The following is a 136224-nucleotide window of genomic DNA, read 5'->3' as shown; positions in this document are numbered from 1 at the left end:
GCTGCCACTGAGCCTCTGACCTTGCAGGGAGAGCCTCTCCTCCTCAGCCTGGTGCCCCCAGCACCCGGTCCCTCCCCTCTCCCACCCACAGAGCATGAGCACTTGGGCTGTGACCCCATTAGAAATGAGGATTCTGCACACTCTGCCTTGGAGAAGGCCTAGTTTCAGGCGGACGCCAAGCGGACTCTGGGGGCTGCCAGGACCCCACAGCCTCACATCTGGAGCTGCCGGCACCAGGACCCAGAGGCAGGTACCCACCACCTCTGGGTCAGGGATGGGCTGCCCCACTTGCCCCGGGTCAGTGACCCTGACCTCAAGTCTCCCAGGAAAGCACCCTGAGGCGCCTTGCTCTAAGGGTGCTGGAGAAGGCCCCTACGGTGGAGGGAGTGCCGGCCTCCAGAGGGGCCTGACCCCGCGCCTCCCCTCCCGTTACCTGCCCGTCTCCGCAGGGTCACAGTCCGCTCGGTGTGGTGGCTTCCCTCCTGAGGCCCTGCCCTCCTCTTGGGGCCCCACCCTACAGCCAGAGGCCCAAGGTTGGGGGGGGTGCCCAGGGGCAGCTGCTGGACTTCTGGCCCACAGGGACCCAGGCATCCTATAGATGCGGGGTTGACGTGGGGGGAAGGTGGCGGGGATGACAGACCTGCCCTGGGGACCGGATCCCACCCCCCTGAACCGGATGTGCCCTTGGGCACCAGGTCTGTTTCCATGAAGAGGAGAATGGAGCCCAGGCTGTGTTGGGCACATGGGCAGGGTGGCCTCTCCCTGTTCCCACTGACCCGTGGAGGGGCGCCGCAGACGGGTGACCGCTGGGACCCCTGGAGGAAAAGAGGCTGAGCTAGAGGAGCCCAGCGCCTGATCCAGGTCACAGTGTGTGGTGTGTGACCACACTGGGCGCCCTGGGCTGCAGTGGCCAGGGCTGACACAGTGCTGTGGGCAGCTTGTCACGTATGTGCAGGCCACCGTTCCCCACGAGGGGGCGGGCAGACCCCTGCCAGGGCATGGCTCGTCCCGGCTGCTGATGCCCAGAAGTGCCCCCAAAGCCCCCTGGCTGGCATGAAGGCTGTAAAATTCTCCAGGTGCGCTCCAGCCCCACCCTTGGGTGCTGACCTGCGTTCGTCTCCTGAGCTGCCAGGCAGCCCCTGAGTGGCCCCAGCCTGCAGAGGAGGCGGGGCCACAGCTGGTTCCTGTACTGATGAGGCACCTGCTGTGTGCGGCGGCCTTTCTGAGCAACACAGTCCCAGCCCAGAAGGTGCTGGCATCTGAGGAGGGCCAACACACCAAGCTGTGAGAACTCACCACGGGTGGGCGTGGGCGTGGGTATGGGCGGGGTGGTCCAGGAAGGTGGCTCTGAGGAGGTGACAAGTTGAGGCCTGAAGCTTCTGACCAATCAGAGAGGAAAGAGCATGGTGGGGAGGGGGCACGGAGCATGTGCCAAGGCCCCGGGGCAGCAAAAAGCACCTCTGGCAAGGTGGGGGTGGCTCCCAGTTCCCCTCCTGGCCCCCCTTTCTCTTAGCTCTTCCTTCCTGTCCCGCCCACCCCAGTCCACACGCTGCACCTTTACGGAGTGGGCTCTGTCATTTCAGGGAGATGATCTGATGGGCCAGGTTTGGAGCAGGACCCTGACCCTCAACCATCAGCCTGGGAACGCTGATGTAAGCAAGGTTTCCAGGCCTGCAGCCCCTGGCAGAGGCTTCAGGGCCCTGCAGAGAAGGGGGTGTGGGCTGCCAGGCACCCCCGTGCCTATGAGGCCCGCCAGCGGAGGGCTAGAGAGCTGCAGGGCTACCCCTTCTGGGTGCAGAGACCCCCCTAGCCCACCCACCGTGGCTGCCCGACCCGCTTGGGAAGTCCCTGTCTGAACGGGCTGCTGAGGGCCCCAGGCCACTGCAGAGAAGGGCACCCCGCCCATCCCCTCTCTGGCTCTCCTCGCCGACGGTCAGGGAAGCCTTGTCTGTAGTTGGCCTTGGGGGGCTGGCCACGTGGGCCCTTGAGTCCTAGCGGCCGTGTGTCCTCTGTGTGTCCGCAGCCCCGGCCTGGGCCTCTTGGCAAGCGGCCCGAGGCGGTTGGCATGACATCCTGGGAACCCCAGCTGAACCTCAGGGATTAATTGGTACTTTTAATTACTGGCCGGTCTGCAGACACCAAACGTCCAGGCCAGAGATGGGGGGTAGCTCTGAGCAGAGGCCCCATGGAGGCAGCCTCATCCTTGCCCACCAGGTCCCAGAGAGAGAAGACAGGCGCCCCAGGGCTCCAGCAGCCCCAGGGACAGAACCCAGGGGACAGACCCTTAGGGCTCTGGGCCGAGCCTTTTGCTCAGCGCCCCTCCCCAGCATCATTGCCAGCTGCTGTGGAAGTTCTGGTCTGGGTGGAAACTGGTTGGACCGGCGTCCCCCCGGGGCAGGCAGTAGTGGCCCTCCTCGCTCTGTGTGGAGGACTCTAGAAGGTCGCACCTGGATCCTCCCATCTCTGCCCTCAGGGCAGGGTGTTCGGGGTGTCCATGGCAGGCACTGGCCCTGAGCAGTCGCTGCGCCCGGCGGGCACCTCCTCAGGTGTCTCCCGGCCTCCAGGCACAGGGCCCGGTCCAGGCTATCCCTCTGCGCCTTGTCACCAGCTCCATGGCCTCCTGATGAATAAACCCACACCACCTGGGCGTGCCAGCAGGCTGCCGGTGGGACCCCCGGGCTGTGGCCGTTCTTCTTTGGGGAGGGACGATGCTCAACTCAAGGAGATGGGCCCCCGTGCCCAGTGTCTGCCCGGTGAGATGCGTGCACAGGTGTGTCAGGACAGCTGCAGTCTCTGCTCCGCCTCTGCTCACCCCCCCCACCCTGGGTCCCCGAGCCTCCGGCTGTGCCCGTCCATCTCTCTCCAGCCAGCAGGCTTGGGGCTGGCTCCACCCGCAGCCGTTAGGTCTCTGACGGCGGGAAGAGGGTGATTCCACTGCCAAAGCCACCTTCAGGCGGGGTCCCTGGGGTAGAGGGAGCCCCAGGGGGTCCGGCCAGGGGCCAGCAGCATCTTTCCTGGAGTAACTGGGTGCCGAGGAGGCATTGGGCTCTGCCTGCCTCTGGACGGCCCCTCCCGTTGGCCGGTAAATCCACTCTCTGTCCCTGCAGAAGGGCTCTGCATGCCACTGGACTCCTGGATCTCTGGACCCCAGTCCCATTCTGGGACCTTGCCCCGGGACCCCAGCGATGGGACTGAAGGGACATCCTCAGTCCATCTGCAGGAGGGGACCAGGGTGTTGAAACTGACTTCAGAAAACCAGGTTTCTGAGCCTAAATAGGCTGCTAAGAGCTATGCTTTTCCCTCCAAGCTTGACTTTCTGATTTAATGAGGCCTCTTGTCCAAGTTGGGCTTCCTTTGTGGCTCAGCTGATAAAGAATCCGCCTGCAATGCGGGAGACCTGGGTTTGATCCCTGGCTTGGGAAGATCCCCTGGAGAAGGAAAAGGAACACTCCAGTATTCTGGCCTGGACAGATCTGTGGAGCGTATAGTCCATGGGGTCACAAAGAGTCGGACACAACTGAGCGACTTTCACTCACTCACTTGTCCAAGTTGGGGCTTCCCAGGTGCTTCAGTGGGTAAAGAATCTTCCTGCCAATGCAGGTAACCCAGGAGATGCTGGTTTGATCCCTGGGTTGGGAAGACCCCCTGGAGAAGGAACTGGCAACCCACTCCAGTATTCTTGTCTGGGAAATCCCATGGACAGAGGAGCCTGGCGGGCTACAGTCCATGCGGTCACAGTGTCGAACCTGACTGAGCGACAGAGCACGCACTCTGTCCAAGTTGAAGCGCTCAGCACAAACCTGTGTCGGGTGAGCCTAGGGTCGGCCAGTGGGGCTGGAAGTAGACGCATCACAGAGAAAATCCCCTTTTCTAGTAAGGGGCTCCGGCCGGCCGGGCCCTGGACACCTCTGGAAGTTTCCACAGACCCACCAGTGTCCAAGGCAAGTTAAAGCGCACACTGTCACAGATTTTCACTCAGGTGTTTGTTTTTCTGAGCACGGTGCTCTCTGGGGAGATGTGGTTCTCCTGCAGGGAGGTGGGAGGTGCTCAGACGCGGGCGAGGCAGAGCCTTGCCCCTGGGGTGCCAGACTGGGGCAGAGCCCCCGGGGCCTCCGGGCCTGGCAGGACAGCTGGAGGGGCAGCAGCCGGCTCGCCCCCTTCCTGGTGGGACGCATGCAGGATACGAGTGGCAGCCACCTGCTCCTGTGCCCGGGGCCCCAGGACTAAGATATGGGGGCCAGCTTTGCCGCTCACACTGGTGGTCGCCGCCCAGTCACCTGGTATCAACTTGAGAAGGAATAGGCTCCCTGGCCAGGTGTGAGCGGGTCACCGGCTGGTCATCAGAGGTAGCTGGGGGTCCGGGGCCAATAGATCACAGCCTCCTAACAGTTGGGCCGCTGCTCCCTCTCCGAAGCCCCTGGACACGGGGCCCTGTGCAGGCTGTGCGGAGCTGAGCACCAAGGGGCCTGGATGCACCGACTCTGAAGGCTCTTGACCATGGAAACCCTGGGCGTCTGCTGGAGGATCAACCCGAGAGGTTAGAGGCAATCTCCAACAGCTTTCAACACTCTCTGTTGTCGAGAAACAGAGCACCCGTGGCCACTGAGCAGGTCTGTGAGTTTAGATCAGGGGTGAGTGTGATGTGTTTTGTCGCTCGTTCTGCAAACACTTCTGGGGTTTCCAGGCCAGACCTGCGTCAGTGCTGGGACAGCGGGTGATGCTCGTGGGGTCAGCCCTGCAGAGGCTTGGCCTGTGAAGCATTCCAGGAGGTGTGGCTGGAGATGTCTCAGCCGGCCTGTGAACGGGAGCTGCAGGCTCGTCCCCACCCGGCCTCCTGCCCTGGGGGGCTGTGGGGCTCCCCCGGGGGGCGTTGGGGGTCCCTTCAAGGAGGGTGCTCCCAGCTGCGGGTCCTGATGCCATCCTCTGACCTCTAGCTCGGGCGAGTTCTGGCATTACTCTGGGTAGCAGGGGGCCCACCACCTGCGGGAGTGACCCTGCTCCATAGGATGCTGGGTGTGCCGCGGACAACACCCCACATGTCTTGCGTCCTCCCTGTGAACTCCATCACAGGAAGCTGGCTGCTTTCCGGGCACGTCTCCCGTGGGCAGGTCTACTGGACGTCCCGCACAAGAGCCCGTGACAGCAATGCTGCCCGCCCCTTCTGGAAGTGCAGACTCTGCTGTCACCGCTGGGCGAGAGTCACAGGAAGGCACGACCATGCTCGGGCTCGTCCTGGACACAGGTCCCCCCACCCAGCCCTCAGCACCCCGAGGTCTGGGCCACATCAGGGGTCCTGGAGGCAGGTCCCTTGAGGAGCCAAGCAGGGAGGCAGGTGTGGAAGCTGCTGTGGGAGAAACTGTCATGCGTGGTGGGGGGTGAGAGAGGCCCTCCCGCCCAAAGGCCCAGCCCGGGACCTGCCGCCACCCAGGCCTCAGCTGACCGCAGAGGCACCTGCACCAGGCTGGCTGGGGAGCACTGCCCACCAACAGCGACCTGTGGCTTTGAGGCTGTCTGTTACGTGGCATTACCATGGGGTTTGGTAACCAATACGGTCCCATGGGCCAGATTCACCTATGGGGGCTCCTGATTGTGACCTTGGAGGTTTACAAGACTTCTTCCCTTTCAGAATGTGATTCCACGAGAAAAGCTTAACTGTCTGTTCTTTCCCCCCTAGGGCTGTATAGCCAGAGAGGGTAACTTTCTGCCCATTCTGTCTGGCAATAGCCATGTCCTACCGCCCTGCAGGGCCGCACGGGGCTGGGCTCCTCCGGGGGTGCAGAGTAGACTGCCCGAGCTTCGGGGACAGGAGACGGTGAGCCAAGCAGAACAGCCGCCCATGAGTCACCGTTCCAGAACAACCACAAATGGCCCGCACCTGCTCGCCCACCCCCTCCCGCACCTGCCAGCCTCACCAGGGGCTTTTGGCCGCTGGACAGAGTGGGGCTGGCGCACACTGACCACCTCCAGAAGACAGTGACAGATGTTAGTGCCAGCGGGTCCTGCCCCTCCCATCAGCAGATGTCAAGACATGAAAAATTGGGGTAAATGAAGGGTGCACGATTAGATTCGGGCGCAAGCTGGGTTCTTGTGGGTGCCAGAGACAGCTGCAAAGGCATGTCGGGGACAGTTGCCCTGACCAGTCCGGGTGCCTGGGGACAGCTGGACGAGGTGCCGGTGTGGCCCGTCCTCCGTGGAGCCACCCCGCAGCTGCTAGGAGCGCTGCCAGCCGTGAGCAGTGCGCCCCGGCTCCGGGCCCACCCCAGGGTTCCCGAGACCCCAGCTTATCTTGAGCTGATGGCTCTTCTCAGGGGGCCCCCATTCTCTCCTCCCCTTCTTTCTGGGCCCTTTCTGGTTCTGTCCAGGTGGGGTCGGCTCTGGGTCTTCCTGCAACCAGCCCATAGGGCAGTCAGGCCTCTTCTCAGGACCTCTGGCCTCTCTCGTATCTTTTTGACTTATTTTCATACAGTTATTTGCTTGAAATTGTGGGTTCAGGAGCCTCTCCAGGCCCTGGCATTGGCGAGCGGCAGCTGTCGATGCTCGTGCAGGTGCGGGCTGGGGAGCCAGAGAAGGCACCTCAGAGCCCCGTCCAGCACCAGGCCCGCAGCCCTATGGCTCAGGGTTGCAGAAAAAGGTTTGTTTCTGAGTGGGTCACCCTCGTGGAGCACAATAATATCTAATATTATTTTACACCTGTTAGCTACTCCCAGTACTTTGGCCACCTGATGTGAAGAGCCAGCTCATTGGAAAAGACCCTGATGCTGGGAAAGATTGAAAGCAGGATGAGAAGGGGACAACAGAGGATGAGATGGTTGAATGGCATCACCGACTCAATGGACATGAGTTTGAGCAAGCTCTGGGAGTTGGTGATGGATAGGGAGGCCTGATGTGCTACAGTCCATGGGGTCACAAAGAGTCGGACATGACTGAGCGACTCAATAACAACAATATAGATCAAGATGTAAGTTTAGTATAAATGACAAGACGTATTCTGACAGGTAAATCACCTTTTTAGGTGATTCTGAAACTAGGAATAGAGATTTTTTATTTTGGTGAAACCCACATAGCGTAGAAGTAAGTATTTTTAGGCGTACAATTCAGTAGCATTTCGTACACTCGCCGTGTTCTGCACCACCTCTATAGAATGTTTCCCTCATCCCACGAGGAAACTCTGCCCCTGTGAGCAGTCTCACCCCCCACCCCACTCCCTGGGAACTGTCTGTGGATAGACTTACTCTGGACATTTCATATAAATGGACTCATATAATACGTGGCTTTATGTGTCTGAATTCTCTCACTGCACACGTTTTCAGGGTTCATCTATGTTGTACATACATCAATACTTATCTCTTTTTTTTAATGGCTGAATAATACACCAGTGCACATTTTATTAAGTTCAGGTTGAAACAGGCAAGAACTTGAGTCTCTGGCTGGCCTTTCTATGGCCAGGTCCTGCTCGACAGTGTTCATTCCTGTGGAGGTTCTAGACTCTCAGATGGACTGGACCTCTGTGGTCAGCTCAGGAAGGAGGACCCTGGAGGGGATATGAGAACATGAGCTCCAAGCAGACCTCTCTGGTGGCCTCGCCCACCCTGGGCAGACCCGAGGAGGGAGCCCAGAGCTGCGGAGCTGGAAGCTGGACAAGGGGCCCTTTTCTGCTCTGCACAATGTCCCATTGTGCACTTCTCGGGGGAACAATGCAGCGCCGGCCAGGGGAAGCTGAGGACAAAGGGCCCTTTGTGCTGCGTCCCCACCTGAAAGGCAGCGCCCGGGGTCCCACCTGACCACAGGGCGGGCCTCCTCGCCCCCGGCCCCTGCGCCGCTCCCACAGCTCCGAGCACTTGGTGAGGACCCCGAGACGCTCGAGCAGGCTTGGGCCGCGGGCCGGCCTCTCCCCAGATGGCTGCGTGGGCTCATCGCCCACTGGGGGGGTGACAAGGCGGGAAGGGGAAGTGCGGCATGTGGGTTCCTGTGGGAGGACCTGGAAGCAAGGCCTGACCAGGTCCTCGGGCACACGCTTCCCTGCTGGGGGCTCTCCACGTTGTGGGTGATTGCACCTCTGTTGGAACTCTTAGAGGTACTACTCTACAGACGAGGTCTGAAGGGAGGGCTTTCCATGGAAAAGAAAAGGGAGCCTTTTAAAAGAAAAACACACACTGTAAGAGGCACATGTGTATGGATGCTCAGTCATTCAGTCGTGTCCAACTCTTTGCGACTCCATGGGCTGTGGCTCCTCTGTCCATGGAATTCTCCAGGACGTCTTCCCAACCCAGGGATTGAACCCAAGTCTCCTGCATTGCAGGTGGATTCTTTATCATTGAGCCACCAGGGAAGCCCAGTTCAGTTCAGTCGCTCAAAATGCTATCAACACTAACAGTGGAGGCTGGGGCAGGGGGTCCAGAAGTTGCTGATCAAGCCTATCTGGGAGAGCCTCTGTTCAGAGGCAGCCCCTCCCCTCATGGAGTCCACATGATGGGTGGTGAAGATAGAATTAAACAAGCCAGAAAAACTGGTCATTTGACCACGTAACTATTGATAACATACCAAACACTAGGAACAAGACAAAAAAACCCAGAATGAGCATTTGTAATATACATAGAAGAAGAGGATCTTTCTTGACAAAATTCACCACACACTCGTCTGGGCATGTTGGGGGGGGGGGTGCATTTCACAATGTATGACTAGGTGGTTGTCCCTCCCCCACTAGACTGTGAATTCTTTCAAGATCAAGACCCGTTTCATATTTACCTTTGAATTCTCAGTGAGCAACACAAAACTGCTGCATATGCTCAGGGAATAACTAGTTGGAATGAGAGCTATACCTCATGGAGTTTGATCTGTTTATAAATTGAGGACACTGTTCTACTTCCAGTTTGGAATGGAAAGGTAGTCTAAAATAAAATCTCAAGCAATATGTGTGTTATACTTTATATATATGTGTGTGTGTATTAGTCACTAAGTTGTGTTTGACTCTTTGTGACCCCATGGACTGTAGCCTGCTAGGTTCCTCTGTCCATGGAATTCTCCAGGCAAGAATGCTGGGGTGGGTTGCCATTCTCTTCTCAAGAGCATCTTTCCAACCCAGGGATCAAACCCAGCCTCCTGCATTGCAGGCAGATTCTTTACCATCCGGGCCACCAGGGAAGCCCTAAAGAGGATCTTTAATACGTAAAGAGCTCTAACAAATGAATAAGAAAAACCCACACCTGTCTCAATCATTTCCTTTCAGGTGCTCCACAGTTTACTCAGTAACCCCAAAGGCTCTATGCCTGCCCTTTCGCACACCTCTTCTTTGCTTTGAGGAATGCCTGCAACTCCACCTGCTGAGAGGCACCTCTCCTGTGTCCTCAGAAGGTAGCATTGCTGGTGTCCTCACTGGGGTGACGCTTGGGTCATTCATTGGTCAGTAAGTTCTTCCCTCCTCTGAATCCTCAGCCCACCACTGTCTCCTGTGGCTGGAGGGCCAGTGGGAGCGCTGACTGTCTAAGTGGGCTTTGCTGTCCACTGCAGAGACGCTGTGGGCTTGGGGGGCGGAGGAAGGGCAAGGAAGCTGGAGGGTCTGAGATTTAGGGCGAGCCGCAGCCCACACTGTCCCTCACTAGTTGTGTCAGCGTCCCCGCAGCGCCCTCCTCAGACAGCAGAGATGGAGCGCTGGGCAGGAGACGCCTGTGCGGTACCCGTACACACCCCTGGAGCCCTGGGGCGAAGCGGCTGCCCCAGCCGTCCGCACACTGCCAGAGCCCGCGGAGGGAGCGTAGGACCCACAGGCGGCCTCCGTTGCCCACATCTCAGCCACTGTGGACGCGGACCAGGTCTGCGATAAGATTTGTGCTTTCCAATCACCTCTTTCACGTTGCATTTGCTTCTGAAGTGCCTTTCCGCCCTCTCTACCGTGAGGGTCCTGGAGGGCGGGCGCCTAGGCAGGGGAGTGGCCGAGGCAGTGAATGAAAGGGCGGGGGGCGGGGCGCGGCCCTCCAGGCTCCCACGCGCTCTCGCTGCTGGGCCTGGGGGGCGGTGCGCGGCAACCGGCCAGGCGCTCGCCCGGGGCCGGCGGGCCTGGCCTCATGTGTGGGCGGGGCCTCGCGGCGGGGCGGGGCCTCGCGGCGGGGCGGGGCTCGCGGCGCCCCCGCGCATGCGCCATGCTGGCCCAGCGATGGCGGCGCCTGGGGAGTCACTGAGGAGACGCAAGGCCGGGGCTGGGGACCCGGAGCCCGAGGCTCCGCCGGGGCAGGAGCGCGACCTCAAGGGCCGCCCGGCCCGCCTCCGCGTGGGCACTTTCTGGCTGACAAGGATCGTGCTCCTGAGGGCCCTCGCTTTCGTTTATTGTGAGTCCACGGGGCCAGGCCCCTAGTGTGGCCCCTCCGCGCGCGCCCCGTCCGCCACGCCCAGGGCGCCCCCGAGGCGTGTTCGCGGCCGAGCCCCGGGGTTCCCCCGCCGATCCCGCGCGGACCAGAGCCGGTGAGGCGGTGACTGCGGCCCCGCAGCTTTGGTACCGGGGCAGTAAGTGCGGGCTCACCTGCGGGGCGCGGCCCGAGCCAGGCGTGAGCACGTGGAGAGCCGCGCGCCCCACGCCGGCCTCGCCCACCGGGCCGCCCCCCAGAGTACGGCTGGGCGCCCGGAGACCACCAGCGTGTGTGTGCGCCCCGCCCGGCCCCAACGCGCGGAGGGGCGCAAACCCCCGAGACCAGCAGTGGCGCCCGACGCCAAACTGAGCTTTGCGAACGAACGTGGCAGCGCGGGGCCGGCGGGGCTGGGGGCGGCCACCGGCAGAGTGACCCGGGCCCGTGGGCAGCCCGGTCCCAGCAGGTCCGGAGGGCGCTGGGCACTCGGCGTCCCCGCGTCATTTCCGAGTTGCTTCCGCACACGCCTTCGAAGGGGACGCGCGCGCCGCTCTCTGCCCGGCGACCTTCTGCCAACCCGGAGTGGGCACCCGGGGCCCCGGTCCGAGGGAGGCGGGAACTCAGCCACGACTCTCATCTGTTCTCGAGTGCTCTAAGTTACTGTAAAAAATTGTTCTTGCTGCTATGCTATCCTCCACGGGATTAAACAGGCATTCTAAACGTTTGAGCTGTCACTTAGGGAAAGATGAAGTCAAGACAATGTTAATCTGCGAGGCTTTAATAGACCTTTAAACCTGCGCCGTTAACAGTGGGAAAAGCCCGCTGGCTCCTCGGGCAGAGAGCGCAGCTTATAGACCCAGTTCTGCCTCCAGGGAGCCCGGCTGGCTTTGATCTCCGCGAGGACCCTCAATTCAGTTCAGAAGGAAACCGTCCTGAACCGCTGGGTCAGGCAGATAGTTTAAGCCTGGTGCTGAGCGCAGAGTGAGTTGCTTTGGCACATGAGTTTTTCTCCACCTACCTTTTCTCACTATGGAGTAGGGTTGGAGTTTGTCAGCCGCCCTAAGGAACCAGTTTACCATCTTCAGCAATGTGGGTCCCTGGTTGAGACGGCTGATGTCCACACCTTCCACCTGATGTTGAGTGTAACCCACCAGAAGGCTGAGTGATGGGCCTTAAGCTTCCTCACCCTCTGCACACCTGACGGGGTGCTTAATGCCGTTATCTTGCCTGTCTGTGCATCTCCTGGGAGCTCCTGCAGCGGGACGGTGTTTAACACCTCTGACCTCTGTCTTCTGGGAGCGGCTCCTGCTCCATAAACTTCCCTTGAGTTTTTTCAGTCTCTGTCATTGCTCTGTGCCACCACAAGATGCTTTTCCAACTGTGTCCTCCCCCCCCCCCCCACCCCCCGCACTCGGCACCCCAGCCCCTGGGTGTGACACTCAGGTCAGAGACTGCCCACCCGCGAGGCCCCTAATCTAGGCGTGATTCTCCAGGCCCAAGGACCGCAGGAACTGGGCAGCGCCTCACACCTTCTAGCAAAGGGAGGGCCAGGCTCCGCCTGTCCTGGCTCCCAGGTCACCAGTCTTCTCCTGCTGGCAGGTACGCCCCGTGGCCAGCCATGCCCCCCACAGGCCTGTTGCCAACCTGGCGGCTCCCCCATCTTGGCAGCCCTGTCTCAGGTCCCAGTGGTCCACAGTTAGCCCTTGTGGAGCCGGGGGGCAGCTCACCTCCTCCAGGCGCTCGATGTTGGCCTTCAGGCCTGGTGTGCAGGACCTCAGCTCACTCTTCTCCTTGTCCAGCTGCTGCAGCCTGGGGCACAAGGACTAGGCTGGGACCCGCGGAGCTGTCCGTGACCACCACACGTGCCCACACAGGGGCCAGAGCTCCTCACAAGCCAGGACGGCGTCCATACCTCAGGTGTGGGGAAGCCTCACATTTACAGAAAAGCTGTCGCCACAAAGCAGGTTGCCAGACCCCGAGCCCCTGGCGGCTTCTCAAGACGTCTGCTCATTCTCGTGGCATCTGTCACACTCACGCTGGAAACATGGGCGACCAAGCCACGGCCTCGACCCAGCCTCCCCCCGACGCCCCTTCCCGTCAGGTCCCCACACCATGACACCATCACAGTTCCTCTGTCCCCTCGGGACTGCAGCATCTCTGGGCTTCCCCGCTCTTCGTGACCTTGACATTCTGAGCAGGCCTGGCCCTGTGTTTGGTGGGTGCCCCTCAGGCTGGGCTTGTCTGGGGTCCTCCGGTGACTGGACAGGCTGTGGGTCTGGGGAGAGCCCTCTTGGGGCCAGGGAGGAGCTCAGCTTCTCCACTGGATCCTTGTTTAGCTTCAGGCTCTGGCCTGAGCTGGGGGGGTTGCAGCAGGTTGGTGGTCCCCACGGGGTGCATGTGGGGCCTATCGGGGTGTCTGCACAGACACGGGCCTGGAGTCTGCAGCCTGGGGGGGGCCAGAGGCATTCATCCAGAATGAGGGCAGGAGTCTCACGTCTGAGCCTACCCACTTAGACTCTGGTGTTTCTCTGCGGAGCCCTTTGTCTTTGACCTTACATTTCACAGTTTTACTCAGAACAATTCCCAAAGTTAATTAGGCCAGCCCTCGCTCCTGCCTTCCACACCGCGTGGCCGTGTTGTACGTTAGCAGCAGAGTTGCGCTCACGTGTCCTGGTCTGCACTCTAGCCTGGCATCCCCTGGAGTCCTGGCTAGGTTGTTTTGATAGTTTAGATAAGGTTCCTATTTTGTGATGTACAGTTTTATGGGTTTTGACAGATACATAGTCGTCCATCACCCCAGGACTGGACAGAACAGTGCCATCCCTTCAGAGTCCCCGGGGCGCATTACCAACTGCTCCCCACACCCGCACCTGGCGCGCCCTGGCTGTGTTCGGCCCCGGGGCCCACCTTTCCCAGGAGCCTTTGGGTCTGCTTCCTTTACTCAGCAGCACGGCCTGGAGGTCCTTCCATGCTGTTGAGTGAATCAACATTCCATTGATGTTCCCTCTGGATGTCAACCCGTTTTATGAACGCACCACAGTTTGTTTACCTATTCCAACACTGAGGAACATCTATGTTGTTTCCAGTTTTAGCAATTATGGACATGTAGGCTTTTGTGTAAATCTGAGTTTCAGTTCACTTGGGTGAATACCTAGGAGTATAACTGCTGGGTTCTATGGTAAATCTGTTTAACTTTATGAGAAGCTGCCAAACTGTCCTCTAGAGTGACCATACCGTGTGTGTCCCAGCAGCAGGGAATGAGAGCTCCCCTTGTTCTGAATCCTCTGGAGCATTTGGTATTTTCAGTTTCTCGGATTTTGGCTGTTATGATAGGTGTGTGATGATATTGCATTGTGGTTTTAATTGGCGTTTCCCCAGCAACAAATGATATTGAGCATCTTTTCATGTGTTTATTTGCCATCTGTGGATCCTCTGTGTGAAGCAGATGACTTTTAGCGTCTGCTCAGATCTTTTGCCCTTCTAAAACCTGGGTCATCTGTTTTCTTGTTGAGTTTTAATGGCACTTTGAGTGCCATTTTCTGGATGCAAGTCTTTCATCAGATATGTGAGCTACTGATATGTTTCCCAATCTGCGACTTGTCTTTTCATTCTCTTAAAAATATCTTTTACAGAGCAAAAGTTTCTCATTTGGTAGAGTTTACTGGTTTTTTTCTTTCATGGATCATGGTTTGATTGTTCTATCTAAAACTCATCACCGAACCCAAGTCACATCCATTTTCTTCTACATTTTCTTTTGGAAGTTCTATACTATTATGTCTTACACTTAGGTCTCTGGTCCTTTTTGAATAAATTTTTGTATAAGATGTGAGTTATATGTCAAGGTTCATTTTTTTTTTTTTTTTTGGCATATGATGGCCAGTTATTCCAGCACCACCTGTTGGAAAGACTGTCTTTCTCCATTAAACTGCCTTTGCATCCTTGTCAAAAGTCAGTTGACTGTCTTTGTGTAGGTCTACTTCTGGGTTCTGTACTCTCTTCCATTGGTTTATGTGTCTATACTTTGGCTAATACTACACTGTCTTGATGACCGTAGCTCTGTAGTAAGTCTTGAAATTGAGTAAAATAAGTCCTCGAACTTCGCACATTATCAGAATTATTTTGGCTATTCTAATTCCTTTGCTTTTACATACACATTTTAGGATCAGTTTGTCAGTGTCTATGGAAAAGTTTACTGGATGTTTTGATTGAGATTGCATTGAATCTGTAGATCAAACTGGGGAGAAATGACTTTTTAATAATGCTGACTCTTCCAATTCATGAAAGCAGTGAATCTTTATATTTATTTCGATCTCCTTCGATTTCTTTCATCATGTTTTATAGTTTTCCACATACAGATTCTGTGTATATTTTGTCAGTGTTTTTAGTCTAGACACTGTGTGTGGTGGCTGTTGTAATTTTTTAAAAATTCAGATTATAATAGTTCATTGTTGGTATATAGTAATACAGTTGACTTTTGTTTGTCGATCTTGTATTCTGTGACTTTCATAAACTCACTTATTAGTGCTATGAGGGCTTTTTTTTCTTCTTTTCAATTTTGGTTGATTTTTGGGAATTTTTTACAGGGGCAGTCTATTAATAGAAATAGTTTCATTCCTTCCTTTCTAATCTATATAACTCTTATTTTTTATACTTGCCTCATCGTCCTAGCTAGAATTTCCTATGCAGTGTTAATAGGAGTAATTAGAGAAGAGATAGTCTTGCTTTGTTTCAAGGCTTTGGGGAAAAGTATTGCCATTAATCTCGAAGTATGAACTTGGGTGTAGGTATTTTGTAGCCACCATTTACAGATTAATGAAGTACCCTTCTATTCCTAGTTTGCTAAAAAAAAATTTTTATCATGAATGAATAAACTCCTTCGTGTACTTTTTTTGTGTGTCTATTGATACTATCATATGGTTTTCTTATTTAGTTTGTTAGTATGGTGATTACATTGGTTGCCCTTTGAGAGTTGAACCAGCCTTGCATTTCTGAGATGAAATTGGTTGGTTGTGATGTATTATCTTTATTTCTCCTTTTGTGAGTTTTGGTAGTTTATGTATTTCAAGTAATTGGTCTGTTTCATCTAAGTTGTCAAATTTATGATCTTAGATTTGTAGTATTACTGTTTTATCTTTTTATGTCTGTGAATTCTGTAGCAGTGTCCCCTTTCTCATCCCTGGTACTGCTGTCTTCTCTCCTTTTCTTGGTTATTCTGATTAGAGTTCTATCAATTATATTCATCTTATCGAAGAACCAACTTTTGGTTTTTCTTTTTCCTGTTCCCAATTTCATTGATGTCACCTCTTTTTAAAAATGTCTTTTCTGATGCTTGTTTTACATGTAATCTGCTCTTTTTTCTGATTTCTTAGAATAGAAGTTTAGATTTGACGCCTTTCTACGTTTCTGACATAAGTGTTTTACTGTAAATTTTCTTTAAGCAAAGTTCATCCTGGGATGGTTACCTAACCGTTTTATGCAGCCAGTCACATATTTCATATAGATGCGTGTGTGTTGTATATGCACATATACATCGTGTATAAGCAGGTGCAGCACACACAGGTATGTGTACATATACCTGTGCCCTGTGACTTTTCCGGGTCAGATCTTCTACTTTCTCCCCAGAGACTTGTGAAACACTCAGACCCCTCGAGTCCACACTTTGATTCCAAACCACTGCTCAGACCCTGCCCAGTCTCCTCCCGTGGCCGAGCCCCGCACGTCCGGGAAGAGTCTGCAGACGGCTGGGCTCCTGCTCACACTGCCCTCTCTTCTCTCCCTTCCAGTTGTGGCATTCTTGGTGGCCTTCCATCAGAACAAGCAGCTGATCGGAGACAGGGGACTGCTGCCCTGCAGGCTGTACCTCCAGAGCGTGCAGCGGCACTTCGGAGGGCGCGTCAGCTGGGACGCCCTGAGCTACGCCCCCACCATCCTCTGGCTGCTGGACTGGTCTCAGATGGATGCCAACCTGGACGCCCTGGCCCTCCTCGGGCTGGGCATCTCCTCGTTCATCCTGGTCTCCGGCTGCGCCAATATGGTCCTCATGACTGCGCTCTGGGTCCTCTACATGTCCCTGGTCAACGTGGGACAGATCTGGTAAGAGGGCGCACGGGGCACCAGGGAGGCAGGCACTCAGGGCCTCAGGGGCGTTACGCTGAGCCTAAAGGCCTCCTGGCAGCAGGAGCGAGTGAGCAAACTGTCTTCTTACATGAGTTCAGAAAAGACCACCCTTTTTCTTAGGCTGTGGGGGCACTGCTGGTCGCATTCAGCCCAAACCCAGGAGCCTCCTGCTTCGGGAGTGACTTTGATTCTGTTGGGAGTGTCATGGCCGCACCTGAGACCGCGTTGCCCGCCTCCTGTGCTGGAGGACTGTGCGATGGGGGGAGTTGAGCGTCCTGGGGATCAGGGACACTGAAGAGATACAGAGCCAGAGTGCAGGGACTACTGCTGCGTAAAATGCAAGTGACTCACAGGGACTGACCGGCCCGGCGCTGTCCTGCTCAGACGCACAGGAAGCCCGAGTTGTCCCTTCGGCCCCAGGCTCCTCGGTTAGTGTCAGCTCCCCCAGAGGCTGGGTTTCTGGTTCTGTTATCTGTGCTTGGCCGTGGCAGGAATCCTGAAGGGCTTCTTTGTTGTGCTTAAGGGTGGCTTGTGGCCGCCTTCCCCTCTCCCCACCTTCCCGGCCCCCACAAGGAAGAAAGGATTATCTCTGGAAACTTGGAGCAAGGTTGGGTGCTCCAGGGGTCCCTTCCTGCAGAGGAAGCCGCCTTGGCACTCGCCCCTGGCAGAAGGGACAGAGGATCGACTTCAAAGGGCCGGGAGCTGGTGCCTGAGGGCCGCAGAGGTGCAGAGGGACCCCTGCATCGTGGCCGCTGAGGAGAAAAACTTTATCTTGGCCTGAGACGCCAAGATGTCCAGGCTCTCCTGCCTGTGGCCCCGGTATAGATGGATTTGATGTGGAGAAGTGGATTTGATGCTATGGTTTTTCGAGGTCTGGGCAGCAGTGCAGTGCCATCCCCACCGCATGCCTGTGCAGCGGGGCCCTGTTCCCATGGGGACACCCCAGGCCTTGCGGGAATGGTGGCTCCCCACTGCCCGTGGTCATCGGACGTAACACAGGCCTTCTCTGCTCCCGCCGACAGTGCTGGACATGGCCTTCTGTGCCATGGTGGCTCCTGTGTTCCTCAACTTGGGGAGGAGGGGCTGTCACCCACTGGCTGCATGGCCACGCCGCTGCTTTAGCTCCTCTGGCCTTCCCGTCCGGCACTGCTTCTGTTCAGCTGTCTCCAGGGGCGCTCACAGGCTCAGCCTGAAAGAACCTGCTTTATTAGAAATTCCCGTCCACCTGCTTCCCGAGTGGAAAAGTGCTCCTCAGCAACAGGCAGGAAGTGGAAGAATTACGCAGATTCAACGCCGCTCCCCCTCACCCCCCGCCACCAGCCAGGGGAGAGCAGATAAGATATTTATCCCCGATGCCCTCCTACAAAGTGAAACATCACCAGGAACCCAGTTCAGTGTTCCAGTCACCTGGCTCAAAGGTCGCTGGGTGACTCAAGGCCAAGGGCTGCGTACGCAGAAGCGGGGGTGCTCCCCCCACCTTGGTTCTCTGCCTTCCTTCCTGTGGAGATGAGTGGTCAGGGAGCTGTGGGCCGCCTTCGGTGGCAGCGGCCCTGTTGTCTCTAACAAACAGTTGAAGGTAAGGCGCTAACACAAACCGTTTGGGAGCAAAACCTGAATCTCTTAGAACAGGGTGCACATGAGTTTCTTTAAAAACCAGAACAATAGACATCCCCCAAACTGGTTCTGTGAACGGCCACCTCTTCTAACATAAGTTCCAGCTGTTAAAAATACAGTAAAAGCTGTAAAAGTCTAATGAATTCCTTTTAGCTTTTCACGTAATTAGATGTAACTACCTATATTTAAAAATCTTGTATCAGGCAGCCTTGAGAGTTAAAATTCAGAATAGGAGCAGATACAAGAAGGCATTTCCTAATGCTCTCAGCAGAGGCCCGTCATCGAGTCCACAGAGGGACGCTGCTCTCGTGGTCAGGCTGTGGCTGGGGGCCGGGCCGGCCAGCTGCCCTGTCAGCTCCCAGGCTCCTCCAGCTGGTTCTGAGGGACACCGGCAGTGTCTGCTCAGTGAGGTTCGAACAGTCAGCCCCTTCCTCTCCTCTGCTCACCAAGGTCACTTATTGGGAGAACTTACTTCTTGCATCAGGCAGCGTGTGACTGGCTGTTGTAAAGGGTTTACTGTGGAAACTCAGGCTTCTGCTCAGTAGAGAGCTCAAGCCGTTTCCTGTCTTCCTCCTCCAAGCAGTGTTCCCTATGGGAAGCCAGCCTCTCTCGGGTTGGATGGATGAGCACCCCAACTCCGTGAGGAAGGGCCCCTGGCCTCACCGCATGCCTAGTTGCTGGGCCGATGGGGTGCATCCTGCCTTCTTGAGGAAAGATGCCTGGTGCAGGAAACAGGCGCTCAGGGGGTCCCTCGGACCTGCCCTCCCCTCACTGGGGGCTTGCAAATCTCGGACTCCCTGTCCTTTCATGTGTCAATACTTCTTTGAACAACTGTTTGTCTTAAAGCGTCTCTATTTACGTACCACGAAGTGTAACTATTTAACTTGTGCAAGAACAGCCACCATCCACCTCTAAAACGTTTCCTCAGCCTGTGTCCCCATTCACCCTCGGCACCGCCCTCCGTGTCCTGTCTGTGCTTCACACGGATGGGGACACCTGTGGCCTCCGCGTCCGGCTGCCACCACCGAGCAGGCGTGTGGCTTGTCCGTGGTGCAGCCAAGGCCAGTGCCTGGTCCTCTCACTCACGGGCACTCGCTGAGCCGGACAGTTGTGCCCTTTATCCCGGGGTCTGCCTGCTGGCGTCATGTTGACCTGGGGGGAGGATTCACGGTGTGAGGAGTGTCCTGGGTCCACTCACGTTACATCGTGGGGCTCCTCCCTGTGACCTGGGGTTCACACACATGTGTGCTCCCCAGGGCCCCAACTCCCTCAGGGAAGGCATATCTGACACGTCCTCCCCTTAGGGCTGCTTTTCTAATCATCTGTGCTCAGTGTAATGGGGTGTCATTTGAAATGAAAGATTCTGGGGTAGGACATTTTCACGGTGCTTAAAGGAAATCAGTGCAGTGAAACCAAGTACAGGTGACCTTTGAACTGGGATCGGAATTGCATGAGCCCACGTCTACACAGGCTTCTCACCAAACCTCTGAGAAAAACCACTCCACTGCAGAAGTAACAGCCCACCTGGCGCCAGGTTGTTCAGGGGTGAAGAGCATTACACATACTTTTCCAAACATACTTACTCATCCCCTTCTGTGGGCACAGCCCTACAGTGCGACTGCGATGGGGCCGGTAAGAAGAACCTCCTGTCGGTGAAACCTAAGGTGTGCCCCAGGTTCAGTAAACAAGGGCAGATCTCCCTTCATCTCACCTGCACTCAGACCTCTGCTCTCCCCCTAGCTTCCGCTCTGCTCTGCCACCTGAGGGCCCTTCTTCCTTGTGGCTCAGTAATGTGACTTGTGCCCATTCTGTTTGGAGACACTGGGTCAGTCTTTCTTTAGCAGGTAAAGCGATGCATAAATTAGAAGCTGTTTGGTGACAGTTCTCCTCTTGTCTTTCAGGTACTCCTTTGGTAAGTGGCAGTCACATAATCCCAGTGTCGGCAATTTGCGCCAATGGGTCTCGTCTCCCGTGGCTGCACCGGCTGCCTCAGGCCTGCGTCCTCACCTGTGGTCTCCACCAGATGAGGCCAGATGCTGCCTCATGCCTCCACCCGTCACGCCTCCTGTGCTGGCTGTGGGCACCCAGCGGGCATCCAGGACGTCAGCACTGGTGTTCCTGCTGGTGACTGGAGGGCCACGGTGCCCTGCAGGCCGGCCCCCACTCCCCGGTGTGCACAGGGAAGCCCCAGAAGGTGTAGGATTCCTGGGGCCCCATGGGCTTGGGTCTTCCTGGGTTTCTGCCGGAAGACTGTGGGTCCCGCCCAAGCTCTGCGGGTAGCACCCCATGGGCTCCAGAGCTAGCAGAAATGCAGGGCTCGGGGTATGTGGCCGGTCTGGACCCCAGTCCTCTGAGCTTGGGAGCAGAAGCAGGGGCTCCCTGTGGCCCTGAGTCCTGCACTGAGGGGGAGGCAGTGACCTCCTGCACTGGGGTTGGGGGGCGGTGACCTCCCACGCTGGCCTCTCCTGCAGCATCCAGGGCCACCCATGTCATGGTCTTTGGCCTCTGTCAGAGGTCAGTGTCTTTAGCTTCACTCCTCGAAGGTCACTCCCTCACCAGCAGAGCCAGGACACCTGCGATGAGCATGACAGGTGACCTGGAACTTGTGGCCTCGAGCAGGGACTGCAGATGGGCTTCCTGGACTGTCTCGCAGCCATTACTGGGACAAAGCAGCGCACAGCATCTGTCTTCAGTTCTGTGTGGGTTCCCTTTGGGTTCTGTCCAGCGCACTCCCAAGGGAAGAAGTGGGGCGCGGCCGGTGCTGGACAGAGGCCCCGGGTGAGGGTGGAGGTCGGGGTGGGGTCACCATGAGTGTGAGCACTTCTTGAAAGCTGGCGTGGGCATGCAGTCCTCTGAGGGAAGCCTGTCCTCCTTGGCTCTGAGGATCCAGGAGGAACTGGGGCTGGGGGGGAGCCGGAGGAGGAGCTGCAGATTCTCCTGTGCACTCGGGCCAGTCCTGCTGACCCCAGGCCTACACACGTGTATACAGGGGACACGAGGCTGCCCAGCCAGCGTGGACCGCCGGGGGCCGCCTGCACAGTTGAAACAACGTTCACGCTCTCCCAGGGGCATCACACCCTTACCCACAGCAGGATCCGGAGCAAATGGGGATGAAGGACCAAGGCTGCAGGGGAAGAAAATACAATGTCTGAAATAAAAGCTCACGGGTAGGGCTGGATACAGGGGGCGGGGTCAGGAGTGAATGGAGGAGGAACCACCAGGCCAGGGGCCTGGACTGAGGAGCAGAGCCCAGCCTTTGGAGAGGGAAACAGGGAGCCCCAAGGGCCTTGCACCTCGGGGGACAGGTGCAGGGGCCAGGGGACACTATTTGTGGAGGCACAGTCCAGGGGCAGGGGTGGCAGGAGGGGAACCATCCACACCCAGGACATGAGCCCTGCATTTCTTCCGCGCCTGCTCTAAAACACAGGACAGGGGCTTTCCTGGTGGTCCAGGGGTAAAGAATCTGCTTCCCAATGCATGGGACATGTGTTTGATTCCTGGTTGGGAAACTAAGATCCCACATTACCTCGGGGCAATGAAGCCCATGCAACTGGAAGGACTGATGCTGAACCTGAAGCTCCAATCCTTTGGCCACCTGATGTGACTGACTCACTGGGAAAGACCCTGATGCTGGAGAGACTAAAGGCAGGAGAAGGGGACGACAGAGGATGAGATGATTGGATGGCATCACTGACTCAATGGACATGAGTCTGAGCAAACTCCAGGAGTTGGTGATGGACAAGGTGGCCTGGCATGCTGCAATCCATGGGGTCACAAAGAGTCGGACGTGACTGAACGGAACTGACTGCAACTAGAGCCCGGGAGCCGCACAAAGGCCCCGCGTGCCGCAGCCAAGCCCCAGCACAGCCAGGTGAGTGCACAGGTTCAAAGCTGCAGCGCAAGGAGGTTTACAGCAAAAGGACTCAGGCGTCTTCCCAGGAGGACGCCCGTGACAAGCAGGCTGGGGCAGGACCCTCTGTGGAGCGACTCAGTGTGAACTGCAGGTAGGTCTGAGGAGTTAACGGTGGACGTTGTATCCCTAGGAAAATGTACTTGCAGCTAGAGCAGCAGTATCCAGTGCCCATCCCAGGACTCTACGAGGGCAGGATGGAGAAGCAGGGACAGGACCGAAGTTCACGGGGAGCAGGAGGTCAAGTGCAAGCTGACCGGTGGTGTGGCAGCCGTGCTGAGATGCCGGGCAGCCTGCGGTCCTCAGGGTGGCGCAGACCACACCCCACCCACAGCCCATGGAGGGCATGCGTTTCTGGGTGATTATTTTTACCTCAGTAGCTGCTGTTTCTCTACACACAGTGTCTGACACCATGAAAGATTACTGGAGACACACACAGCCCACAGAAATGGGCCTGCTGCAGAGCGGACACACCTGAGGAAAACACTAACGAACCTGAAGATGTGGACCTAAAAGAGTCACAACCTGAAAGTTGGGAGTTATGTTGTATCAGGAGGAGTTTTTAGGACTTAGGCCCAGGAGGCAGCATCTCTATAGTAACCCTGAGAGAACTCCTCCAAGGGGGCGAGGCAGTAGCCAGCTTATGTAGAAGTTTTGCAACAAAGGGCTGGTAGTATAGCTGAGAAGAGGAGAGAAGCTAAAGGCAAAGGAGAAAAGGAAAGATATTCCCATCTGAATGCAGAGTTCCAGAGAACAGCAAGGAGAGATAAGGAAGCCTTCCTTAGTGATCAATGCAAAAAAGTAGAGGAAAACAACAGAATAGGAAAGACTAGAGATCTCTTCAAGAAAATTAGAGATACCAAAGGGAACATTTCATGCAAAGATGGGCTCAATAAAGGAAAGAAATAGTATGGGCCTGACAGAAGCAGAAGATATTAAGAAAAGGTGGCAAGAATACACAGAACTATACAAAGAAGACCTTAATGACCCAGATAATCAAGATGGTGTGATCACTCACCTAGAGCCCGACGTCCTGAAATGCAAAGTCAAGTGGGCCTTAGGAAGCATCACTACAAACAAAGCTAGTGGAGGTGATGGAATTCCAGTTGAGCTATTTCAAATCCTAAAAGATGATGCTGTGAAAGTGCTACAGTCAATATGCCAGCAAATTTGGAAAACTCAGCAGTGGCCACAGGACTGGAAAAGGTCAGTTTTCATTCCAATCCCAAAGAAAGGCAATGCCAAAGAATGTTCAAACTACTGCACAATTGCACTCATCTTACCTGCTAGCAAAGTAACATTCAAAATTCTCCAACCCAGGCTTCAACAGTACGTGAACCGAGAACTTCCAGACATTCAAGCTGAATTTAGAAAAGGTAGAGGAAGCAGAGATCAAATTGCCAACCTCTGTTGGATCATAGAAAAAGCAAGAGAGTTCCAGAAAAACATCTGCTTTATTGATTACATCAAAGCCTTTGACTGTGTGGATCACCACAAACAGTGGAAAATCCTTCAAGAGATGGGAAAACCAGAACACCTTACCTGCCTCCTAAGAAATCTGTATGCAAGTCAAGAAGCAACAGTTAGAACTGGACATGAAACAATGGACTGGTTCCAAATTGGGAAAGGAGAACATCTAGGCTGTATATTGTCACCCTGCTTATTTAACTTATTTGCAGAGTACATCATGAGAAACACTGGGCTGGAGGAAGCACAAGCTGGAATGAAGATTGCTGGGAGAAATATCAATAACCTCAGATATGCAGATGACACCACCCTTATGGCAGAGAGTGAAGAGGAACCTTGGTGCAAGTGAAAGAGGAAAGCAAAAAAGTTGGCTTAAAATGCAGCATTCAGAAAATGAAGATCACAGCATCCAGTCCCATCACTTCATGGCAAATAGATGTGGAAACAGTGGCTGACTTTATTTTGGGGGGCTTCAAAATCACTGCAAATGGTGACTGCAGCCATAAAATTAAAAGACGCTTGCTCCCTGGAAGAAAAGCTATGACCAACCTAGACAGCATATTAAAAAGCAGAGACTTTACTTCGCCAACAAAGGTCCATCTAGTCAGAGCTATGGTTTTTCCAGTAGTCATGTATGGATGTGAGAGTTGGACCATAAAGAAAATTGAGCACAGAAGAATTGATGCTTTTGAACCGTGGTGTTGGAGAAGACTCTTGAGAGTCCCTTGGACTGCAAGGACATCAAACCAGTCAGTCCTAAAGGAAATCAGTCCTGAATATTTATTGGAAGGACTGATACTGAAGCTGAAACTCCCAATACTTTGGGCACCTGATGGGAACTGATTCCTTAGAAAAGATCCTGATGCTGGGAAAGATTGAAGGCGGGAGGAGAAGAGGATGGATGGCAGAAGATGAAATGGTTGGATGGCATCACTGACTTGATGGATATGAATTTGAGTAAGCTCCAGGAGTTGGTGATGGACAGGGAAGCCTGGCATGCTGCCATTCATGGGGTCACAAAGAGTCGGACACAATTAAGTGAACTGAACTGAGTCTGAATGTCAAAAGATTATTGTAAATTAAAGAAAACCAGATATACTGAGTTCAGTGCTTCTCTCTGTGTGGGAAGACGCATGAATCTGTACTCACCGAATCATTCCTTGATGGGCACCTCAGCTCTTGGCGCCAGTGTCCCGAGTTTCCACATCCTGAATGTCCTCGGGGCTCACCAGGTCATGTTGGAGGGGTGCAATTGGTGAGGACTGTGACAGCCTTTGTTTACTGATCTGGCAGGAAATACTCCATTTCTCAGTTTCCTCCTCTTGATCTGGAATTCGACCAATATTTGGGAGACTTTACATGACCAAGTCATCCTGAGTCAGGCAAAAGTTCCTGTTGATATGCTGCTCCAGCTGCTAATTTCTGGATTAGGCCCTGTTGATAATTAAAGATTCTCTGGATCCTCCATCTTATTACTTACCACTATGATCCAGGAAATGTTTTCCCTTGTTGCTTCTTCCCATGCCTGGGAATCACACTATCACAATTATTTTATGAGTCCTAAATGTGATCTGTTTCCCCAAGATGTTTAGCGATCATCAGTTCTGTTGGCAGCCAGGCTACACAGTGGGTGCCATAAGAGACAATAGGACCTGAGCAATGCCACCAGCACCACTGACAGAGTCACCGTGCAGCAGGGAGACGCAGGGGATAAACGGTTTGGAAACAAAACGATGCTTCGTGTAACTAGTTAAAATCCAGTTGCAATAAGCCATGAAGTCCACAGGAGAGCCAGCTGGAAAGCGAATTCTGGCAGGATCAAGTAGAGAGAGAGAAAATGTTTTCATCTTTGTTTACAGAGGCATATTTTATCAACTTGTAGTAGGTCACAGCATAAGAGAACAGGTTTTACTGGAGAACAAAGGTTTAAGCTAGTGTATTTTCCACCATGGAGCTGATGGGGGTGACCCACGTGAGTTGTGCCACGTGTTGTGCATGTGAGCTGAGAGCACAGCAGATCCTCCAGGTGGCGCCTCAATTGATGAATCACAATGTTTAAAATAAACACGAGTGGGCTGTGCAGGAGGCCGTAGCGGGGTGGGCAGGGGTCTGGCAGGGAGCCTGGGCTGTGGACCGGCCGAGTTGGGTCACTTGCCGCCGGGTCTCTGGTGCAGAGCAGCGCCCACCCTCACTCCCGCGTGTTAGGTCTGCCTCCAGGCTGGTCAGGGCAGCCGCATGTTTACGTGGCCTGGATGCTTGACCCCCGTTCCCTGTCAGAGCAATACCTCCCGCCAGCCGTTGCAAATTAAATGCTCCCTGTGACCCTTGCCTCTCTTAAATTCATGCTTTAAAAACAGCTTAATGAGGACTTTACTGGCTCAATCAGAAGTTTTTATTAAAACCCATCAGTGCTGGAGTGGAGCCTGCCTGCAGGAAGCTATTAGCCAGCCTCGAGTTCAGAGCTGCTGTGGCCACAGCAAGGCCACCAAAGTGTTTCCAGACCCTTGCCAGCCAGCTCAAGCTTTGCCTGGCCCTCACATCAGCCCTGTGTCCCAGAAAGCAGTTTCTTGTGATTAAATTCCCGTGATCAGAGGCAGCCAAGGACACCCTGCCATGAGCTTGCCCTTCCAGGGAGCCCTGCCTCCCCCATCCCAGTCCTCCGGCCTCCCAGAGATGTGGGTGCTGCTGGGCTGTGTGGCTCTGGCCTCGTGTCTGGTCGTGTCCTTGGAAAGGCAGCCTGGGTCAGGTGACTCGGGGCCGCCATGGGCCCAGAGGTGGTGGTGGTTCCCAGAGGGAGGCAGGAGGCGCCACTGTGTCCTCACCATGCGTGGCCGGGAAGGGGCCCTCCTCGCTGGGGTCCCAGCGCCCGCCTGCCCCTCTGGCCTGAGCCTCCTCAGGGTGCTCTGGGCCTTGCTCTCTCCTCTCTGTCCACTCCTGGCCACAGGAAGCACAGTGCAGGAGACCCGCTGCCCAGGGGAGGGGCTGGGGTGGGGGAACCAAAGGCGCCACCCCACGTTCAGCACCTGCCTGACCTCCGTCCTCACCTGGAGCCCGCTCAGCTCTGCGCACAAGCATGGACACGGCTCGCTGGCGTCCCCGCACGGCCGTGTCGGGTCCCGCCTTTCTCTTTTCTCACTTGGCAGACTCTGGTGACCGTCACGTAGTGGAACCGAGAAGAAAATATATTTTCAAGACTTTTTTCTTGTTTACCTGATTATTGAGGCTTTAGTTGTTCTGAATTTCTCCCATCATATCTCGTTACCTGTTTGTTTCTAAAACAGAATAAGCAGAATTTTAGAATACTGAAGAAACCCTGAGTTTGAGGGCTTTTGTCTGGAATCTTCTAAATTGCCTCGTACTTTTATTCAGTCGTGTAGATGTTGGGCCAGTGTTTCCTTTTCAGTTCACAGTATAGCTGATGATGAGCATCGCGGTGGGCGGAAGGCTCCTGGGTGCCAGCGCCCAGGCCGTCAAGGCAGGCTCGTCAGCACCTGGTTCCTAGAGGCCCGAAGCTGGTCTTGGAGCCCCGGTCTGCTTGCTGACCAGCTGCCCTCCCCTTGCCCCCAGGTCCGGCCCCATGCGACTCTCCTGTGACAATCAGAGCCTGTGTGGCCCCCCGCCCTCCCACTGCACAGTAGCCATGTGCCTCCTTTCAAAGAACTGGTTTTATTTATCAGATTTTTTTAAATGTGTTCTGGCTCATTAAATTTTACTTTTTATAGGTCACTTCCTCCTGAGAGGAAAGAATTTAGTATTTTCTAAGATCTTGAGTTGATTAACTCATTATTTGTCCATTCTTCTTACCTGAAATGAAAGCATGGAGACGGGTGGTCACCCCCCTGTGACTGGTCTCAGGCCCCTGTGGGCTGAGGCCCGGTGTCCCTGACAAGGTGCACACACTCAGTTTCATAACCTTCAGGTGTTGCTGCCTCTTTAGCCCAGGTGCTGTTTAAAGCGGGTCAGAAACTCCAGACACTTAAGGCTTTGTAGGCTATCTCTGGTTGGTCAGTTTCTGATTGTATTACACTACAACCAGAGAGTATGGCCTGGAGATGGTTCCTTTCATTACTTTTTAAGTTAGGTGTGTGAGTGGGTTAGAAATGCAAGATGTATTACACAACTTGTAATACAAACAGCTCACCGTGGTTTTTCCTGCGCTCACCCCGTCCTGTTCTCGGGGTGACTCCATCTCCCCAAGCAGTTCTGCCTGTTGGGTTTCCATTGGGTTTATCCAGTCATGTTTCTGTCGGTTTATCCAGTTGGGTTTCCATCGGGTTTATCCAGTCGTGTTTCTGTTGGGTTTCCGTTGGGTTTATCTGGTCGTGTTTCGCTCGGGTTTACCTGGTCGTGTTTCTGTCGGGTTTACCCAGTTGTGTTTCCATCAGGTTTACCCGGTCAGGTTTCCGTCGGGTTTACCCAGTTGTGTTTCACTCGGGTTTACCCGGTCGTGTGTCCGTCGGGTTTACCCGGTCGGGTTTCCGTCGGCCGCTCCTGCTGCGTCACCTCTGGACGTCATCCGTGCACTTCCCGCTGCTCTTCTCCCACCTCCCTAAAGCTCTTCCTCTGTCTCAGGTCAGCCGTCACAAGTGTCATTAAGTTAATATTTGGTCTTTACACTGCAACTATGTAAATATTGTTGAGTGCTGAGCTGATAGTGAAGTATAATAATTTTCTCTAATAACTTTCTTTGGCGGGGTCCACACAGCTTGTGGGATGTCATTTCCCCAAGCGGGGATTGAACTCAGGCAATGAAAGCCCAGAGTCCTAACCGCTGACGGCCAGGGCGCTCCCTGGCTGCCTCTTCCTTTGCTTTGTTTTTCGTCTCTGATCACGCTTCACTCAGCAGCTTTTCCACACTCACCAGCACAGCAGCTGGGCCCCTCCCGACACTGCTTATTTCTTAGTGACGGGACATGTGAGAACCTGTCAGCGCCCCTCAGTCCACAGAGGCTTCTGCTTGCCCACCATTACCATTTGGAGTGCAGACTTTCAAGGCCTTGGATTGGGGTGGTGGGCAGGTGGACGCTCTGTCCGAGCCGGTACCACTGATGGACTCGGTACCCTGTTCATCCCAGGGCCCGTGTGGTCCGGGAGCAGGTGCCTCGCTGTGCTGGGGTGAGGCCAGAGGCGCAGCATGTCCCCACTGCCTTCTTTCTGGGGGTGTCCTGGAGTGCATCCTCAGGGTCGTTTTTAAGAAGCCCTTTTCTTGATCACATTTGCACAGAACAGCTAAAAGCAGCTGGCGAGATGGTCCTTGTCTGTTTCCTCAGCATTAATTGTCACCTGTCTGAAGCGAGGTCCACAGGCAGGCTTCATTCCCATCGCCCCAGCGCTGCTCCCATACCAAGGACACGCCTGTGTCCTGAGCCTGAAAGGCTCTGAGGAGCCAGCGAAGGCCCTGGTCTCAGCGAGCCCACCGCAGCCCACAGAGAAGGCCCTGGTCTCAGCACCGCCACGGCCCGAGTCCGGAGCACGTCCCTGGAGCATCCCGGCTCCCATGCCCCGTCGTCAGGCGCAGGAGGAGCACAGCGTCGGCAAGCCTGCCCTCTGCCAGCGCGGTAACAGGGAGGGACAGTTAGGTCGGCCTGGGGCAGCAGCTGTGTGCCGGCTCCTTTTGTGAGAGCTTTGATATTTTAAACGCGGACGCCGTGCTTTGTTGCTGTCACGACAGCAGCTCTTGTCCGGGTGGGCCCGCTGAACGGAGGCCGACGCCGGCACAGTTCCCTCCCGTGAGCAGCTCCCAGTGCGTCTAGCAGGACTGGCGGCCGTGTCCTCCGCTTACCGGGGAGGGGCCGCCTCCTTAACCCAGGGTTCTGCACTGATCATGGGATGCTGGCTCGTCTCCGGTTCATGTCCGCTTGACCCGGTTTTCCATTTGGCTTCAGCGTCAACGGCTCTTTTGAGCATTCAGAAGACAGACCGGATTCAGGGGTGAAACCTGCGTGGTGTCCATGGACCCGTGTGGGCCTCGGCAGGGACTGCTCTCCCCAGGGGCTCCTCCAGCCCACTGCAGCCTGCACCCCCACTACCCCTGACGTAGGTCTTTGGTGGGTGCCAAAACCCTCCCCACAGTGCGTCTGCCTGGTTCCCGCTGGAGTGCGTCTCGGCTCTGAGCCTGCAGGGGGCATGGGGCTCAGGTCCTCTGAGCAGTCACAGGCAGCAGCGGGCAGCTCCCTGGACAGGAGCCTCAGTGGGGCTCCAGGCACCTGGCTCAAGCCGGGCTGGTGGTGTGCTTGCGCATCTTGTCGAGAACCCCGAGTCCTCGTGTCCTGAGTGTCTGTGGAACAGCTGTGCTTGCTGTGAGGTCTCCGGAGCTCGGGGGCCTCCTCGGGCTCTGCACAAAGGCTGGGTCTTGGGCTGGACCCGGGTGGAGCGCTGGGTGGAACAACCTGCAGGCAGAGCCCCCAAGCAGTGGCCCAGTTGGCAGTGGGATGGGCCACAGCCCCAGCCACGCAATGTTGGGGGGCGGCTGAGGCAGAGCCCCCAAGTCCACCCTCTCCAGGCAGCTCATCCTGATGAAAAGCGTCAGCAGAGCCTCAAAAAGATCTGACGTGGCTTCCCAGTCTGTTCAGAGTCCCCAGAGCCCTCCGCCCAGCCCCTCCATGGACATCTTACTGAGCCAGCCCTGGACACTGTAGCTGGACTGGAGACTCAATTGGGCTTGTCTGCTGTTTTCTCAGGACTGGGCAGGCTGGTGGCCGCCCCTTTGGAGCACGTCGTGCGCCTCTGGTGGCCTGCCCCCCGGGCTCCTGCAGCAGGGCCGGAAGGCAGGGGAGGGCGCCCCACTGTTAGGGAGTCAGAGGCTCAGGTGGGGAGCTGGTTACACACACGATGCCTCTGCTCTGGTTACTCCACAGTAGGGTTCACTCACCACAGTGCTATTCAGCGTGCAAGGCCATGTTTATGCCATGTTAAGCAGTGTGTCCTCTATTCCATCTTGCCTCTAGAAACTGTTTTGAAATCTGTGACCAAGGAGTTAACCAGATTTACCTCTGGGTGAGCAGGTAGCGCTTCCTGCTTCTTTCTGGTTCCAAGTTATCTTCACTAAACATTTTTGCTTTCTGTTAAGGATGAATATGTTAGTTTTAGTAAGTTAGCTTTAATAAGTGAAATCAAAGGTGAGTGGACATGAGCTGGGCCAGGGTCATCCACAAGAGCTTCTAAAAGCCCGGTTGGTGGCTGTCCAGGCTGGAGGAGTGTCTCCACCTGACATGAGGGGCTTCACGCCCTGGGATGAGTCTCAGAGTCTCAGCAAGGAGGAGGCGAAGGTGGGGTGCAGGCAAGGTTCAGGCCCCACCTGAGTTTGGGGTAGGGCCCAGCATCCTGGGATTTGGGAGGGTGCAGGTCTTCAGGGCTGGAAGGTAGCAGGGTGTCCAGCCACCAAGTAGTACCCACCTTCAGCCAGTCCCAAGGTGGGCCTGCTCCTGGGACCGCCTCCTGGCAGGAGGTGCTGGCCCAGGGATGCCTGGACCCCACAGACGGGCCATCCTCCCTGGGGACAGTCCTTACATGAGGGCCTTCTGGGGTGGTGTCAAGCAGGCAGGGTGGGGCTGGGACGATCTCAAGGTCTGAGCTTCCAGACACCCAGCCACAGGCGCAGAGAGCTCCTTGCCTGGCTGCCTCCTCCTCTGTGCCCAAGGCTGGGGCTGGGGGCAGGGGTCACTGGGACCCTGCCAGGCACTTGGCGCTGCATCAGCGCCCAGTAAGCTCAGTGCCCTTCTGCCCATGCCCTCTGTGCTGTGTCTCGGCTTCTGTCCTTTTTGACGGTGAGGAATCTCCTTTCATCTAAGGAAGAGCTGTTTGATCTCCTTCAAGAGCAGCAGCGGGACCCAGGGATGAAAGCACAGAAGCTGGGCCCCGTCCTGCAGGCAGCCCTCCAGCCGCGGGCCTCCCAGACCCTCCATGGCTGGGCCCCTCCTTCCTGTGTTCCGAGTGTGCATGTGTGGCTTTGTCTGGAGGCTTGCATGGTGGTCTGTTATTGATACATCCATGCATCTCAGGCCTTAACTTGGTGAAAAGCACCGTCCAGGATGGAGGGAGTGGGTCTCACCCTGGTCCATCACACTGGACAGTGAGGTAAGGATCGGGCTTTCACCATAAACACTGTCGTGCCTCCCCTCCCGCCCCCACCACTCCCACTTGGTTCACGGCCCGCATTTGGGACAGCCAACACTGAACGTTTGGCTCATCTTCAGTAACGGGATAGCTCTCTTCCTCTCTTTCCCTTCGGAGTGTGCCAGAATCAGCCGTTTTGTCATAACACCAATGGAGACCTCTGCTAGAAAAGGTCAGGGTGTGCGGGTGGCAGCAGGTGCTTTGGTGTGGGAACAGGCGGTCCTGGGCGGTGCCCTCTATCCCACCCAATCCCTGAACTGGACAGAGCCGCCCGCTGCACAGAGAACGCGGCGTCTGCCCCGGGTCCTGCCCTCCCCGCGAGTCTCCGCGCGGCTGCGCTCTGCGTGGGGGGCTGTGGCAATGCCCACTCAGGGCGGGCTCTGCTCACGCCTCACTCCCGCCTCTGGCAGCACCTGCACTGCCCGAGTGGGAACACTGTCAGAGGCGTCTGTCAGCCTGCGTCCGCCTCCTCACGGAGGCCATCACTCTGAAAAACACATCTCTTGCTTTGTTGTGGAAGAAGTTTTGTGTTTAGAGTTACACCTGAATACTTTGTTCAGACTCAGAACCACAGCCCCAGGACGGTGACTTGCAGCTGTCCTGTGAAGCGGACACAGTGGGTCTGCCCTGACCTCCTCCAGCCGCGTTCAGGGCGTCGTCTGCGCGTGGCCAGCGGACCTGGCCTGCCCAGGCCGGAGGTGGCTCAGAGCTCGCCCTCGTGTCCAGGGGCCCCGCTGTAGCACCGCCTGCCTCTCGAGAGGAGTCTGACACGCTCTCTGAGACAAGCCCCAGCTAATTCTCATGCACAGGAAACAAAAGACAAAGAAACAGTAAGGCACCGTACTCTCCAGCCTGATATATGTTAAATGTTTGGAATATATTAATCCTGCGAAATCTCTGTTGCCAAGTCTCATTTCCGGTGACAGGAAGCATTCCTGTGCTTACCCCAAGCCTGCAAAGCCAGCCAAGGCCATTACTGTGGGTCTTGTTTGGGGCTGGCTGGTGACACCTGCGTGGACCAGAGCAGCAGGGGACACCTGGGGCTCTTAAGTCTGGTTGCCACAGCAACCGAGAATTAACCAGCACTGTGACCAAGTGCAGCAGGAGGAGGGTCACCGCGCAGGTCACACGGGTCACTTCCTGTTCCCTGCAGCGCCCAAGGACGTCCGTGAGGCACAGGCTGGCAATTTGCTAAATGCTTCCTAACTGGGAGCATGCAATTCTAAATTATTTTATTTAAAGTGTGAAGCCTTTAACCAGCTCTTTCAAATTCACCATCCAAGCTCTGGCTGAAATCTTCACAGATGTGAGAAGTAACCAGGAAGCTCCTGTCCCAGAAGACCTGCCCAGCTCACACCAGCTCTGGAGGATTCCTGGGCAGATGGGGTCCTGGGGGTGGGGGGGCAGTGGACTGGAGGCCAGGCCCAGCTCAGGGCAGTGGGGAGAGTGGGGGCGAGCAGGCGTGGCTGCACGTTTGGGCGGCAGCGTTAGTACCTCCGGGGCCTGAGGGTGGCCCAGGCTCCCCGAGGACAGGCCATCTTTGCAGGCGGTTCCAGTAGCTGGAGGGGTCAGCGGACCTTGGCAAGGCCCCACGCAACGCGGGGCCTGTGGGAGGGGTATGAGGGAGATATGAGGGCTTCCTTTCTTCACCGGACAGGCTTGCGGCCACCTGGTGCCCCATCCAGGCGGGAACGACAGACACGCGTGTCCCCATGACGTGTGGCGGCCGGCAGTTGCTTGTAAACACCAGTGGGAGAGGTTTCCCTCAGGTTCTATGTGGCCTCCCTTATGCTTTTTACCTGGTCTCATTTTATATTTTGCCTCAACCAAGAAGGGAGGTGTTGTGAGTCGCGTGTTGCGCAGGGCGTGCTGAATGGACGGCGGTGTTGGCAGGGGTCCCGTCTGGGGAACGGTGGGTGGAGGGCTCAGTGTCGGGCCAGCCACAGTGCGGCCTGCCCCCCGGCTGGACACTGCACAGCAAGGCTGCCCTTCGCTTTTGAACTGTACTCCTCAGGGGTCCCGCCTGCTGCTCCAGCCCCTTCGTCTCCCGGCTGACCTGCGACCCCCAGCCCCCTCCCTCTGCCCCCTCGAAGGAGGTGTGGCCTCGGGACAGAGGAGCGTCCCCAGGATGTGTCCCAGGTGTGAAACGGCCCTTCCTTGGCAGCAGCGGCAGAGGACGGCTGCTCTGCCTGGAGACCTGCAGCTCCGCGTCCCGGGAAGGTGCCTTCGCTGTCTCCCGCTCCTAACCGTGAGGCTAGTGGGCTTCCTGCTCACCCTATGGGGGGCACTGTCATGAGAAGGATCCTTGCCTGCCACACTTAACACCTCTCCTAAGTAACTGTCACAGTTCCGAGGCGGCTGTGAGGCTTCAGCTGCTTCGGAGCCCTGGGGCGGCTGTGGCCGCTGAAACCTGCTTTCGGTCACCTTTCCTCCCTGTGTATGCTGCCCGTGACCCTGGGTGACTGACCACAGCACCTGGGGGGCCCCTCTGCACCCCCAACGGTCAGCAAGCATCTCCCACAGGAGCAGCCTGGCCCCACTCGCATCTGTCCTGCAGCGCGATGCCCACCCCGTGGTGGCCGTGTGCTCTGCAACGCAGGCCACCTGAGGGCGGCTTTTCTGATCCTTGGTCCTCAACGTTAAGAGCGTCTCCACTCTTCACAGGCCTAGAGGACATGGCGTGCCGGCACCATGTCCAGGAGCAGCTCTTTGGGGAGCAGGTGCCCCAGGTGTGGGCAGTGAGGTCAGCCAGGAGGCTGAGGGCCATGTTCAGCACACCATGGGCCTCCCTTGGCTGCAGGTGGCCCTGGCAGACATGGGCCAGAAGAGGGGCACTCGGAGCTACGGTCTGCCCACCCGCAGCCACTCTGGCCCACAGGTGCCCGCAGCCTGCAGGGTGGGGAGTGTGTCTGCACTCAGAGCTGGAGACCACTGTCAGCAGCCGGCCTGAGCCCCAGTCAGGACAGGGTGGGACGACACCGCATGTCCCTGTCGGGCCGTCCCCTGAGACAGTGGGTAAGCGGCTCCTCGGGAAAGGGGGACCGCGGAGCCGCCCACACTCTCCTCTCCCACGTGCAGGGTGGGGTGCCACCCCTCAAGCTCGCAAGGACACCTCCCACACGTGCTGGGCCAGCCCAGAGCTGCAGCAGTGGGAGTGTGAGCCACAGACGGGGTGGTCAGGCAGGTTCCCTGCCGTTTGCTCACCACCACCCCAGAGCCCCTGGCGGGAGGTCCCCTGCTGCAGGCAGAACCTTCCGGCCCCGTGACAGGCCTGCGCTCGGCGAGGGGCGAGGGGCGAGGGTGCGCGTCTGGAGAAGGGCTGTCCCCGGGCCCCGGAGAACAATGGGGCTCCTTGTGCACGCCGCAGCTGCTGACCCGGCGGAAGAAGCAGAGCAGGTGGGTGCTGGCGAGCACTGACTGCAGCAGGCCTCGGCCTGGAGGGCAAGACGGGGTGCCCACGCCCCGCAGGGCGAGGCAGGTTCTGGGAGCGGGGAGCAGGCGGGAGGGCAGGTGACACGTGTGTCCCCAGGGCAGCAGGCCCATCACCTGCTTCCCGGCACTTAGCAGCTCTCTGGGCGCCACCATTCGCGCGTCGCTTTGATGGGTGTCACTCAAGCAGCCCATTAAAATTCTGTGTGTCGCGTCTGTGCAGAGTGAGGTGACAGGGAAGGCAGGCTGGGCTCTGGGAACCCCCTCCGCCCACCCACGTGGGCCCTGCGAGCTGTGGGGGGCCTCTAGGGATGCGGGCCCCTCACGGGTGGGCACGTGCTGCTCCGGCCTTGCCCTCTCCGGGGCCTGCCCGCTCTCAGGGCCGAGCAGAGGTGGATGGGGCCAAGCGGCCTGTGAGGGCCCTTCCCAGAGTGAAGTCCGCCCAGAGCCATGTTACTGCCTCTCCACGTTCTGCTGCCGTAAACCGCAGGTTATAAAATGCCCCACGGCACTGGAAAGGAGTCCAGACTTAACGATCACAACCTCTCAGGACAACACCAGAGAAGCTGTTGAGAAAGGAAGAGTCCACTTCTTCCTGTTGAGACAGAAAGGGGGTTTGAAGCGCGTTGAAAATCACAGGTCGTCTGTGTCCATGATGAGGACAAGACCTGGACGCAAAGTGGGTGGCTCCAGTGTGCAGACCCTCGAGGTTCTACACAAGGAAGACCCTTCCTGCTGTCCTGGCTGCAGTTTCCGGGGGGCCAGTGGGTCCCTCTCCCCTTGGCCAGTCACCCTGGGCTCCGCTTTCCTCTCCTGATCACAGGGCCCCCTCAGGGCTCTGGGGCCCACCTTGCTCAGCTCCTACCTAAGGGCATGCCTCCCCGGCACCATCCAGGCTTCTCCTGCTTCTGGAGTCACCTCCAGACGGCGCGGAGTGCACGCTGCCGTCCCCAGAGCCCGCAGCCCAGAAGGCTCGGCCGAGGCGGGCGGGGCTGCCCCCCAACACCCGCACCGCTGCTTCCAGGTGCCGCTCTGCAGCAAACTCGCCCGCTTCTTTCTAAGAGGAGAACTGAGTTTCAGAAATCCACAAAGTGAGTGAGAGTCAACGGGATTTCTACCTGCATATTTTACTAGGAAAAGTTTCAAACTGCCGAGTTTCAAACAGTTGTGCAGGGAAAACCCACAAACCCACCAGCTCCACCTGCCCTGGCTGGTGCTTTACTCATTGGCGGCGGCGTATCTGTGCGTTTCTCCTCTGAACACTCGGTGCTTCTCAGAGCGAGCAGCACAGACGCCCAGCCCTTAAGGCTGGGGTTCAGAATTCATTCAGGTTTGTCTGGGTTTTGAGGAAGACATTTACAAACACTGGGCACTCAGGAGCGCTGCCCACACCTGCGTCCCTCACACAGGCTCCCGGCGGGAAGGGCGACCATGCCCCCACCTGGCGGGGCCTGGACCTGCATCCCCCACCCCCAGCCAGCTCCCCCTCACCAGGGCTGCTGGGATCGCGGTCTGCTCTGTGCTCAGCACCTCACACCCGGCGCCCGCCTCTCGCGCCCGTGGCCTCCCCGAGGATGGCTGCATCCCGCCTGGGCCGCGGGCTCTGCCACGGGTGCTCCGGGCAGCTGCTACTCACGCGCTCTCTGTTCCTCAGGGTGGGAGTCCCAGCTCCTGGAGACCGGCTTCCTGGGCATCTTCCTCTGCCCTCTCTGGACGCTGTCTGCGCTGCCCAGGGGCACCCCCACGTCCCGGGTCATTGTGTGGGGCTTTCGGTGGCTGATTTTCAGAATCATGCTCGGAGCGGTAAGTACAACCTTCTCCTGTTAATATCTGGTAGGGACGTGCCCTCCTGCCACTTCCCTGAGGTCCACGGGCCTGTTTCTGAGCCCGTGACTCCCGCAAGGCTCGGGGGACAAACGACACTTGGGGAGGCCCCCGTCACTCCTGCCCCCAGCCCTCCTAGGTGTGTGGAGTGTCCGACCCCACCCCAGGGAAGCCTCCCGTCTCCTCCCGACCTGCCCGTGTGGCTGGTGTCGCTCCTGAAGGCTGGGTGCTCAGCGTCCCCCCTTCCTGCCACACGCTCCTCGAAGCCCTCGGGCCAGGCCCCTGCCCTCCACGCGGCCGGCAGAAGAGCACGTCTCGGTTTCAGCTACACCTGCGAGCTTCCAGAAGCTTAAAATAGGAGTGAGGGGCTCACCAGGCAGAGGCCGCGCGGCTCTGCACGGTGCCTCCCACCTCTGCCCTGCTCCTTCCGCTTGCATCACACCATCCAGACAGGCTGGCGTCTGTCTGCTCTAAGCTGTTCCTCGTGGGCGACCACGCGCCTGCGGGGAGTGGGGCCCATTCGGCTGGCACGTCCCTGCCCCCTGGCCCTGCCGGCCCCCTCAGAGCCGCAGTTCTCCAGGCGTCAGCAGCCACTGTGACTCGGAGGGACTCCACGCCCCTCCTCATCCATGTTCCATTTACTCGAGGGCATCTTACATGAGAGGGGCCGCGTCCCTACAACACGGTGTCCTCCAGGCCCTCGGTGTCCGACACCCTTGTTCCTGCCGGCCGCAGCCAGCACTGGCCCTCCAGCGGGACAGCGTGCCCCCAGGACGAGGCGCCATGTTCAAGCTCCTCACAAAGCCCCACCCCCGACACCAGGTGTCGAGCTGGGGATGAGCTCCGTGGGGTGGGGGTCAGAGGGGTGGGGCGGCCTCCTGACCAATCGGGTAGGAGCGGCTGCGGCATTGGGAAACCCTGCATCGGATGACTGTGTGTCCAGACTCCAGGGTGAGGGCAGTGCTTCCCTCATTCACACTTAACTGGAGAGTGGGCGTGGCTCACGGGGCCCTCTGATGAAACAGGAAACCACGCGCTGTCCTGACAGCGCACAGGCGTTCTTAGCTTCAAATCTGTCTTAGCAGTTCCTTGTCCACCCAGGGCTCCACTCTGGCTTCTCTGTCAGCTGGCTTTAAAAAGCATGAAAATGTACGCAGTGTTTCAAAGGCGTGTGTCAGGACCTCCTAGGATGGCAGCCTCGTGTGTGGCACTGAAGCCAAGGGCCAGGGTGGAGCCCAGCCGAGCGGGTGCAGAGCCCGGGGTGGCGGAGCTGTTGGGCCACGGAGCACAGCTCGCTGCCGAGCAAACTCCCACACGACCCAGAGGCGGTGAATCATTAGCATGTGGTAAAGCACCTTTTATGGCGTTTTGATTGACAGCACCAGCTGGATAAAAGATTATCAGGTGCACTAAAAGGTGTAATTACTTGATTCTGTCTGTACACTGGATATTATTCGCCGTCCTTTGTAGGAAAGCAGAGCGACAGGGCTGGCTTGATGCAAAGTAGGGGCAGCAGCAGGGGTCTGTCCGTGGAAGCTGGGCAGACCCGGTCCCTTACATGCCCGGGACCAGCCCATCAGGTTGCCCAGATGATCCTGGTCTCTGCCAGCATCTCGAGGATCCACATCACACCGTGCGTTACAGCCTGAGGAGCCGTCAGAGAGCCGTTAGAGAGAAGTAGCATGAGCGGCTTCGTGCACGGGCAGTGGGCACTTAGAGGACTCAGAGGTGGGTGTCCAGCACTGACTCGCGAGGGCCAGCGTGGCTGAATCGTCGTATAAACTGAGTCATTAAACACACAGAAAGCACCTCCCACCGAAAACCCCAGACCATGCCACTGACAAGTGCGGTCAAATATTTAAGGAAGAATCGATACAAACCCACACACGCTCATTCAGAGAACACCAGAGGGAACCCTTCCCAGCGCACTCCTGAGGCCAGTGGACAATGATATTTCAGACAGGGAGGTTCCAGAGCAGTGTTCCTTAAGGGCACAACAGAAACTCTCAAGGAACGGTCAGCAGGTGGTCCAGAGTACATGGAGGGGTCAAGTCCACACGGGTTTCCCAGGATGCAAGGCTGGTGGGACGTGAATTCAGCTCAGTTCAGTCGCTCAGACATGTCTGACTCTGCAACCCCATGGACTGCAGCACACCAGGCCTCCTTGTCCATCACCAGCTCCCAGAGTTTACTCAAACTCATGTCTATCGAGTCGGTGACGCCATCCAACCATCTCATCCTCTGTTGTCCCCTTCTCCTGCCTTCAGTCTTGCCCAGCATCAGGGTCTTTTCCAATGAGTCAGTTCTTCACATCAGGTGGCCAAAGTATTGGAGTTTCAGCTTTAGCATTAGTCCTTCCAATGAATATTCAGAACTGATTTCCTTTAGGATTGACTGGTTGGATCTCCTTGCAGTCCAAGGTAATTCACCACATTGCCAGACGTAAGGAAGAAAGAGATCAGACGACATATTCATCTCATTCGATGTAGAAAACGCATCAGTGTTAAAACACTTATTCACAATTAACAAAAAAGCTCTTAGCAAACTGGAAATAGAAGGAAATGTCTTCAACCTGATAAAAGATAACTATACAAACTGCCTACAGCTGACATCAGAAAGACTGAATGTTTTTTCCTGTAAGCTTGGGAACAGGGCAGTGCTGGCCACGCTCCTCATGGATACTCGGCAGTGTGTTGAAGATCTTCACTTGTTTTTAAAGAAAGAAAAAGTGATGAAAGCCCTGAGGACTGGAAGGAGGAAGTGAAATCACCTGTGTTCATCCCACACAAGGACGATCACAAGGGCCGCAGAACTAGGGCATGAAGCTGACCCATGTGCAGGAAGCGGCCAGTGTTTCCATCTGCTAGCAAAAACTGTCAGAAAACAAAGTTACAGATACACCCTAACAACCATAAAATACTTAGGAAGTGTTCACAGAAGTGTGACACTTGGGCCCTGAAAACCCCCAGATGGTGCTTAGAGGAGCCCTGGGCAAGGAGGTCTTCCTTGTTCGTGGCCAGCAGTCATCTGTCCACACACTGGTTAATAGATTTCATGCAGCCCCAACATAATCCTAGAAGAGTTTTCTTTTTTAAAATTGGTAAACTGATTGTTTGGTGAGCACGGAAATGCCCAGGACCGAGTCTTGAGTAAAGCAGTCAGCTTCATGCTGTTTGTGGGTCCCGGACGCTCCAGGGACCGTGGCCCTCGAGGTGCCAGGGAAGCGCTGGCGAGGCTGCGACGACGGGCAGGTCAGCATGTGCAGACGGCGCCACACTGACGTCAGGCGCGGCTGACGTTTGGACAAGGCAGTGAGTCAGGTTGGCTAGGACAGAAAGGAGCTTCCACCAGAGGTGCTGGGTGTCCATTGGGTGCACGAACCCCGCCCCCACCACACCTCCCACGACAGGCGGTTTGAAGTGCACAAACACATAAAACCAAGACACCCCTCGCAGATAATGTAGAACACCTTCAGTCCTGGGAGAGGCCAAGACTGCTCACAGCACAGAAACCACTAACCGTTAAAGAAAAATCATGGGTAAACTGGACAGTTAAAATCTTGAGTTCTTCAAAAGACACCATTGAGAAACGGCAAGCCACAGGCTGGGGGCTCACTCACAGAGCGGGCAGAGCCTCCACGTGGAGCCCGGGAAGGACGCAGCCCCCACTGACGACTGGTCACCCAGGAGAGGGAGAGGTCTGGGCAGGCGTGAGCACAGGCGGGTGTGCACACAGCCTTCCCAGCGCTGGGCGCCCATCAGCCCCACAGAGAGCAGAGCCCCACACACCCCAGGGCCGGGCTTTCCTGGGCAGAGCAGCAGGTGACGCCATGCCCTTCAAGCCTGGGAAAGACTGACCAGCAGCCCGCCAGGTGCTGCCGCTTCCTGCCTGTCTCCCCCGCAGACTGCAGGCCTGGCCTGTGCGTCGCGAGTTATCTTGTTTTTCGTTTCCACAGACGTGGAGGTGACATGACAGCCCCAAACTGTCCCCATAGCAGCCGGGGGGCAGGGGCGTCACCACAGGTGGGGGCCGCGGGCCCTCTTCCTGTAGGAGCCTGCTTTGGGGCAGGGGCTGCCTCGCAGGGATGTCCAGGGCCCACGAGGGCGGCAGCCAGAAGACGCGGTGTCGCCAGAGCAAGGGCCGTAGGAACCTGTCTGCTGCTGGATGTCAGTGGGGGCACCCTGCTTGTGGATGTTGGGGGAGGGCAGTGTGGGCCGGGGGGCGGCCTGTCGGCCTGCACCGCACTAACTAGGTTCTTAGCGTGGCTTTTCTTTTCCTGCGAGTTCTCTCTACAGTTTTCCAACATCTTTTACTACCTTTCCTCAGGTACCACATTGTTTTTATTATTGCTTCACATTTTAAGAGTTAAGATCTTAGGACCCTAAATTCTCACTGAGCAATATCACCACTAAAGTCAGCAGTTCTCACCGAGAGTTGCATCTTTGCTATGGCCGGAGCAGGTTGTGTTTTGTTGCTGTTGCTGTGTTTTGGGGGTTTTTTTTTGACCATGCCACACAGCTTTCAGGATCTTAGTTCCCTGACCAAGGACTGAACCGGGGCCCAGCAGTGAAAGCACTGCGTCGTAACCACTGGACAACAGGGAAGTCCCTGATGCAGGTGGTTTTTCCGTGAAGTAAATGGAGGGGTCGCAGCATGAAAGGAGGCTGCGGATAATTTGGGCAGGAGGACAAGCCTCCGGGCCGCCCCGGGGCAGCACGAGGATGTGCTTTTCTGTCTGTACCGGGCAACCCGCGTGCCTGCAGGCTGTGGAGGGCGGCCTGGGCCTGGTTACTGCCCACCTGTGCCGCCCGCAACTCCAGCCTCACACCTGCACACACACCCTGGGATCCCCACACTCTTTGCGTGCAGACCACACCTGTCTGGTTAACACACAAAAGCTGCATCTAAACTGGAGAAAGAGATGCCCCCAGGACCCACCGTTCTGAGGCCAGGATGCAGCAGGGCCAGCTGTGATTGAAGGCCCACAAGAAGACACTTTCTTCAGATAAAGGCGGTTTTGTCTGAGACTCAGCCATAAAGTCACCTGGACTCTTCTGAAAGTTTTGGGCCAGTAAATTTGACAACACAAATGAAATGGACACATTCCTTGTCAAATGTAGCTCACCAAAACTGAGACAGAAGGAAACAGGAAATTGAAAGGGCTTCCTTCCTATCTGGTAAATAAATTGGATTTGTAACAAAATGTAAAAAACCATTCCAGAAAGAATGTGTAGGCGCAGATGGCTTCAGCAGTGACATCAAACATCTGAAGAGGAGTAAGGCAGTCCTACACACACCCTGGAGAACAGCTGAGGCGGGGCCACTCCCCAGGTCCTTTCACGTGACCAGCAGAACCCGAGGAGGCCAGTGCAGAAGAACAGACCAGCATCCCTCACGGGCAGAGACATGGGGACTCCGAGCAAAACATCAGCCAATCGAGCTCGGCCATGAGAGAGGCGTGTCTTACCTCAGAAATGCAGTTCACTACAGCAGCAGAATGGAGCTGGAGAGCTGTCTGCGTCTCAGCACAGGGCACACAGAGGGGCCCACGCGAGGACGTCTCAGGCGGGGCTCCCGCGCCGTGATGGGGGAGAGCATCCACGCGTGATTAAACAGGCCTGCTGTCTCTTTCTGGTGCTGCTCTCCAACACTGCGTTGAAGTCCAATAAAGCAGGAAAAAGAAATAAAGGCATGAAGATTCCAAAAAAGGAAGTGAAACATTCACAAACATGATTATACAAAACCCAGGGAATCTTAAAAAGCAGCTACCAAAGTGAATACATTAATTTAGCAAGGTTGCAGGATACAGCAGATGTGAAAAATGAATGGTCCATCATATGCTATAAAGAAGGCATTTGAAAATAAAATTCTGAAAATACTATGGGCCATTGCTTGAAAACTCCAATGCCTCATAATAAATATGATTAAGGATATAGAAGACATGCATTAAAACTGCAAAACATTGATGATATGAACGTAAAAGACCTAGGTAAGCACTCAGGTGTCCCCCACTCACGGGGCAGAAGACTCAGTATTTTCAAGATGTCTTTTTCACCTGGATGTAACATGTTGATTCTAAAATTCACATAAAGAGAATCTTGAAAAAGAACAAAGTTGGAGGACTCACACTTCCTGATTCTTTTTTTTTTTTTTTTCCTGATTCTCAAGGTTAATTTAAAGCTGAAGTATGATGTTGATCTAAACTAGAAAAACAGATCCGTGGAGGAGAGGAGAGTCTGGAGAGAGACCCACCTCTGCTGTCAACTGACATTGAGCCAAGGTACCAAGTCAGGTCAAGGGGAAAGGAAAGTCAATCTTGCAAACAGTGCAAAAATCACTGGGTGTCTGTGTAGAAGGAGAAAATGAGCTTTGAGTGCCATTTCAGCAAAGAAGAGCAGATGCTCAGTAGGAAGAACCTCCTCTCCAGGAGTCAATCCCTGCAGTAAAATCTTATTAACGTAATAAAAGAAACACAGGGATGCAACACACCCCTCCCACCAAGAACAAATCAAGTAGGCATCTCGGCCACTTCCTTGCGGAGCCTGCAGTCTGTCACCCCAGCTCCTGGGAGGCATCCTGGGACTCTGAGGAACTCTGTCCAAGGGCTCTGTCCAGCTGCTCCCCCTCAAAGCAGCTCCCCCCCACCATCCCTCGTCTCTGAATAGCCACAGCAGGACAGTGGTGCCTGGACCTGAAGTGGTGGGGGGCCCTGGACCGTCCCCCCGACCTGCTCCACAGCTCTGGCAGGTCTGTCCCTGGCACAGGTCATCCAGGCAGTTTTCACAGGCTTTCGGGGTTTGGGGAGGAGGCATGATGAGCCCCCCACCAACATTACCGACGGTTTCCCTCCCTCCCTTCACATTCAGCCCAGAAGGTCCCCCACGGCCAACACGGTGCCCCCCACCTGAGTGCTGCCTTGGTGAGCTCAGAGGGCAGGTTTCTGTTTGACCCCACCTGGGAATCTGAAAGCAGACACTGCCCTATCCTGGAGAGAAGGGGCCCGTGGTGGCCCTGGGTTGGCTGGGACCCCTTCAGATGTGGACTGTTCAGTCCTGAGACCCCGAGCAAGCCCGTGTGCACTCAGGTGAGGTCTGAGCACTGAGCCGTGACCCTCAGATGCTGCGTCATCAAGAGTCGGGACACAGGGCTCCCCCACCTCTCGCAGAGCATGTGGGGTCCCATGGGTCATCTCCACGGCCAGAGAAGATGCAGGATGCTGCCAGATTCGATCAGAACTGAGGCACCCCAGCCCGCATGCCCACAGCTGTGGTCACATCCCCGACCAGCAGGCCTGCTCCAGGGAGAACCAGCCCCCTTCCCACACCTGCAGGTGGGCTGTGTCCACTTGTGGGAGGAGCAGGCAGAGGGCTGCTGCCTGTGCTTACAGATGAATGCAGGGTTCCTGGAGCAGAGCCTCTGAGGGGAGAACGGGATGCAAGGCACGTGCAACACTGGGGTGCTGACGGAGCTGGTGCTGGCTCAGGACCCGAGGCCGTCACCCCTACCCCCGCCACAGGCCTGGGAGCCCCCCCACCCACCCAGTTAAGTGTGGGGGGACTGATGTAGCATCAAGAAAGTGATGCTCTTTCTGTGGCCAAAGGCCTTCTTTCTCCCATTTCCAAGGGGGAGATTTTCAGAAGCGAGTTCTGGGACCTGTGAGCCTCCGAGAGAAGCCTTTCTGCGTCCCCTGGGCACCGCCCCCACCCGCTGCCCATGAGGTGAGGCCTGGGCCCCCTCAGCCGCCCCAGAATGTTCCAGGGTCCTGGCACTTGCCCTTTCCCCAAGGAGAGCAGGGGCTGTGTGGACAGCTGCAGGTCACTTGGTATCTTACTGGCCTGTCTGTGCCATTTTTTTGGAATTAATTTTGGGCTGAAAAAGGCTCAAAGAAGGCTTTGTTCCTTTGACACTTACTCTGGAAGAAAAAAAAATCCGTGGAAAATCTGACATCTGCATTGTAGAGAGAAATCAATAGATGGGAGGAATATAATTATCCTCTGCTCCCAGAAGAACATTTCAGATTTTTAAGTGTCTCATATCAGCTTAGAATTTGAGTGACATTTTAATTATTTTGTTTTTTTTCTTCTCTGCCTGGCGTGAATCTCGAAAGAGTGCCACTCTTGGGTTCCGGGGGATGTAGAGAGCGGAGCTGCGTTCACGGGGAGCATCATGTGAACGGGCACGTTGTCCTCAGGAGCCAGCGGGGCGTCTGGCCAACAGGATGCTGGGGTCTGCAGCACTGCTTCTATGCAGATGCAGCCGAGTCTAGGGCGTCCATGCTGGGAGCTGTCTCCTCAGTGCGTCCATGATCTCAGAAAACCCCATTTCCAGAGCCTTGACTCCACCCCCCAGAGTGACCTGTCTTGAGAGTCTGCAGACACAGCAAGCAGGTCCTCAGGCATGGCTTCACCTGACTGCGGGGCACCCAGGCCCCCGGGGTGGGGTGGTGTGGGACAGCCATCAGTGAGGATGGTGCCCAGGACAGTTGGGCATTGCGGCCTCTACAGGACACACGTATGAACTCACTGCTGGGCTGCATGGCGGACTCACACCCGGCCTGCGAGCTCAGCCAGGACACGGCCACTTGGCCTCACCATGGAAGCCACTGGTGTGGCTGCCGCAGGGCTCCACTGTTTCTTGTGTCTGTTCCACGTGCCATGGCATCCCTGCCTCCTACAGGGGCCCAGGCCAGGAGCTGGCTGTGCCCTCGGCCCATCCTGCAGGCGCCATGCTCCCGGCCAGGCCGGAGTGGGGCACGTCTTGTCTCCTGGGCAGGCACCCCACCATGCTGGCCGCGCGGCCGCCACAAGTTGGGCGACTCACACTGTCCACTCTTGGCTCAGAGCCCTCAACTGTCCCAAAGGCCTTCCCGTGTAGTCTGCTGTCTCTGTGACATGGTTCTCACCTTCCAGGGCAGCTGTCCCTTGAGACAGACATCAGGGCTGAACCTCCACGTCAAGCAACAGCCTCACTCCTGCCAGGGGACAGATGGCTTCTGACCACGTGGGGGTCAGGTGGAACTGTGATTCCCAAGGGCAGGTGAACAGATGTGTGGCAGACACGGGAGCCGACTGCCTTCCTGGCCACTGCAGAGCAGCATGCTGGCCACTGCCTGGCAGGGAGACCGGCGGGGCTGCCAGGAAGCTTGCCCACAGGAGCCCCTCTCTGCAGCGGGTTGCCCGGTGGACTGGGCAGCACAGGAGTCCCTGAGCCCGAGGTCTCCCGCATGCTGTGCCCTGAGTGCCGGGGTCTCCCATGTGCTGTTTCCCGTTGTGTCAACGGCGGGTGGATACTGTCTCTGAGGCCCAGTGGGACATCGTCCCTCCCCCATCTTCCATGCATTTCTAAGTCAGGCTGTGTTCTAGTGCTTTATGAATTTGCCTTTTCTAAAACCTCACGGTTGCATTACTGTGATGATGCTCAGGGTCTAAAAGGTGGGTTTTAAAGAAACACAGGAAGAACTGACGTTGTAAAAAGAGTGTTTCTTTTTCCTGCATTTGCTGTTACTCCTGAGACACTGAATGTTCCCTCCGGGAACACTGTTCCCAGTTTCCCTTCTGCGTCACCCCTGCATGTCTGTCCAGGGGTGGCTCACGGTCCTCTCCATCCTTGCAGGGCCTGATCAAGATCCGAGGGGACCGGTGCTGGCGGGACCTCACCTGCATGGACTTCCACTATGAGGTGAGCAGGGCGGCCAGGGTGGGTAGGGGCATGAGTGCACGCTGAGCCCACCATCCCCTCAGGACGGGCCCTCCAACTCCCTGCTGCTGCTGACCATGCTCAGGCCCACGCTGCGGTCTTTCCATGATTCACCTGAGGGCATCTGGCCTCAGAACAACCTTCTCCTCAGTGGCATCGGCTCAGCCCCGTTTGCCTGAGCTCCTCAAACCAGCCCTGTCGTTCTCGCCCAGTCTGGGCACCACCTGTCAGGCGGGATGTCTTCCTTCCCCGGGGCGGCATTGGCCTGCTCCCTCCGAGGGGGTGGGGGGTCCCAGAGTCAGGGTCCCGGTGCCCAGATGGGGGGCTAGAGAGGCAGGAGCTGGGGGTCCCAGAGTCGGGGTCCCGGCGCCCAGATGGGGGGCTAGAGAGGCAGGAGCTGGGGGTCCCAGAGTCGGGGTCCCGGCGCCCAGATGGGGGGCTAGAGAGGCAGGAGCTCGGGGTCCCAGAGTCAGGGTCCTGGCGCCCAGATGGAGGGCTAGAGAGGCAGGAGCTGGGGGTCCCAGAGTCGGGGTCCCGGCGCCCAGATGGGGGGCTAGAGAGGCAGGAGCTCGGGGTCCCAGAGTCAGGGTCCTGGCGCCCAGATGGAGGGCTAGAGAGGCAGGAGCTCGGGGTCCCAGAGTCAGGGTCCTGGCGCCCAGATGGAGGGCTAGAGAGGCAGGAGCTCGGGGTCCCAGAGTTGAAGTCCTGGCGCCCAAATGGGGGGCTAGAGAGGCAGGAGCTGGGGGTCCCAGAGTTGAAGTCCTGGCACCCAAATGGGGGGCTAGAGAGGCAGGAGATGGGGGTCCCAGGCCCCGGCTGCTGTCATGACCAGGACGTCATCGGCAACAAGCAGAAGAGCGTCATGGCCACTGTGCTCCTAGGAGACCCACACAGGGTCATCACAGCTCAGTGTTAGGAGGCACAGAAAACTACCCAAGGAGGAGGGGGCTAGAAGAAGTGGGACATCTGGGAAGCTGGGCATCCGGGTTCCTTTACTGTTCTTGTAACTTCTCTGTGGGTTTCCCTGGTGGCTCAGAGGTAAAGAATCCGCCTGCCAATGCAGGAGACGCAGGTTTAATCCCTGGATCGGAAAGATCCCCTGGAGGAGGAAATGGCAACCCACGCCAGTATTCTTGCCTGGGAAATCCCATAGACAGAAGAGCCTGGCAGGCCACAGTCCATGGGGTTGCAGAGTCAGACATGACTGAGCAACTAAACTACTTCTCTGTAAGTTGGAAATTGTGTCCAATTAGCAGGACGACACTCTCCCCGGGGGGTTGGTGGCCCTCCCCTGGGGTGTCGCACTTGGAGCCCCCACCTCCCTCTGTCCAGCGGGACACCACACCCCTCCAGGGCACCCTGGCCCGCGCACTCTGACCGGCATCTCCCTGTGCCCACCGCACACCAGGTGCCTCAGCGTCCACAGCTAACCCGTGGGAGTCACACCCACGATGGGCAGGGAGAGGGTCAGGCTGCAGCCACACCCGGGGCTGGGAAGCACAGGCAGCTGTAGGGGAGCGCTTCCTTTCGCTGGGCTCTAAGCCGTGTCCGGGAGGAGTCACCACCGCGAGCACAGTTTATCTTTGGCCCAGCCCTTCCCTCTGCAGTGTGGGAGGCCTGGGTTCAATCCCTGGGTTGGGAAGATCCCCTGGAGAAGGGAAAGGCTACCCACTCCAGTATTCTGGCCTGGAGAATTCCATGGACTGTATAGACCATGTGGTTGCAAACAGTCGGACACGACTGATCGAGCTTCACTCACTCACTTCCCTCTGATGGCGGATGGCAGCCGTACTGTCTGTATGCGTGCATGTGTGGGCCGTGCAAGTGCAAAGGACACAGGGCCCCAGAGGAGGAGTGCACAGCAGACCCCAACGCCCTTGTTGGACCCGCTCTGCATAGACACAGAGAGGCACACTCCGAGTTGGTGGGGCTGTGGGTCCACCGGGTCTGGGGCCGCGGGAACCTGGTGTCCCGCCCGGCACCATGCCCTTCACGGACAGCTGGATGTCCACAGCGGCCACCCCAGCCCCACATGATCGGCAGAGCTGGCCCCTCTGCGGATGGCCGCGTGTGCAGGGAGGACAGGGCCCGTCAGCTGGGCCCTGGGCGCCGGCGCCACGGCTGAGTCAACACTCGGGCCTTGGGGACCTGCCGCGCCCGCCCACCCCGCACACATGTGGAGGCCATTCCCAGGAACACACACATGGGGCCGGGACCCCGCGCCCCCAGCCTACATGTCCTCCAAGAGGAACTCCACGTGTGAGCTCCCGCGGTCCCGCCTCCTCCCCACACCCTGTCCCTTCGCGGGGGGCTCGCCAGCGCCCGAGCATCTTAGCGCTGTGACCACAGGTGCCCCCCATCTCTGAGCGCCTGGTCACCAGGGCCCTCGGGGGGCCTGAGGGGTCGGCATCAGAAGTACAGGAAATCTAGGAGCACCAACTCAGCCGTGCAAGCTGCTGGAGGGGTGCCTCTCCGGCCAGGGCGGCCCCAGAGCCCCCTCGGCCTCCTGGGCCGCCAGTGGGAGCACGGGGCAGGGTGCAGAGGGCGGGTCCCCTGGGCGCAGCTCAGGGCCGCCGCCTGCCCACAGACACAACCGGTGCCCAACCCCGTGGCCTACTTCCTGCACCGCTCCCCGTGGTGGTTCCACCGCTTTGAGACGCTCAGCAACCACTTCCTGGAGCTGCTGGTGCCCTTCTTCGTCTTCCTCGGACGGCGGATGTGCATCGTCCACGGGGCCCTGCAGGTTCTGTTCCAGGTGAGCAGCCGCGCCACGGAGAGCCTCAGCTCCCACGTCCCGTCTGCCACGCCTGTGGGGGGTGGACCCGCAGGGCCCCGTTGCCCCCCGGACCGGGCCCCCATCTTCCCGCTCCTCGGCGTGGGGGCCCATGTGCCGAGCTGTCCCAGACACGGGCTCCATGGGACCGTTGAGGGGAGGGGACCCACAGCAGGAGGGAGCCTGTGGCTTGGTTGGTTGCTTACTGTGGCTGCTTCTACCAAGTTCTCTTGTTTCTTGTTTACTAGAAGTTTTGTGCTTTTTGTTTTGGGTATTTTTAGTCATGAGTGGGTGAGGTTTAGCAAAAATGCAACCACAGTCAGTTACCTTCCTAGGATGAATCAAACTCAAGTCATGCTGTGTATATGCCAACACATTCCTGGGTACACTTGCTACCGTTTTGTCTAGGTTTTTCGCACTGTCAGTGAGGTTCGTCGGTGGTTTTCTGTCCATGCTGGCCGTGTCTGGCTCTGCTCCGGGTCTCGCGCTCACCCTCGAAGACAGGACGGAACCATTGCTCCAACATCCCCACCCGGCCCAGGCAGGGGGTGGTAGGCAGAGCAGGGTCTCTGTGGCCACTGACAAACTTTCGTGGCTGCCGAATGTGAAGGGTCTCTGTTTTCTGTAGGTTTTTTAATGGCAAACACTTTCCTTGGAATTTGTCCATTTTATCTGCTTTCAGACGTCCTGGTCAAGGAACAAGCTGTGGTAGTCTCCTATTTCGCAGTCTGGATTTGTGTCCTTTCCTTGGGAGTTGTCACTCATGGTGCTCAGATTCTATTCCAGCCAGCCTGGTGCTCTTTCAATGAAAAGCTCCTGTACTTCAGCAGGTGCACTTATTTCCACAGCTTTGTTTTCTCTTTGCCCTTGTTTAGCTCTCCTCTGAGGTTTTTCTCATTCCGTTCTTTTCTCTCTCCTAATTAGCAAGTATACTGTTTCTTTCAGGCGAGCACATGCTGAATCCCTGTCCTTGCCACCATGATGGTCCTGTGGCTTCGATGTGCCGTCATGGCCTCCCCTACCCACCTGCTTTTGCTGCCAGTATTTTAAGCTCTACTTTGCTTTTAATCAACCGACTTTTTAAGAACAATTTTAGACTTACAGAAAAACTGAGCCAAGAGTACAGAGAATAAATACCCTTACAGACTTGCGTCTCTACTTAGTGATGTGCAGCTGAGGTTGCTTGTGTCTGTCTGTGGGTGGAGAGCTCATCTCACTGCTGACTGATACTTCACTGTCTGGATGCACCACAGCTTATTCCGGACTTGGCTCTAGGGCAAAACCCTGGCTGGCCGGTGACCCTTATTCCCAACAGCTTCTGAGGAGGGACACCCCCAGGAGCCCAGGGGCACTCCTCCACATCCCTGCCGTGCACACACTTCAGCTCAAGCAGAGGCTCAAACACTCTTGAGGTCCGGCAGCATGGACACAGCCTCACGCTGGACGGTCCTCCACTGGCACAGGATGCCCAACTGCTGGCTCCCCCTTCCTCTGCCAATGGAGAACATGGGTTCCGCTCCTGAGGCAACTCAGAGGACCCACCCGGCACATAGCCTCCGCGGGAACCCGGGTCTGCTCAGCCTGCATGGTCACCAGGGTGACCGTGAATCACTTTTGAGACTGCGGGGGCATTAATGAGTTGCTGCTTCAGCTGCTTTCACCAACCTGGGACCACTGGAACCCTCTCAGGGCTGTAAATGTGGCAGGGGCATTCCTGGCATCTCTCAGGCTTCACTGACTAGTTTCTCTCCAGAAATCTGAGCCCAGCTCTGGCAAGTGGTAAGGAAAAGCAAATGGCCATGTCACAAAAAAATAACTGAAGGAAGTTTGGGTTACTGCTGCAGGTGGAAGGGTTCAGCTACTTGAAAATAGGATTTGGGAAGGTATTTATGTTGACATTTAACCCAGCAGCCTCAAAATGCCTTTGTTTATTCCCAGTGCACGTGATGTCTCATGGCATTTTTGGATGAGGACCGTCTAACTGGACTGGCCTGGCTGAGTGTGTCCCGGGCCAGGGCACTGGCACCTCCACTGTGGGGGCCATGCAGACTTGGGGGGTTCAGAGGTAGGTGGCTCCCAGGCCACATGGCTGGGTCTCCACCCAGCTCTGGGTCTGCTGCCCGGGTGGACAGTGGTAGACGGTGGTGGCACAGGGACACTGGGCAGAGAAGAGCCAGAGCTGGACCCTGAAAGGTCATGCCAACTTGTGGTCCTGGACGTCACTCTCAAAGGCCAGCCATGCACTCACCTTCTGTCCCCCAAGGCCCTGGAAGCCTTGGTCCAGGCACGTCCCAGCGTCATCTTCACCCACCCACACAGTGCCCAGGACAGGCCCAGGCTGCGGCTCTTCTCTGAGGCCTGCTCTGCTGCCCTCCTGGGGCCAGGCCTCAGCTGCCCAGAGCAGAGAGGACCAATGGCCCCCGGCTCTGCAAGGCCGCCTCCCGGGCACACGGCCCTCCGCAGGCATGGCACTGGGTACTGTGGGTTTGCACGTTGCTCTCGTCTCCACGCCCGCGACCCCAAGGGTCCCTGGCTCTGTTTGTTTCCGTTTGTTCCCCAGGAGAGGGCTGAGGATGTGAGCACTCGCACCTCCTCCCACGCTCAGTTTGCACAGCTGTTCCGGAAGGTTCTGCGAGTTCTCCAGGGACGGCCTGTTGTCTACTTGGGGAGGCGCACCACCCCCACCTCGGACCCCCATGCTCTGCCAAGGAGAGACCCTGCAGGGCCAGTGGTCAGCTTTTGCTGTGGGCCCGGCTGGACCTCCTGTCCCGACGTGGACCAGGCCCTCACCAGCCCCATGGCTCCTGGTCCACGCAAAGACACACCTCACATCCCAGACTCCTGTCCTGACCTCCCACCACGTCTGGCTTTTACTAACCTCCGTGACATCAGCCACAGCCCAGGGGACATCGCTGTGGGGACATCACTACAGCTTTGGGGACAGAGAGCTGCCCCCACCAGCCTAAGTGAGCTCCCCGCAGCTGGAGTAACATTGTAACTGCCTGGGGATTCTGGCCACAGCATGTCACCTGCGAGCACCCCTCCCCTTCCTTGAGGGGCATCTCCTGGGCCCAGGGTCGCACCTCACAGCTCATCTTCCCACTGGCCGCCGGCACAGGGTCATGGCCAGCGTGTGCTGGACAGGGGTGCCACGACGGCCTCCTGAGTCCTTGGCGCTCCCGCTGCCACGTTAGAAACAGGCCTCTGTCCCCAAACGCTCTGGTGAACCTCATTCTGTGCGTCAGGCCCCCCAGCTGGGCACACAGGGGAGTGACAGGGAGGGGTGTCTCTGGGCCCCGGGGACCCACCAAGGCAGGACTGGGGTGGGAAAGCTAGGCATTGCTCGGAGGTCGTTAGGGCCACACACGGACTTAGGCTGCCGAGTCCTCATGCAGCTGGAACTGCGAGGCCTCGGGCCTGCCAGGCCAGAGTGTTCCTGGTTGTGGCCTGTGGACCAGCAACCGGGGCCTTGCCTTGCCCCCCAACCAGAGCCCCTCCTGCCACACCCAGACGGTCAGGGCCACTCAGGTGGCCATGCCAAGGAGGGAGTGTCCTCATCTCCTGGGCTCCAAAGCTGGAGAGCCTGAGCCAGTGGCTGGAGGACCGCGCCCAGGGCAGGCTAGCCAGACGCCGGCCGTCATGGAGGCAGCTTGTGGCCCTGGCCCTCCTGCAGCTGTCAGGAGAAAGGACCGCCCTGGCGCTGGCCCTACACCACTCCTGCAGCTGAGTCTGCAGCCGGGACATCAAGGTCATTGGGCAGAAGGCTGAGGCCAACCAGCAAACCTCCTCAGGACACAGAACTCAAAGCCCCAGACCTCGGAAGGCTGCCCTGGGCTGTGCTGTGTCCTGGCGCGCATGGACCCAGGCCTGTGGCCCCGCGGCTCTGGCTAGGAGCACCAGGGCTGCACGGCAACGGCCTTTCTCCAGGGCTCATACTGGCGGGGCGGGGCAGGGCAGGGAGGGGTGGGGGGAGCTATTTCCAATTCTCCTTTTCAAAGATGGAGAAGCCCCCCCCCTCAGAAAACATAGGGCCTGAGCTGACTCCCAGGGTCCCAGCCCCACATGTGCTAAGCCGCCCGACCCCTCCCTCGGGTGCCCCAGTCAGACCAGCCATGTTTGCCATGAGCGGGTGGGAGAGACTGTGGTCCCCCAGGGGTGGCCTGGCGTCTGTCTCTCCAGGCTTGGGTTACAGCCAGTGAGACGATGGGGTCCCAGACCAAGGCCAGGGGAGGCGCGTGCAGCGTCATTGCTACAGGAGCCACACCAGCTGAAGCCTCACGCCATGCTGGGTTGTGGCCCTCACGGGTCCAGAGGCGCCCAGAGCCCCTCTGATGGCTCTCTTTCTGGATGGAAAGTAACTGGTTTGGAACAGAAACGAGGGGAAGAAAGGACCCGAGGGAACCCTGCTGGCTACGTGGGGTCTTCCCATCATAACCGCAAGTTCTCACTCACTGTTAACGCTTTGCAGCCATCACTCCAGCAGCCGCGACCATGCTGCGTGACTGACTCATTTAAGCAGCCTACAGGCTGCCGTGTCCAGCCCCTGCCTGCCGGTATGCGTGTCCTGCTCGCTCGCTTTCCCTTTGTGTTCCGTAGTTTTCTAACGTTTCTTACACAGGCTGCTGGCAGGTGACTTCCCTTCAGCCCTCTGGGGTCTCTACTGGGGAGTCTGGGGGCCCTGAGCCGCCAGCCCTCTGGCCATGACTCCCCTCTGGCAGCCTCTGTGATTTTTTTCAGTTTTTCAGCATGTTGATTCAATGTGCCTTTGGTGTGGCTTTCTTCGAGTTTATCCTGTTTTGAGATTTCCTAGGTTTCAGTGATCTGTGTGTAGTTCTCAGCACTGAGAAGTACCTTCGTGTTCCTCTGCGCCCCCTCCCCTCCCGGGGTTTAAGTCACTCGTCCGCCAGGCTGGTTAGCTCCGTCCCCCAGGCCCTGCTCAGGTCCGCTTCTCCCAGTGCCTCACTTCACAGAGCTCCTGTGGTCCTGGCTCAAATTCACTGACTCCTTCTTTTACAGTGTCAGTTTTGTCAAAAGCCTATCCAGTGAATTGTTTTATATGATACTTTTTAAACTCTCAAGTTACCGTCCAGTTCTTTGGCATTTTCATATTTCTCTTACTTAGGACTGTCTTAAGCCCCTTCATTTTTGACAGTAGCTGTTTTCACATTCTTAGCCACGGGCTTCAGCCCGTTTCTGGCTTCTGACTGCCCCTGGCAAGTTTTTTCTCTGCCTGTGCCTTCAGGCTACTCAACACTTCCAGTCTGTTACCTTTTGGTCAGTGCTGCGGATTCTCTCCTGACAGCTGCTGATTCCCTTACAAATCACTTTCTGAGCCTCCTGGACACACAGTGTCCCTCCACATGAGTTCCCAGGACTCGGGGGTCTTCCAGACCCGAGTGAGGTCAGCGAGGACAAAGCCTGGGTGGGTCAAGCCCTTTCCCCGGGCTCACGGAGGAGGCCCCATCCTCCGAGCGCCATGGCCAAGGAAACCCAGGCGGGACTGCAGCTCTCGGTTCCTGAGCCATCTGCCCCGTGCTCATGTGGCAAGCCAGTCCCTCCAGCTCCTGGCATCTCAGACGCTTCGTTTTTCCAAATGCAGTCATTTGTGTGGCCTCTGAGCATAAAGCAGACCTGCCCCGAGGTGCAGCCCTGCTTCTTGGGGTGGAGGCGGCGGCCGTGGGGTCTTGGGAAACTCGGCTCAGCAGGGCAGAGGAAGTGTGTGGGGAGCAGGGGCAATACCGGTGTCTGTGGGCCTCGCTCTCGATCCTCGTCCGCGGTAGGGGTGGCTGGTCCTGACACCACCAGGCCTCATGCTCAGCTCAGCTCTCAAGTGGGACCCTGCGTCCTAATCACCCTTCTTCACGTTCCTGCTGCTCCCTCATTCGTGGAGCTGAGTGGAGACCACTGTGGGGCTCCGAGCTCAGTTGGCAGGTGTCCTGCCTCCCTGGGCTGCCTTCCTCACTTTTCCTTCCTTTCCTTCTAATTTTTTTAACATTTTTCAGGCTAAAGGCTTACACTGTTTTACTTTTGACTCATCTTTAGAAATGGGAAATGGCCAGAACACATGTGGGCTGAGGTCTCGCTCCAGTAAACGATCAGGTACCCTCATCCCAGGACTCCTCAGGCCCGAGAGCGCCGTTCACTCTTGTCCGGGAGTTGGTCTGGGAGCTGTTGGGTCTGCTGCATCATTTCCCTCAAAGGGCCTCCTGCTTCTGCACCACATCACAGACAGTCCTCCAGTCAGCCTCCTAGATCACGATTCTCACTGAGCGTCATTCCTTCTGCTGCTCGCCCGTCTGGGTTTCAGCGTGGCGCGTGTACATGTGAGGGTGCAGAGGAACAGATGCTGCTCACTCCTAGGGGTCCTTCAGGTTAGCAGCATCCTGCCTGGGTTTCTCTGGATGCCTCGGGGGTCACGGGAGCCCAAGTGGCCAGAAGGCAAGTCTATGGCTCAGTGAGGTGTGGACTGCACCAGCCACACCTGGGAGGTCTGCCCTTGGGCCACCTGGGGTGAACGTGGGCAGATGGCTCCAGGAAGCCCCTGCAGCATGACGGGGGCAGTTTGAGTGTGGCTGGAGTGGTGGGACTGCTGGCTTCTCCCAGAGCCTAGCAGCTCTGAGCACACGGCCGCCTGTCAGCTGCCCGCAGGGCCTGAGCAGGCACCAGGCCCGAGGGCAATGTGATGGTGGATGGGGCCGGCTGCTCCCTGCACCTTCTCAAGGGCTGCGGGACGCAGGCGGGGCCCCCAGGGCCAGACCCAGAGGTGTCTTCGCGATGGAGGCTGCGGTGCACCAGGGGCTTCTCCCCAGCTCTTGCTGCTGTCTTCAGTCGAGAACTGGGCAGTAAGCAGAGGGCTTGCCACCCATGTGGCCCCACAGCTGCACCAGGATGGCAGACCCCCGGGGACCGGCCTGTCCTCACCCTCCATCTCCAATCCTTACTTACCGTGGCACAGCTAAGCCACGGAGAAAACAGAGCCCCACCCAGCTGACCAGCCCACCCCCAAGCACAATGCATTGGTGGGGGTGTCAGGAGGGGTAAAGGGCCAGTTCCCCTAAGCCCACGCCGACACAGAGGAGGGACCAGTGGAGCATCTAAGGACTTGCTGTTCTGGAGATGAGGCCTGCCCAGGGGGAGCTGGGCCCGGGCCACACGACCCCTGCCGCCCCCGTGGTGGTGGAGGGCCTACCGGCACCCCAGCCCAGACCCTCAGGAGCCCATGGTCTCAGCAGACCCCAGGGCAGAGCCCTGTCAGCCCCGAGCAGCCCTGCCAGCTCAAGACCAGAGGCCCAGGGACCTCAAGGGGCCAGACGTGGCTGCAGGAGAAACCACCAGCCCAGGGCAGACGCAGGTGGGGCCACTTTGGGCACTGGGGTTTGTTAACATCCTAGACAGTGAGTGAAACATAGAAACTATTTTTAGGCTCAGAACCAGGAAAACTAGTTTTCCAGAGTAATGCAGGGAGAGATTTCCCTGGTGGGCCAGTGGTTCGGACTCCACACTTCCACTGCAGGGGGCACGGGTTCAATCCCGAGTCGGGGGACTAGGATCCCCCACTCTGTGCAGCACAGCCCAAAAAAAACCCAAAGTAATCCAGGGAGAGCTACACATCTCACATCACGCCCCGCGAAACCCTGCTGTGGTGCACAGAACTGACTCGTCAGAAACCCAGCTCCCCGCTGCACCTGTCTCAGGCTGGCACCCGTGACCACACGCTCTCCCTGTCACCAGGGTGGAGACGCAGCTTTAATGCCAAATCAAGGAGCGAGTATCACCTGAGCCTCGCCTGGCTGTACAGCTTCGGCCTGGGCCTGTGGTCTCACCTCTTCCCTCAACAGCCCACTCAGCCCGGACCCGTGAAGCAGAGGGGCCCACTGGCGGCAGATACGCATGCAAGCGACCTGGGTGGGCACTCAGTCACTCTGCTACTAGGGGGCTGTCAGCCTGTCTGGGTCTGACTGCTCTGCAGAAATGTGTTCATCTGGTTGGACAGCGGAACTTGATGAAATCCTCCTTACTCCTCTCATCACCATGGCGACTGCGCCATGGGCACTGCGGGTCTGCAGTCATTGAAGGTCTGCTATCACTGAGGGTCTGTTTACTTGCTGGTGCTGCTGGTCCCCATTTCCTTCTACTTTGCTGACCTGCAGCTCCTGGTGTCATTTCCCCTTTTCTAAGGCAGTGCTTAAGGCAGTGTCTCCCTGCAGACACCTCCACATGGACTTCCCACAACTGAGACCCCCATGGTCCCAGAGCCCCTGCTTCCTCACGGGTCTGAGGCCCACCTCCCCCAGGGGCAGAGCCTGGACCAGAGCAGAGCCAGTGTGACCCTTATCTCACACCTTTCCCAAAAAACTAATTTGAAATGGATCCAAGACCTAAACATAATAACCAGACCTGGAAAACTTTTAGATCTTTATATCTCTGAATGAAGAAAAGATTTCTTAGATAGAACACAAAAAGCAAAATTGTAAAGTTTTTTTAAAAAGTGTAACTTGGACTTCCTGAAAATGGAAAATGTCACCTCTTTGAAAACTATGTAATGAAGATGAAAAGGCTGCAGCTGGCAGTCTGCATGCTGACAGGACATGCTCTTCCAGGACCTGCACTCAGCAAGGTGCTGGGGTGTCTGGGTGCACCCCTCACCCTCCCTGGCCTCCAGCCAGCCCCCTGCTGGAGCCTCCTCCCCTGTGTCTGTCACTCCTGTAGGGACGCAGAAGCTCTGTGTGCAGTTGGCCTGGGGCCCTGGGGCCCTGTGCTCAGAGGCGCCTGCCAGGCACATGGGCGGGCGTGACCCTGCAGCCTCTCCTCGCGAGTGAAGACCACCCCACTCCCGGCCACACCCTTGACAGCCAGGTCTGCATCAAGTAGAAGGTGGCACTTTCAGTCTCTAGAACAGCTGACAGACATGTGGTTACCAGAAGGGACCCTGTGGAGCTTCTGGCTGGGAGGCAACCCCCGGATGCAGGTGGCGACACTGGTGGACAGACCAGGGAGCGGAAGCCCCTTCTGTCCTGCACTTGGGGAACCTTAGCTCTAACAAGTTGTCTGGTTGGTGCCAATCCCAGGGGACTAAGTACATGTGGGCTTCCTGGACCCTGGTCATCCAGGCTCACAGAGGCACTCACCGGATCCAGCTGGGCCCATGGAGGCTTCTCAGGAGGGGCAGTGACCAGACACTCGGGCAGCCACCTGGCAGACAGCACCAGGAGGTTCACGAAGACAGGGTCTGGCTAAACTGCATCCAGGTGCAGGCTGACCTCGCAGGCCGCCTGTCTGGGGGAAACCCTGGCTCAGGACCGGCCTCGTGCCTGGTCACTCCGTGGTGGAAGCCAGGCTGGCACAGGCGCGTGCACCAGCGCACTCCCAAATCCTGGTCCAGGGGAGCAGCAGGAGCCCCATCCAGACCCCGCCCCAGTGAAGGACAAGCTGCAGGGCCCTGGGGCTGGCTGTTGAGGAAGCTGCCCCGGGCCTGCTGCTCACTGGTCACGGTGACAGCTGCCAGAGACAAAGACTCGTCCTCGCCCGGCTGTGCAGCTGAGAACCCCAGCAGCCTCCGTACAGGGCCAAGGCCAGACTTGGGGTCAGCAGGAGGGGTCTCACCAGAGGCGCAGGGCAGAGCTCACCTCTGAGGTCGTTTGGGACATGGGCATCCCCAGGCCGGTCTGAGGGAGGCCGGGCGAGCGGCCTGGGTGGGGAGGGGGGCCGGGCACCTGGGATCAGCACAGGCTTCGGGGAGGGCGTGACCCCAGCCCATGCATCACCACGGCTTGTGAGGTGCAGCGGCTGGAGTCTGTCTCCCTGCAGGTGGTCCTCATCATCAGCGGGAACCTGAGCTTCCTGAACTGGCTGACCATCGTGCCCAGCCTCGCCTGCTTTGATGACGCCACCCTGGGCGGTCTGTTTCCCTCGGGGCCTGGCCGCCTCAAGGACCAAGTCCTGAAGATTCAGGAGGAGGAGGCCCGAGGGGCTGGGGCCCCGCGGACGCGCGGTGGGTGACACTGGAAGGTGGGTGTGGCTGGGGAGCCCAGGTGGTCCCTGTGTCTGATGCCAGTCAACCACGGAGGCTATGGCACCCAGCCCCGTGCCCACCCCAGTGGCCTGGGAGACAGAGCAGCGTCTCCACGCCTGGGCAGGGTCACTTTCGTCTGCTTGGTATGGACGTGTGTCCTGGTCCCCAGCACAGAGACCTCAGTTGCTACTGCTCCAGCCCAGGTCTTGGGACAGCTTGGGGGCTGGGGGTGCGGCTGAGAGGAGTGCCCATGTTCCCACATCAGCCTGGAAGGTATCCCAGGCTCAGGGAGAAGGGGGCTGCACGTGGTGGGAGCCCTTCCCCGACTCCCTGAGGGACCAGCTGTACCTCTCTTGGTCTCCGTGGGCCCAAGGGTCCGCAGAGAGGCCAGGCCTGGGGGTCGCAGCCCACTCACTGTGCCCCCTCCCAGCAGGCTGTGTGGCACGGAGCACAGTCAACCTGGTGCTGGGCATTCTGGTGGCCTGGCTCAGCATCCCCGTGGTCCTCAACTTGCTGAGCCCCCGGCAGGTCATGAACAGCTCCTTCAACCCCCTCCGGATCGTCAACACGTATGGGGCCTTCGGCAGGTACCTCAGGGCCACTGAGACCCCGGGGTAGACGCGCATATACGGCCAGCCCCCGCCTGCACCCCCAGCCTTACTGTGGCCTGCTCGGGTCGGGGGTCAGAGTGGGGAGGCTCAGCCCTGACATGGCCCCTCCCTGTCCCCGCCAGCATCACCAGGGAGCGCACAGAGGTCATCCTGCAGGGCACGGCCAGCGCCAACGCCAGCGCACCCGATGCCGCCTGGGAGGACTACGAGTTCAAATGCAAGCCTGGGGACCTGAGGCGGCGCCCCTGCCTCATCTCACCATACCACCACCGCCTGGACTGGCTCATGTGGTTCGCGGCCTTCCAGGTGAGGCCCTCGGTGGAGAGGCCCCGCAGACACAGGATGAGGCCAGGGAGTCTGTGCTGGGGCGTGGCCCACGGGAACCTGCCAGGGCCCCCCCCCCCAAAGCTGGGCCTCCCTGCTGGCTTCTCAGAGTGCTTCCCCCAGAGCAAACAAGGCAGGCGTGGCCAGCAACAACGCAGCCAGCATCCATGGAGCCTTCGCTCAGACCCAAGCAAACCAGCAGGACTGTGCCCCCTGCCCAGGACGACAGCCTCCAGGAGGCTCAGTCACATGCCTGGGACTGCTGGTCCTGCCGATGACAAAGCCAGGCCCGGCGCCGCTCCACCCAGGTCCCTGAGGACAGGACAGCGGGGGGTCAGGCGCCCAGGAGAGCAAGCAGGCGGCAAGAATAGGAAGGACCAACACCACAGGGTACAGGCCTCTAGGAAAGCCCCCACTCAGGAGAGCTGACCGCCGAGCTCACCGAGTCAGGGCCCCCAGGCCGACAGCCTGAAGGCTGGCGGCTGTCAGGAGGGAGGGGCGGGGTGCACACACGTGGGGGCTCTCAGAGTGGGGGTGGTGGCTGCAGACACCGAGCTGTCTGCACCCCAAGTACCCCATCCTCTCCTCACCCCCAGACCTACGAGCACAACGAGTGGATCATCCACCTGGCGGGCAAGCTCCTGGCCAACGACGCGCAGGCCCTGTCCCTGCTGGCCCACAACCCTTTTGAGGGCCGGGCCCCCCCCAGGTGAGATGCCCCTGCCAGACAGGCCCCCGCTGCAGCCTCGGCTGCCCCTCAGGGCTTCTCCCCTAAATGCAGAGCTCTGCCCTGGGGGCTGGCCCAGCCCAGAACCAGGCCTGGACACAGCAGTCCCGAGGCCCCACACACCCACTGAGGACCGTGGGCTCAGTCCGCAGGCTCTGAGGCTTGGCCCTTCTGCTTCCGACCACCCCACCCCTGCCCACCATCACGGGCTGGGCCTCTGGCTGCTCCTGGCTGGGCACAGGCCAGCTCTGCACCCAGGGCTGTCAGGGGCCAAGGCTGCCCGCTGCCCTCGCCTTGCAGGTGGGTCCGAGGAGAGCACTACAGGTACAAGTTCAGCCGCCCCGGGGGCAGGCACGCTGCCGAGGGCAAGTGGTGGATCCGCAGGCGGCTCGGCCCCTACTTCCCGCCTCTCAACCTCCAGGACCTGCGGGGCTACTTCACGTCCCGGGAGTGGCCGTACCCGGAACCTGAGTAGAGGCGGCCCAGGCTCGTGCCGGGAAATAAAAGGAGGACAGCGGCTGACTGCTCTGAGTGAGGGTCTCCATCCACAAGGGCGTGTGGGGAAGCAGGGCCGGAGAGCAGGGGCTGCTGGCCCAAGCGGGGGTCCGTGCTTCCTTGTCTCCATGCGCCCCACGTCACGGTTCACCAGGGGCTCCTGAGGCCCCCCACCCTGGCTGCGCTCCAGGTCACCAGGCCCCCAGACACGGTCCCGGTGCTGCTCGCAGCTCCAGTCAGCCCCAGGACCACCTGCCCACATGGACTCTGCCCCCAGCTGTGTCCACAGCACCCACTCTGGGTCCTTGGCACCAGCAGGCTGGTCCTCAGCCCAGCACGTCGTGTGCTGGTGTGGCTGGGAGGAAACCCCGCCTCTCCTTTCTGCTCCCGAGTGGGTCCCCACTGCATGCAGGAGGCGCCTGTGTGGGAGAAGCTGGGGCTCCCCTCAGAGCCCACACACCCCAGCACCCACTCTCCCCTGCAGTGACCAACACCCAGAGGTGTGGACAGGGCCTCTGTCCTTGGGTAGGCTACCCCCACCAACCCTGATCGAGGTCCTCCCTCAACCTGTGACCACGCGTCCGGTCTCATGCTGGAGCCTCCTGCTCTCTGACCCTGACCTGGGAGGCGGGCACAGCAGAGCAGTCAGCCCTGGCCCAGGTGCTGGGGTGCGGGGTTCCCCAGGGCAGCTGATCTGTGGCCTGCTCGCTTCGGGTGGAACTGGATTAACGGTGTGTTGCTTGGCGACCCTCCTGGGCTACAGCCCAGAACCTCCACAGCCTGACGTCAGCAGTGAGTGGACACCTGCCCCCCCAGCCATCCACAGCGCCTGCCACAACGCGGAGGGTCCCCGCGAGAACAAGCTGGTCTGGGCCAGGAGGCCAGACTGAGGTGGGCACAAGCATGAGTCTGTGCAGAGCCCCCCCGCCCGCCTGGGGGCCGGCCGGCCCAGGTGCCAACAGAGAAGCCGTGTTCTGCTCGCAGGCAAACAGGCGCCCTGTGTCTACCACGGGACAGACGGGGCCTCAGACACGGAGCCTGGAGCCAGCACGTCTGCCCATGACGGCTACACGGAGATACCGCTGGCCCGCCGTGCCTGGGCCCTTCCTGGGGGGCTGTTCTGGGGACCTTGCCAGTGGGTGGGAGCACCAGGGGTGCCCCTGTGGGGCCCAGGACAGGCAGGGGGTCTGAAGAGACACTGTCTTGGCTCGGGGTGGCCCCCTAGCCCCAGAACCACAGGTGGCCTCCTTGCCAGGAGCCCTGGTGGGTCCCCGCCCTGCCAGCCCTGCCCACCACACTCTGGGCTCAGTGCCACCCAGGGATCAGGCTGGGGAGGCCGCAGGACTCGGCAACCCTGGTGTGGGCTCTTCTCTTGGCCTTGGTCCAGCCATGCTGGTCCCAAGACTCCTGGGACCTCTTAGGACACACACAACGGTGATGCTCAGACTTGCAGGCTGGGCAGAGCCACGGGTGGAGCCACTGACAGGAGTGACAGCAGGAAGGTGGCCCAGGCACCCGCGGCATCCTCTTGCCCCAGGGGACGTCCCAGATGCAGTCAGGGTGGGTGCATGGCCCACTAACAAATCATGGGCCCCATCAGACCTGCCCATGCCTCCAGAGGCTTGGGTCCCTGAGGGGTCCCTACTGGTCAGAAGCAACCCCACCCCGACCTTCAGAGCCTGTCCTGAGACCCATACCCTCCTGTCGAGGACAGTCAGACCCCACCCTCCTGCAAGCCATCCTAGGGCCCACCTCACTAAGCCTGAACTGGGGTCTCCACCCGTCACCGTGCCCCTCCCCTGCTCGCCCACCAGCCACGTGGGGCCGCAGGGCCTTTGCACTGGGAGCTCGCGGTGCTCACAACGCTCAGGGCCATCTCTCCTGCCTCTGCTCGACTCCAGGCTGCTCCTGGTCACACACGGGCTGGCAGGGGGCTCAGGCTGGCCCCCCAGTGCTGGACACACTGTCGACCTGATGCAAGAGAAAGGCCCAGACACGCGTGTCTCCTCCAACCAAGGCTGCCTCTGTCCAGTGTCAGGACAGTCAGCTGTTGATAGGGAGGTCAGGGGGGCAGGGACATGAGGTGGTGGCTTGGCTCACCCCTTCTGGGACAGGCGACTGAGTCCTGGGGGTCCTGGTGGGTGAGGGTCCGCCCTCCTCAACAAGAAACTCAGATGCAAGTTGGGAACTGAATTTCTATCAGGCACAGGCCGCTGCACAGGGTCCTAGGTTCACCTTCTAAAACCAGGAGTCCGCTCAAGGCAGGGGCAGAGGTATTCTCAGAACACAGGAAGGGGCGGCCTGCTCGCAAGAGCAGTGGGCAGAGCGTGGCCCGGGCATTGACCCTCTAGGAGACTGGAAATTTAAGGTCAGTTCTTCCCACCCACTCTCTAGCCGCCGCCCCATGGAAACCTCTGCCTGACAGGCTGGCCCTCGCTGAGACCCCCACCCCATCTGGGGGCTTCTCCCCGCAGAGCGCTCTGCCCCTGTGGCTGCCACAGTCTGAATGGGGGTCTATGTGGTGATGGTCGCAATGCCCGGGCCCAGCCCCACACCTCCTGCCAGCTCTCCAACTTGAGGGCCCTGCACTCTTGCTCCAGGACAGGACTTGGGCCTCCGGTCACCAAGCAGCAGCTAAGCTCAGGTGACCCACTGAGCCTGGTTGGGGGCTCAGCTGGGGGCCTGTCTCAGGGAGGACCCACCGCCTCCCTCTTGGTTGAGGACGAAGCAAAAGGCTCGGCACAGGTCCTGTCCCCATGAGCAGGGTGTGTGAGAGCCTGCCTCCATCAAAGGGCCTCCGGGCGTCATCCCTTCATCAGAAGGTCTTCTCTCTGAGATGATAAACGCTGAGGCCAAGCCCACCCTCAGTCAGATCCAGCCCTCCTCTCCCCAGGCTGCCGCATCTGCGCAGGGATGGCCCAACGCTCCGCGCTCTTAGGCTGCCGGCTCTGGAGGGACAGGGCCAGCAAACACCGGCCTGTGGCCCCACAGGGGCAGGACCATCTGCTGAGGCTGTCAGTTTTTAGAACGGCCCGTGGAGATGGGGAAGCCTGAGCGGTCCTCAGTGCCTGGCTGCCTGTCTCGACAGCCCCGCTGGAGGCTGCCCAGGGGCCAAGGCCTGCTCCCTGCGACGTTCACCAGGGCTGCTCTCGGCCTCGTCCCCGCTCTCACAGCTGCCATGCCAGCCTCTTAGGTGGGCTGCCCCGCTCTGTCTCACCCGCACATGTGCCCTTCCTTCCTTCCACCTTCCCACATCTGCCTTCCGTCTTCTCCTCAGGCTGCATGCTCACTGTCTTTCTTTCTGTTCCCCCGATTTCTAAGCACAGCTGAGGACCCTAACACAGTGGCTGCACTCTCAGGGCTTCGTGAATTAGACTGTGGTCTCCTCTTAAAACAGCAAACAGCAGAGGCAGGGACTGAGATGTTCACATGGATGGACTAGGAAGGCAGCCTTTTACTTTGAGTATTATCAGCCTGTTTGTCACTCCTAGCACCCCTCACCCCCCACACCTCCAGCACGCTGGGTCAACACCGCTTTCAGAAGTGAACAGATTCTAGTATGAAGGACACTTGAATTCCGAGAAGGCTACTTGCATCCCTCTGCTGAGAGGTTCCCTTGCTCAGCATCATGACAACCTGTCCCCAAGATCCACTCCTACCCTATATCCTGCAGCCTGAGGACACCATGGACCTTTGTGCTCAGGGACTCAGTTCCAAAGGTAGAACTCACATGTCAGAAAACTTAACCTTTAAAGTTCCTAAAATAATCAACAGAATTGACAAAACAGTAGCTTTTACTGACAAAAAGGATACAAACAACTATAATCAAAAAAGCTATGTGGGACATTACTATCTACATCACAGACATTAAAAGGATTACAAGAGAATAGTATGAACAAATGTAGCCAACAAATCAGGTAACCTAGATGAGACAAATTCCTAAAGACATAAAATGCTCAAAGTGACTCAAGAAGAAATAGGAAATTGAAGAGATTTATTGCATGTAAGACGATTGAATCAGTAATCAAAACTTCCCAGCAGAGAAAAAGACTGAAGCAGATGGCTTTGTTACAGAATTCTCCCAAGAATTCAAAGAAAAGTTAACACAGATCCTTCCCAAACTCTTTCCAAAAAAAATCAGGAACAGAGGGAACACTTCCTAACTCATGAGGCCAGTATTACTCTGGTAACAAAGGCAGACAAAGACACCAGTATCCTTTATGAACAGACATAATTCTGTTATCAGAATTATTTATAACGAAAATCCTCAACAAAATACTAGCAAAACAAGTCTCTCAGCATGCTAAGAGAATTATATGCCATGACCAAGTGGGATTTATCCCAGGAATGCCAGAGTCGTCCAACATAAAATCAATCAATGTTAATCACCACATTAACAGAACACGGTGGTGGTGGTTTAATCACCAAGTTGTGTCCGACTCTTGTGACCCCCGTGGACTGCAGCCTGCAGGGCTCCTCTGTCCATGGGATTCTCCAGGCAAGAATACTGGAGTGGACTGCCATTTCCTTCTCCAGTAACAGAATATAGGTGCAGGGGGGAAAAAAAATTCTTTCAATTGATGTAAGAAAGTCATTTGCTCTCATGATAAAACCACTCAGAAAACTAGGAAGAGAAGGGCACTTCCACACATACAAACATTCATGAAAAACCCACAGCTAATGTCATCCTCAAGGTGAAAGACTATAAACTTTACCTCTGTGATCAACACCAAAACAAGGATGCCCATTTGCACCACTGCTATTCAACACTGTACTGGAGATCGAGCCAGAGCAATTAGTCAAGAAAAATAATTAAAAGGCTTTGAAATTGGAAAGGAAGGAGTGAAACTATATTCACAGATGATATAATCTTATATACAGAAAAGTCCAGTGATCCACAAAAATACTACTGGAGCTAATAAACTAAGTCAGCAAAGATTCAGGGTATGAGATCAACATACAAAAATCAGATGTGTTTCTATACCTGCAATGAACAATCTGAAAAAGAAACTAAGGGAACAATACCACTTACAATAGCATCCAAAAGAATCAAATACCTAAGAATAAATATAACCAAGGAGGTAAACGACTTCTACACTGAAAAGTACAAAAGTGAAAAGCATCTCTGTCCATGGCTTTGATGACTTAATTCTGTTAAGATGACAGTACTAGTAAAATATCTACTTAGTTGATGAATCTCTATCAAAATTCCACTGGCCTGTTTTATAGAAATATAAAGGTCAATCCTCAAGTCCACATGGAATTGCAAGGGCCCCAAATAATGAAAACAACCTTGAAAAAGAAGAAAGTTGAAGGGCTCACACTTCCTGATTTTAAAACTTAATACAAAGTAATCAAAACTGGTAATAGCACAAAAATAGACACACAGATCAACAGAATAGAAAGCAGAGCCTAGAGAATCCCTCACATGTTTGGTCAAATGGTCTTTGACAGGGTGCCAAGACCATTCAGTGGAAAGAGGATAGTCTCTTCAAATGATGCTGGGAAAAATGGATCTAAATGCTAAAGAATGAGGTTGGGCCCTTACCTCACACCATATTCAAAAATTAACTCAGGGACCTTCCCTGGTGGCCTAGTGGCTAATTAGATTCTATGCTCCCAATGCAGGTGGCCCAGGTTCGATCACTGGCTGGGAAACTAGATTCCACATACTGCAACTAAGAGTCCTCATGCAACAACTAAAGATTGCATGTGCTGCAACTAAAACCCAACTCAGCCAAATAAATATTTCTTTTCTAAGTACCAGTACACACTGCAATGTGGATAAAACTTTCAGTTCAGTTCAATTGCTCAGTCATATCCAATTCTGTAACCCCATGGACTGCAGCACACCAGGCCTCCCTGTCCATCACCAACTCCCGGAGTTTACTCAAACTCATGTCCATCGAGTTGTTGATGCCATCCAACCATCTCATCCTCTGTTGTCCCCTTCTCCTGCCTTCAATCTTTCCCAGCATCATGGTCTTTTCCAATGAGTCAGATCTTCACATCAGGTGGCCAAAGTATTGGAGCTTCAGCTTTAGCATCAGTCCTTCCAATGAATATTCAGGACTGATTTCCTTTAGGATTGACTGGTTGGATCTCCTTGCAGTCCAAGGGACTCTCAAGAGTCTTCTCCAACACCACAGTTCAAAAGCATCAATTCTTTGGCACTCAGCTTTCTTTATAGTCCAACTCCCACATCCATACATGACTACTGGAAAAACCATAGCTTTGACTAGATGGGCTTTTGTCGGCAAAGTAATGTCTCTGCTTTTTAATATGCTGTCTAGGTTGGTCATAGCTTTTCTATGAAAACATTATGCCCAGTAAAATAAGCCAGAGAAAAAGATCACCTGTTACATGATTCCTTTAATAGAAATATCTAGAACAGGTAAATATAAAGATAGAAAGCTGACTAGTGGTTGCCAGAGGGGAGAATGAGGGGCAACTGCTAATGGTTCAGGGCTTCTTTCTGAGGTAATAAAATACTTTTAAACTAAATAGAGGTGATAACTGCATGACACTGATATACTAAATGTCACTGAATGTTCACTGCAAAATAATTAATCTTAATGTCAATTTCATCTCTATTTTTTTAAATAAAATGAAAAAGAAAACCTCGTTAGTGTCCTGAGATCCTGCCCCAGGGGCTGAGAGACCTCACACTGCCATGTGTGTGGGGCACGTGGCACAAAAGGGTGGGGGGGGGGGACACATGAAGGGCTTCGTCCCTTTACTGCTGTGTGCACAGGGCTGGATTCATTCAGGCTGACACAGGCGGCTATGGTTGGTGGGTGGGATGGAAGGCGGGTGTCCAGAATCAGCCTGTGACCACACTTGGGCACTGATGGTCTTGGAAAGACAGTCACACACGTGACTACCAATTAGCTGAGGAACGACAAGCAGATGATAACGGCAGTCATGGCTGCACAATGCTAGGCCAAGGAAAGGTGGGCAAATCAAGGGCAGTCGTGGCTATGCGGTGCTGGTGATTCGTAAACCTGCGTCTACTGAGGCCACCGACCTCCTCTTCCCAACTCAGATCAGACTCTTAGCAAAGCCTCGGGGCGGGGCACAGCTAGGGTCCTCTGCCCACTCTCCGCAGGTGTGTGGCCACCTCACCCACTGGGACTGACCTGAGGGGTGAGCAGCAGCTGACCCTGCCGCCTCCAGGCTGTGTGGTTCACTGTTCTGGGGTCATGCCTGCCCAGGGGTTCACCTGGTCCACATGATGACAGCTTTATTATACATCCTGGGAGCTCATGGTCTCAGCCCCCACTGCTCTAAACTGCCTTGACATCTTTAGCACATCCCTCAAAACAAGTCGAAGCTTCTTCTTCTAATAGAGGCAGACTCGTCTCATCACACTTCACAGGTATTGGTGCTTTTTACAAACTGAAACAACCCTGCATCAAGTCTGTCGGCACCATTTTTCAACAGCATTTTGTCACTTCAGGCCTCCATGTCACATTTTAGTAGTAATATTTACTTAATATTCATTTAATATTAATTTAATTAATTCTCTTAATAATTAAAAGGTTTGAATATTGCATTTGTTATGGTGATATGTGATCAGTGATCTTTTATGTCACTACTGTTAACTGTTTTGAGACCACAACCTGTACCTCTATAAGACTATGAACCAAGCAACCTAGATGCCCATCAGCAGATGAATGGATAAGGAAGCTGTGGTACATATACACCATGGAATATTACTCAGCCATTAAAAAGAATTCATTTGAACCAGTCCTAATGAGATGGATGAAGCTGGAGCCCCTTATACAGAGTGAAGTATGCCAGAAAGATAAAGAACATTACAGCATACTGACACATGTATATGGAATTTAGAAAGGTGATAACGATAACCTTATATGCAGAACAGAAAAAGAGACACAGAAATACAGAACAGACTTTTGAACTTTGTGGGAGAATGTGAGGGTGGGATATTTCAAAAGAACAGCATGTATACTATCTATGGTGAAACAGATCACCAGCCCAGGTGGGATGCACGAGACAAGTGCTCCGGCCTGGTGCACTGGGAAGACCCAGAGGAATCGGGTGGAGAGGGAGGTGGGAGGGGGGATCGGGATTGGGAATACATGTAAATCCATGGCTGATTCATATCAATGTATGACAAAACCCACTGGAAAAAATAATAATAATAAAAAAAAAAGACTATGAACCTAATGGATCAACATTTGTTTCCGACCTGCTATCCTTCAGCTCTCTTCCTCTCGTTAGGTCTCCCTGTTCCCCGAGATACAACAATACTGAAATTAGACCAATTATTCAATCATCCTACAATGGCCTCTGAGTGTTCAAGTGAAAGGAAGAGTTGCACATCTCTCACTTTAAAGCAAAAGCTAAAGATGACTGGACCACAAGGAAGGCTGAGTGCTGAAGAATTGACACTTTTGAATTATGGTGCTGAAGAAGACTCCTGAGAGTCCTTTGGACACAAGGAGATCAAACCAGTCAATCCTAAAGGAAGTCAACCCTGAATATTCATTGGAAGGACTGATGCTGACGCTAAAGTTTTTTCCAATATTTTAGCCACCTGATGCAAAGAGCCAACTCACTGGGAAAGACTGAGGACAGGAGGAGAAGGGGACAACAGAGGATGAGATGGTTGGGTGAAATTACCAACTCAGTGAACATGAGTTTGAGTAAACTCAGGGAGATAGTAAAGGACAGGGAAGCATGGCATGCTGTAGTCCATGGGGTTGCAAAGAGTCGAACATGACTTAGTAGTGACTGAACAACAACAAAGATGATTAAATTTAGTGAGGAAGACATGTCAAAAGTCAAAACAGGCCAAAAGTTAGGCCTCTTGCACCAAATAGGCAAGTTGTGAAGACAAAGGAAAAGTTCTTGAAGGAAATTAAAAGTGCTCCTTCAGTGAACACATGAATGGTAAGAAAGTCAAACAGCCTTATTGCTGATGTGGAGAAAGTTTTAGTCTAGACTGAAAATCTGACCAGCCACAACATTCCCTTAAATGAAAGCCTCACCCAGAGCAAAGCCCTAACTCTCTTCAATTCTATGAAGGCTGAGAGAGGGGAGGAAGGCACAGAAGGAAAGCCTGAGGCTGGCAGAGGTAGGTTCATGAGGCTGAAGGAAAGAAGCTGCCTCCATGACAAAAGAGTACAAGGTGAAGCAGCAAGTACTGATGTAGGAGCTGCAGCAAGGTATCCAGAAGACCTAGCTGAGCCAATTAATGAAGCTGGCTACACCAAATAAAAGATTTTCAATGCAGACAAGACAGCCTCTATTGGAAGAAGCCACCTAGGACTCTCAGAGCTGGAGAGCAGTCAGGGCCTGGCCTCAAAGGACAGGCTGACTCTCTTGTCAAAAGCTAGTGCAGCTGGTAAGTTTAAGTTGAAGCCAATGCTCACTGGCCATCTGAAAATCCTAGAGCCCTTAAAAATTATGTGAAATCTACTCTCCTGTGCTCCATAAATGGAGCCACAAAATCTGGATGGCAGCACATCTGTTTACAACATGGCTTACTGAGTATTATAAGCCCACTGTTGACACCTACTGCTCAGGGAAAAAAATTCAAATTCCTTTCAAAATATTAATATTACTGCTCACTGACAATGCACCTGGTCCCCCAAGAGCTCTGATGGAGATGAACAATGAGATTAATGTTATTTTCATGCCTGCTAACACAACATATATTTTGCAGCCCAAGGATCAAAGATAATTTTTTATTTTGAAGTCATTAATTAAGAAACACATGTCCTAAGGCTATAGCTGCCATAGACAGTGATTCCTTGGATGGACCTGGGTCACTGAAAACCTTCTGAAAAGGAGTCACCATCCTAGATGCCATTAAGAACTTTTGTGACTCAGGACTCATTGACACTAAAAGGAGTTTGGAAGAAGCTGACTCCAACCTTTCTGAGGATGACTTTGAGGAGTTCAAGACTTTAGTGGAGGAAGTAATTGCTGATGTGGCAGAAACAGCAAGAGAACTAGAAGTGGAGCCTCAAGTCACTGAGTTGCTTCAATCTCATGACAGAATTTTTAATGAATGACGAGTTGCTTCTCATGGATGAGCAAAGAAAGTGGTTTCTTGAGACAGAATCAGCTCCAGTGAAGATGCTGTGAATATTGTTGAAATGGAAACAAAGACTTTAAAATATTACATGAACTTAGTTGATAAAGCAGCAGCAGGGTTTGGGAGGACTGACTCCAATTTTTAAAGAAGTTCAACTACAGGGGAACAAAGCATCAGACAGGACTGAGCAACTGAACAACTGTGGGCACACTGCTATCAGCGCTGCTGCCTACTGCGGAGAAACCACTCACAGAGGGGGAGTCAGTCAACGTGCCAAACAGCAGCACCTTCTTTTAAGAGACTCTCACAGCCACCAGCCTTCAACAACTGCCACCCTGCTCAGCCAGCAGACACCAACACCACGGCGACTCACTGGAGGCTCAGGTGATGATCAGCGTTGTTAAACGCAAGGCATGTATGTACACTGCTCTTTTAAACAAAAGGTTACTGCACACTTGATAGACAACAGCACAGTGTAAAGGTAACTTTTGTATGCACTGGGGAACAAAGAAAGTCATAGACTTGCTTTATTGCAATAAGGCTTACTGCAGTATGCTGGAACCAAACCCCTGGTATCTCTAAGTTGTGTCTGTAGTTTACATGCAAATAGTGAATGGTGTTATTTCTTTTCTACCCACCTGAAGCTCATTGTCTTCCTTTTTATTTACTTATTTTGGCTGCACAGTGTGTGGGATTTTAGTTCAGCTCTATTGGTTTTTCCAATAGTCATGTATGGATGTGAGAATTGAACCATAAAGAAGACTGAGCGCCAAAGAATTGATGCTTTTCACTGTGGTGATGGAGAAGACTCATGACTTCTTGGACTGCAAGGAGGTCAAATCAGTCAATCCTAAAGGAAATTAGCCCTGAATATTCATTGGAAGGACTGATGCCGAAGCTCCAATACTTTGGCCACCTGATGCAAAGAGCCAACTCATTTGAAAAGACCCTGATGCTGGGAAAGATTGAAGGCAGGAAGAAAGGGGATGACAGAGGACTCGATGGTTGGCTGGCATCACTGACTCAACGGAACAAGCTTTGAACAAGCTCTGGGAGATGGTGAGGACAGGGAAGCCTGGCGTGCTGCAGTTCATGGGTTCGCAAAAAGTCGGACACGACGGATCGACTGAACAACAACAACAGACCAGGGATCAAACTCAGGCTCTTGGCGGTGATAGCACAGTCCTAACCACTGGACTGCCAGGCAATTCCCTCTTTCTTGTCTTCTTTTGCTAGCTTCCAGGTTGAGGCCCACTATCTCTCTTATTATCTTTTTTCTAACCTAAAAGTTGTCCCTTTAAAATCTCACTGCAGTGAGTTGGTCTACTGCAAAAACCCTTTGGTTCAAACCATGTAAAAATGCTGGAGGAAAAAAAATCAAATTTTGTATCTGAACTCACACACACAAAATATAATTCAGTACAAGAGGAGAAGGTGAAAGGCAGAACAGTGCACCCCAGGCTGTGTGGAAGAGGCACCTACTCCTGATTCATGGGGACTCCCAACAAAGACCTTTGCATAAAACAAAAACCCTTTCAGGACCAAACATTAGACAACAAAATCACTGAAACCCACTCTGGTTCTTTGAAAATATCAGTAAAAGGAGACTTACCTGGTGGTCCAGTGGTTAAGAATCCACCTGCCAGTGTAGGGAACACAGGTTCGATCCCTGGTCCTGGAATATTCCACATGCCATGGACTAACTAAGCCCTTGTGCAACAGCTACGGAGCCCATGTGCCCTAAAGCCTGGGCTCCGCAACGAGAGAAGCCACTGCATTGAGAAGCCCAAGCACCACAATCAAAGAGTACCCCCAACAGAAACTAGAGAAAGTCCACGCACAGAAACAAAGACCAGTGCAGTCAAAAATAATAAACATTTTTGAAAAGAAGTGAGTTAGTATCTTTGCTTTTAAAAAAGTTAAAAAATGTATCAGTAAAAGGGATAAACTTCTAGCCACAATGAACAAGCAAAAAAGGAGACAAAAAACAAATTACAACATCAAGAAGAAAAAGGGGGACATCACTACAGATCCTATAGACACTGAAAGGACAACAAGATAATATTGTGAATTTTATTCCAATAGACTTTATATCCCAGGTGAAGTGAAAAAGAATTCCATGAAAGTACACGTTACTAAAACTGACTCACAAAGAAAGAGAAAACACTAACAGTTCCATAACAATTTAAAAAATGGAATTCTTAATTTAAAATCTTCTCACAAAACTTCAGACCAAGATGGCCTGATTAGTATATCTATCCAACATTTAATGAAAAAAATATCATCCTACACAAACTTTAATAAAATAGAGGAAGAGGAAACACACACTACTGGTCAGAATATAAAAAATGTACAACCACATGAAAAACAGTTTATTAAATATGCACTACCACATGGCCCAGCCGTTCCTCTCCTGGGTGTGAGAACACAGAGCCCTGTAAGCAGGTCCTCAGAAGACTCATTCATAACAACCGCAGAGCTGGGGGCAGCCCAGGGGTCCATCAGCAGGCAAGCGGGTGAGCCCACAGTGTGGTCGACACACAACTAATAATTCTTAGCAATAAACAGATCAAATTATTGCTACGAACTTGGACCTCAAAACCATGCTGAGCTAATACACATTGGAATACACAAAGGAATACACATTGTATAATTCCATGTATACAAGGCTATCAGTTCAGTTACTCAGTCATGTCTTACTCTCTGTGACCCCATGGACTGCAGCATGCCAGGCTTCCCTGTCCATCACCAACTCATAAAGCTTCGTCGAACTCATGTCCATCGAGTCAGGTGATGCCATCAACCATCTCATCCTCTGTTGTCCCCTTATACAGGGCTATAGGGAGGGAAAAAGTCTCAACTATGGGGACAGAGGACAGATCAGGTGTTAACCCCAGGGGGGCGGGCTGGGGAGGGGCTGACTGGGAAGTGGAACAAGGGAGTATTTACATGAGCTGGAAATGTTCTATGTCTTAATTGCAGGGTAGGTACTTCAGGGTTTCTCAGAAACCATCAAGCTGTACACTTAACATAGGTGCATTTTGTTTTATGTAAATTATGACTGACTCTGTGGATAAAGCCCTGATTTGTAGTATTTTTAAATTTCCATGATTAAATACTCTCACCAGATTACTCAGCACAGAGCTTGGAAGCAGTGAGCATGGTCAGTCTCGCGTGGCGGTCAAGCCAGCTCCAGCATACCACCACTTATCCCTCAGTCAAGTAAGAAACCCTGAAACATCACTACAGCAGACTAAAATAAATAAGATTTTCAATGCCAGGTGTTGGTGAAGCCACAGAGAAGTGGAAGCATTGGTCCCCACTGGACATTGGTGACATCTACTAAAGCGGACGCTGTACACACCAGGACCCAGCAGTGCCGTGTCTGAGGCATCACAACAGAAGTGTATACAGAGGCCCCTGTGCACTACAGGCGTGCACAAGAGGTCACAGCAGCACCGATGGATCACTAAGGACCCAGACACCTCTCAGGAGAGAAGAAATAGACATGGGCCCGGCACCCACCCGATGGGACAACTGACTGCACTCGAATTCTGTCACGTGATTTCACGTATGCCTCAACCCCTGTGGGTGAGCAGGCCAATACAGGTAACACTGGGGGGCACCCCCTGGGGCAGTTACACCCACATTCTGTTTGTGAACATTTTCTGAGCTCACATTTTGTGAACTTCCATATGTGTTCCAATCCACAGTTAAAATGTTTTCTACAGAAAAATCTGTTTTCGTCATACAGTCAGACCCTTTAGGCTGCAATCATTATAAGAGTCTGGAGCTGGGTGTTTGTCTTTTCCCAAACCGTGTGTGCCCACTTGACTCTGGGTAGGGTCCCCAAGCACCTCTCTTGTGTTCTGACCGAAACATTTTCCCTTTGTTGGTTGCCCACTGTCGAAGGGCTTTGTTCCCTGAGTTTGTAAACCTGTTTCGAGAGACTCAAAAGCCCCAGAGAGCCCTTCCTCCCTCTCCCCTGAGCCCTGAGGACCAGAGCAGATTCACAAAGCCTCCCTCATCCACCTGCACAGACACCTCGCTTTGGGGCTGAAAGTCAGGAAAGCGGTGACACAGAGCCGGCAGAACCAGATGATGCCTCTCACCTGCCTCTCCCCCTGCGTGCTGCCACGATTCCATTTGTCCTGGAAGGGTCTTGCGCGTGGCAGCCCCGGCTGGCTCGGAGGGGCTGCACCTGGGGTGAGGGCCTCAGTGCCAGCCAGCAGCTGCGCTCCCGCCAGGCACGCATTTGCATCTCAATACGCTGGGCTGGAGCTGGAGGAGCCAGCTGTCAGGGCCTTGGGAGAAACGCGCCTTGTTCCTTTAAGGGGTGGGCTCAAGGCTCTTCATCAAGTGGCCTCCATTTCCCTGCAGTCTTCACACTCACACAATTCTTCTAGACGAAAAAATACGAAGCGCCATTAGCGAGTTATCAGGGGCCAACTGTGTCCCCATCAAAGCCCCTCAGTCCATTGAGGCCGCGTGCAGCTGCAGGGGCTGGCGCCCAGCAAGCGGCCGGCCGGGCCATCCCTCTGTCCCGTCTGTCCATCTCCACCGGGCACTGTGGCCCCCGAGGCCTTTTACTGTCACATCCAGTGGAGTGGACGGCATGTTCAGAGCTCATGCACTGTCCTGGGGGACCAGGCCCAGCCAACACCCCCAGACGACTACCCAGACCCAGCGGTCCCAACCTCCCCCAGGTGCTTCCAACCCAGTGCCACAAGCACGCCCCTTGCCAACCACAGCCCCGGGGCTTTAGCACACAGGTCCGCCCAAGAGGCCGTCCCGGGTCCACCACAGCGTGTCCCTCACCCCCCCCAGGCCTGGGGTTCCCTGCTCCTCAGTCCCCACACAGGGGGATCAACTCCACCAGGGAGGGCCTATAGGTCGGCAGTAGCAGGTCGAGTTTGTTGTTGTTCAGTTGCTAAGTAATGTCCGACTTTGCAACCCCACGGACTGCAGCAAGCCTGGCTTCCCTGTCCCTCACCATCTCCACTGAGTCAGAGATGCCATCTAACCATCTCATCCTCTGTCACCCCCTTCAACTACATGGACCTTTGTCAGAAAAGTGATGTCTCTGCTTTTTAATACACTGTTTAGTTTTGTCATAGCTTTCCTTCCAAAGAGTAGCATCTCTTAATTTCATAGCTGCAGTCACCATCCATAGTGATTTTGGAGCCCAAGAAAATAAAATCTGTCACTATTGCCACTTTTTCTCCATCTATTTGCTATGAAGTGATGGGACCAGATGCCAAGATCTTAGTTTTTTGAATGTTGAGTTGAATAGTGTCTCCAAAAATTTACATCTACCCAGAACTTCAGAACATAACCTTGGAATAGGAGCTTTCTGGTGTGATGATTTAAGAGGAAATGAGGCTGGGACCAGGGTCCTCACCCCAAGAGGAGACGGCACACGGGGGATGTCACCTGACTTCAGCAGTCCGGGCTGTGGGGATCTGACTTAGCAGCCCCAGGACACCAGCACAGCCAGCCCCCCCTCCCAAGTGCAGGGGTGAGGGGGCACTCCCTCCCCGGGCTTCCTCTGACTTCTCCGGTCAGCCCTGGGGGCACATACGTGGCCCCAGCCTCACTGGACACACTCAAGTCAGACACAGGAACACCTCTCCTTTGATAATTTAGATGAAATGAACCAAATCCCCCCAAACCACAAACAACCAAACCTACTCAAATGTAACAGGTACTGAATAGTCCTATAACTGTGAGGAGGCTGAATTTGTAGTTAAAACTACAAAAGAGAAATGCCCAGGCCCAAGTGATTTTACTGGTGAAATTCTAGTGGTGGTGGTTTAGTCGCTCAGTCGTGTCCAACTCTCTGCGACCCCATGGATTGTAGCCCATCAGGCTCCTCTGTCCATGGGATTCTCCAGGCAAGAATACTGGAGTGCGTAGCCATTTCCTTCTCCAGGGGATCTTCTTCACCCAGGAATCAAACCTGGGTCTCCTGCATTGCAGGCAGATTCTTCAAACATTTAAGGAAGAAATAACAACAGTCCTACCCGATCTCTTCCAGAAAGTAGAAAAGGAGGGAACACTTCCCAGATCAACTTTATCCAAACAAAATTAAGAAAGGACAAATAAGAAAATCAGAGACCATCACCCCTCACAACATAGAAAACAAGCCAGCGACCAAGTGGGCTCCGCCCAGGAATAGCTGCTTCAAAACTCAAAAATCAATTAAAAGACCAAATAAGAGAAACCATACAATCCTATCAACAGAGGCGGAAAAAACATCAGACAAAATTCAGTATCTATTCACAATCAACAGCAACCACTTCTCAGCAAATTGGGATGAGAAGTTCCTGAGCCTGACAAAGGGTGTCAACACACCCACAGCCACCACCCCTCAGTGGGGAGAACCACACAGCGGTCAGCTTGGAGCTGACCACTCTGTTTGGAGGAGCTGGGGCAGGGTGGGAGGGGGCAGACAGTCCAGAGAAGGCAGGATGGCTACCAGTGCCAAGTGGGAGACGCTGGCAGACAAGCACCACATCCCACACAGAGTCACATCAGGGTCTCCTCCCCAGGGCAGGGGCCCCAGTCCAGGAGCCAACCCCGCTCCCCAGGGCCGAGTGCTGAGCTGTGGTCAGGCCCAAGGTGGGCCTGCAGATGCCCCTGCCCCTCGGAGGCTGGGTCTGAAGGGGCTTCACCCCCATGTGAACCCCCCAAGTCCAGGTTCAGCCAAAGTGAGGCTGGCCCGCCACTCCCTGCCAACAGCTCCCAGGAAGGGGCACCCCAAGAGAGCGTCGCTATGTTGGCAGGACCCCTGGGACTGTCATGCTGACCTCTGGAGGTGAGACGCTAGCACTGGGCCCCGAGACCCACCCCCCAACTGACCAGGTCTGGTCTAAGCGGCCTCCCCACACCTCTTTCCACCACTATTTTGACAGCTTCATGGTGATTTTCACACTCATGAGCCGAGAGCCTGTGTGGTGGCCACAGGGCGTCCCCTAGAGCTGCCTCGACCGGCCTGTGGCTCCGGACCTTGGCCTCACTCAGACCGATGTCCAGCGCCCGTAGGCAGAGCTCAAGGGCAGAGCTGGACCGAGGGACACAGGCCTCTCTGCTCGCGGCCCCGCATCGTGCAAACACTGGGTAGAACTGAGGTGAAGCAGCCTGGACATCCCCCATGGAGGTTCTCAAACCACTAATCTAATCTAACCTATTTCACACAGGTCTTAGATTCTGCCAGTGAGGAAAGGCCAAGGGAAAATAACAAATAATGAAGAGCACACAGATGTGTTTCCTGGTCCTGCTCACACAGGAGAGGAGCCCGCCTCCCCTTGGCTGTTTCCCCACAACCCTGACTCAAACCTCTTCTGCGCTGAAGCCAGCTGTGGTGGCAGGGCCCGCTGCCGCCTCTGACGCTGGGGCCCTGTCTCCAGTCTCTGTCCTATGGAGACACCTCCAGACAGGACCGCAAGGAAGCCCTGGGCGGCCCAGTGGTCAGGACTCGGCCGCTGGAGGGCAGCCAAACCTGCTGGGGGTCTGACCCCAACTCGACCCCACTCCAACAGCCTCCCAACCTAGAAGACCCCAGACAGTCCAGGCCCCCCTACCCCAGCACACACCACTGCCAGAGACCCCCCACAGGCCACACCCACCACCAACCCTCACCTGCTTCCCTGCCCCCAGCCTCCCACTCCCTCCCCCACTCTCCCCTCCAGCCTTGCCGCCACCCCAACCTAAGCATGGCTAAGCAACCTAAGCACGGCACCCCAACCTAAGCACCCCCTAGCACAGCTGAGCCCCCAGCGTGAAGCCCTGGGCCCCGCTCCCTCGTTGGCGTCCACTTCCGTGTGGCCCCTGGGAACCAGCCCGATACCTGGTCAGCACAGGTGAGTCACCCGACCCAGGCCTGGAAGTACCCACCCGCCCCCTGGAGTTCTCCCCCCTCACCCCGGAGCTCACAGCTGAGCCCCTCACCACCACCCCCCCAACCCCACCCGCCCCCACCCCGTGCTCGGGACGACCGTGCTCAGGCGCCACCTCTGAACCGCTCACTTCTCCCTCCAGTTGCTCTGGCCCTGAGTGTGCGGGGGCTGCGAGAGGACGCGCAAGTGCTGCGGCTCTCTGACCCCATGGCCCACCGGCTCCAGGCTCCCACCTGAGCAGGTCGAGATGCCCCCACACAAGGAGCACGGCCCCCCGAGTGAGCACATGCACGGCCCTCGGCCCCATGGGTCTGGGCCAGCGAGCTGGGCAGGGACTCCCACCCACGGAGCCCAGAGATGATGGTAAAAAGGTGTGACTCAAGCCGAGCTGTGGACATCTGTTACACAGCCATAGAAATTGAATTTCGCCACATGGAAATGTTACAAAACTGACCATAATGCAATAGGGCCACAAGTTATGAAGTATCAAAAAGAAGACAGAAAAAGACTTTCATGTGGAAATTTTTTTTTAACTGCTAACTCCTGGATGAGTGGGCAAAAACAGTTAAAATTACAGAATTTCTAACAAGGTAATAATGTGAAAACACTACATACCAAAATCTTCGAAATACATTTAAAGCACTGATCGTAGGACAATTCGCAGTATTAAACATTTTTATTTAAAAATATGAAAACAAGTTAAATTCCCAACCCAAAAAAGCTTAGAAAAAGATCTAAGTAAATCAATAAAGAGCATATGAAAGGAAATACTAAAAAATGAGAACAGACATGACAGAGTAAAAAACAGAAAAGCACAGTCATGATTAGTAAACCAAAATCCTAATTTTTAAATTAACAGAATATGTCATCTATTAGTTAACTTAATTGAGAAAAGAGGAGAAAGTCAAATATACAAAATAAGTAATAAGGGCAAATGATCATTGAAATGATAGAAATCATGAAAAGAGGCCACTTTGCATCAGGCTCTACAAATGAGTCCATAGAAGAAACAGGAAATGTCCTGGGGAAATACACATCAAAACTGACACTGTTAGAGATGGAAAACTCAGACCTATTTCCATGGAAAAAAAAGGTTACCATAAACCACCCCAATCCACCCTACCTTCCCAAAAAATTAGGCCTAGATCATTTCACAGATAAATTCTACCAAATCTTTAAGGGCCAGATGGTCTTCAGCTCAATTCAGTTCAGTTCAGTTCAGTCGCTCAGTCCTGTCCGACTCTTTGCGACCCCATGAATTGCAGCGCGCCAGGCCTCCCTGTCCATCACAAACTCCCAGAGTTTATTCAAACTCATGCCCATCGAGTCGGTGATGGCATCCAGCCATCTCATCCTCTGTCGTTCCCTTCTCCTCCTGCCCCCAATCCCTCTCAGCATCAGGGTCTTTTCCGAGTCAACTCGTCGCATGAGGTGGCCAAAGTATTGGAGTTTCAGCTTCAGCATCAGTCCTTCCAATGAACACCCAGGACTTATCTCCTTCAGGATGAACTGGTTGGATATCCTTGCAGTCCAAGGGACTCTCAAGAGTCTTCTCCAACACCATAAGCATCAATTTTTCAGCACTCAGCTTTCTTCACAGCCCAACTCTCACATCCATACACGACCATTGGAAAAACCATAGCCTTGACCAGACGGACCTTTGTTGGCAAAGTAATGTCTCTGCTTTGTAATATGCTATCTAGGTTGGTCATAACTTTCCTTCCAAGGAGTAAGCGTCTTTTAATTTCATGGCTGCAATCACCATCTGCAGTGATTTTGGAGCCCCAAAAAATAAAGTGTAACACTGTTTCCACTATCTCCCCATCTACTTCCCATGAGGTGATGGGACCAGATGCCATGATCTTAGTTTTCTGAATGTTAAGCTTTAAGCCAACTTTTTCACTCTCCTCTTTCACTTTCATCAAGAGGCTTTTTAGTTCCTCTTCACTTTCTGCCATAAGGGTGGTGTCATCTGCATATCTGAGATTATTGATATTTCTCCCGGCAATCTTGATTCCAGCTTGTGCTTCTTCCAGCCCAGCGTTTCTCATGATGTACTCTGCATATAAGTTAAATAAGCAGGGTGACAATATACAGCCTTGACGTACTCCTTTTCCTATTTGGAACCAGTCTGTTGTTCCATGTCCAGTTCTAACTGTTGCTTCCTGACCTGTATACAGGTTTCTCAAGAGGCAGGTCAGGTGGTCTGATATTCCCATCTCCTTCAGATGGGAATTTTCCACAGTTTATTGTGATCCACACAGTCAAAGGCTTTGGCATAGTCAATAAAGCAGAAATAGATGTTTTTTTGGAAATCTCTTGCTTTTTCAATGATCCAGCAGATATTGGCAATTTGATCTCTGGTTCCTCTGCCTTTTCTAAAACCAGCTTGAACATCTGGAAGTTCTCGGTTCACATATTGCTGAAGCCTGGCTTGGAGAATTTTGAGCATTACCTTACTAGCGTGTGAGATGAGTGCAATTGTGTGGTAGTTTGAGCATTCTTTGGGATTGCCTTTCTTAGGGATTGGAATGAAAACTGACCTTTTCCAGTCCTGTGGCCACTGCTGAGTTTTCCAAATTTGCTGGCATATTGACTGCAGCACTTTCACAGCATCATCTTTCAGGATTTGAAATAGCTCAACTGGAATTCCATCACATCCACTAGCTTTGTTCATAGTGATGCTTTCTAAGGCCCACGTGACTTCACATTCCAGGATGTCTGGCTCTAGGTAAGTTATCACACGATTGTGATTATCTGATGGTCTTAAAGCTTTACAAATTATCCCACAATGTGGAAATGAGGTCATAACTTTTATATTCTTTTTCTAATGCAAGAAGAAAATTGGTAACCTAACCACAATAAGGACAGTATGAAAGAAGATATTTACAAACCAGCATCACTTACTAATACTGATACGAAAGCACTAACCGAAACATCGGCCATCAGAATACAACACTATATGAGGAAAATAAGACACCACACCAAGGGGGATTTATCCCAATACTCCACAAAGTTGCCACACTATCAGAAATTTGATATAGAAATTTCACTATATAGATACATTTCAGGAGAAAATTTTGCACCCATAGGTGCAAAAAAAAGCACTGACAGGGACTTGCCTGGTGGTCCAATGGCTAAGACTCCAAGCCCCCAGTGCAGGGAGCCCATGTTCGATCCCTGGTCAGGGAACTAGACCCCACATGTCACAAATAGCCTGGGCACTGTAACTTCTGAGCCCGCGCACCATACGGAAACCCAGCGCAGCCAAAAGAGTTAGGTAAGTATTTTCTTAAAGCCCTGATAAAAGTTAATTTTCTATACAGAATTTCTGATAGTGAAGCAACTTTGGAGTCTTGGGAAAAATCCGCCTTGGTTGTTTAGTTTAGTTCAGTCGCTCAGTCATGTCCGATTCTTTACAACCCCATGGACTGCAGCACACCAGGCCTCCCTGTCCATCACCAACTCCCAGAGTTTACTCAAACTCATGTCCATCGAGTCGGTGATGCCATCCAACCATCTCATCCTCTGTCATCCCCTTCTCCTCCTGCCTTCAATCTTTCCCAGCATCAGGGTCTTTTCCAATGAGTCAGATCTTCACATCAGGTGGCCAGAGTACTGGAGTTTCAGCTTCAGCATCAGTCCTTCCAATGAATATTCAGGACTGACTTCCCTTAGGACTGACTGGTTTGATTTCCTTGCAGTCCAAGGGACTCTCAAGAGTCTTCTCCAACTCCACAGTTCAAAAGCATCAATTCTTTGGCACTCAGCTTTCTTTATTGTCCAACTCTCACATCCATAGATGACTACTGGGGAAAACAAATTCATACATGACTACTCTTTTCCTCAAGCAGAGTTGTATTCTGATGGCCAATCTTTCAGTTAGTGCTTTTGCATCAAAATTCAACAACCAGAGGTACTTCCCTGGTGGTCCAGTGGTTAAGAATCTGCTTTGCCATGCAGTGGACATAGGTTCAACCCCTGGTTGAGGAACTAAGATCCCACATGCTGTGGGGCAACTAAGACCAACTGCTCTGGAGCCCGCACTCCACCACTAGGGTCCATGTGTCACAATGAAAGATCCCACATGCCACAACTAAGACCTGACACAGGCAAATAAATAAATATTACAAAAAAAAATTCAACAGCTGCAGGTGACAGCTGCATTGGACAGCAGGCTTAGCCCTAAAGAATCAATGGGGAAAACAGACTCAAACGATAAGTGAGTTCCCAAAGACATGAAATTAACACACAGAAATCCAGAGTTTTCTATCCACACAAAATAACCAATACATACCTCCCTCCCCATCAACCTCAGAAACCAAGGAGATGAAACACTTGAGAATTAATCCAACAACTGTGCAAAAGTCATTATGGGACAATTAAAGAAGTGTGAGTACAAACTTCGGTTTCGAGAACACCTAGTGTTGTTTGAGGTTAACATCCTGAGTTTGTCTTGTGCTTCAGTTGCAGGAGAATGAACACCTTGTGTCAGGAAACACACCCCTGGAATATGTCGGGGGCGGGCACCATAATGCAACTTAATCTCTGAAGACAAACACAGGAAACAATGACTTTTGGGTGAGCTGGGAGAAAGGAATGCAGAATTCACCATACTGTTTTTGCAACTTTCCTCTAGATGTGAGATCATTACACAATAAAAAGTTAGAGAACTGAATTACAAATACCCACCCTCTGTGACCTGGCACTCCCCTGCAGGAACCTGGGTCACACTTGTACCTGTGAGTACAGCTTCTACAAAGATATTCTCTGTTGTGTCCAGACTGTGTTACTAACTTTTAATGTCACTAAATTACGTCCACAAGACGGACCATGCAGGTGGAGTCAACCACCCACAGAAGGTGCAGAGGGGGTGTGTGTGGAGGGCTCTGCGCACACGAAACACCCAAGACACAGAGAAGCAGGGGGGCAACCATTTCTTAGGGAGGACCTGGGAGCACTGGAACACAGAGCTCATGTTTCAATGCATATCCCTAAAAATTAAATACTTTAAAACATAAATAACACTGATACCTTCAAATACAATATAACTGGCACTCTGCTATGGGCTGAACTGTGTCCCCCAAAGTAGGTGCTGACATCCTGACCCCAGCATCTCAGAAAGTGACCTTGTCTGGAAATGGGGCCTTCAGATGAGCCACCCCACCCTGGGGCCTCCCAGGTGGCACAATGGTAAAGAATCCACCTGCCAATGAATGCAGAGGATGAGGCCCCCCTGGAGGAGGGCAGCCCTGATCCCCTAAGACTGGAGGCCTTACAGGAGGAGTGTTATGGAAAACACAGACTGAAACCACCCATCCTGGCCAGGCAAGATAGAAACAACCTGTGAGAGTTCTCTTACAGCAGGAAATCCTGGTATGGAACACGAAACTAACGAGTTACCACCAAACGGAATAATTTGGGAAAGGTCAGAAGAAGAGAGAAGACACCAGCTCACAGGTCCTACAACCTCCCAGAGTCCTCCTCTCTGGAGTCCACCTTGGCTGAGCGACGCGTGCACCACCAGGAAGCACCCTGAGTCAGGATGACTGGACAGACAACCTGGAGAGACTGGGCACCATGCTTCCAAGCAGCGCTCCTGGGCCCAGGCGCCCCTTCCCAATAGAGTCTCTGGCTTTGCCAGCATGCGGTCTCCTCGTACAATTCATTCACCAAGGTTAGACAAGCGCCCACTCTCAGGGGTCTTCCTTCCTGCAACAGGAGGAGAGACACAGCCAGAGCGCTGGGAAGACGAGACCAACACCAAGGGCCATGGACAGCCCTAGAAGGTGGATGAGACAGCAAGAGCCTCCCCGGAGCCACAGAGAGTGGCCTGATCTGACCTCTGATCTCCAGACTGTGATGGGACGCGAGCCCCCAAACCTGTGGCATTTTTAGGCAGCCCTGGGAAAGGAATAGACCCTGAAAGCAAACAGGCCCGAGTCCAAGGTGCAAACATCTGAGGGACCCATCAGCCAGACAGGGAGCCCAGGGGCTGAGACCGCCCCTCCTGAGTCTGTCCCTGTCACAGGATGCAGACTCGGCCTCGCTGCAGCCAGAAACCACCTCGGGCTTGTTAAGTGCAAATGTGGGCTCTTTCAAATGCTAATCGGGGTGCACAGGGGGCCCCCAAAAGGAAACAAGAAATGGGCCCAGCCGGGCCTGGAGCAGTTGGGAGGGGTGAGCAGGGACAGGCGGCGGCAGACAGGAAGTGCGGCTCGTGGCAGAAGGATGGGGTCTGTGCACTCAGGGCCGCTGGAGGGGCTGGGGTCCAGACCAGAAAGCCGAGGGGACAGTGACAAAGCATCCGGCAGAAAGCCCAGTGGCCGCGGTGTCCACCTGCAGAGCCACCCCAGGTGACCGGCGCTCCTGAGCAGAGCTGTGTCCACTGAGAGAGGCTGGGGGTCGGCGGGGCAGCCACTGGCCTAAGAAGCCAGGCAGGGCCCCACCTCAGGCACAAGTGCAAGGACAGGCGCTGAGCTGGCGCACCTGGCCCTGCTTCTGCACATCACTGCCTGAGCCTTGCCGACGTGCACACACACAGACACACGTACACACAGAAACACATGTACAACACGTGCACAAGCACACACCCCAGCTTCAAGGGCTCACCAGGCCTGCGTCCATCGTTACATAAATGACCTTCTTCCAATAAGCCAGGCATCACTGTTACCCCAATTCTCAAGAGAAGGAAACTGAGGCAGGTGACGTGACTCTGTCCAGAGCAGATGGCAGTGGAGCCGAAGTCCCCGTGGTGGGGGCAGGGGTACCCTCACTGTGTGGGTCCTTCCCGCCTCCTTATTCACTTATTCCAGACCAGCTCTGTCCTCTCCAGGCGAGGCGACAAGGCAGGTCCTCACCAGGGACGGACGCCACAGAGCGGAGGAACAGAGACAAGTGCTCTGAGTGGCGGGACTGGGACTCCGTGTTGAGGGCACGTGTCCCACACAGAGGCAGCAACCAGAGCGAGGCTGTGGAATTGGACACAATCAGAGGCACGTGGGCACGAACTCAGCTTCAATCCAAGTGGCTACAGACAGAGGTGCACGGACAAACGCGTGTGCGCACCTTCCCCTGTCCCTGAGCTCCTCCAGAGTCCACCTCCCACTGGAGGGCCCCGGGCTCCTCAGAGTGGGATGGGGACAGCAGAGCTTGTACACCTGTCATCCAGAAAGGAAGGGGGGCTCCCACTGGCCAAGGCCCACACACTGGGGCAGGAGCAGGAAATAGGACATTGAATGAATGAACGAACGGAGACTCCAAAGAGAAGTAAGACCTTTGGAGTCCACATGGCCAGAAACAAGCCACGTGGAAACCACAGCCTCCTGATGGGCGGTGCCAGGCAGCCATCCTTCACAGAGGCACACGCGTGAACCCCCTGTCCTGAGGCAACATCAGACAGACCCAAATTTGGGTCCCCCAAGGCTAGGGCCCCCATTCTTCAAAAGCTGAAGGTCCCCAAATTCAGAGGAGACGAACATGTCTGCATGCTGGCCTGTCCTCCAGGCCCACATGCCTCCCAGGGCAGCATGGGGTCCACTGTGGTGGGCTTGGGCTGCACCAATCTATCAAAGTGTCTCCCCATCCAAATTCCCTAAAGCACAGATGAGTTTTATGGTCAATTTGCTTTGATTTTTCCCTAAGAACTTGGTGACCCTCCCTTGGCACAGAGACTCTCCCAGGATCCAGAGGTGGAGAGGGCGGCCGCAACGGGAAGGCCTGAGGGACTCGGAGCCCCAGGCGAGAGTGCTGCTCTCAGGGTGGTTTGGGAGGCCTGCTATCCAGCAAGCTGCTCCCTCCCAGGGCTGCAGCCAGAGCAGTGGCACCGCACCAGCCCGGGGCGAAGGCCCTCTCTCTCGCCCCGGCCCCCTGACCTGCCCCAAAGGGATGCCCCCACAGTGTTTTCTGGGAAGCCTCCATCCTCCAGTTGTTCCCCCACAACATCGAGCAGGATCCCTGAGGCACAGTCACCCTCACAATGGCCAGACAGGGGGAAAGCCTGGTGTGCTTTCCGGGCCAGTGACAATGAAAGAGACCTCCCCCAAAACCCAATGGCCCACTGAGCCCGCCGGCCTGTGGGACTGACCTGCGCAGCCAGGCAGGGGCTCGGGCAGCAGCGCCAGCCTCGCCGCCACTCCGCCTCCAGGGGGTTGTCCCCCAGGCCCATCCTGCCCCCACAGCTGCCTGGTGCAAGCTCGCCGCTTCTCTTCTCAGTGTGTGTTTTCTCTGGACCCCGACCCATGGGCTTTTCTGCATTCTCTTTGAGATAAAAATCAAACACAAATCTTTAAAGGCCATCTCCAAAAACCACAGAAAATCTGGAATTAAATAAAAATAAAGCTTGTGGTTTTCCTCCCAGGAACTTCCTGCTTATCTGAAATGCACTGAGTCAGCAGCACCTCAGAGCCCAGATGGAAGCTCCTGGGGCCTCAGCCTTGGGACAGGGTCAGCCCCTCAGGTGACCAGCCCCCCAGTCCCAGGGTACATCAAGGGAGGGGGACAGTGGCCAGACCTGCTGGTTCAATACTGACGTACACATGTGTGCAGTCCACACAGGGGGCTGAAGAGTGTCCCCAAATACCCATGGCCACCATGATTCGTGCCCAGGCTGTTGCATACTCTCTCATGAGACGGTCGGTCAGGTGTGGCCACAGAAGAAGATCTGGGGAAAGCCAAGTTTATCAAATTCATGGGCCCCAGAGATGGAGCCACATGTGCAGGGCCACGGGGACGCACAAGAGTGGGAACAGGAGCCAGGGGAGGCCTAGGAGAGCCTTTCTCAGTCCCGGGGGCCAGGGGCTCTGGGGCTGTCCCCAGTTGTCTGGTCCTTGGGTCCTGGGTGACCAAGGGCAGGGGGAACGTTGGCACAGTGTGTGGGGCGGATAAGGAGGTGGGGCAGGGTCTAGAAGCTAGGTTCCTTAAGATGTCAAAAAGTCACAGCTACAGAAAACTGTAAAACACAGCCTGATTATCAGATTATGGCACTACAGAAATGGGATCCTCGCAGATGGAATTAAGAAGCTTTAAGGTGAGATCATCCTGGATCAGGATGGCTCTAAATCCAGTGACTGGCATCCCAACAGAGAAGAAACCACATGAAGATGGGGGCAGAGGCTGGAGAGACATGGCCTCAGGTCAGGGACACCTGGTGCCCCAGGAGCTGGGCAAGCCTGGAAGGATCTCTGCTGCAGCCCCATTAGCCTCCAGAGGGGGCATGGCCCCGAGACACCGCCATCTCTGATTCCAGTTCCAGCCTGTGAGAGAACCAGTGTTGTCTTAGGCCCCCAGTTTTAGTGATTTATTGAGCCCTGAAACCACGGTCTCAAGAACATTCCTAAGGGTTTCAGAATCATCGAGAAACCAATAAAACTGTCTGTGAAACCTTCCTTTCAGCTGCCAGGAGAACACCTTTGGGATGATATTAAAATTTAGGGGCAGGAGGCAGAAGGAATGCTTTGGTGGGTGTTGAGACCAGGACTGGCACCACAGGAAGAGGATCAAAGGTTTTCACCGGGAAAGCCCTTCGTGTATGAACGGGTCCTTCTCACCTCAGTGCCCGACCCCAGGTTCCTCCCAGGCTCCAGGGAACACACACTGGGATCCGCCTGCATCTCAACACAGCACAAAAATCTCCTTTTCCCAGATGATTAATTTAAGATGCTGGGACACGTGGGGCAAGGCATCTGAAACCTGCTCAACGTCTCTGCTGAACTCCACGTGGAATTTATACCTATCTATTGATTGCCAGGAATAGATTCATCAGCCAAATGACTGCAGTCCTGAAGGGCACTCACATGCATCTAGTGGCAAGTAACAGAACTGCAAGAACACGGTGAAAGGGAAACGCCGCAGCTCTAAAGCGCCCTGGTGCTCGTCAGAGAAAGTCCCATCCATACTTGTCTCTCCCTGCCCCAAAGGTCACCCTCTTAGAATGTGTATTCCACACAGCCTTAATAGCCAGGAAGACTCTGTCATACTTTCTGATCCAGAGTTAGTAGTGTGAAATAAAAATAAGTTTTACTCTTAGAAAATTTTCCAAATGCAAACCATAACATAAAATTTAATGTGACTTTTCTTTCAAGCCATATTGTCTCAGAGTTCTGAGACAGTCACCTAGAGATGGGGGCAGGGAACCCATCTGAAAAGTCACTCTTCTGGAAAAACTGACTTAACAATCATGAAAAGATATAGATGCTTCATGCATTTATTTGCATGTTATCCTTGAGCATGTGCACACGCGGACATACACACAAACACACTATGTGTTCAGTTGTGTCTGACTCTTTGTGACCCCACAGAATGTAGCCTGCCAGGCTCCACTGTCTATAGAATTTTCCCCAGCAAGAACACTGGAGCAGGCTGCCATTTCCTTCTCCAGTGATCTTCCCAACCCAGGAATCAAGCCTTTGTCTCCTGCGTCTCTTGTATTGGCAGGTGGATTCTTTACCACTGAGCCACCTAGGAATCCCCATCCTTGGGCAGGGGCCATGCTAATCTCTGTATTGTTCCAGTTTTAGTGCATGTGCTAAAGAAGCCAAAAGCACGTGGAATTTAAAGGAACCCACACCCGCATGAATAACTCCAATGTCCTCACCCCCTGTAACCAACAACCGCCTTGCGGGGCTTCCCTGATGGTTTCAGCTTCTCCAGACTGATCTAAGCCTGTGTTTTTGTGCAGAATAATCTGTCTTCCTTGTACTGATGTAGGAAGAAATAACAGCTGTTTTCACAATTCACCATCCACACATGGTAACAGAAGACAGTCACCTCTCAGAAGCTAGCTTTGCTAAAAGTGGCTGTTGGGAGGCAAACTCCTAACTGCACTTTGATGGATGAGACACAGGTTACCTTTGCCAAGAAGGAGAATTCGGGAGAGAAAAGAAAAGACAGACAAGGAATCAGATTAATTTCTTTTGTGCAGCAAAAATATTCTATAGCTTACAGCTATAAAGTTCTAACAACAAACAAACTTTACTGAGGAGAAGAAAGAAACCACACACTCTCCAATGCAGAGCCCAAGGCCCAAAGCTGTCCCAGACTTGAGGAGCTCAGAGTAAAAGCAAAATCACTGAAGGAACAAAAGCAGAGAGGCTCAAAGGGAGCCTCGAACATCAGTATTTTCAACGAATAAACATCCGCAGGCACCTGTTTCCTGGGAACCAAGAGAGAAAAGCAGAGACTTTAAAGAAAAGCAGGGAGTGAGGGGGATGCCTTGGGGACTAAAAGGCAGCTAATTTTATCTGGCTTCTTTCCAATGATAAAATCTAATCCATCATTTTCTCTGGGTGAAAGCTCTTAATGAAAATTTAGAGAGTGCAACTGAAATTTAGAATTCTCTGGGGATTCTGCCGGGAAGATGTCTAACCACCACACAAAACTTGCCGCAGCTGACTCTGCCGAGAGAACCGGCCACGTGGGAGGCCATTGGGCTGTAGCGCGGTCCTGGACTTCCATGCCCCTCGCTGCCACCAAGGGAAACACCCTCCTCCAGCCAGGGAGCCCAGTTTACAGCCTTCTGCTCGGGGAAACCCTCTGGGGAGGGCTGATGGAGATGCAGCCTTTCAGCACAACACACTTGCACCCTGACAACATCCCCCGCACGCCGTCCTCACTCAGACAGACGGGGAAGGAGTCTAACTAGTAGCTCCCTTGTGCAAACATCACACCTGTCTAGTTCCAGACATTTCCATCACCCCAAAAGGAAACTCTGCACCCATTAGCACTCACTCCCCACCCCACCCCAGCCCCTAATCTGGTTTCTTTTTTTATAATTTTATTTACTTATTTACTTTTGGTTGTGCTGGGTATTCCTTTCTCTAGTGGTGGCGAGCGGGTTCAGCAGTTGTGGCGTGCGTGCTCAGTCACCCTAAGACATGTGGGATCTTCCCAGATCAGAGATCGAACCTGTGTCCCCTGCACTGGCTGGCAGATTCCTATCCACCGTACCACCAGGGAAGTCCTAATCTGTTTCCTGTCTCTCAGTTTGCCTGTTCTGGATGTTTCACACAAAGTGAACACATGTCAGGTACGTGGCCCTTTCTGTCTGTTCTCATTCACTTAGAACAGTGGTTTTGAAGTCCGTCCACACTGTAGTGTGTGGGTGCTTCACTCCTTTTCACAGCTGGATGACACCCCTTGTATGGATAACTTCACTCCAATTATCCACCATCCATCAATGGACCCAGGCTGTTTCTACCTCACAGCTGCTGTGACTGCAGGAAAAACCATGGGCAGGCAGGTATCTGTTCAGGTGCCCATTTTCAATTCTCTTGGGTATATACCCAGAAGTGGAGTTGCTGGGTCACCTGGTGACTGTGCTTAACCTTCCGTGGAAACTCCGACTGTTTCCCACAGCTGCTACACCGTTTTACATCCCCATCAGCCATGCACAAGAGTCCCAATTTCTCCACATCCTTGCCAGCACTTGTTATTTTGCATTTTTATTTTATTATAACCACCAGAGAAGGGGTGAGTGGGATCTCATGGTGGCTCAGATTTGCATTCTGTCAAGCATTTGTTTATGTCCTTGTTGCCCATCCACTTATCTTCTCTGGGGAAGTACTTGTGAATCTGCACTTCCACTGCAGAAGGATGCAAGTTCAATACCTGGTTGGGGAACTAAGACCCCACATACCACAAGGCATGGCCAAAAAAAAAACTTTATTTAGGCCACAATGTGCAGCAGGCAATATCTTTGTTCCCTGTCTAGGGATTGAACCCATGCCCCTCACATTGGGAGTACAGAGTTCCAACCACTGGACCACCAGGGAAGCCCCTATCGGTGCATTTTTGAACTGGGTTGTTTGTCTTTCTCCTATTTCCACTCATCTTTCTGTAACCCTGCACGCAGGAGTCTGGGGCATGTGGGGTCCTACTACTCCATGAGGCTCGCAGGGCCCTCCAGTGCACAGGCTATGGCCTTTGGTCAGCGTTTGGAAACAGAGGGGATTATCTCAGCCTTTAATGATCTCCTTCCTGGGTGTTCCCTTCTTAAGGATCTTTTATCAAAGGACATCATCATCCAATATATTTAATATTTTGTTTTCTCCTAGGAAGAGATGGATCCCCAGTTATCCCAGGGCAGAAGGACTGACCCAGAGGCCAGGTTAACACCTCAAGCCACATAACACAAGACAGCAGTCAGGGCTTCCACATCACTAAAACCCAAGCCCACTGCCACCTTCAATCCCAGAGAGGGCTTGAAGAACCAAAATTCATCAGAAAAAGCCAGAAAACACGTAGCGATACCAGATGCCATCACTAAGCTTACAGTAGTGACATTCTTCTGCCACTTCAAAGCTGTGCTACCACATCCATTCCATTCCCTGTGCCATGGGCTCAGTATCCCCTTAGTTTTCCTCCTTTGATAAACAGGCAATTCGGATTCATTTCCACAAAAGCAGGGCCCACATAATTCTCAACAGATGTGCTCCGAGCACATGCGCTGCTAGAGAGCTGTGCTAAAGCCCTTCTCATCTTAACTCTCTTTCGTTCTCTAGTGTCTCACCCTGGAAAACCAGGTTAATTTAAAGGAGTTCCCTGAAATTAAGAAACTACGTTATCCTGTACCTACAAGAAAACACGGGTATGACCTCTCATACTTGCAACCTCAACAGAAGGTTATCAATGATAAACATTCTAAGTTGGGACTCCCCTGGTGGTCCAGGGGTTAAGAATCCACCTGCCGACGTAGGGGATGCAGGTTTGACACTTGTCCTGGAAGAGCCCAACTGCCAAGGGGCAGCTAAGCCCACGCACCACAATTATGAGGCCAAGCTATAGAGCTCGCAAGCCACAGCTACTGAGCTCGTGCTCCCTTACAAGAGAAGCCACCGCAATGGGAAGCCCCCACTCTCCACAACTAGAGAAAGCCCGCGTGCAGAACAAAGACCCAGAACAGTCAAAAATAATTAACAAATTTAAGAGAAAAAAAAAAAACCATTCTAAGTCATCTCAGCAAACCTTGGCCCAATGGCATCTGTGCCTGGTTAGGATGTGGCCTCCAGGGGGAGATGCAGGCGTCCTGCGCAAGGGTGGCTGCCTGCCCCTCCTGAGAGCAGAGGTCACCAGAGCTGCCCGAAGCCCCCTGGCTCCCCGTGACCCAGGCAATGGAGTTGACAGACTGGCGGTTCTCTCTGAGCCCAGGGACACAGGTTAAATTAGAGGAAAAACTAACTTTTTTTTTTTTCAATTTTCCGATATGTGAAGTCCCCCAGACCACGACAAATCACCCGCCTTGTAGAAAGAGCACCCCTCCCTTCTCTGTAATCCCCATCTGCCTTCGCTGGGACCTCTCCTCTCACTCACCTTCCCACCTGACAGTGTTTCTGATGAAAAGCCATCACCTGTCTGACCTTCCCACTCGCTGGTGAGTTTCTGTGCATATCTCACACAAGCGGAGCGGGGACAGAGGGAGGGCACGGGGCTCCTCAGTCCCGGCTCCAGCCCCCTCTACCCCCATCGCCTCACCCCACCCCCAGATCTGGCCAAGTCAGGGAGCCTCTGTGGTGAAGGAGGCTGTAGGGTAGTAACCACGGTGTGTGGACTGAACTGACAACAGATTAACAGAACAAGTTCATCTGTATGCACATGGGAGCCCAGAAGAGTAGCTGGCTCTGTAAATGGTTTCAATTAGATGCTTATATACCTAACTTAATAGGGGAAAGGGAGCCAGGAGAAAAGCCTTCTTACAGGAAAAGCAAATCTCTTCAGCAAAGACAAATGGGTTTTAAGAGAATAATTGAAACGTAAGAAAGTATGTGATAATGTCCCCTAGAAGGGACTTGGGATAGAACTTATTCCCAGTGTCCCCTGGGAGCAGACCCCCCACAGAAGGAATTTACCACTGCCTGACTTCCCAGAAGCCGCTCTTAGTCAGATGAGGGACACTCCAAAAAGTCCTCTTTCTGCATCTGTTGATTCTTGAATGCCTTCAGCTCAAAATAAACCTCACATCAAGGTGCTGTATTTTGTACTGTTTTGCTCTGTTAATGCTATTTTAATTCTTTTAAGTCTTTTAAATTTTTTATTTAAATTTTAAAATTTTTTATTTAAATTTTAAAAATTTATTTGGTTTCACTGGGTGCTAGTTGCTGCATACAGTATCTTTAGTTGCTGCCATGTAGGATCTAGTTCCCTGACCAGGGATCAAACCCCAGCGCCCTGCATTGGAAGCGCAGAGTCTTACACTGGACTACCAGGGAAGTCCCCAAGGTGCTATATTTTTGGCATGGCATATCCTGATCCCCATCATAGCCCTTAACCACGCATGTTCGCCCTGTCACCCAGCACCAACGAAGTCCCCTGGGTCAGCAAGAGTCGCTGCTGTGTGGGCCATCTGCTTTTCCCTCCAAGGCCAGGTACAGCAGATCCTTTAAGGGCTGTTTGATCTCCCACATGTGGCTGATTAGAACATACATTGAATGAAGGAATCAAGAGCGGAGTGGGGCTCCCCCGCCCGGCAACCTGGGAGCCTACTGGGGAGCAGAGGAGACAAACGGTGTTGGGTCCTCACTCCAGGAAGCCACCGACAGAGCCAAGGACGGGGGTGGCCAGACGCGCCAAAGCCTCCCCTCCAGGCTGGGCCAGTGGCCCCTGGTCCACGATGCTCAAGTACAGGTCACAAGAATACTGTGACAGAAACCCTTCAGCGGGCTGCTTCCTAGAACCCTGGCTACACCAATGCTGCTGAGTGGCTCACATGTACCACCCCCGCCCCCACTCACCTCCAGCACCCCATCTCTCCAGGCTTTACTCTTCCAGTGAAACCACGGTTGTGTTCAGAGTACTTGATAAAGTTTTGCAACAATAACAAAAGGCAAGAATTCTGTCCTGATATGTCAGAGTTTTTTCCACTGGGAATAAAATGAATAAATTCCCCTCCTTTTCCAAAAAAAATACAGGCACAAGCATTCATAAGTTCCTACATAAGACCTGCGCTTGGAAATGTCTGTGACCCAAATATTTTGTCAATTCAGTATGTACTGAGGCACCAGAAAAGACCAAAATATGACCAAGCAGTGAGTCCTTTCATAATCCTCTAAATTATGTTTTGACATCTGAGTTTACACATATCTTATTTGTTTTTACATGAGATCTACTATATTCCTATATACATGTTTCTTTTCTAATATAAGAAACATTTCTGTAAAGAGATGAAATAAAATGTCATTACACTACAGTCCCACATGTCTCCACAGTCAAAGTCAAGTGGCTGGAAAGAGTGGAGCTAGAACTAGATCTATGGGATGGGGTCTGGCATCCTCGAGCTGGGTCCCAGCAGTTAGCAGTAGATCCAGTCAAAGCTGCGAGGTCCATTACCAAAATCACCACCATCATCACCATGACCATCATCACAGAAACCACCATCATCACAAACACCATCATCATCACCACTACCATCACCAGCCTCACCAAAACTACCATCACGATCACCACCATCATCCCCACCACCACTAATACCATTATCATAACCAAAACCATCATCATCATCATCCCCACCACCATCAAAATCACCTTGGGCTCACATTTACAAAGCACTGACCACGAGCCCTTTTCATGTATTAATTTATCTAATCTTCACATCCTGTGGGGTTAACCTCAGTTCACAAGGGAAGAAACCATGGCACAGAGAAGCTGAAGCCACACAAGTGGGAAGGGACAACAGCAGAGTGTCAACCCCAGCAGTCTGGCTCCAAAATAAGGCCCATTCCGGAAACGTCAGTCAGAACAAACGTCAGTCCAACTCCCAGATTCATGGGAGCAAGGCAGCAGAGGGCCATCCTGCTTTCCTTTCTCTTAACTGTTTCTTTTTTGTTTGTTTTTGGTTGTGCTGTGCCTTCACCACTCTGCATAGGCTTTCTCTAGTTGCAGCGGGCAGGGGCTATTCTCCAGTTGTGGTGCACAGGCTTCTCATCACAGTGGCTTCTCTTGTTGCAGAGCTCGGGCTCTAGAGTGTGGGCTCAATAGCTGTGGCCCACAGGTTTAGTTGCCCTGTGGCATGTGGGATATTCCCGAGGTGTCCTCTGCGTGCAAGGCAGATTCTTAACCACTGGACCAGGAGGGAAGCCCCGCTCCCTCTGTTTCTTACACACACAGCTCTGAGTTTTTCAAGCAATGAAATGGGGTGGTCTCCATCATGCACAATCAAAGCACCTCTGACCCCCATTAGGGAGGGACAAAGGAGGCGTGTGGATAATGAAATGGGAACTTCTGGCTGTTCACCCACAGCTGAAGCAATCCAGGTGACCCACACTCAACATTTGGTGTGCTTTTCTGAAGATAAATGACAAAAAGTTCAACTTCTGGGGGTAGGGCTGGTTGTGTTTCTGCTTTAAATGCTATCAATTCTCCTCAGATGGGGAGGCCATGGGGCAAGGGGGTGCATACAGGTAGAGGGTCTGGAAGAAGCTGTGAGCCAACTGAAAAAAGGGGTCAGTCAAGAGACTGTCTGTCAAAGGCAGCAAGAACCTCTTCAACCACATCCGGATGTCCAGGGCAGGGGGCTGCCTAAGCTCGTCCTACAAATAGAAAAACTGCCCATCAGCTGTGTCTGAGTGACAATGGGAAACAGAGACTCACTAAAAACATTTATGAAAAGACAGGAGCCTTGATCCTCACTCAGCATCCTCACTCAGTAAGGATGTGTCAGTGAAGAATGGAACCAAAGGCACTTTTTATAGGGAGGAAACAGGCTTTTCCACAAACCAGTTGTCACCAGCACAGTGAGGGGTAAGGACCAGCTGGCCATGTGATTCCAGGCCACTCCCACCCCAAGCACTGGGAAGGCGACAGGGACGACCTTCAGGGGCGCCCCCACCTCCCAATCCAGCCCAACCCACTCAGCCCAGAGTGTCTGCCAGCCCCCGCAGTGAACGCTTCCTCTGTGTGCACACCCACACTCCCTCTCACCCTCTCCTGCCTGCTCCCCATGGAGCCTCCAGCCCCTCAGCAGGAGCTGGTCACCCATGACTAACACAATGGAGGGCCTCAAATCCACACATGGACCCTGAAGGGCAAAGCAGGCTTCACCTGCTTTCGCAGTAGCTCAAGGCCCCGAGGCCAGAGTGAGAACTCCCAGAAAAGCTAAAGGGTGTTCTGAAGAGACGGCAGCCTGAACTCACAATCCTACTAGCTCACCTGAGACCAAGCCCCGCAGGGAGAGAGCAGGCTGTTTGCCCACTGGATCCAGGGAACTGAGCTGTGAGAACATGTGCTCCCCAGACTGAGCCCAACCACTGTGACCAAGGAGCCCCTCACCAAACAAAGTCTTCGCTCTCCCTGAAATGAGGCCTCAGGCGGGAGGCGCTGCAGGGCTCCTCACCAGGTGCTCCCACCAGATGCTCCACCAGGTGCTTAAGGGTGTCAGGCCGTCTCCTCAGCCCTGCTTTGTTGTTGCTGCCTCTCCAACACCGCGTGCTCTCCTGGCCCCGACTGCCATCCCCTCAAGACTTGCCCCTTTCTCCCTCCTTCTCCCTTTGAGGACAGGAAGGACCCTGTTCTGTGCCTCCAGGCCCTCTCAATCTCAGGGGAAGGAAGCAGGATATACAGAAAGGTCATGATCCGAGAAGCAGTCACCATCTCCTTGCCAAACCAAGAGAAAAACATCCAACAAACCCCAGTTGAGGGGCATCCTGCAAAATCCCTGACCAACACACCTTGGAATGGTCAAGACTGTCAAAACTAAGTCAAAGACTCTATTCCAGAGGAGCCCAGGAGATGCAAGGACCACACATGACAGGGGACCTGCTGCAGAAAGAGGATGCTACCTAACACAGTGCTAGCGTTGGTTCATAACTATAATGAGTAAAGGCTAGCGATAGGGGATGCGAAGGGCAGGGGGCACCCAGGGACACCATCCTTTCTACTTTGTTTTTCTGTAAGCCTAAAAGTGCTCTAAAAAAAGTTAAAGTCTATTAATTACCTTTTTTTAAGTAGCAAGATGCCCCCGTAATCACAGCAGCCCAGTCTCTCCTCAGACCCCAAAAGCTGAAAGGACTGGGACCCTCACAATCACCCACAATCTCTAACACAGACTTTGTCCTCTGAGAATCCTGAATATCTGAGCCTCAGCAAGACTGACGGGGCAGAGTAACCTTGATTACAAACCAGGCGCCTACAAGCTCGTTTATCCTCATAAAATTACATTAAATATTTTATGTCTGACCTTCCTTATCTTTCAACAAAAAGAATCAAAAGGCAGCAAATCAATGTGGACAGAACAACAGAAAGAACTTCAGTTGGCTATGTAGTTAGAACCCAGCTCTTCTAAGGGATCTGTGCCAACGATGGGAAAATAAAGCTGTTTTTCTTTAAATTGTGATGTTTACATGCACTGGATTTATCATCACTGGTTTTAAGTGAAAGTCCTAAGTGTAACAGCTGCTCTATTTTTGTTTCTAAATACCCCTAGATGTCACCATGTAACAGAAACTTGAAAAATTTAGGAAAGTTGAGGAGTCCTGACGCTAAATTTGAAAGGCAGGTCCCGTGTTTGCAACGTGGGGAAGCAATTGGATAGGCCTGTGGCTCCACCTAGTGGCAAAGGCCAGGCAGGGGACATAGGTGAGCCAGCCAGCTGAAGATGGAACTGCCTGACACCACCACACAGCAACAGGACTTCGGGAGCTGCCTTTTTGGGATTCAGGTGAAATGCAACATGAAACTGTGTCTTGGCAGGGCTGCTGGGATCTTCCTCTGAGATCCAGTTCCAAAGACCTAGCTCCACAGACCTCAGCCCAAGAACCTCTCAGGGTCTTCGGATACCACAGGGAGCACCTCTTGCCATGTGCTGCCATTGGTGCATTTGCCCATTAGGGATGGACAAAAGTAGGACTTGGCCATCTGCACAACCCAGGCCCTGCCCAGGACCAGGCCAGGGGGCTCGAGGAGGGAGAGGCTGTGGAGAAACAAGGAGAGGGGCCTCAAGGCCTCAGGGACTCACCATCATAGGGCGGTGGTGGACCCCCACCCCCATGGGTGTTGAGCAGCACCCCTGGCCTCCACCCCCAGACCCCACAACCATTCCCAATAGAGACAGTGGTGGGGCAAGACTGGATGTAGATCCCAGGAGACCAGGCTTTACAGCTGTGCCAATGGTCGGCTCCTTTGCTGTGCCTTGATTCACCGGAGTTTGTCTTCAACACACCCCTCCCACTCCCTACAATCCTGGCTTACTTGCTGTCCAAACCACAGGCCATCAGGACAGTGCCCAAGTCCTTACTGAGTCATGATGGAAGACAAGCTTTGTTCCCTGTCGCCTGTCTGCCCAGCCTGTTAGTTTTACAAAAACTTCCTGGTGTCCAGTTCCATGGCACACCTCAAAACTCACCTGAAACGATAATCACATGGCTCACTCAGGTGTCCAGAACAGCTCTTTAGGAGGAAGGGTGTCCCTTGAGAGGGGACCTAGGTGAGGAGTCTTGAGGGGGGAACTGAGGGGGGAGCTGAGGGGGAGTACCTGACAGGAGGGGCTGACCTGAGAAGGGGGGACCTGATGGGTGGGGACGTGATGGGGGAGACCTGAGGGAGGACCTAAGAGGGGGTACCTGCGTGGGGAGACCTGAGAGGGGTGGACTTGAGGGGGAGAACCTGACGGAGGGGGGATCTGAGGTGGTAGGGCTTAAGAGGGTGAACTTGACAGAAGGGACCTGAAGGGGATACCTGAGGGGGAAGACCCTAGAGGGGCAAACTGAGTTGGGGTACCTGAGAGGGGGAACCTAAGGGGGTGGACCTGAGGGGCGTACCTGAAAGGGGATCTGAGTTGGGGAACCTGAGAGGAGTGGACCCTAGCGGGAGGACCTGAGGGGGGAATCCGAGGGGGGCACCTGACGGGGGACCTGAGGGGGAGACCTGAGGGAGGAAACTGAAAGGGAGTACCTGAGGGGGAGACCTGAGGTGGGGGGAACCTGAGGGGGAGACTTGAGGGGGGGACCTGAGGAGGACCTGAGGGGGAGACCTGAGGGGGGGAGCCTGAGATGGGTGGACCTGAAGGGGAGACCTGAGGGGGGGGAACCTGAGAGGGAGGGCCTGAGGGGGAGACCTGAGGGTGATACCTGACGGGGGAAGCTCAAGGGGGAGACCTGAGACGGGGGACCTGGGGTGAGGACTTGGGAGGATCTGACAGGGGTGACCTGAGGTGGCGGGACCTAAGGAGGGACTTGAGGAGGGGACCTGAAAGGTGGGACCTTAGGTGGGGAACCTGAGAGGGGGAATATGGGTTGGGCAGAGGCACCCTGACGGCTCTGTCGTTAGTCTTCAACATTTCTCCTTTTTTCACAGATTCGGGCGGACGGTCTCACTCACCAATGCCGCCGTGGGAGGCTGGGGATGCCCGGCCACCTCAGAGGTCACCTGCCATAACTTAACAGGAGGCTGAGAAGCCAGGCCAAGGGAACACCTGAGCCTGACAGGTGACGATGCCACCTCCGTTCCGGCCACGCCTTCACAGAAGAAGCCGCCGCCCGGCTCCAAGATGGCTGCGTCACGCAGAACGGCGTCCTACAGAAGCCCCGCCCCTCGCCCAGGGGGCAGGCCCCCTACGCGCCCCGCCCCCTCCACGCTTAGACCCGGAAGGGGTCTTCGGCGGCACTGGGCTTCCAGAGCGGTCTGTGGAAGAGCGGCAGCGACGGGGATCGCGGAGCAGCAGAGGTTCCCGGAGCCTGCTGCCGGGCCTTCCCTCGCGGAGCCGCTCGGTACTGTCTTCACGATAAACACTAGTAAGAGCGCCGGAAACTTGTTTCGTTTAAGTTCTTTAGCTAAACTGGCCGTCAGCCTCCGTTCTAGGAGTCCTCGTCCAGTTAGGACTTCTGATAACGGCGTCTGTCGCGAGTTCCCTGTCCTCATCCTGGCCGTGAGGGGAAGCCCCCCCGAGCCTGCCCTGCGGTCCCAGGGCCCGAGCAGCCAGGGCCCCCGGTGCGTGGGCTCCTCTCGCCGCTCCGCACCGCCCCGGTCCTCTGGAAGCCAAGCCCGGAGCAGATTGGTCCTGGTGAAGCCGAGCAGCGAGCCGAGCACACCTCAGAGCCGTCCCGCCGGTTCCGTCCGCAGTCCAGGACGCGCTCCCGCGTTTGCTCCTTGCGTAGACTCCCATTGGCTTGGTCCTTCCCCGTTTCACATGACAGACCCTTCCCCGGGAGGTTGAATTCTAGATTCCTTGTAACTCTAGTGTCAAGTTCTGCAGAGCAGTCTGCGTAGACGCATCCAGAAGTGGCAGACGTGGCCCAGGCGAGGGAGCCCTGCGCTGAACCTGGGAGGGGTCCTTGGTCCCCATGGGAGCCCTCGCCCCCTGGCACAGGACGGGGGTCCTTTCTGGGGAGAGATCTGATAGTCGAGGGTCCCCATTCAGTCACTTGCACTCTGCAGCCACCAGAGCTAATGCAGCTTCTAATGAAATGAGCAGATGGCAGGGATTCCAGCTGTTTGAGGGAAGTCACTAGATGAAGGACACAAAACCAAGGGTGAGACCTGGGCAAGCCCAGAGCCTTGGGGCCTCAGTTTCCTGCTCAGCCAGTTCATCAGACCTACTCTGGGCAGTGAGCACTGCTGGGCATCATCCCTGCCGTGGGAGGCAGCCCCAGCTGACAGCAACGTTCCCTAAAGTGTCTCCTCTGCTTTTGTGGAAAACCTCTGGGCATTGAAACTTTCTAGGAGCCTCTTCCATCCACCCCTACATGGTGGGCATATCGCTTGGGAGCAGAAGCATACCTGCTGAAGGCACAAGGCCCACCACACTTGGCCACCGGGCAGGGGAGTGGGGGTGGTTATGGCAGCTGTGAGACAGAGTTGGGGGGGCCCTCCACACACCCCCAGCTCCACTCGCATAGCTGCCCCATGATCAGGTAGAATTTTCTTCAGTGCTGCACAGACCTGGGAGTGCAGCTGCAGGTCGAGAGAGAAAACCTAGAGCCATACCCAGGCAGGCCTGGGTGACAACGCACTGGTGGCCTGACGTGTGCATTCATCCCACTCACCCACCCTCATGGCGAAAGGCCCTTTGGGGGTGCAGACCAGTAGACCTGCCAGCAATATGCAGGACCCCTAAATGGCACTGATCTCATCAGAAGGGGACCCCCATGGCCTGTGAGCACTGGAGGGTTTGGTGCTTAGGCAGGTGCAGGCCCTCGGCCTCTTCTTGAACCTCAGGAGCACCAAGGTACAGACCATGTGTGTCTTCCTGACCCACATGCCGGCAGGAGCCAATGTCATGGGAGGACTGGAGCAGGAGGGGAAGGAGAGGGAGTCACCTGTGGGCTGCAGAGCCATTAGAATAAACTGCTTAACCAGAGTCACTTCCCTGAGACTTTATGACTCACAGCTTATGCCAATTAGAACCTGTGATTCCCTGGAATCATTCGCTGTGCACACACGAGTTTGCACTTTGCACACACGAGTCTAAGAGCTTAAATTATTTTTGAAAGTCATTTTCAAACACTCAAAGATTATCCAAGAACTACCTAGTTTCTTGTGAGCTCTGTTTAACTGGGTGAACTAGTTTTTTTTTATCTTCATGTCCCCATGTTCACCTCAGACAGCTGTTTCCAGGGATGGGAGACAAGTAGGCACATCCCCTGAGGCCTCAGGAGGGGAGTCAGCCTGTTGTAGTCGAGAGGGTCCCACACCTACCCTGGAATGGGTGCTGGCAGGCTGGGCCCCCACCGTCTCCTGCCAGGCCTAGGTTCTACACATGGACTACGTGTCTTAAGTTTTCTCACCAGAGGCCAGGCCTGTTGCCATGGGAGGGTTGTGTGTAGGGTCTGACCCCACCCCACCCCCAAAGGTCCGAAGCAAAGCTGCAGACACAGGGGAGGTGTTCTCACACGGGCCTCATCACGCCAGCACATGGGGCCAGATCTGCCCCAGCTGCACGTTTCATTGCTGGGGCACCACGTGCAAGAGAGCCTGGTTTCAGGAGGACCAGGCGGGGAGCTGACAGCACCAGGTGGCTCTGGGTCACCAGCATGTTCTGCATACTCAGAACGGACCAGGTGAGAGGCCGGCCTCATCTCTGGCCCCTGCCTAGCAAGGCCACAGGTTCGAGTGGCACTGGGACCGAACCAGGCTGCAGGTCCTATTGGGTTGGGGCGTTTCCCGCCCCTGCCCCCCGAGTCCTCCTTGGGGACCCTGTTCAAAGTGGGTCAGAGCACCCCACACACCACTGACTCGTCCTGAGCACCAAAACCAGCACAAAGGGACCCTGCCTTGCTGCATCTGCCCCCACACCCGTCACATCCCTGTGAGCCCAGCCGGCTCCCCGCTCCAGTCAGGAGCCCTAGGGGCGTGGGACCTGGAACGGCCGTTTCTAGGCCAACGAGGAGCCCTGTTGGTTCTCACCAGCAGCCCAGTTAGGGGAGCTAATTTCAGAAAGGCGGTTGGTCTCCCTGGGTCTGCTCTGGGTGACTGCAAGGTGGCATCAGCTGGAGCACCAGCTGTCACTGCTCCTGGAGCATCCTCCCCCCACTGCAAACCACTAGGCCTCTGTTCATTCCAGACCCACCCAGTCCCTCTGCGGTATCTGGGGTTGACAAGTCCAAACTCCCAGGAAGGTGAAATAGGAGTCACTGGTCCCCCAGTTTTCACCAAAGACAGCGGCTTCACAGGCTCACGTGAGCAGGCACACATCAGCTTGACTGCCCTGTGGAGTCACAGCCTCTGTCCCACGGGGCCACCAGGGTCAGCACAGGGATTGCTTCTGAACCCTGAGGGTCTATAGGGCAGCAGGTGTGACCGGTGCTCACAGCCAGGAAACAGCACGCAGAGCGAGAATGCAGGACCCCACGCCCCACACAGCTCCTGCCATCCTGGTAAGGTGATGACACCCAAGCATTTTCTTTTTTTTTGACAACCAGGCATTTTCAAGTGTCATCATGAAGGCCTATGTGCAGTGGTCACAGTGGAGCACTCCGAACCATGGAGGAGAGATCACACGCCACAGGCCCCAGAGCAGAGCACAGGGGCCGTGCCCCACCAGGTCGCACCAAGGCTCCTCCCGGGGCCAGAACGCAGTCCTGGGTTCCCCGTTCTACCTACACCCTCTGTGGGGAAGGCATGGCTGGGGGCAGGGACTGGCTGGCCTGGTTTCAGTCTAAATCTTGAGCCAGTTCTGGGGGCTGAGTCAACACCATGCCTGAGCACCCACCCCTTGTGAGCAGGGCCCCAGCCACAGGAGAGCCCCAGGCACCCCGAGTAACAGGGTGCCTGCCCAGTCATAGAGCACCAGAGGAACCAGGCGGGGGTGGGGGAAGTGAGGTCAAAACTGCTGGCCATCTGCTCTGAGGAGGATGCTGGCACCCTCGGCTCTAAGCCCCCCCACCCCCCCATAAATCCATAAGAAATAATCCCTAGTTTTCCTAACATGCCCCAGTTCCAGAAGCGCCTCCTGTTCCATCGTCACCTCGGTGTGGGAGAGGGCTGGGCAGGCGCCGCTGACCTTGTTTTCTGCCATCACAGCAGGGAGGGCCCGGGGCGGGCGGGGAGCACCCCGGGCTTGTCCCGCTCCCGAGTGGGAGCACCTGTCAAAGGCCTGGCCCAGGTGTCCTGGGGAGCCACGCGGTCTGACCTCCGAGGGGACTGGTTGGTGACCTGGACCCTGACACCCACCACAGCTGCCCATCTGCCCACCGCTGGCCTGGGAATGCAGGACAGGAAGCAACTCCACACAGGCCCAGGTGCCCTGGTCAGAGTAGGCTCACGCCCGTGGTGGGGCAGCCCCGGGCCTGTCAGCGGACACTGCGGAGGCCTGGGGGTGGGGGTGGGGGGCTGGCATCTCGGCCTGGTGACTCCAGCCCATGAGGAGCACCAGGGGCCGGGGTTTGATCTACCGGCTGATGGTCTTCGGTTCTGCACCACGTGGCAGCCTGCGAGCCCACCCAGCGCAGTGGGAGGACACCTCGCCCAGGGCCAGAGCTGAGCCTACACTGCTCCTGCTGCAACTCCCACCCCTCAAAGGCTGGCAGAGTGTGCCTGATGAAGCCAGCTCCCCAGGGTCAGCCCAGCCCTGAGGAGGGCGGGCAGAGGGTGGGGGCGGTGCCCGGGCCTGGCCCAGGTGGTGGGATGGGCGGGGCACCTGCCCAGGCTCTGCCCGCCTGTGCCCGACTCGCTCGCCCATCACTTCGTCCTCGCCATCCCGTGGCCGTCCTCATCTCTGTCCTCGCGGTCACCGTCCAAGGTAGGTCTGGGGAGCTCGCCCCTGTGCTGAGCAGAGACTCTGGGGCCCGCCCAGGTCCCACTGGGCTGACCTGGACCCCCCACCCCACCCCGCAACCCCCAAGGTGCCCTTGCCTGTCCGTCTTTGGGCTTCCTCCTGTCCCAAGGGGCCGGCCAAACCGGTGGAGAGGCCCCCTCCATCCGCCGGCTGGCTGCGAGGGGAACCGCGTCCGTGCGCCGTGCGCGCCGCCCGTCCGCAGAGCTTGCCGAGCGAGCGAGCGCTGTGCGCCGAGGCCGGGGCCGCGCGGCGGCGCGGCTGCGGCTCCTCGCAGGTAGGGCTGGCGGCGGCGGGCTCGGGGGCTGAGGACGGGCCTGCTGGCCCCCCGCCCCCAGGCTGGGGGAGGGGGGGGGGGCCGCGCCCACGTGACTCAGAACCTGTGCCGCCAGGTGGGGTGCTGGAACTCGGGTTCTCTGGGAGGAAGCCCCTCTCGCCCCCACTGGCTACCCCCCAGGTCTCACCCCCTCCTGGTAGACCCTCCCAGGAGCCCTTTCAGCAGGCAGAGGTAGGCAGTGTCACACTCCTGGCAGCCCCTGCCCACACTTCCCAGGTCAAGGAAGCCAGTCCCCTGGCTCCCAGTTTCAGTGATGGGGGCGGGGGTTGGGGGACAGCAAGGGATTCCCTGGACCCCCAGTGGGCTGGAGCAGGGGGATGCAAGGAGCGGCCTTCCCTCCCTTCACTTGCTGGTGGGGTCTTGAGTCTGAACCTGTGGCTTTGCCGGGTGGCCCATACACTGGCAGACACTGGCCAGACACTCAGGCAAGTTGGAGGAGGCACAAGGCAGCAAGCAGGTGGCTGCAGGGGCCCCAAGTCCTGGATCAGCTGGGCAGCCCCTGACTCCAAGACCCCCAGGGCCTGCCCCACCCCAACCCCCAGGCAGAGATGCAAATAGCAGCCCCACCCTCCTGGCCCCCGGATTAACCTGCTCTGGGGTGGGCTTTGCCCATGCAAAGCAGGGGGAGGGGTGTGTGTGGATGTGTGTGTCCCGCCCCGACACAAGGGTCTTCTGCTACCTGGATGGGAAATGGGTCCTGCACTTGAAGGGTCAGTGACCTGACCAGTCCTGCTGTTGGCAGGACACTGCCCCTCCCCTCTCCAACCCAGAGGCCCAGCCTTGGTGAGGCTTCGATGGCAGGTAGGGGTGCAGAGCTAGGCATGGAAAGTTTTCTATGCAGTTAACGAGCCCCATGGGAGGTGGGGGGCAGGCACGTGGGGCCTGATTAGTGTGGCCTCAGCCCCAGCCCTGTTCCCCAGTGCGTGGCAGAGGCCATGGGGACTCCCCAGGCAGTGAGCGGGTGTCCTTCTGTGTGGAGGGTGCTTACCAGGAGGAGGGTGCATCAGGAGGGTGACTGCAGGCTGGCAGCCCCCAGCTCTGTGGCTTGCCCCATACTCCCCAGCCCCAGGCTGGCCACTTCCGAAGCCCCCGATGCCATGGAGGAGTGGGACGTGCCCCAGATGAAGAAGGAGGTCGAGAGCCTCAAGTACCAGCTGGCCTTCAAGAGGGAGATGTCATCCAAGACCATCCCCGAGTGAGTCCCCAGGACACCCTGCGGAGCCGTGGCCACACCCCCCAGGCTGGCAAGATTTGCGTCTCATTTCCCTGCCCCGTGCTCATTTGTATGAGCCAAGACCACACTCCCATGCACTGCCATGAGGCAGCACTCTGGGGGCCAGGAGCCCACGTGTTCACCCACCCTCCCCACCCACAGGCTCCTCAAGTGGATCGAGGAAGGGATCCCCAAGGACCCCTTCCTGAACCCCGACCTGATGAAGAACAACCCGTGGGTGGAGAAGGGCAAGTGCACCATCCTGTGAGGCCCCGCGGCCCAGACTCACGCCTCCCTGTAAAGTGGACGCATCTGTAAAGGTGTGACTTTTATAAAGACTCTGCGAGAATGCTGCTGCTTTTGTACACTTTCTAGGAGAGAGAAAGCCAACACCTAGGTAGCCGGTGTGTATCAGGGGATGTCTGGTGCAGTCCAGGGTGTCTGGCGTGACCTCAGAGTGTCCAACATGGACTAGGGTGTCTGGCATAGGCCCTGGGGACGTCCAGCGTGGGTCGGGGTGTCCAGCACAGCCCAGGGTGGCCGCCCAGGCCCCGGGGGCTCGCTATGCCCCCTAGAGCAGGTCCCTGATGTACAGGCTGCGCCGCACAGCATTGGAGACGCCCTCCTTGAAGCGGAACCACACGTCGCTCCTGCCCACCGCGGTGCCCACGCGCCGCTCGGCCGTGTCAGCCTCAGAGGCCTCGTGCCCTGTGGGGGCCACACAGTCGTTCCTCCACCTGACTCCGGCCAGTCCCTCCACCACCCACCCCTCCACACACACCTGCGCTCTGGGCTGCTGCTCTCTTGACAACCACACGACCGAAGAAGTCCCTCTCGGGCTGAAGGAGACAGGCTGGTCAGGTTCATGAGGACTGAGCCCTAGCCAACTAGCTCTACCTGGGGGGAGGGCCCGGAGGCCACAGCCCCCTCCCGCTGAGCCTCTCTGTGTGCGCCCTCCACCACGCTCACACTCACCTCCTCCCTGCCAAGGTCAGGAGGTGCCAGCACCCTGCCCAGGTGGGAACCGGGCCCAGGCGGAGCCATCATGCTGAGCAGCAGGGAGCTGGACTCCAGGACTTAAAACCAGCCCACTCCAAAGTTGCCTTCCCAGGCCCCCCAGTGATGCCCCCACGGCCTCCCACCGACACGTCAGCCCCTACCTGTTCCTCCAGGGCAGCTCTCTTCAGGATACACTCCAGCCGCTGCTTGTGGTCGCACGGGGCAGGTGGCTGCACCTCCTTCTCCCCCGTGCCCCCCAGGGGACCCCCATCCACCTGCAAGAAGTCACAGACAGTGACAGTTGACTGGGCAGGACCACGGCAGGGCTCGTGTCCACTCCGAGGGCCCTGCTCTGCCCAGAGCCTGGGGAGGCTCACCTGGGGGCCATCTCTGGCCCGAGCCGAGGCCTCCACCCGCCGCATCTTCTCCACTTCCACCTCGCGGGCAATGAGCTGCTTGGCCTGGTAGGTGAGGGGCTTACGGACGGGCAGCTCGGGAAAGCGGCAAACCTCCTCCACGTTCCTGCTCTTGGGGTGAGCGGGGCAGGGCAGGCCCCGGGACACCCAGTCAGCAGGGAAAGGCCACAAGCTACTTAGCACCTTTGACCCCACCTGCCAGACGCAAAAGTGCAGGACGGGGTCCAGGCCTGGCCCTGCTGTGCCCCAGCTCTGCAGCAGCAGGGGCATTCCCACCCTGAGCCTCAGTTTCCCCACCACACGTGGGCAGGGGGAGGGCTGCCCAGGGAGGAACTGACACCACATTGCAGGGCCCGGGCTCAGGCTGGGCTGAGCGCATGGGAACGAGCGTCGTAACCGCCCAAGGCCTGCATCCAGCCCCCACTGGTGCCGGCGCTCCACCCCACGACCCTCTCAGGACAGAGGAGTGGAGCCCTGGGGAGCTCGAGGGCCCTCTGGGGGCAGCTCCTGGGGGCACTGAGGGACTCCGCAGTACACCTCTGGCCCCAGGGTGAGCCCCAGTGGGGGCTCCACTGCACAGTCACATTCAGGCAAGGAATGAGCTAGAACTGACGCCCCCTAGCCTCCAACAGGAGAACTGAGGCTCACACCATGCCTTCAGACTCTGGCTGAGCAGTCGCTGTGGCACCTGGAGCCCAGCACCCCAGCCTCCTGCCCCCAGCACCCCCAGCCCAGGCGCTGCGCAGACTCACGGCTCCAGCCTGTAGACGTACTGCCCATCGGGTGTGCGGTCCTGGCGGTAGGTGAGGCTGTAGGCGAGCATGGTGCCCACCAGGCTGGCCAGCTGCTGCTTCTCTCGGGCACTGTATAGCTGTGTGCTCACCTGTGGGCCAGCAGAGCACTGAGCACAGGCAGGTCCCACCGAACCCAGGAAGCACACCCCTTCCAGGCCAGGCACTCACTGGGCGCAGCTTGGGCGTGAGGATGTCCAGGAGCAGACAGAGGGTGTCTAGGATGAGCGCCTGCGGCGCAGCCCGGCTGCGGGTGGCTGGCGTGATGCCCGACACCAGCGTCTGGATCAGGTTCTGTGTCTGGTTCATGCGATTCTGGGCCTGGGGTGGAGGGTGGACCAGGACCGAGTCACCCAGGACCCCGGGCTAGACCCTGGCCCCGGGCAGGGCACAAACCATACCTCCTGCTGGCTGCTGGGGAAGGCGATCCGTGGCACGTGACTGGAAGCAAAGAGCAGATGGAAGGCCGGGAGCAGGAAGGGCAGGTAGCGCATCAGCTGGAAGCTCTGGCTGTGGAGGGCAGCCCGGCCCAGCAGGTCGTCGAAGGCCAGCCAGTCGAGGGCCGTGCACACGGCGCCCAGGCTGGAGTCCCGCAGCCTCAGCCGCAGGAAGTTGTCGAACAGGCCCTGCAGGCAGGTGGATAGGCCAGTCCCTGAGGCCCTCCAGCCACACAGCACCCACCCACAGCACAAGCGCCACCCTGGGGGACCTTCTCCTCCCACCAGCCTGTGAGCCCCAGCGAGTGGCCCCAGGGCCATGAGGGGGCCAGAAAGGCCTAGCCTGCTGCCCCCACTCATCTGACCCAGACCCGAGACATGTGAGAAAGAAGCCCCCAGTCACCCCCTAAAGGAGAGGGAAGTTCTGTCCACCAGGGTCAAGGGCACAGAGTCCCCGTGCATGTTGCACGTGGGAGTCCCTCCCCTCCAGCCACCATGCTGCCCTCCACACAGTGGTTTTCCGGATTTGCCAGGATCACCAGCTGCTAATCCAAAGCTGCTTAGCCAAGCAGGCAGCTTACACCAGGCTTCCCAGGGGTGGAGGTAGGGCGACCTGCCACCTGCTCTCCACCCCACCTGCACCCATGTCCCCGTCCCCACAGCTCACATCCGGAATTCAGCTCCCCTGCCACTGCTGGGCCCTTTAGATACTTCCCCAAGGGCAGACACAGAGATCCCACCATTCCCCGCCAGCCATCCCCTCCTGGCACAGTCAGTCCTTCCTCCTGCCTGACCCTGCTCCCTCTCAGAGGCCTCCCAAGCGCCGGGTCCAGCCAGTTCTCCTCAGGCTCAGCACCACTGAAGCATGCGAGTCCCAGTCAGTTGCTGGCTGGGGTCGAAAAATGCTGCCAGAACCAGGCTTCCTGCCCCCCAACCCCCACAAGACTGGAGGTGGAGCACGGTTACCTGGACCACCTTGTCGTGCTCGCCTGCAGATGCAGCTATGTGCAAGATGTGGTAGAAACGCTGCGCAGCTGCAGTCAGGGGTATCTCAGCAGCGAGGGGCCCCGAGCCTGAGAGCCGGTCCCCAAGCAGGAGCATGTGGGTGGGCAGGGTTGGGTCCTGACCCATGCGGCGCCTGCAAGGGCAGCTGAGGCTGGAGTGGAGCCCCCGCCCCGTCACCCAGACCCAGCCCTACCCACCCTCGTCCTCCTGGCAGCACCGGCTTGTGCATGTTTAGGGCACCCTGAGGTCCTGCAGGAGGGCAGGGCGCCATGGCTCCGTCAGCAAAGGCAGAGCTGGCTGGCTTCCCAGGGTGAGGGTACCATGGACCTTCCAGGCCTACCTCTGGGCCCGGGGCAGCTGGAAGACCTCCTGCCACACGGAAAAGAGCCCCTTGCGCTGATCCTTCAGGCCAATGTGCGTGCTCTGAATGGCCTGAATGCTCAGCTCCCGCTGGCCCCGCCTGTGCAGGAACTAGACATGGGGTCAGGGAGGGTGAGGATGGCTGACCCCCACTCCAGCAGGAAATGGACACAGGGGAGGCGTGGAGAGGGCGCTGGCCGCCCCTGTCCTCCGCCCCCGCACCATAGCCACCTGCCCACCTGCAGGGCGTTGATGCAGGCGCGGATGTCGTTGTCTGTTTTCTCGCAGAGGGCTGCCAGCGCCCCGGGGTCGGCCCGCATGCCCCGCCGCAGGGAGATCTGCAGAGAGGTGGGAGGATGGGTGTCCCCTGAGCCCTGCCCTGTAGCCACTGCCTCCCTAGAAACCTCCTGTCTGACGGGGAGCAAAGGCCGAAGAGCCCTGCAGAAGGAGCTCGGTTGTGCCTTGGAACCACCCACAACCAGAGAACAAACTGGACCAGGACCTCCACCCAATGTCCTAGGAGCAGTTGGCGGGCCATGGGCGGATGGTGGAGGGAGGGCAACCCTCACAGACCTCCTGGAGCCGCTGCGTGAGCCTGGAGGGCAGCGTGGGCGGGAAGTGGAGCAGGAGGGCCTGCTGCTTCAGCTGCCGCAGAGAGGGCACAAACCTGCGGAACCAGGGCGTGCACAGTGAGCCCCCCTTGGCCAGGGCGCTGCCTGAGTCCAGCAGCGAGGGAAGCGAGGGACAAGCATCCCAGCGGAGACCCCGCCCCCCCACTCACGGGTCGTTGCAGATGCAGATAATGGGCCTCATCAGGAGACCCCCCTCTGCCCGGCGCCGCCGCCCCCCACCTGTGAGCACAGAGGGGCCCCCTGGCTCTGCCTGTTGTGGGCCCTTGCGGTCCAAGACGCTCAGGAGAACATTGATGGCGGCCTGGGGGGACATGGTAGTGAGTCACAGCCCCCCACTGCAGGAGGACCAGCCCACCTGCTGGCCTACCCAGGCGGCCCACCGTGGGGGCCCCATCGATCTCGTCGATGACCAGGCAGTTGGGTCTCCCACCAGCGCCCAGGACGGACTCCATCTGCGTGGCCGCCTCGATGCGCGAGCGGAAGGCTTCAGGGCTGCGGTCATCACTGGAACCAGGAGGCCCAGGAGCAAATGTCAGGGCAGTCAGTGTCCCCAGCTGGACGGTCCCCAGAGGCAGAGCCACCACGCCTACCACTCAAAGATACTACACAAAGCCACCCCCTGACACCACGCCAAGTCCCAGGAGCCCTGAGATGTGTGGACCATGCCACCGCCATGCACCTGAGACACCAGTCCCCACCTCCAAACCAGGCATTTAGGGCTATGTCCCAGTCGCCAGATGCGTTAGGACAGAGGGAGGCCCGGCCTTCCCCCACTCACCTCGCATTCATCTCCACCACACAGTACCCAGCATGCCGCGCAATCACGTGGGCCAGGGTGGTCTTGCCCAGCCCTGGGGACCCACACAGCAGTGCCACCTGCAGCCAAGGCAGGAGAAAATGCGCTGCAACCCGCACCGCCTCACAGACTTTGGGACTCCCTGGCCCAACTGCCAGAGACAAAATCCCATCCCACAAAGTGCGGTGCCAGAGGATGTTGCCCTGTCCTGCCCCTATCACCAAAGGAGAACAAGTCTCTGCCTGCTTGTGGCGCAAATAGAGAGCAAAGCCTCATGTCAGGTGAGTGACACTGAGACCTGACAGACACAGCTATTACTGACATGACTGACGCCTGAAACCCACCCACATTCCACTGTAATCACTATGGGAAGGTGTAGGGCCCTTCAAGTCGTGCTGCCTTTGTCTAAGTAATTAGAAGACTCAAGTCCCAGCTCAAATTGCTGACACTCCACACCAAGACACTGACATCATCACAGCCTCAGGGGCAGTAAATGTGCCTCATGGCCCCCAGAGGCTGCAAAGGCACCAGCCACCCAGAATACAGCCATTGGATGTGTGCAGCACAGTCAGGTGCACTCACCTTCTGCCGGGGCCGCCCACTTGGGTCCAGCTCAGCCTCCAGCATCTCCTCGAGCACTTGTTCATGGCTTTTCCACTTGCTGGAAGCTGTGGTCTCCTTGCCACCACGGGCTGGTTCCACACCAGGCCTAGGCTTCCGGGCAGGCTTCTCTTGGCCAAACACCACTAGGTCCCACAGCTTCAGCCACTTGAGAAGGCAGCGGTTAGTGAACTGAAAGAAGAGAGGCCTGGCCTGGGGGGGGGGGTCTCCTCATGCTTGCCCCTCATGTCACCCTACTCTTAAAAGCCCAGAGACACATGCAGGGACGCTGAGGCTGAGTGACCAGTGAAAGGCCCAAACTGGCCTCAGTTTCTCCGTCTACCAACACAATCCAACAAAGCTAATCAAATCCTTCCCATAAATCCAGACACCCCTGTGGGCTGGCAACACAAGGACCTGCTAGGCCCTGAGTTCTTTTCTCTCAGCAACAAAGAAGCCAGTCACACTTCAGCAAGAACAAGGCCTCACGTCATCACTGAGCAGCTCCGTGTAGCGCTGGGGTGCAAACTCATCCACCCAGAGGCAATGCTGGGAGGCGTCCTGGCTGTCGGCTGGCTCCTCCTCAGGCGCCCCTGAGGGCTGAGTCTCCTCCTCCATCTCCTGTGACCTGAGACTGGAGAGCATCGTGCCCTGAGCCGCTGGGCCTTAACCCCATGCAGGGACTACCCCCTGGAATGCACTCTAGGGGTCAGCAGTCCAAGGACTAGTGAGGATCCCGGGGTGGAGAGTCCCCCGTGTCACCTGCACAGCGTGTCTGAGAGCCGCTGGGCCTCTTCCAGCAGTCGCTGCCGCCGCTGTGCAAATTAGATCAAAACAGCTCAGCCACCAGTCACCCGGGAGCCACCCCTCCCCTCCCAGAAAACCCCAGCAGCCCCCACCTCGCTGTCGACCTTCTCCTTCAGGGAGGCAAAAGGCACGCCCAGCAGGTCCAGCTGGCCACGGCCACGCCACCGGGTGTCACGGAAAGGGCTCTGCGGGGGAAAACGGGCAGCAGTCACTCCCTTCTAGTTATGGGGTTGCCACAGCGCCCTCCCAGCGGTGCTCAGGGATCCATGTGGCATTCCCTAGCACCCACAGCCACAAGGAGCCCCTTCTCACCACAGACCCCAAGGGGTCACTGGGATGGCAGCAGATCTAAGGAGGAGGGTGAAGGAAAAGGTAGAAAAAAGAGGAGAAAAGGGGGAGAAAAGATGGAGGAGGAGGAGAAAGAAGGTGGCCCTCCCGAATGCAAGACCAGAGGCAGGGTGGACCTCTAGAAGGGTGCCCGGAGTCCGAGTGGGCATATGATGTCCATGTACCGGCTCGTGGCTGCACGGCACCCACCTGCACCCCAGTGCCCACTGGGTCAGCCCGAAGAACCAGAAAGGCCCGGTCGCCACCCGTGGAGGTCACATTGACATAGTCTTCCAAGACTGGGGGCCGCCGCAAGACAGGATTGTGGGTGGCCAGCGAGGCCTGAGTGAGACCCGCATCAGCCCCGGCGTCTAAAGGCCTGGGAGGGAACCACAATTGTGGGATCCTCAGGGAAAAGCCATGGACCCAGACCTGCCCCAGGCCCCAAGACCTTGTTGGAGGAATGGGATCCTTCCAAGGCCCCCAGAGATGCCTCTGCCCCAAGTTACACACCCCTCGCCCCACAGCTCATCAGGTATCTCGGGACTTGGTGGGGGAGTGATGTCCAGAGTCGGGGAGTCAGGAGGCGTCATCTCTTCCATCTCCTCCGACCTAAAGTTCAGTCTCCTGACAGCCTGCAGCCTGGACCGTTTGATTTGGGGAGCTGGGGAGACACATGGAAGGAATAGAGGGCCTTCCCCAGCCTTGCACCCCACCCCTATGCCCTGGGCCCCAGAAACGTACTAGGGGGCAGGTATCTGTCCCCCTGGATGTCAGAAGCCAGCTGCCTCTTTCTGACACTGCCCTTGCTGCTTCTTGGAGGTCCGCCTGGAGAGCAGTGAATGGCAGTCTCCCCTCCAGCAATGGCCTCCTCGAACGTCAGGCGGGGCCGGCCCACAGTGGGCCGGGGGTCCCTGGAAGGCGATAGGGCGGCTGTCCCTGCGGAAGGAAGGACCACAGCAGTCATCCGGGGCAGCTCGTCTGCACACACAGCCACAGCCCTCGCGGCCAGCGCCGCTGCAGGGCCCTGCTCTCTCCAAGGGGGTTGCGGCCTCGCCCCTGCGCGGCCCTCGGAGCAGCCCTCCTGGACTCCCCGGGAGGGCCAGGCTTCCGTCAAGCTACCTGGGACGAGGCCGCGGCGATGCCCGCGCCTACCTTCCAGCTCGGCCAGCACCTCGAGCTCGGCCGCGAACTGGTTGTCGAAATCGTCCTCGACGCCGTACAGCTCTCGCTCGTAGTCCTCCATGGCTGCGGGCCGCACAGCCGCCCGCCGCGGGGACCCGACTCCGAACCTCCCGCGCCCCGCGCGCCGCTCCCGCCCCCAGCGACCCGGCACCACCAATCAACAGCCGGCGTGCCCGGCGGCGCTCTCCATTGGCCAGGAGGAAGGGCGGGGAGTGGACGGGGCTGCGCGCGCACGCCGGGCGGGGCCGAGTCCTGACGCCAGAGGGGGAGCCGCGGGACCCGGGCGGCCTCCATTGGTCAGATGGACCGCCCGTCCGTGCCGTGGGCGGGGTGTGGGCGGGGCGTGGGCGGGGCTGAGAGCGCAGGCCGGGCCCAGCCAGGCGCGCCTCTGTGGTCTGAGTTATTGCTCCGGGACCACTGGGCCACGAGGCGCGGGACGCGAGTGCGGGAACCAGGGACAGGCCACGGCATCGGGAGCCCGGACGGCGCAGCCCAGCTGCAGGTCGATCCCGGAGTGGGCAGGGGCACGGGAAGGATTTGCATCGGGAGTCCGCCGGGCACCCCTCCGCCGGTGTCCATGAGAGGAGGCGAGAGTTCCGCGGAGGGGAGCAGGGAGCGTCTCCGTGGGCGAGAGAGGGCCCCGTCTCCTGCTCTGTACCCGCCCCACTCAGGAAAAGGCCACTATCACGTGTGTGTGGCCCGCCTCGGGAAGAATCCGTGGGAGCGGGCTGGAGGGCAGGGCTGCTTATCCCCCCAGGCCCGGGTCTGGGTAGGACCGCCCCACAGCCAGAGTTCAGGGCACCACTAGCTTGCCTGCTCCTGGCCAGAGCCTCCAACCAGTAGACGCCCTGCTCATCCCACTCAGAGGTTGGGAGTGCAGGCACACAGTTGGTCTACAAGCTTACCTGACAGCATCAGTGGCTTCAGACTGACGGCCCTGGGGAGCAGGGGTGTTCAGGCCAGGTGGGCAGGGCTGTGATGCGGGCTGGGCAGCCCGTAACCCCGCTCCACGCACTTGCCCCGCATTGCAGGCACCATGGAGCCAGGCAGTGTGGAGAACCTGTGTGTTGTATACCGGAGCCGTGACTTCCTGGTGGTGAACAAGCACTGGGACGTGCGCATCGACAGCAAAGCCTGGCGTGAGACACTGACCCTCCAGAAGCAGCTGCGGCACCGCTTCCCAGAGCTGGCTGACCCCGACACCTACTACGGGTTCAGGTACCCACAGTGGCCTCCACTGGGGGTGGGGGAAGCAGCCCCCAACCCAGCCACCACTGAGCCTCTGCCCCATGCTAGGTTCTGCCACCAACTGGACTTCTCCACCAGCGGGGCACTCTGTGTGGCTTTGAACAAGGCGGCTGCAGGCAGTGCATACAGGTGCTTCAAGGACCGGCGAGTGACCAAGGCTTATCTGGCTCTGGTAAGGCCGGGCTGGTCCTTGGGGCAGGAGACTCCAACCCTCCGTCCACTTTGGTAGGCTGTGGATGTCAGGTGGGCTTCCCAGCAGTGGCGGGTGACCCCATGAGCAGCATGTGACCCCCTGCCTGGCAGGTGCGGGGGCACGTCCAGGAGAGCCGGATGACCATCAGCTACTCCATCGGCAAGAACAGCACAGAAGGCCGGACCCACACCATGTGCATTGAAGGCACACAGGGTACGGAGGACAGGGGGTGGGGGAACCAGGGACACAGCCGTCCAGTGGGGACCCTGGATGAGCTGGGGCAACCGGGGCACGTGACCGGGCTGCGGTGGACTCAGCCCTGGAGCTGGCCCAGCCATCTCTCTGAACTTGCCTCGCTCCCCGCAGGTTGTGAGAACCCAAAACCAAGCCTCACAGAGCTGGTGGTCCTGGAACATGGGCTGTATGCAGGCGACCCAGTCTCCAAAGTGCTGCTGCAGCCCCTCACAGGTGTGTCCTGGATGTGTGCCCAGGGCCCCTGCTCCCTGCTGACCATGTCCTGCCTCGGCCTCTCCCGGCACAGGGCACCACAGTGTCCCCACCCTGCAGGGGAGGAACCTGCCCGGAAGCCCCCAGCATGCTGACCAGGCTCACTCCTGCCCCCCACGCAACCTCAGAGCCTACAGCTTCTTGCCCCATACGAGGTCTCTCTGGTCTGGGTTCTCACCCGACTGGGTGCTGCTTTGGCCCTGCCGTCACCAGCAGCGTCCCAGAAGTCGCTTATGTTTTGAGCTCTGACTTTGTGGCATGAAGCACAGGGAGGTCTGATGTCCTCAGGGGCTGCATGAAGCTTCAAGGACAGCACTGAGCATGATATGAATGGGTTTGGGGTGGGCATGGGGTTGTACTCCCACCTGACTGGCCCCCTCTCCTCCCCAAAGGCCGGACGCACCAGCTGCGCGTGCACTGCAGCGCCCTCGGCCACCCCATCGTGGGGGACCTGACTTATGGCCAGGCCTCGGGCCAGGAGGACCAGCCGTTCCGTATGATGCTGCACGCTTTCTACCTGCGCATCCCCACGAGCACTGAGTGCGTGGAGGCCTGCACGCCCGACCCCTTCGTGTCCTCCCTCGACGCCTGCTGGAGCCCTCATACCCTGCTGCAGCCGCTGGACGAGCTCGTCCAGGTCCTGCGGGCCGCCCCGGACCCTGACCCCTCAGAAGGAGGCCCCGGGCCCTGCAGCCCCTGCACGCCCCTGCCTGGGCCAGGCCGGCCCCCACCGCCCCCCGAGACAGAGGTGCAGCGGGCCTCCTGCCTGCAGTGGCTGTCGGAGTGGACGCTGGAGCCAGACAACTGAGAGCATCATGCTAGGATGGGAACAGCAGGCTGGAACCCTGCAGGACCGGGCTGCTGGTCAGAGCCCTGGACAGTCCCTGCAGTGGCCAGGCCTGGAGCCGGGCAGCTGCGACCGCAGAGGACAGGGCTCTTGGGCTGCAGGACCCACGCGGGCCTTTGTCCCAACACCGCTCTCCAAACAGCCTCAACAGCGCCTCCCTGGTTCTAGAGCCTCAGCTCCAGGGACTGACTTGTAGATGTGATTGGGGTCACCGTGCAAGAGGCAAAGCCAGGACCTGGGCCAGCCTCAGGTGGGCTCCTTCTGGCCCCCCAGCCCACCCCCCAGAGCACCCTGCTGCATACTGCTCTGCTTGGACCTCTGTGCCCACCACCCCCAACCTGGCTGGGTCCTCCATCTGCAGACCTCGACACTCCGCCCCCCGCCCCCTGTGCCAGGCTGGTCCTACCTTGTGCCTTCGCTTCTGCCAGATTCTGGGCCCCCCACCACTCACATACTGAGCATATCATGTGGAGGTGGGTGTGGGCCACACACGTGCCATCAGCCCCCCCAACCCCCACCACATGCCATTCCTGCAGGCCCGCCCTGAGCACTGCCCCGTGGGGTCTTCCAGGCCTCTAGTTGCAGCCGCTGACTCCACCGCCTGCCTGACAGTCCCCAGGCAGGACCTCTGCCGGGAGCAAGGGGAGCCAGGCAGTCCGTCCATCCTGACAACGCTGCCCAGCTGCAGCCCCAGCTGGGCTCTGAGGATGGAGAATAAATGCTCAGTGATAACCTGCAAGTGGCCATGAATGTGCCTGATGTGGGGGCTTTGGGGGGGCCTGGTCCCCCAGCCCCACCCCTGCACGGGGCAGACCTTTGCCCTAGGTCCCCAGCAGGAGCGAGGATGGACCCTGTGGTCCTGGCTGCTGACCTGCCCACCACCCCACATGCAGAGAACAGCCTGCAGCCCTGGGTGGGGGCTGGGCACAGAAGCTGGGTCAGCCTCATCCCTGGAGGACTCCCAGGCCCCCAGCCAAAAACATCAGAGCATCCGCCAGGGCTCCCCATAGGGCTGCTGCCCTGAGTGCCAACCTTGGGAATTCCAATATCTCAGAATGCCACAGGGCAGGGGATGGGGGCAGGGGGCACGTGCATGGGCCTCCAGGCAGTTAGCGGTCACGCACCACATCACTGTGCCCACTCAAGCGAGGCCCCTCCTCCAGGCTGGCTAAGGCAGATAGGCCCCGTTGTGGGGCTCTGGGCTCAACCCAGAGAGCTCAGCCAGAGTGGAGCCAGAGGCAGCTGCCTGCCCGAAGGGTCTCTGCAGAGACCCTGCCCCTGCTCCCTGTGCCTCCATCCCCTCATCCCTAACAGCACTGGGTCGGGGGGGTGGGGGGGTCCACAGGGCAACAGCTTGCACAGACAGATGGCTACCATGGCAGGCCAGCGCCAGCCTCCATCAGCCTGGAGTAGGGTGGGATAGCCTCCCCTCCGCGCACTCCCAGCCCCTCTGTCCTCACCAAGGACGGCCCCTCCAACCTCCCTCCCACTGCCTTCCCCCTCTGCCCTCCTCTCCCTGCCCACCTGCCACCCCCACCCTACTGTTTCCTCCCCTCCTCGGGCCCCTGCGGAGCCTCACGGGCCTTGTGGGCCTGGCTGCCCTGAGCCCCTCACCCCCAGTGCAGGCTCCGCCCGCAGCCCCTGCTGGTGAGCGTCTTCGTGGAGGATGAAGGGTGGTCCCTGAAGGACTTGCCGCCAGCCCACCTAGCACAGGTTTCCGGCCCCTCCCCAGGCCCCCTTGTGGCCACACCCGCTATGCCTCCTGGGCGCAGCTCAGCCATCATGCCTGCTGCCACCACAGAGGTCACTGCTGCCCCCGGCCCCTCACAACCTGTCCTGGGCCTGCAGTGGACTTTGAAAGTCTCCCGGACACACCCTGTTGCTTCCCAGCTGCTGGCACCTGCCAGAGGGTCTGGGCCTTCAGGGGCTGCAGCTGCGGCAGGACCATCCTGACAGCTTCCCTTGCAGGTGGCCTCCCTGCCCAGCTCAGGCCGGGCAACCCCAGAGCACCCCAGGGAGTGGCCAGGTCTCTGTCCTTGTGCCCCAGTGACTGGGCACCGTGGGGCATGTGGGGCTCCCTTTCCGTCTCCCTGGAGCACAGGTCCTGGACTCACAAGGGCGTTTCCCGTGCCAGGACAGAGAATCGTTTTTCTCCAGCCGGCTGGCACCACCGCTGTCCGCCACCCTCAGATCCCAGGAAGCTGCTGGTGAGGCCAGGGGACCAAAGGCTACCCCACCCCCTCCCTTTCGGAGCCAGGAGTTTGCCCCCATCCCTGCCCTCACCACCCGCCACAGGGACAGGGGCACACAGCCATTGCCACGTGCCAGGCTCCAAGCCCTGCTTAGTGCCAAGGGGCCCGGGAGGTCAGTCAGGCTGGGGCCTGGGGCCAACCCTGACTGCTGGGCAGCAGGGTGGGACCTACTGGTGGGGAGGGCCTGGGGGAAACCCAAGGGCACACAGGACCCACTGCAGAGCACAAGCCTGCTCGGGGACCAGGGGCTGAGCCTGCAGAGCAAGCGACAAGACTGATGGGAAGAGGGCGGGACTGGACAGACAGGTAGCCACAGAGGGCAATAAGGCAAGGTGGGAGGGTGGCAGGGCCCATGGGTGCCAGCTGCCCTAGAGATGCCCCATAGGCTAGCTTCTCCCCCTTGAGAGCCCTCCCAGCCCCTCCGAGAGCCCCCAGGGCCAGATCTCGACCTGCTCCCTATGGGTAGCCTGCCCCCCACCACTGGCCCCTGCACTAAGGCCTCAGAGCCCAGACATGGGGTCCACCTGCCCATCTGCCCCCCACAGCCTACTGTGAGCAGCCCACAGCGGTCACACTCCAGGGGGCATGATGCTGGCAGCTCAGGAGCCCAACCCCGCCATTAGGGCCCAATCCTGTTCCCACTCACCTGCTTGGCCAGGCGGGCCTCAGTCTCCCCATCTGTAAAGCGGGCTGGTGGGGGCAGATCCCATGAGCAGCATGTGGCAAAGCTGGGGACAGAAGGCCTGTCTGCAGCCCGGCACTTGCTGTGTTGCTGAGGTCATCTGTCCACCCGGGGCCTGGGGCGCCCTGGAGGCTGAGCCCACACAGGGCAGAGAGCATCTTCCTCCTGCACTCGCTGGCCTGTAGGGGGCGTCCTCCACCCAGCCTGGGCTCTGGAGTAGGTGGAAACCCCATCACCAAGCGATGACTGAGCGCTTGAGAGCTGACTGGCCAGACTCCAGGGGTCAGTGCTGGGGCCCAGAGTGAGACTGCCCACCTCCCATGGGGTCCACCCCCTGAACCCCACCTTCTACAGACTCTAGGTGTCACTGTTGGGCCAGCTGGACAGGGACTCACTGTACAGCTTTCAGGAGGGACTGTCCCCACCGGCTCTGGGTGCCCTCCAGCTGTCGATGCTGTGGCTGGCCTTCCAGGGGCCGGGGAGTGGCCCTCAGCTGGTCCTTCCAACCGTCAGTCCCCCAGGGTCAGCGCCTCGGCTTGTACATGGCTGGCTCGATGAGCACGTGGTGAGCTGGCCCTGCCAAGCAGGGGCAGATGTAGTGAAAGCTGGAGGCCGGGCACCAGGCATGTGTGACCTGCATGGCCCTCCCATCAAAGCTGCCTGCACACCCTCCTTGCCCCACAGCGCACACAGGTGTGGACACATGTGGGAAGCTCTGCTCCAGTACCCACAGAACATAAACACACCACACGTGTCACTCAACCCAGATACCACAGTGAGGCCACGTGTGCCTGAGATCCCTGCTGGAGACACACACGCACCTCCTGCACATGTATGCACGTAGATGTGTGTGCTCCTGGGGATACATAGACATGCATGTGTGCTCACCCGTGGATGCGGGCACACACATCAAGTGCAGGTGCGCACATGTACAGATGCACACACCATCCTCAGGGCACGATCATGGCTGAGCCAGGCCCCCCCTCCCCGAGTGGGGAAGGATGTGTGCTGGACTGCCGCCAACCGTGAGCTAAGCCTGCTGCTCCCATGGGGCTGGGGAGCAGGTGCCCGCTGTGCCTGGGGCCCCGAGGGGCTGACAGGGCAGTGTCACCTGGTACAGCCCCAGCCCCTCCCCACACATCTGCCTGGAGGGTGTTGCTGCCGGAGTGGGTGGCCAGCAGGGCAGGGTGCTGACGGGGCATGGAGGTGAGCAGAGACGTGGGCGCTCCCACCTCGCACCACCCCCGCGCTCCGAGGCTCAGTTGCAGGGGCTGACCCCGAGCGGGCTGGGACCCTGTGTCTGGAGTCTACAGCATCCCTGTGTCCGACACCTGCCGTCTGGACCCTGAGCAGCCTCCCTCCAGGACAGACGGCATTCTTAGTGCTCAGGTGAGGGGCAGGGAGGGGCGGGAGCCACCACCCAACGGACACACGGGGGCCCAGCTGTGAGTCGGGCCTCCTTGTGGCCCCGGGCAGGTAGCTGAGCCCCTCCGGGCCTCCATCTTGCCTCTATGTGGGGTGGTTACCTCCCCATCTTCTTCGTGCAGAGCCCAGAGGCCCGCAGGTGCCCCAAGCCGGCAGCCCATGCGTGGCCATGGCCCAGGGACTGGCGATGTGGACCAGGCTCCCTGCCTCCGCCCCCACCCCAGGCCTGTTTTGGCCTCCACCATGGCCAGGGCACCCAGCAGGCTGCAGCATGGGTTGTGCCCGCGGCCAGCTCTCACTGGGCGTCCGAGATCTGGGAGGGGAAGGGGGCTCCCTGGGAGCCGGGTGTGGGGCAAAGCTGGGCGGCACCAGGGCAGGTCGGGGCCACCAGGCTTCTCCCAGATGCTGCAGGCACTCACTGGGTCCTGGACGTCCACCACCCACCCCACCCCCCAGAGCTGTCGAGAGATTTGTTCATGGGAGACACGGCAGCCGAGCCCACGGGTCCCCTGAGCCTGATCTGCGATAAGAAAGGCCCTGGTATCTGGCCTGGCTCCCCCACAGCCCCACCGCTCCCTTTTGTTCCAGAGACTCACTGTTTGTGGGTCGTGCCTGAGACACAGCTGCAGTCCAAGATTCGAGGTCCCCTGCCCCGTGTGACCCTGGGTGGTGACCTCCCCTCTGCAACCCCCTCCCCCAGCCTCACCACCTTCCGTCTCCTGTCCAGCTTGACCTGGACCCACTGCCTGCGACCCTGCTGCCTTCCTGCCAGGACAACCAGTGGGCACCACACAGCCATGGGCCCCAGAGCAGGTGAGATGACTCTCCCTCCCCACCTTGGGGGGCAGCGCCCACGGCTGGCTCCCGGGGGTGGCAGAACCACGCTCCCTCCTCCTGAGCCTCTACCTGGGGTCCTGCCCTGGGCCAACCACTGGACATCAGGGGAGCAAAGGGGGCGGCACAGATGGGACACTGGGCCGTGGGGACAAGGCAGGGGCAAGGGGGCCACGGCCAGGAAAGACTGAGCGACTGAGGACAGGAGGAGGTGGGCGCTGACCCCTGTCCCCTGCTTGGGGGTCTTGGGGCTCCGAGTATGAGGGCAGAACCGCAGGGGTGGAGGGAGAAGGTGCACTCATGTGGACACTGCCGGGCCCGTGTGCAGGCCACCACATAGGTGTGCGCATCACATGCCACCAGCCACACACGCACACACACTGTCACACGCACATACACACTGCCACACACACATGTACACATCGTCACACACGTGTGTGCACACCACCACACATGTATGTGCAGACTGCCACACACATGCATAAACACTGTCGCAACCATGTGTACACACCGTCACACACGTGTGTACACGGCCTCACCAGTAGACACACAGATATACTGTGAGGGCACAAATGCCACCACAGACACGTACACCCCACCACACGTGTGGATACATCACCACACAGGTACGGGTACGCACGCGTACAGCACCAGACAGTAGACATACTGCCTCACACGCCCATCTGGTCAGAGGTGCCCAGCACGCTCAGGGCTGGGCCAGCGCACAGATGCCCAGCTCCCCAGGTGGCACTCCCCAGCGTCGGGGCGGTCACAAGCCCAGCCGGGATGCAGGGCCCTGGCAGACCCGGATGGGACGCTCCCGTACACGTGCGCGTGGCCTGTTCTGTTCCAGGTGCCCTGGTGAGCCCGGGCCTCGCCCTCCTGGTGTCACTCACTGCCCACTGCTCTCACCCCCAGGCCGAGGGTGCCTCCCAGGGAGGCCTGGACGCCAGCAGGGCCGACCTGTGGGCCGGGTGAGTGCAGGCTCTGTGTCCACAATCAGGTTTACTGCAGCAGATTCCCTGGGTGGGGGTGAGAAGGAGGGACCACCTCCAGGGTCTGCTCACGACGCCCGGGCATGGCCAAGCAGGAGAGGCTTGGCCCTGCCAGCCCAGGTCACTCGCTGGAGATGGCTCTGGGCCTCTGGTGTCCTGCACCAGAGTCACACCCACATGGCTGGGACAGGCCCCCTCCTCAGCCTGGAGACAGTCACTTCCTGTCCTGAGGCCTCTCAGTTTCCTTCTCTCTACCCCGAGTCTGGCTGCCCTCTCAAGCCCCAAACTGAGACCCGTCTAGGGGGTCCTCTGGTGGGGGTTCAAAGTCACTGGTCTGCCCTCATCAACAGACCGATCAACTGAACCACCAGGCAGGGCCGCAGGCCAAGCTGGACCAGTCGGGCCCTGGCTGTGGTCTCGTGAGACTTGACCCTTACAGGTCTTAGAGTCACACCACAAGGATGGCCTGGCTGTGGGCACCCAGTAGGTGCCCTCCAAACCCCTAGCCATCTTGGGGCCTCCGAGCCCTAAGCTCCAGAACTGGGCCCCTGGTACTGGGCCTCAGACCCAGAGCCTGGACAGGGGTCACTTTTTTTTAAATATTCATTATTCTTTAAAAATTTTATTTGGCTGTGCCGGGTCTCATTTGCAACATGCAGGATCTTCAGACTTCACTGAACACACAGGATCTTTAGTTGTGGCATATAAACCCTTAGTTGCAGCATACGGGACCTAGCTCCAACTAGGAATTGAACAGGAATCGAACCCGGGCCCCGTGTATTGGGAGTGTGGGGTCTCAGCCACTGGACCACCAGAGAAGTCTCTGGACAGGGGCTCCCTGTAAGCCCTGCTCATAGCTTGGAGCCTTGGCACCACAAGGGTGCCCTCGGAGGGGTGTCCACACCTCCTGCATCTCTCGCCCTCACCCCAAGTTGAGGAGTCTGACCTCCGTCCCAAAGGCTGCAGTCCGCGGCCCCCACTCCCTCTGCCCCTCACCATCCGCCTCCTTTCCACCCAGTGCCAGCGCCTCCCTCCTGCAAGGCTTCTGGTGCCAGCCGGCCAGCCAGCTGTCCCGCGACCAACTTGCAGCTCTCATCCGGAGGATGGCAACGCAACACGTCCTCCTCAGAGCCTGGCAGGTCAGCGGCGGCCACCGCCAAGACTGCTTGGGGACCGAGGGCAGGGGTGGACTCCCTGGAGAAGGGCCCCAGGGACAGGCAGGAAGGGAGGCGTCCCTAGCAGGGGGCCCAGGCAGCACAAGGCCAGGATTGTGGGGTCAGGATGCAGGGTAGTTCTTCTGGAGCGCGAGGGCCACTGCACCGACACTCTTATTATAAAATTAATATAAAATCAGTAATACATTTGAAATGACCTGAGGAGAACGGGACAAGATGTCCAGGCGGGGGTGGTTTGGGTAAGTGGACCCTAAGGAAGCCACCATGGTGGGGAGGGGATCTTAGGCTGGTGTTCCCTGTCCTGAGGCCGGTTCTCACCTGGAGGTGGATGCAGGAAGAGGAAGACGGGAAGTCAAGTGACAGAGAGCCGCCAGGCAGGAGGAGGGGTCAGTGGACAAGGGACGGGGGCTGAGAGGTGGTTGGGGCTCCAGGGAGGTCCCAGTCAGAGCAGAGGGCCCAGGAGAGCCCAGACCACACAGCGAGTGACACGCCGCCCACCGTGCCCAGCTCAGCTGCCTGGCCAACCTGGCCGCCCGACAAGGCCTCCAGGGTGACTTCGAGCTCCACCCCCCTGACCTGCTGCTCTTCTACAAGTGAGTGCCCTTCCCACCCAGCACCCAGCCGTGTGGGCTGAGCAGGCTCCCGGGGACACCGTCACTCGGAGGGCTCCCCGTCGGCCCTCCCAGTGGCCCCCCAACCTTTCCACAGCCTGACGCAGGTGGAGGAAGCGGACTGCCGGGCCTTCATCCGCCGTGCTGCCCAGGGAGACACAAAGCTGCTGGCCAACCTGCCCGACCAGAGGGCCGCCCTGCAGCACAGGGCCCTGGCCTGCCTGGTAGGTGCCATGGGCCGGCGGGCCAGGTGATGGGCTGTGGGACCAGGCTCGTGCTGACCTGCTATTCTGCAGGGAGGGCCCCAGCCAAGGCTCAGCGCCTCCGACCTGCTGCTCCTCGGGGTCCTGGTGTGTGACATGGACGCTTCCAGCATCGCGGCCGCAGACCCCCATGTGCTGCAGAACCTGCGGCACTGTCCCCAGCTCACCGCTGCCCAGCAGGCTGCCCTCAACAGGCTGCTGGCCAGTGGCAGGACCGTCCTCGGGTGGGTGGGGGCCCCTCCCTCCTGCAGATGACAGAAGAGGCAGCCTGGGGGTTAGTGTTCACAGCCCCACTGACCTCCAAGTCCAACCCAGCTCACACCCCACCCTGACCCTGCAGCCCATGGGGTACCCAGAGGCCTGGGGTGGGAGCGTCCGCTGGGCGAGCCCTGGGAACAGCAGCCGGGGAGGGCAAGCTGCCTGAGGGGGTCCGGGTGCTGCTCAGGACCCAACTCAGAGCCCCATTTGCACACCAGGCCCCCTGGCTCCTGGAACCTGGAGGGGCTGCAGGCTCTGGGACCCCTGGCCTCATACATCAGCCCTGGGCTGTGGATGCAGCTGCAGGAGGTAGGACAATGCCCCAGGTGGGGTGATGGGGGGGAAGGGGGATCCAGCCGAAGTTCCACCAGCCTGTCCAGCCCTAAGGGCCAGTCTGCAGCCACTCTGATACCCAAGTGGTGTCCCCAGTCGCTCCCCGTCATGGAGTTTCTGTCTGAGGGGAAGAAGGGAAGATGTGGCCCTCCCCAGGGTGTGGACTCTCCAGGCCCGCCCGCCAGGCCGTGGGCCTGGACTTCTTCCGCAGCATAGTGGCCGCATGCCGGGCAGGGCAGCTCAGGCAGCGTGATGCCAGGCGCTTTGTTACCAGCTTCCTCGAGGCCAAATCCAGGGCAGTGTCCTCACCATCCAAGCGGGACACAGGTCAGTGTGGCCACCATGGTCTGGGGATGCTGCGTCCCCCTCTGCTCAGGTTTCTCATTCTGCAGTGGGGGCCCCAGAGGCACGGCACCCTCTGCCTGGACCTCCTGAGTTTGGCCAGGGCCTGCGTCCTGGCCGGGGGGAGTGGTCAGAGTCTGGTGGGACTGGTTTGGGCATTGAGATCAAGGTCAGGGTTGACTCAGCCTGGTCTCGGCCAAGTTTTCAGCTAGGAGTCAAGCTTGGAAAGAGTCAAGGTTAGGAGTGAGGTGGGGCCCAAAGTCAGCAGTGGTGGCCAGCTCAGGCAGAGGCTGACCAGCCGGGTCCTAAACACCCACACCCCACCGTACCACAGGGAGACCCTGCGTCCGTGGCAACATCACTGCGGCCACCCTGCATGACGACCTCTTCCTGGTGCGCTACGACTGCGGGCAGCTCGAGTCCTGCCTGGGCAGCCACGTGCTCAGGGCCAACCTGGACCCCCTGCTGCAGCACCCGCTGCCCGCCGAGTGCCAGCAAGTCGTCAAAGCTAAGCTAGCTAGGGTGTGCCAGAGCCCAGCGGTGGGAGGGGGTGGGGGGTAGGCCGTGTGGCCTAACCACCACCTGCCGCCCACCTGCAGGTCTACCCGGGCGGAGTCCCTGAGGAGCAGCTGCGGCTCATCCCCTCGCTGGCCTACCTCTACTCCCTCTCGGAGATTGGCCAGTGGCACATCACGTCCAAGGACACGGTCGTGACCCTGCTGGCCCCAGACGGGGCCCTGGAGAACCAGACCGAGGTGAGAGTGGGTGGGGGTGTGGTGTGCGGGAGACCCTCGCTGATCCTGGCCTTGCTGACCCCAACCTTGCCTGCAGGCCATCCTGCAGAAGTTCCTGGACCACAATGGCACCATCACTGGTGCGCTGCTCGTGGCCATTGGGGGCTCTCGCCTCTGCTGGATGAGCCCCCGGCAGATCCAGGCCATCCGGCCCTCAGAGTTCCGGTGAGCCCCCCTCAGAGTTCCGGTGAGCCCCCCTCAGAGTTCCGGTGAGCCCCCGTCAGAGTTCCCGCCCCCACCTCCCGCCTCCACTCCTCAGCCAAGGCAGGCTCAGGTGGGGGCCCAGATCAGGCCATCCGAGGTCACCAGCTTCCCATGGCTGCAGTGACAAAGGTTTACAAGCAGAGTGACTGAAAGCAACAGAATCATGTCCTCTCACAGTCTGGAGGCCAGAAATCTGAAATCCAGGTGTCAGCAGGGCCGTGCTCGCTGTGAGACCTGAAGGGGCGGCTCCTTCCTCCTCTCCCAGCTTCGGGGGCCCCATCACCCCGTCTCTGCCTCCCTGTGCATACATTCCCTTCTTCAGACACCAGTCATTAATTTAGGGCCCACCTAAGTCAGTATGTGCCGACTCATTGGAAAAAACTCTGATGCTGGGAAAGGTTGAGGGCAGAAGAAGGGGACGACAGAGGATGAGATGGTTGGATGGCATCACCGACTTGATGGACATGAGTCTGAGCAAACTCTGGGAGATGGTGAAGGACAGGGGAGCCTGGCGTGCTGCAGTCCATGGGGTCGCCAAGAGCCCGACACGACTCAGAGACTGAAGAACTAAGTCAGGGTGACCGCCTCTTAATCTGATTACGTGTACAAACAGGAAAGACCCTATCTCCAAATCAGGTCACACTGTGAGGTTCTTGGTGCACCTGCGTCCACACTACGGAGCCCAGTACCGAGGGCAAGGGGAAAGCCGTGGTTTGGGATGAGAGGGCGGGACCGGTGACCCAGGTGGAGGGCCCCTGGCCTGCCCACGAGCCGCGCCCCCTCCCCCAGGCTGGCCGGGGCCCTGGACATCTCCTCCTGCCCTCAGACCCGCAAGAACGTGCTCTTTGACAAGGCCCGCGAGGCCTTCGCCAGCGCCAGCACCACGGACACCTACTACCGCTTCATGCGCCCCTACCTCGGTGAGACGCGGGCCGGCGTGGGGCCCGCCTCCCAGAAGCCCCGCCCCCTCTAGGCCCCGCCCCTCACCGCTGCCACGCCCCTAGGCGGTGCCCCCGTGGAGGAGCTGCGGCACCTGGCCCAGGCTAACGTCTCCATGGACATCGACACCTTCACCAACCTGAACCCCCGAGTGCTGCAGGTGGGTGGGGGCTGCCCGTCAGGGGGAGTCGGGGAGCCTTAGGTCACGGTCTGCAGGCCCCAACACCCCAAATTCTGAGGTGTGCAGAGAGTGGGGCCCCAGCTCACTTCAAGGCGTTTCGCAGGGTCTTCGCATGCCCGCCTCCGGCCAAGCGCTGACCCCGCCCTTTCCCTCCTCCACCCCTCACTGCCCCCCGCAGAGCCTGAGCGTGGGCAACGTGACGACGCTGCTGGGTCCGAACGTGGGGGACTTGCAGAAGGCTCGGAGCCACCCTATTATCAGCTCCTGGCTCCGCAGCCTCAATCGGTCAGCCCTGAGCGAGCTGGGCCTGGACACGGGCCCCACCGGCCCCACCAGCTCTGCCCATTCGACCACTGGGACGCCCAGCACCACCCCCTGGACGCGCCATCAAGCCCCCACCTCAGAAGGGCCTGGGAGCACCGCCCCCAGCTCGGGTACCCTGCACCCACCCTCCTCCCCCAACCCCGACACCACTCCCGGCTTCTCCTCTTGCGCCCTATCTCATTCTCTGCTGGCGACGCTTCCCATCTGCCTCCTTGGGCGACACATGGGTGACACTGACTTAGCCCTGCATTGCCTGCTGAGTTAGTGAAGACACGGTCACCTCCCCAGACCTGCTGAGCAGCAGAAAGTGGAGGATGGGGCAGCTCTGAGGTCCCCGCTGGGGCCCAGAAGAGCGGCCCTACCTGGGGGTCCTCACTGCTCTTCCCCACCCTCGGGGACGGTGGGAGGTGTGGGCCCAGAGCCTGGGACACAGGGCAGCCTGGGAGCTCCCAGCTGGACTGAAGGTGCTCTCTCCGTGTCCTACCTGCAGGCAGCCCACCAGCCCACCTGGGGTACCTGCCCCTGGCTATGGCCCTGCCCGCAGGCCTCCTGTGGCTGCTGTATGGAGGCACGCCAAGGCCCAGCTGGGGCCACCCGCAGGGGATCTGCAGCATGGTGGAGGACTGCACTGCCCCAGCTCCACATGCAGGAGAACAGGGGTTGGCACGTGGAGCTGGACGCCTGCCTAGACCAAGATGCAGGCCCCAGGGGGCCTGGCCACATCCCCCATCCTAGGGGCCTGAAGGGCCAGTCCCTGCCTACACCCAGCTCCCAGGACCTGGAGCCAGAGGGAGGGCCTGGGCCTGGGGTCACTGCCCCGGCCGGTGAGGAAGACGCTGCCCCTGTGCGCAGGCTTCTTCTGTGGACTGGCTTGGCCAACTGACTGAATAAAGAACAAGCTGATCTTCCCGCCTGTGTGCCTTTGCTCTGGGCCTGAGGAGGGACAGAGCCCCTCTCAGCTGGGATCAGGACTCCAACCTGCCATCTCCTGGGGCAGTTGTGTCACCAGAAGCCACCTGGAGCATTGGCCTGGACTAGGGGGAGGCCCCGCGTGGAAACAGCGCCAGGAAGGCCCTGAGGGCCTCCTGCCTGGAGCCCCTCCCCCTTCCAAGGGCCCGTGGGAGAGGCTGCAACCCAGGGGGCCCTGTGCAGGGGGCATAGCCATCAGGGCCCCCCTTCAGTCCTCAGAACACCACGGGGCACCTCTTCAAGAGGGGGATGGGGTTCTTTTATTGAGCTCCAGAGCCCTCGGTGTCCAAGCCCGGCGGGGTCTCCACGCAGCGCCGGTCGCCAGGGCACAGCAGCAGGCTCAGCTCAGGACCGAAGCCAGGAGCAGACTTGCGGTAACAGTGAGCACAGGTCCAGGCCCTCGTCCGAGGCGGTGGGGGCCTCCCGAGGAGGCCTCTGCACGGAGAAGAGGCGCCTCAGCCCCTGCCCCTCACTCTGCCCGACACCGCCCAGCCGGCCCCCCCAGCCCACCTCGGCCGTGGAGGTCCAGGACCAGGTAGCCGTTGGGGACGCCGCCGACGAGCCCCAGCCCCAGCCTGTCCAGGTCCTCCTGCGACTGCCGGGAGATCCAGTCCCGCAGGGGCACGTTCCCCGCCTCAGCCTTCAGGCCCACCAGGTTTGGGCCCAGAAGTTTCTGCACCTTGGCCACGGTTAGCGACTGCCAGAGCCCGCAGGCAGGGGTCAGAATCCGCCTGCCTTTTCCCAGAGGCTTCGGGCTTCTCCTGCACCCAAACCACCCTGACACCCCACCCACGGACCCCGCCTTCGCCTAGGTAGACCCTGGAAGGGGCTTTGATGGCCACCCCTCCCAAGACCCCGCCCCTATAGGCCCCGCCCACAGAAGGCCCCGCCTTTCTCCGCCTTCGTACCAGCACCGCCTCTGTTGGCAGTTTCTTGAATGCAGCCACGTCTATACTGATGTTCTGCTGAGTAAAAACCCTCAGGTCTTCCGTGGAGGCCCCACCTGCCCTCGGGGGGAGGAGCCGCCAAGTGTGAGACCGTGCAGCAGCCCCCAGTCCCACCCTCTGACCACAGGCTACCGGAAGCCACTTCTTTTACCACAAGTCCCTTTTCCTAAGGAATTCCTGGGCCCCTGGTTTGCCTGGTGACCACCTGACCCTCTGGGTTGGAGGAGAGGTTGGAGGTGCCCAGGACTCACAAGGTCTCAGCCAACACACACTTGGAGGGACAGACTATGAACACTGGTCACACCACCAGTGGGGTGCCCAAAGACGGGGGAGCCTCAGGCATCATTCCCCCCATATCTTCCTGGGCTCACCCAGGAAGGGCTTGATCCTTTTGACGTATTCAGACCCGCTGACGTTCTGGAAGGCCATGCGGGCCTTGTGGTAGAGGACAACCATCTGTGGTGGCCTACATGCTTCCAGGTCCTGGGGTGTGGTCATCCTAGGGAGGCAGCATCGGGCCGGGCAGTGAGCTCGGAGCACAGCACTCCCACCACCCCCGACAGACCCCAGGACTCACCAAAGCACGCTGAGCTGCACAGAGCCCAGCTGCTCAGGGCGGAGGAAGCACAGGTAGGCAGGGCGGAAGGTGGCCAGGGTGTCCAGGGCGGCCTTGTCCAGCTGGCCCCCTCCCCCTATATAGCGGGCAATCAGGGCAGCCACCTGTGGGAGGAGGCCACTCAGTGGGGCAGGGAGAGGTATATCCCCCGGGCCTGTGCCACCTCACACCCTGTGCCACCCCCAGGCCTGTGCCACCTCACACCCTGTGCCACCCCCAGGCCTGTGCCACCTCACACCCTGTGCCACGCCCGGGCCTGTGCCACCTCACACCCTGTGCCACGCCCGGGCCTGGACAACCTCACACCCTGTGCCACCCCCGGGCCTGTGCCACCTCACGCCCTGTGCCACCCCCGGACCTGTGCCACCTCACACCCTGTGCCACCCCCGGGCCTGTGCCACCTCACACCCTGTGCCACCCCCCGGGCCTGTGCCACCTCATGCCCTGTGCCACCCCCGGGCCTGTGCCACCTCACGCCCTGTGCCACCCCCGGACCTGTGCCACCTCACACCCTGTGGCACCCCCAGGCCTGTGCCACCTCACACCCTGTGCCACCCCCGGGCCTGTGCCACCTCACACCCTGTGCCACCCCCGGGCCTGGACAACCTCACACCCTGTGCCACCCCCGGGCCTGTGCCACCTCACGCCCTGTGCCACCCCCGGACCTGTGCCACCTCACACCCTGTGCCACCCCCGGGCCTGTGCCACCTCACACCCTGTGCCACCCCCCAGGCCTGTGCCACCTCATGCCCTGTGCCACCCCTGGGCCTGGACCACCTCATGCCCTGTGCCACCCCCGGGCCTGTGCCACCTCATGCCCTGTGCCACCCCCGGGCCTGTGCCACCTCACGCCCTGTGCCACCCCTGGGCCTGGACTACCTCACACCCTGTGCCACCTCAGGCCTGTGCCATCTCACACTGGGCCACCACCCCCCACTAGGCCTGCACAGCCTCACACCCTATGTCTGCCCCTCCCCACCCCCACAGCTCTCACCTGAGCATCCACCCCGCGCCCTTGGCTGACTTTGAGCAGAGATTTCACAGTGTCCAGGGAAGTCACATTCCACTTGTGGATGTCCTCAGGGGTGACGTAAAGGAAGAAGTATCTCAGGTGCTCGATCAGGGACTGGGGGTACCCCTGTGGGTAGAACTTCCGGGGGAAAGGGACCGTGAGGGCCGCCGCCACGGCTGGGGCAGCAGAGACGGCCGCACTGTGGCGGGCGGGCTGAGCCCTGAACTACCTCATCCAGTTTGCGCTTGAAAATGTGCAGCTGCTGGTAGGTGAAGGGAATCAGGTTCACTCGTCCCATCTGCGCGGCCAGCAGGGCCCCGTCCACACAGGCCTCCAGCTCCCACTCCTCATAGAAGACGAGGTTCTCGTCCACCACCTGGGCCTCCTGCCCCAGCGGACAAGCCTTCTCTGCAGGGACAGCCAGGGGTGGGGGTGCTGGGCTTCTCCCGTCAGCCTCCTCCTCCTCCTGCAGGGTCTCCCTGCGCTGAGACCCTGAGCAACACACGACTCTCTGGGCCTCAGTTTGAAAGGTGAAAGTCGCTTAGATGTGTGTGACTCTTTGCAACCCCATGGACTGTACAGTACATGGAATTCTCCAGGCCAGAACACTGGAGTGGGTAGCCTTTTCCTTTTTCAGGGAATAGCCCCAACCCAGGGATTGAACCCAGGTCTTCCACATCGCAGGTGGATTCTTTACCAGCTGAGCCACCAGGGAAACCCAAGAACACTGGAGCGGGTAGCCTATCCCTTCTCCAGCGGATCTTCCCGACCCAGGAATCAAACCAGGGTCTCCTGCGTTGCAGGTGGATTCTTTACCAACTGAGCTATCAGGGACGCCAGGGCCTCCATTTACCCATCAGCAAAATGGCGCGATTCTATTCACTCTCCCATGTTATCATGACTGAAGGGGCTCAGTGGCCAGGACGGGCCACAGATACAGGTAGAGGAGACCTCACGGTGTCAGCTCCCAACCCCCGCCTCCTGACGCCGATGGGGCTGGGCCGCGTGCTCACTCTCTGTGCCCTGCCGGGCCCTCGGGAGGAGGACGGCCAGCTCAGGCTGCTGCCAGGACAGGTCCCGGGATGTGCGCTGCAACCTTGAGGTCAGGAGAGCCTGAGAACAGAGCAGGGCTGGGACTTAGCGGGGAGTGTCCTGGGTTCCAAGGAACACCCCCCCGCCAACAGGGCCAGAAAACCTTCCCCTGACTCCCCAGAGGGTCCTTACCAGTCCCATGTCTGCAGCCTGGGCCCTGGAAGGTAGAACCCAACCTGCAGGGGAGGGGACACCAGGCTTGAGGGGTGGCCAGGGGCTCCACCCTGGGAGGAAGGGGGCCAAGGTGGTCCCTCCCGGCCAGCCCCTGGTGTCACGGCCCATGACACCCCACGAAGGAGCACAGGCCTCCGCATCCTCCTCCTGGGGCCCCTGCTCAGGGCAGGCGGACGCCTGTGCTGTGGGTACCCTCGGTTTGGCCTGTGCCCCCATCATAGCCCTGCAGGGCGGTGGGGTCCAGCAGGGCTGCCAGACACAGTCCCCTCTCGGGGCAGAGATGAGGCTAGCCACCTACCTGGGACTCGCACCTGCTGACATTCAAGACACGGGTCTCCGGAATCAGGGGCCCCTAACGGGGTGGGGGGCCCTGCCCACAGCGGGGGAGCACCCATAGAGCCGGCAGAGCCTTTCCTGAGGCCCCGGCCCCCTGAGGACCCCCGCGGCCCTTTGTGCTCTCTGCACTCCAGCGTCTGGCCACCCACCCTCAGTGCTCACCAAGGCTGAGAAGCAGGAGCAGGAGGCTGCCGTGGGCGGGTGTCCTCCGGGACCCCAGGCTGGGTGAAGCAGTCTGCAAGGCCATGGTCTGCGGAGGACAGGCACTCTGATGTCCCCACCGCTTCCCCACTGCTGTGTACCCCCCTGCGCCCTGCCCCAGGCCAGTGCTGAAGGGTCACTGGGGTTCGAGGGCTCGGACCTGCACAGGCCTCCAGGGCGTCTGTGCGGCCGCCCCTTGCAGCACCAGCCAGCCCCAGCCCCACCCATCTGGGAAGCTGGCCCCACCTTCGGGGTCAGGGTGAGTCAGCCTGGCCCCCAACCGTGAGGGCTCACAGCTGGCTGGCGCAGGCCTCTCCCTCCGCAAGGCAGGGTGGGGCGGGGCAGGAGTCTCCCGTGAGGAGACTCCTCCTCTGGCTCTGGCTGACCTCGGTTCCCCACTCAACACAGGGGAGCTGAGTGACCCCCACCCCACCCCACAGCATGGTCATCTCCCCTGAGCTTTGTGCAAACCCAGGCCCTGCTGGGGCACCAGGCTGGCAGGGCCCACGGGGTTCCCTCCTGAGCTCCCCCTCAAAGCAGAGGCCTGGGCAGCGCCAAAGGGAGTTCCCCACGGCCTAGGGGTCAGGACCGCGGGCTTTCACTGCTGTGGCCCAGCTTCAGTCCCTGGTCGGGGAACTGAGGTCACATGTGCCATGCATTGCAGCCAAAACACAAGCGAGGGTGACAGCCCTTCCCACCAGTCAGCCCCGCGGGTGGGAGCAGGCAGACATTCTGGGGAGACGCTCCTGTGCTCTCTGGAGTGGGGTTGGGGCCTGTGGACCAGTGTGGGCAGGAGATGTGTGGGGAGTGGATCCCTGGAGAATATTGTCCCAGAATAGGTGGGGGTCAGCAGGAGACCAAACCGCTGTCCACATGCATCTTCCAGGGAGGCCTGGAGGGGGGCCACCATGGCCAGGTGGAATGGAACGACCCCCTCCCCCAGACCTCCGCCCAGG

At 57.2% G+C, this 136224-nt stretch overlaps 6 protein-coding genes, 1 long non-coding RNA gene and 1 pseudogene across 11 annotated transcripts; 4 read left to right on the top strand and 4 right to left on the bottom strand.

Annotated features, from left to right (window-relative positions):
• The first annotated feature begins 10129 nt into the window (after positions 1–10129).
• LMF1 (lipase maturation factor 1) lies at positions 10130–61473 on the top strand. Of its 2 annotated transcripts, XM_061152478.1 has the most exons (11): positions 10130–10322; positions 16121–16430; positions 19970–19980; positions 36644–36792; positions 46426–46491; positions 49097–49264; positions 59090–59273; positions 59725–59881; positions 60028–60211; positions 60826–60938; positions 61257–61473. In XM_061152478.1, the coding sequence occupies exons 1-11, from the start codon at positions 10130–10132 to the stop codon at positions 61429–61431; spliced, it is 1710 nt and encodes a 569-aa protein (XP_061008461.1). In that variant the 3' UTR covers positions 61432–61473. The 2 variants fall into 2 exon arrangements, with proteins under 2 accessions (XP_061008461.1, XP_061008460.1); XM_061152477.1 differs by lacking the exons at positions 10130–10322; positions 16121–16430; positions 19970–19980 and having other exon boundaries at positions 36406–36792; positions 59728–59881.
• Positions 61474–73602: 12129 nt separating this feature from the next.
• Positions 73603–100849, bottom strand: LOC133063303 (uncharacterized). The gene is made up of 3 exons (XR_009694382.1): positions 100719–100849; positions 75630–75919; positions 73603–74353 (listed from the first exon to the last, which is right to left on the bottom strand). It is a non-coding gene; the product is annotated as an uncharacterized LOC133063303 (long non-coding RNA).
• Positions 89885–89959, bottom strand: LOC133064119 (U6 spliceosomal RNA; annotated as a pseudogene).
• A 3935-nt stretch (positions 100850–104784) lies between the features above and the next one.
• GNG13 (G protein subunit gamma 13) lies at positions 104785–107457 on the top strand. Of its 3 annotated transcripts, none has more exons than XM_061152474.1 (3): positions 104785–105580; positions 107010–107141; positions 107322–107457. In XM_061152474.1, exons 1-3 carry the CDS (start codon positions 105375–105377, stop codon positions 107425–107427), a joined length of 444 nt encoding a protein of 147 aa, XP_061008457.1. In that variant the 5' UTR covers positions 104785–105374; the 3' UTR covers positions 107428–107457. The 3 variants fall into 3 exon arrangements, with proteins under 3 accessions (XP_061008457.1, XP_061008458.1, XP_061008459.1); XM_061152475.1 differs by having other exon boundaries at positions 105504–105576; XM_061152476.1 differs by lacking the exon at positions 104785–105580 and adding an exon at positions 106734–106747.
• Positions 107458–107474: 17 nt separating this feature from the next.
• Positions 107475–115640, bottom strand: CHTF18 (chromosome transmission fidelity factor 18). The gene is made up of 22 exons (XM_061152473.1): positions 115485–115640; positions 115074–115268; positions 114843–114993; positions 114540–114708; positions 114095–114187; positions 113958–114010; positions 113685–113829; positions 113178–113387; positions 112578–112675; positions 112180–112303; positions 111949–112100; positions 111741–111834; positions 111407–111505; positions 111148–111278; positions 110769–110940; positions 109767–109991; positions 109537–109686; positions 109327–109457; positions 108536–108680; positions 108320–108433; positions 107941–107998; positions 107475–107867 (listed from the first exon to the last, which is right to left on the bottom strand). The coding sequence occupies exons 1-22, from the start codon at positions 115573–115575 to the stop codon at positions 107731–107733; spliced, it is 2937 nt and encodes a 978-aa protein (XP_061008456.1). The 5' UTR covers positions 115576–115640; the 3' UTR covers positions 107475–107730.
• A 229-nt stretch (positions 115641–115869) lies between these two features.
• Positions 115870–119037, top strand: RPUSD1 (RNA pseudouridine synthase domain containing 1). Of its 2 annotated transcripts, none has more exons than XM_061153909.1 (6): positions 115870–116016; positions 116546–116732; positions 116811–116934; positions 117066–117168; positions 117322–117423; positions 117855–119037. In XM_061153909.1, the coding sequence occupies exons 2-6, from the start codon at positions 116551–116553 to the stop codon at positions 118268–118270; spliced, it is 927 nt and encodes a 308-aa protein (XP_061009892.1). In that variant the 5' UTR covers positions 115870–116016; positions 116546–116550; the 3' UTR covers positions 118271–119037. The 2 variants fall into 2 exon arrangements, with proteins under 2 accessions (XP_061009892.1, XP_061009893.1); XM_061153910.1 differs by lacking the exon at positions 115870–116016 and adding an exon at positions 116044–116202.
• A 3417-nt stretch (positions 119038–122454) lies between these two features.
• LOC133063971 (mesothelin-like protein) lies at positions 122455–130748 on the top strand. Its single transcript, XM_061153908.1, has 16 exons — positions 122455–122632; positions 123369–123481; positions 124356–124476; positions 125516–125636; positions 126180–126265; positions 126381–126507; positions 126580–126770; positions 127023–127113; positions 127323–127464; positions 127814–128001; positions 128079–128234; positions 128311–128438; positions 129267–129397; positions 129482–129576; positions 129776–130031; positions 130412–130748. The coding sequence occupies exons 2-16, from the start codon at positions 123466–123468 to the stop codon at positions 130654–130656; spliced, it is 2094 nt and encodes a 697-aa protein (XP_061009891.1). The 5' UTR covers positions 122455–122632; positions 123369–123465; the 3' UTR covers positions 130657–130748.
• Positions 130749–131230: 482 nt separating this feature from the next.
• MSLN (mesothelin) lies at positions 131231–135315 on the bottom strand. Its single transcript, XM_061153907.1, has 10 exons — positions 135230–135315; positions 134690–134733; positions 134479–134578; positions 133695–133873; positions 133448–133603; positions 132415–132557; positions 132209–132336; positions 131799–131893; positions 131401–131587; positions 131231–131325 (listed from the first exon to the last, which is right to left on the bottom strand). Exons 1-10 carry the CDS (start codon positions 135312–135314, stop codon positions 131231–131233), a joined length of 1212 nt encoding a protein of 403 aa, XP_061009890.1. The 5' UTR covers position 135315.
• Between the last annotated feature and the right edge of the window lie 909 nt (positions 135316–136224).

This window comes from Dama dama, chromosome 10 (assembly GCF_033118175.1).
Source record: "Dama dama isolate Ldn47 chromosome 10, ASM3311817v1, whole genome shotgun sequence".
In the NCBI taxonomy this organism is placed as follows: domain Eukaryota; kingdom Metazoa; phylum Chordata; class Mammalia; order Artiodactyla; family Cervidae; genus Dama; species Dama dama.
Note: the sequence above shows the minus strand (reverse complement) of the source record. Positions and strands in the feature narration are given on the sequence as shown.

What these genes read in the sequence shown, in the direction of transcription:
- LMF1 (XM_061152478.1), top strand. Translation starts at nt 10,130, where the DNA reads ATGCGCCATGCTGGCCCAGCGATGGCGGCGCCTGGGGAGTCACTGAGG. An exon ending in GGCCCTCGCTTTCGTTTATT is followed by an intron (nt 10,323 to 16,120) that starts GTGAGTCCACGG and finishes TCTCCCTTCCAG; the next exon opens with TTGTGGCATTCTTGGTGGCC. An exon ending in GAGGGCCGGGCCCCCCCCAG is followed by an intron (nt 60,939 to 61,256) that starts GTGAGATGCCCC and finishes CTCGCCTTGCAG; the next exon opens with GTGGGTCCGAGGAGAGCACT.
- GNG13 (XM_061152474.1), top strand. Translation starts at nt 105,375, where the DNA reads ATGAAGCCAGCTCCCCAGGGTCAGCCCAGCCCTGAGGAGGGCGGGCAG. An exon ending in GCGGTCACCGTCCAAGGTAG is followed by an intron (nt 105,581 to 107,009) that starts GTCTGGGGAGCT and finishes CATACTCCCCAG; the next exon opens with CCCCAGGCTGGCCACTTCCG. An exon ending in TCATCCAAGACCATCCCCGA is followed by an intron (nt 107,142 to 107,321) that starts GTGAGTCCCCAG and finishes CCCCACCCACAG; the next exon opens with GCTCCTCAAGTGGATCGAGG.
- CHTF18 (XM_061152473.1), bottom strand. Translation starts at nt 115,575, where the DNA reads ATGGAGGACTACGAGCGAGAGCTGTACGGCGTCGAGGACGATTTCGAC. An exon ending in AGGAGAAGGTCGACAGCGAG is followed by an intron (nt 114,011 to 114,094) that starts GTGGGGGCTGCT and finishes TAATTTGCACAG; the next exon opens with CGGCGGCAGCGACTGCTGGA. An exon ending in ATCTGCATCTGCAACGACCC is followed by an intron (nt 111,835 to 111,948) that starts GTGAGTGGGGGG and finishes CTGGTTCCGCAG; the next exon opens with GTTTGTGCCCTCTCTGCGGC.
- RPUSD1 (XM_061153909.1), top strand. Translation starts at nt 116,551, where the DNA reads ATGGAGCCAGGCAGTGTGGAGAACCTGTGTGTTGTATACCGGAGCCGT. An exon ending in GACACCTACTACGGGTTCAG is followed by an intron (nt 116,733 to 116,810) that starts GTACCCACAGTG and finishes GCCCCATGCTAG; the next exon opens with GTTCTGCCACCAACTGGACT. An exon ending in CCAAGGCTTATCTGGCTCTG is followed by an intron (nt 116,935 to 117,065) that starts GTAAGGCCGGGC and finishes CCTGCCTGGCAG; the next exon opens with GTGCGGGGGCACGTCCAGGA.
- LOC133063971 (XM_061153908.1), top strand. An exon ending in TGTGGATGCAGCTGCAGGAG is followed by an intron (nt 127,114 to 127,322) that starts GTAGGACAATGC and finishes CCCGCCCGCCAG; the next exon opens with GCCGTGGGCCTGGACTTCTT. An exon ending in TCAAAGCTAAGCTAGCTAGG is followed by an intron (nt 128,002 to 128,078) that starts GTGTGCCAGAGC and finishes GCCCACCTGCAG; the next exon opens with GTCTACCCGGGCGGAGTCCC.
- MSLN (XM_061153907.1), bottom strand. Translation starts at nt 135,314, where the DNA reads ATGGCCTTGCAGACTGCTTCACCCAGCCTGGGGTCCCGGAGGACACCC. An exon ending in GGCCCGGCAGGGCACAGAGA is followed by an intron (nt 133,874 to 134,478) that starts GTGAGCACGCGG and finishes CTGTCCCTGCAG; the next exon opens with AGAAGGCTTGTCCGCTGGGG. An exon ending in GTGCAGCTCAGCGTGCTTTG is followed by an intron (nt 132,337 to 132,414) that starts GTGAGTCCTGGG and finishes CTGCCTCCCTAG; the next exon opens with GATGACCACACCCCAGGACC.